The sequence below is a fragment of the Amphiprion ocellaris genome, chromosome 10, assembly GCF_022539595.1.
Source record: "Amphiprion ocellaris isolate individual 3 ecotype Okinawa chromosome 10, ASM2253959v1, whole genome shotgun sequence".
Lineage (NCBI taxonomy): Eukaryota > Metazoa > Chordata > Actinopteri > Pomacentridae > Amphiprion > Amphiprion ocellaris.
In genome coordinates, this window is record NC_072775.1 from 36572831 (window position 1) to 36711628 (window position 138798).

Consider the following 138798-nt stretch of genomic DNA (forward strand, 5'->3'; position numbering starts at 1 on the left):
CACCATTTATACTTCTATTTTTACATGTAGTATTTTATACACTTCAATTTTTACATGTAGTACTTTATATACTTCTATTTTTACATATAGTACTTCATATACTTCTATTTTTACATATAGTACTTCATATACTTCTACTTTTACATGTGATACTTTATATACTTCTATTTTTACATATAGTACTTCATATACTTCTTTTTCTTGTAGTATTTCTCAGGTTTAGATCCTATTTTTATCATGTTCTTGATGCTGAGGCACTGAATTCACCTCCCAGGAATAAAAACTCTGACATGATTCAGTCTGCAGCTGGAAATAGAGCAGAAACACGCACACAAAAAAAAAAAAACACACACACAGACACACACAGACACACTGTGTCCCCATGTGTGTGTGTTTCTGGATGATGTTCAGCTTCAGTTTTTTGTCACTTGTTGAATCAGAATCACAGAGGTTCCAGTTTATTATTATTATCGTTATCTGCTTCTTTTAGCTTTGTAGTTTCTCACTGAAATTCCAGAGTTAAACCATGACCCTAGGGAGATTTCAGGGCTCAAGAAATGGACAGCGTTTTTCTAATTATATGGGCACTTCCAAGTAGAACAATCTTCTGGAGTTCTGCAGTAGTTGGTTTTCCTGGTATTTCCAGGAGTCGCTTCTCCAGTCCTTTCTTGATAAGGCCCAATGCTCCAATTACGACTGGTATTGTTGTCACCTTCATTCCCCACATCCTTGTAACTTCAATTTCTAGATCTTTGTACTTTGACAATTTCTCAACTTCTTTGATGCTAATTATTATTATTATTATTATTATTATTATTATTATTATTATTATTATTATTATTATTATTATTATTATTATTATTATTATTATTATTATTATTATGAAGCTCCACAGGTCGACCCAGAAACAGGCTGTAGGTCCTGATCCTGGTCCTGGGTTCTAGTGGGTTCCAGTGGGTTCCAGTCCAACCTACAGTCAGTTACTGCAAGTCTTTCCCTCACTCTTCTCCTGGTAAGAACCTCTCCAGGACCTCAGAGACCTCCAGAACCTTCAGGACCTGTGAGAGCTCCTTCAGAAGAAGCTGCTGTAGTCTGCAAGTCATTTTCTGTGTTTTCCTGCAAGTCTGTCTGAAACACTTGAAACAGTCCTGGTTGTGGTGTTAATTCAATTCAATTCAATTCAATTCAATTCAGTTTTATTTATATAGCACCAATTACAGGTCAGATTGTCTCAAGACACTTTCCAGAACCCATATGAACCCCCAGAGCAGCCCTAAGGAGACAGTGGCAGAAAAACACCCTTTAACAGGAAGAAACTTGGAGCAGAACCCAGATCTTTATGTGGGGGAACCCATCTGCTGCTGGAAGGAGGGTAGAGAGGCACAGAAGAGGTCGAGAGGTAGGGGGGGTGGGGACCAAGGAACATAGAACACACAGTTGGATACATGTATGATCAGATAGATGATACATACACAGTAGAAGCTAACATGTAAACTGATTCCTAGTTTCCTGATATGATGTACGGCTCTGGCATAAATATACTACATATATAGCTGGTAGTAAATTCTAACAGTAAGTAGATGAACATATCAAGTATAGTGAGGGTGATGCAGAGTAGATTGATGGAAATGGGCAGCTGGAAGCAGTGGGCTGGAGGAAGGTCAGCAGCAGCAGCATCCCACAGATGGAGATTAGGCCAGTTGGTGGGAGAACCACCACAGATCTGAAGCATCCAGCTCTGGGATCAGGGACACTCGGAGAAAGGACACAGGGAGAAACAGAGTGAGTGTAATGCAATAATGGTATATATATATACGTATATATAAAATATAATGGTAGATAGAGAAGGGTTCAGTGCATCCAGAGAGGTCCTCCAGCAGCCTAGGCCTGTAGCAGCAGAACTAGGGGCAGAACTAAGGGACGTCCAAGAGGAAGACTCCAGCTGACCCCCTCAGGGTCCCCCAGTCAGTCCTAACTATAAGATTTGTCAAAAAGGAAGGTTTTAAGCCTGGTCTTAAAATTAGAGAGGGTGTCCGCCTCCAGAACCCAAACTGGGAGCTGGTTCCACAGGAGAGGAGCTGATAACTGAAGGCTCTGCCTCACATTCTACTTTTAGAGATTCTAGCCCTCTGGGCTCTATGGTGGCCATTTGTGTCCACTTCGCTTTCTTTTTTTTGACCATTTCAGCTGTGTTAATGCAAATGGAATGAAATTTTCCTAGGGTCTAGATTCTCTTCAGATCTTTTAATTTTCAACTTCATTTCTTTAAATATGTCAAAAATATACTGTATACTAACAGTAGTTCCTCTTGGCTCTATCGTGGCCACTTTTGGCCAATTTAAACCCATGTAAACTACATTTTTTCATTCCTTGTTATTCACAGTACTAAATCATACAAGTTAGGTAAAATTGATTTAATTCCTAACTCAACACTTCAAAATTGTAGTTTTTAATGTTTTCTACCAGATTGTGTCATTTGTCTATTTTTGGCCAAAGGAACAATTTCATGTAATATTCTTAGTTTCCAATAGGGCGTATGATGACTTACTGCCCTCCAATGGAGTAAATGAATGACACAATTTTGACACAGGTGTGATCTTAAGGATGTCAGATAATGAAAAGTGTGTCTGTACATGAAATTGCAGCACAAAAAAATGTAGAGAGAAATAAATTATTGCATCTTAGATCCAGCTTGCAGTGAATTTCTGCTGATGCAGGCTGTTGAGCTTTGAGTGTCCCAGACAAACTGGACTTAGATGCACATGTTGAAAGCAACTGTAGCTTTGTTGTTTTCATAAAAAAATCCCACACACAACTACACAACAGCCCTTACACACTCAAATATCTACTTTCCACAAAAAAAAAAAAAATCACAGGTCACTTTGCAGAGATCAAAGATGCAGCTGCAGGAAACCAAAACAAACTCTGCCACTGTTTATAAATGTGTCCTGGACTTTATGCAGAGGCAGTCAATACTAATGCTGGACGAGCCTAACAGCTCCCACATCATTTCTTCTCTGGCAAGATGGCAACAAGGTCATATTCACTGCTTCAAGAATGTGACTCTTTGAAGTGATCAGAGAGCGAAGATGGGGAGAAATCCTCTGCACTTGAAGAGACACTGTCCACGATGAGGACACATCCTGAAGATGATGACACATCCTCTCCTGAAGATGAGGACACATCCTGTCCTGAAGATGAGGACACATCCTCTCCTGAAGATGAGGACACATCCTCTCCTGAAGATGAAGGGACATCATCTCCTGAAGATGAGGACACATCCTCTCCTGAAGATGAGGACACATCCTGTCCTGAAGATGAGGACACATCCTATCCTGAAGATGAGGACACATCCTCTCCTGAAGATGAGGACACATCCTCTCCTGAAGATGAGGACACATCCTCTCCTGAAGATGAGGACACATCCTGTCCTGAAGATGAGGACACATCCTATCCTGAAGATGAGGACACATCCTCTCCTGAAGATGAGGACACATCCTCTCCTGAAGATGAGGACACATCCTCTCCTGAAGATGAGGACACATCCTCTCCTGAAGATGAGGACACATCCTCTCCTGAAGATGAGGACACATCCTCTCCTGAAGATGAGGACACATCCTCTCCTGAAGATGAGGACACATCCTCTCCTGAAGATGGGGACACATCCTATCCTGAAGATGAGGACACATCCTCTCCTGAAGATGAGGACACATCCTCTCCTGAAGATGAGGACACATCCTCTCCTGAAGATGAGGACACATCCTCTCCTGAAGATGAGGACACATCCTCTCCTGAAGATGAGGACACATCCTCTCCTGAAGATGGGGACACATCCTATCCTGAAGATGAGGACACATCCTCTCCTGAAGATGAGGACACATCCTCTCCTGAAGATGAGGACACATCATCTCCTGAAGATGAGGACACATCCTGTCCTGAAGATGAGGACACATCCTCTCCTGTGTGTGTGAATGAGCAGCTTGTTGCATTCAAAGGTCATTGTGGATTTCACCAATATATGGCCAACAAGCGTTGGGAGGTCACTTACAAGAACAGTGTTAAAATATGGGTCACCTGTGATGTGGCAACCTCATATGCCTGGAGGATGCAGATTTACAAGGGAAAACCCCACAGTAGTTCCCAGGAAGTTAACCAGGGAATGAAGGTCACGTTCCAACTGACACAGGGGCTCCAAGGACACACTGTCACTTCTTACAACTTCTCCACTTCCTTTGCCTTGGCAGAGGAACTCCTCTGAAGAAAACTGGCTCTGATTGGCACAATCAGGAGAAACAAACCAGAGCTACCTCCCCAGCTCCTCTAGCTGTGGCAGAGTTAGATTCTGTCATCTATCTTCGCTTCACCAAAACTACCATGGTGGGGTTCTAAATGCCCAAACAAGGGAAGAATGTGCTTCTTTTCAGCACAAAGCACAGGGAACCATCAGTCAGCAACGGGGAAAAGAGGAAGCCTGCAGCAATCCTGGACTACAGTAGGTGCAAAGGCGGTGTGGATAAACTAGACAAGGTTGTTAGAACCTACAGTTGTCGGAAAGGAAAACCAGCCACTGGCCACTGGCTCTCTTCTAAAAACTCCTGGATATCTCTGTATACAATACCTTTGTCCTGTGGAAATCAGACCATCCTGAGTAGTTGCCTAAAACCTACCAAAGGAGAGTGTTCCTGGAAGAGCTGGGGCACATGCTGGTGACCCCAGAAGCTGTAAGAAGGCCTTGTCCCCCATGCTCAAAAGCCACTGCTACAACTGTTGCTGGGATACAGCAGTCTGAATCAGAGTGTGACCCACAGACCACCAACAATGAGGAGAAGGTGTGAACTGTGCACCTTCAGGAGAAGAGCAGCATCCACTCCATCTAATCTGTGGAAAGTGTGTCTGCAAAGATCACTCTACTGTGGTTTGTACATCCTGCTGCCCTTCAGCACACACACACACACACACACACACACACACACACACACACACACACACACACACACACACACACACACACACACACACACACACACACACACACACACACACACACGCCCTGCTTTTGTTCTCTTGTTCGCTATCAAAATACATGTTGTTGTTCAAAGTAAACAACTGCTTTGTTTCTCAAATCAAATTTAAAGGGTTAAAAGTTTTGAAGCTTAATGAAATTTTGGATTTCATGATCAGGACTGATTCTTTAACTGTTGAAAGTAGAAAATAATAATAATATATGGTATTTTTTACAGCATTTTGTAAAAACAGCAGGTGGCCATTTTTGGCCACGAACATGCTGAGTGGAAGTTGTTCTTCTTTTTTGTGTCACTCCACAAAAAAAAATAATGATGCATAAAAATCATTGATACTGCTAATTATTGACAAACATTTAGCTTCAATTATGATTAGAAAATTAGTCAGGCAGCATGTATTATTTTTATTACAAAAGTGATTTTGTGCTTTTCTCCCTTTATAAATCATTAGCATTATGTTATCTAACAGGTATTTAAAGGGTTAAAATTCTGAATTTGAATGAAATTTTGGTTTTCATGGACAGAACTGATGCAACTTTAAAAAATCAAGTTGGTAAAAGTGGAAAAATATTTTAATATATATTAATTTTAAAGCATTTTGAGAATGCAAATGGGGGGTGGCCATTTTTGGCCACGAACAAGCTGAGAGGGAGTTTTTTTGGTTTTGCCCTCTATGCTCAAAAATAATAATGCGTCATAAACAGTGTTGCTGTTAATCAGTTACATATCTCAGACTGTGCTATTAATTAAACAAGAAAAATAAGTAGCACTGGGAATATACATAATGGTCACTTTTGAGGTTGTTTTCAACAAGCGCATTGTACAAACAAACTGGCATTTGAAGGGTTAAAAAATTTTAAAGGAATGAATATTTTATATGTATGATATGAACTGATGTTAGTTAAAAACTTTATGCAGTAAAAGTAGCAAAAAACATAAAAAATCTAAAAAATTACAGACTCAGTATGTGGGTGGCCAAAAATGGCCACGAACAAACTGAATGGATGTTGTTTTTGAACAAGGCCAGAGGGCTAGGAACAACAAGTAAGCCTGCAGTCTGAGAGCGAAGAGTTCTGCTAGGATAATATGGTACTATCAGGTCTTTAAGATATGATGGAGATTGGTTGTTAAGAGCTTTATATGTCAGAAGAAGGATTTTGAATTCTATTCTAGATTTAACAGGAAGCCAATGAAGAGAAACCAATATAGGAGAAATATGATCTCTCTTGCTAACTATCGTCAGTACTCTGGCTGCAGCATTTTGGATCAGCTGTAGATGTTTCAGAGAGCTATTGGGACAACCTGATAATAAGGAATTACAGTAGTCAAGCCTAGAAGTAACAAATGCATGGACTAGTTTTTCTGCATCACTCTGAGACAGGATGTTCCTGATTTTCACAATATTTCTCAGGTGGAAAAAGGAAGTCCTACAGATTTGTTTTATGTGTGAGGCGGCTGTGGCTCAGGTGGTAGAGCGGGTCGTCCAATGATCGAAGGGTCGGCGGTTCGATTCCCGCTCTGTCCTAGTCATGTGCTGTTGTGTCCTTGGGCAAGACACTTTACCCACCTGGCCTCCAGTGCTGCTACTCACACTGGAGTATGAATGCGTGTGAATGCTGGTGGTGGTCGGAGGGGCCGTAGGCGCAGATTGTCAGCCACGCTTCCGTCAGTCTGCCCCAGGGCAGCTGTGGCTACAAATGTAGTTTAACACCACCAAGTGAGAATGTGTGAGTGAATGAATAATGGGTTCATTGTGAAGGGCTTTGAGTGCCTTGAAAAGCGCTATATAAATCTAATCCATTATTATTATTATAAAGGACATGTCCTGGTCAAAGATAACACCGAGGTTCCTCACAGTAGTACTGGAGGCCAATGTAATGCCATCCAGAGGAACTATATACTTTGAAAGCAATTCTCTAAGATGTTTGGGGCCAAATACAATGACTTCAGTCTGGTCTGAATTTAGTAGTAAGAAATTATAGGTCATCCAGGTCTTTATGTCCTTAAGACAATCTTGCAGTCCAGCTAGCTGATTAGTTTCATTTAGCTTCATAGATAAATACAATTGAGTGTCCTCAGCGTAACAATGGAAATTAATACAGTGCTTCCTAATAATATTGCCTAAGGGAAGCATGTATAATGTGAACAGTATTGGTCCTAAGACAGAACCCTGAGAAACTCCATGATTAGTGACTTTAGTTAATCCTGTTCTGGTTCTAGTCCTGGTGTTAGTCCTGGTCCTGGTGTTAGTCCTGGCCCTGGTCCTGATATTAGTCCTGGTTCTGCTCCTGATGTTAGTCCTGTTTCTGGTCCTGGTGTTAATCCTGGTTCTGGTCCTGATGTTAGTCCTGGTTCTGGTCCTGGTGTTAATCCTGGTTCTGGTCCTGGTGTTAGTCCTGGTTCTGGTCCTGGTGTTAGTCCTGGTGTTAGTCCTGGTTCTGGTCCTGGTGTTAGTCCTGGTTCTGGTTCTGGTGTTAATCCTGGTTCTGGTCCTGGTGTTAGTCCTGGTTCTGGTCCTGGTGTTAGTCCTGGTTCTGGTCCTGGTTCTGGTCCTGGTGTTAGTCCTGGTTCTGGTCCTGGTGTTAGTCCTGGTTCTGGTATTAGTTCTGTTTCTGGTTCTGATTTTCTCTGTTCTTGTCTTTTTATCTTCTCTGAACTTTTCTTTCTTCTGTTTTTGTTTCTGAGTGTGTATTTAGTGTGTAGTTGTGTGTATTTAGTGTGTAGTTGTGTGTAGTTGTGTGTATTTAGTGTGTAGTTGTGAGTGTGTATTTGTGAGTGTGTATTTAGTGTGTAGTTGTGTGTATTTAGTGTGTAGTTGTGAGAGTGTAGTTGTGAGTGTGTAGTTGTGTGTATTTAGTGTGTAGTTGTGAGAGTGTAGTTGTGAGTGTGTAGTTGTGTGTGTATTTAGTGTGTGGTTGTGTGTATTTGTGTGTGTATTTTGAGTGTGGTTGTGAGTGTGTATTTAGTGTGTAGTTGTGAGTGTCTTGCCTGCAGTAGCGTTTGATTCGTTCTCTGAGAACACCTGAGCTCAGTTCAGCCGCCGGCGCTCCGAGATCTGAACACCTGAGACCCTCATCGGGAACGCTGCCGGAAAACCTACGGACGGAACGCTGGCACGATGCGTTCAGGGACAGAGGAGAGACGATGCGTTCAGGGACAGAGGAGACACGGTGCATTCAGGTGCAAACTGTAAATGTCCTGCAGCAGGACGAACAGAATAAAGAGGAACAGAACTATTATTTTCCATCTGCAGTTCATTAAATCATCGATGACCGACACTGAGCTCATTAATTAAATAAAGTGAGAGAAGTTTGGGAGAAGAAGCAATAATCTGTGACTCTGATGATCAATGAAAGTCTGATTAAAATGTTTGTGAGAATCTGAAACTCGCCTGAAGCTCAGAAAGTTTCCTGACTTTAAGCAGCTGATTGATCAAAACATCGAATTCACAAACAGAACGGGTGACACCTAAAAATACACACCGTGAAAATACACACGTAGAAATATACAACATGAATATACACACCATAAAAATACACAACATAGAAATACACACCGTAAAAATACACACCTAAAAATACACACCGTAAAAATACACTGTAAAAATACACAACATGAAAATACACACCATAAAAATACGCAACATGCAAAAACACAGCGTAAAAATACACAACATGAAAATACACAACATAAATATACACAACGTGAAAATACACTCCGTAAAAATACACATGAAATTACACACGTAAAATACACATATAAAAATACACACTGTAAAAATACAACATAGAAATACACACCGTAAAAAAACACTGTAAAAATACAACGTAAAAAAACAGTAAAAATACACAACATGAAAATACACACCATAAAAATACGCAACATGAAAATACACACCGTAAAAATACAACATAGAAATACACACCGTGAAAATACACTCCATAAAAATACAACGTAAAAAAATAGTGTAAAAACACAACATAGAAATACACACCGTGAAAACACACTCCGTAAAAATACACTCTGTAAAAATACACAACATGAAAATACACACGTAAAATACACACTTAAAATTCAAAATGTGAAAATACACACCGTAAATACACACACCTTAAAAATACACAACGTAAAAACAGACTAAAAATATACAATGTAAAAATACACAGCATAAAAACACACCGTAAATACACACAACGTAAAAACACACAACATAAAAAAACACTCTCTAAAAACACACAATATAAAAATACACAACATAGAAACACCCCGTAGAACTCCTTTGGGAGGAGGTTCTGATGAACCCGCATCAGGCACTGAGTCCTGTGACATCATGAGGGGGCGGAGCTTCTCCTGGACTGAGAGGACAGACGGCAGCAGGACACAGATGGAGCAGGAGGTGTCTCTGTTATTCTCCTGTCATCAATAATCAATAATCAGCAGTGATCAGGAGGACTCCTGCTGGACGGTGAGATGAGCTGAGCTTCAGTCTGGATGAGTTTGGTGGAGCAGATTAACAGGATCAGCTGCAGATTAACGCATGAATAAATGTGTTCACAGGAATGTTTTAATATCTGACTCCAAACATGAAGCCTGAAGTTATTATCATTATTATTATTATTATTATTATTCATGAAACACCAAGAAAAGAAGGAACTCTGAAGAAGATTATTTTTTTCTGTTTTGCTGAAACTATCAGGATGATTTAGTTCTATTATTGATCTAATTATTGGCAGATTATTGGTTTTTACTCTCTGTCCTCCATCTCATTGTGACCTTTCATTATTTCTTTGAAAATCTTTCTGTGCTTGTCTCAAAGGGTCCAGCTGGACGTCTCCTGTGTCCCAAAGGAAACGTTTGTCTCCTCAACACCGGACAGAACGGACAATTCAACATCTCTGACACTTTACCGTCTTCCTATTGGACGGTTTACTGTCTTCGTATTGGACACTTTAATATCTTCCTAATGGACACTTTACCGTCTTCCTATTGGACACTTTAACATCCTCCTATTAGATGGTTTACCGTCTTCCTTTTGGACACTTTACCGTCTTCCTATTGGACACTTTAACATCTTCCTATTGGACGGTTTAACGTCTTCCTATTGGACGGTTTAATGTCTTCCAATTGGACAGTTTAACGTCTTCCTATTGGACGGTTTAACGTCTTTCTATTGGACATTTTAGCATCTTCCTATTGGACGGTTTAGATTCTTCCTATTGGACAGTTTAGCGTCTTCCTATTGGACGGTACCTGTCTCTTCCTGTCTCTTCAGAGATGAACGGTCTCTGTTCTCTGAGCGCGCTCAGTATGTTCCTCCTGGTCCTGTGGGCAGAGTCAGGTTACGGCATGATGACGCTGAACTCGGTGCTCCTCCCTCAGGTGTCCTCAGGAGGACAGGGGGAACGAGCAGGAGTTCAGTCCCACCTGAGGAGGAGGAGAAGGAGCTGGGTGTGGAACCAGTTCTTCATCCTGGAAGAGTACGTGGGGGACGAGCCGCTGTACGTCGGAAAGGTACGAAACTCATCCTAGATCACCTGATCAACACCTGATCAATATATGATCAATATATAATCAATACCTGATCAATATCTGATCAATACCTGATCAATACTTGATCAATACCTTATCAATACATGATCAATACCTGATCAATATCTGATCAATACATGATCCAGGTCCTGGTCCTGGTCCAGGTGCAGGTCCTGGTCCTGGACCAGCGACCTGTTAAGGAGGACTCACCTGCCTCCAGGTGTGGATGATGGTGAGGACCTCACTGTAGAAGGTCTGTGCTCTGCTGTGATGTTCTTCTGCAGCTAGAGTCCTTCCCATGGAGAGCTGTGAGCTCAGCTGGCTGCACAGAAGAGAACCTCCAGAACCAGAACAGGAGGGTGGAGGAACATCTCAGGAGACCACAGACCTTCATGTTCTCTGCTGGTTCTCTGCTTCTGGTCCCTGCAGCTACATTCTGACGTGGACAAAGGTGACGGGCAGGTGAGGTACATCCTGAGCGGTGAAGGAGCCAAGTCCATCTTCTCCATCGATGAGGACACGGGGGACATTCACGCCATCAGGAGGCTGGACCGGGAGCAGCAGGCCTACTACACCCTGAGGGCCCAGGCCCGGGACCGGAGCACCAATCTGCTGGTGGAACCCGAGTCCCAGTTCATCATCAAAGTCCAGGACATCAACGACAATGAGCCCCGGTTCCTGGACGGACCGTACACGGCCCAGGTGGCTGAATGCTCTCCTGTAGGTGAGTCTGAGGAGAACATCATCAGCAAATCCATGGGTGTGATAGAACCAGGTTCAACTCAGCAGAAATAAAAATCATCTGGTGAATGCTAATTAGATCAGCAGCGACTCGTTAGAGACAACGAGCAGAAACTAGTGCTGCACGTCACAGTCTAGTGCTTTAATGTGAAAATCAGAGCTCAAACAGGCTCTTAATGTGAAAATCAGAGCTCAAACTGACTCTTAATGTGAAAATCAGAGCTCAAACAGGCTCTTAATGTGAAAATCGAAATTCAGACTCAATGTGAAAATCAGAGCTCAAACTGACTCTTAATGTGAAAATCAGAGCTCAAACAGGCTCTTAATGTGAAAATCGAAATTCAGACTCAATGTGAAAATCAGAGCACAAACAGACTCTTAATGTGAAAATCAGAACTCAAACAGGCTCTTAATGTGAAAATCAGAGCTCAAACAGGCTCTTAATGTGAAAATCAGAGCTCAAACTGACTCTTAATGTGAAAATCAAAACTCAGACTCCTAATGTGAAACTCAGAGCTCAACCAGACTCTTAAAGGGATAGTTCGGGATTTTTGACATGAATCTCTATGGCATCCCTATCATTAGTAACGTACACTCTCACTGTCTTACCCCCGACAGTGTCCCGTGAGCCGAGTTCTGGTCCGGTTCTGGTCGCGGCGAAAGTAGTCCGGCAGGTTTCCAGGGTCACTTAAATAAAACGTATTTCTTCTAAAAACAGCATGTGTTCAAAAGAGTGATTTATTTGCATCACAAAACCCATTTCCACGAAAAAGTCACACCACGTAATCACTTGGCACTACTTCCTGTCCCGTCGTATCAATGCGCTGTCCTCCAGCTGACTGCTGCGTACATGTGTTGATATCAACACATGTATCAATGCGCGCTGCCTGGAGGACAGCGTGCATTGATTGCGCATGTGTTGTTGATATCAACACATGCGCCGCGACCAGACTACTTTCGCCGCGACCAGAACCGGACCAGAACTCGGCTCACGGGACACTGTCGGGGGTAAGACAGTGAGAGTGTACGTTACTAATGATAGGGATGCCATAGAGATTCATGTCAAAAATCCCGAACTATCCCTTTAATGTGAAACTCAGAGCTCAAACAGACTCTTAATGTGAAAATCAGAGCTCAAACAGACTCTTAATGTGAAAATCAAAACTCAGACTCCTAATGTGAAAATCAGAGCTCAGACTCTTAATGTGAAAATCAAAACTCAGACTCTTAATGTGAAAATCAGAAGTCAAAGAAGCTCTTACTGCATTGAAGTATGGGGAAATGCCTGCAAAACATATACTCAGTCAATTTTCATTTTCCAGAAAGGAGCCATAAGAATAATCAGTAAAAAACAATATAGAGATCCAACAAATTCATTATTTCTTCAGTTAGAACTGTTGAAATTTCAAGAATTAGTAGATTATAGTATTCTGCAATTTATGTTGAAAGCTCACATAAATACGTTGCCAATTAACATCCAGTAAAGATTTGGAAAAAGAGAAAGCAAGTATAACTTAAAAGGAACAGAGATGTTTAAAAAACCATGGTTCAGGACTAGATTGATTGAATGTTGTGTGTCTGTAAAAGGAATCAGTTATATATATATATCATATATATATATATATATATATATATATATATATATATATATATATATATATATATATATATATATATATATACACATATATACATATATATATATATATATATATATATATATATATATATATATATATATATATGTTTATGTTGTTTTTTTTAGTACGTTTTTTGTAAATTGAGTTCTGGGGATAAAGGGCCAGATAAAATAAGACTTGTCTTCTTTCTGCTCCCTTTCATTCTAGTTTGGAGAAGTTTGTATTTACATTAAATTTTTTTATTTTACAAATGAATGAAGTAAAGAATAAAAACTAAAACTAAAACTTAATGTGAAAATCAGAGCTCAAACAGACTCTTAATGTGAAAATCAGAACTCAAACAGACTCTTAATGTGAAAATCAGAACTCAAACAGACTCTTAATGTGAAAATCAGAACTTAAACAGGCTCTTAATGTGAAACTCAGCTGATCCAAACATGATGTCGCTTCCAGGTTAGCTCCACCTCACTGGGCCCTGCTGCACATGCTCAGTAGGGTTTCAGCGTTTAGATCTGAAGGATTAACGCTGGTTTAGGGACATGCTGTGATGTTCTCTGAAGAATAGCTGCACTTTGCTAAATGAGGCCGTCTTTGTGCGAATAAAGATTGAGTTTGAATCACGCAGGTGTTTCTCTGCAGGTACGTCTGTGGTGACGGTGGTTGCCACGGACGCTGATGATCCCACCTACGGAAACTCTGCCAGACTGGTTTACAGCATCCTGCAGGGGCAGACACACTTCTCTGTGGAGCCAAAGACAGGTGACAGGAACACACCTGGACACACCTGGACACACCTAGACACACCTGGACACACCTGGACACACACCTGGACACACCTAGACACACCTGGACACACACCTGGACACACCTGGACACACCTAGACACACCTGGACACACACCTGGACACACCTGGACACACACCTGGACACACCTGGACACACACCTGAACCTACCTAAACACACCTGAATGCTGACTGACCACTCACACGTTTCATCAGATACATTAGGATTGTGATGTGATGGTCTCATTTAATGACATCACTGAGTTCACACCTGTGTAACATCACCTGTACATACCGTGACTCTCAATAACTGCTTTATTATAAAACCAGAGGATTCCTTCTGATGAACAATTAAAAACACTTTAGAAAGAAGATACTGAAAGTTCAGGCTGCAAACACAATGCAAATACACAACGTAAACACACAACATAAATACACAACAACAATACACATAACATAAATACACAACACAAATACACAATGCAAATACACAATGTAAATACACAACAATACACACATAAATACACAACATCAATACACACAACGTAAATACACAACGTAAACACACGACGTAAATACACAACGTAAACACACACCATAAATACAAAACAATACACACAACATAAATACACAACATAAATACACAACGCAAATACACATATTTACACAACATAAACACACAACAGTAATACACACAATGTAAACACACAACATAAACACACAATGTAAATACACAATGTAAATACACATCATAATCACTCAGCAACAACTAAACGTGGTTGCTGCTCAGAACTAAACTCCCTGAAGAACCTGAGAAGAACCCTGATGGATGTTGGAGAACAGTTTGGTCAGATGAAGATCAATGAGTTGGGCTCAGAAACAATACTCTACTGTCAGAAGTAATCTGATTACTGTGAGGAGATACAGTGGTTGGAGTTTTTATAGTCACTGCTGTGGTGGAGCCTGTTTACTACACTGACCTGTAAATGATCTGGACCACAGGAACCTCCTCTGCAGGCCAAACATCAGATTATATCAGATTAAACCAGATTAAATCAGATTAAACCAGATTAAAAGACTTCCTCTGAAACTCTTCATCCAAAGGAAGCAGAGGTCACATGATGGTGATCATCTGCTGTTAGTGGGTCATTCAGGAGGAACACATCCTCATTCCAGCAGGTTCATGTTCTAAAGCAGAAACGTTCTGATCTGATCTCAAGGATCTGGATCTGTTTCATTGATCTGTAGAAAATCTAATCCTGATCATTAGTGTTTGTTGATAGTTAAACTCCCACAATGCCCTCTGCTGTAACATAACATGATAACAACATCCTCTGGATTAAACAGGAAGAGGCTCCACCTGGTGGAACAACCAGGAACTACAGCTGATCTACATCTACTGACATTATGGAGAGAAAACGGGTTTACTGCAGTACATCCTACCCTTTAGTACTACATTTACCATCTAATACTACATTTACCCTCTAAAACTACATTTACCCTCTAGTACTACATTTACCGTCTAATACTACATTTACCCTCTAGTACTACATTTACCCTCTAGTACTACATTTACCCTCTAGTACTACATTTACCCTCTAATACTACATTTATCCTCTAGTACTAAATTTACCCTCAAAGCAGCTTATAAATCTGCACTGATAACACCAACATCTAGACCTCATGAACACCAACATTTAGACCCCTATGAACTCCAGGTTCTGGTTCCTACCAATGAGTCCGCATCAACATTTAGTCAGAACTGGACTAAGATGATTTCCGACATGATGATGTGATGTTGATGTATGGAGTCTTGGTGGCCTCTCTTGTTTTTGGCCACAGCACTCTAAATCTCTGAGCTTATTCCCTATGAACAGTAAAGTTTTGTGAACTTCATGCTGCAGCTGACTGAGATAGAAGAGTTTCGATGAACATTAGTTCTCTGACTTTTCTGGAATGTTTCATGTTCTATCAGGACAAAACATTTTCACTGTGAGTGTTTCTACCTGAACTGTTCCCAGCTGATCAGATATATTCTCACCTGTCCTGCAGGTGTAGTGCGGACGGCTGTACCTGACCTGGACAGGGAGGTGCAGGAGCACTACCTGCTGGTCATCCAGGCCAAAGACATGATGGGTCAGATGGGAGGTCTGTCAGGAACCACCTCCGTCACTGTGACGATCACCGACGTCAACGACAACCCGCCTCGCTTCCCCCGCAGTGAGTCCGACATGAACCCTGAGATACCGAGTACCTGTTCCAGCGTACCTGTGTTTACTTCTACTAGCTTACCTGTGTGTACTGGTACTAGCTGTGTGTACCTGTACTAGCAGTGTGTACTGGTACTAGCTGTGTGTGCCGGTACTAGCTGTGTGTACCTGTACTAGCTGTGTGTACCGGTACAACCTTTGTGTACCGGTACTACCTGTGTGTACCGGTACTAGATGTGTATACCTGTACTACCTTTGTGTACCGGTACTACCTGTGTGTACTGTTCCTACAGAGAGCTACCAGTTCAGTCTTCCAGAGGCGGCTCTGGTTTCGTCTGTGGTCGCAAAGATCAAAGCTGTGGATCTGGATGTGGGTCCGAATACAGAGGTGGACTACAAGATTCTGGATGGAGACGGACTGGGAACCTTCCGGATCCTCTGTGATCCAGATACACAGGAAGGACTGGTGATCCTTCACAAGGTACTGGTCCTCCTGTCCTCGGCGCTGGTCACCAGTTTGTCCCTGCAGACATCTTCTTCTTCTGGGTGAAAGTATTCTGGTTCTGGATCTGGTCCTAAACGTGCTGCTGCTGATTACTCTCAGCTAAACACAGGTTCTGCTGTATTTAGCACAATCAAGCCTCCATAAGTTTACTTAAAGTTTAAACTGATTCGGAGCTTACTGACCGTCTGTTAACAGCAGGATTGTTTGGGGAAGTCCTGATCCGAGTCATTTCATATTTAGTATCTACTGATACCTGATAACGTTTTCTTGGGATAGAACACAGATCAGCTGTAGTTCCGGGTTGTGCCACCAGGTGGAGCTCCTCACAGCATTCTACTGTAGAGACCAGAGGAGGCTCAGAGCTCAATCAGCTCAGACAGTCCTCATAGTGGAACACAGAGCAGTTTCTGTTTAGATGACTCAGTTATTGACTGGTTGTTCTGCATTTATTGGAGGAATTATTCAAATGAACGACACCTGGATGAAAACAGAGGATCAGGTTTAGTTCATATCGACACTGATCAGCTAAAAATGGCTCTGATGCCATTGAAATCGACCCTGATGTGATGTGGATCAACACATTCATGGTGTTCTGTTCAGACAACAGATGGTCCAGTTCTGATCCAGAACCTTCCATCATCAGTCGGTCCCCTGGAGCCTCTAGAGCAGGTGGCAGAGTTTAAATTTAGCCTCAGGGAAGATCACTCAGTCCTTTAAAGCAACCTCCAGATGACTCTTTCCAGATGTGTTCTAGCTGCCTGTGAGGGACCTTGATGTCTTTCAGCTTCACTCATCATCTCCTGTACCTGATCCCGTCAGGCTGTGGACTTTGAAGCCAAGTCCAGCTACACTCTACGCGTCGAGGCGTCCAATCGCTATGTGGACACCCGCTACCTGTCGGCAGGTCCTTTCAGTGATGTGGTGATGGTTCGGCTCCTGGTGGAGAACGTGGACGAGCCTCCAGTGTTCTCGGCCTCCATCAGCCGGATGGCAGTGTCCGAGGCGGCTCCGGTAGGAACCGACCTTGGATCAGTCTCAGCTCACGACCCCGACGCCTCCAACAGCCCTGTGAGGTAGGACGACGAGTCGATGGCAGAACCCAGAGCAGCCAGATCAGAACCTAAAGAACACCTGTCTGTCTGTCTGTCTGTCTGTCTGTCTGTCTGTCTGTCTGTCTACATGTATGTCTGCCTGTCTGTCTGTCTGTCCACAGGTACTCCATAGACAGACAGACAGACCTCCAGCGTTACTTCGACATCGACAGCAGTTCCGGTGTGATCAGGACAAATAGACGTCTGGACAGAGAGCTCAGCGTTCTGCATAACATCACTGTTGTCGCCACGGAGACCTGTGAGTCCCATGATGTCACACAATGTCACACCTGTCTGTGACAGAGATACCTTACAGGTGTGTCTCTGTGTCAGTGGATCCATCTCAGGTGGGGAAAGCTGTGGTTCTGGTCTCTGTGGCAGACGTTAATGACAATGCCCCGAGCTTCGCCGTGGATTACCAAACGTTTGTCTGTGAGAATGCCCAACCTGGACAGGTAAGCCTCACCTGTTCTAAGTTTATGATCACATAGACCTCATCTGTTATACCTTCAGTTTACAAACAGGTTCATTGTGAGAACCAACATCACCTTTCCCCAAAGCTCTGCACACATGTAGTCATCTGCACCAACAACAGGTAAGAGTTCACCTGCTGGTGCAGATGTTCACCTGCTGGTGCAGATGTTCACCTGCTGGTGCAGATGTTCACCTGCTGGTGCAGATGTTCACCTGCTGGTGCAGATGTTCACCTGCTGGTGCAGATGTTCACCTGCTGGTGCAGATGTTCACCTGCTGGTGCAGATGTTCACCTGCTGGTGCAGACATTCACCTGTTGGTGCAGTTCACCTGCTGGTGCAGATGTTCACCTGCTGGTGCAGATGTTCACCTGCTGGTGCAGATGTTCACCTGCTGGTGCAGATGTTCACCTGCTGGTGCAGATGTTCACCTGCTGGTGCAGATGTTCACCTGCTGGTGCAGATGTTCACCTGCTGGTGCAGATGTTCACCTGCTGGTACAGACGTTCACCTGTTGGTGCAGTTCACCTGCTGGTGCAGATTTTCACCTGTCTGACACCTGTCCTGACCTGCAGGTTGTTGAGACGGTGAGTGCGGTGGATCCAGACAAACCAGAGAACGGACATCAGTTCCTGTTTTCTGTAAGCACTGAGGCTGCTGGGAACCTGAGTTTCACCCTGAGAGACAACAATGGTAAGGTCTACCGTCAGTCTGATGTTCACCCATTTCACACCTGCTGAAATCACTCAGGTGTTTGCTCCTGTCACCTGCCTCCTCAGACAACACAGCGTCTGTCCTGACTCGACGAGCTGGATTTGTGCGGCGGGAACGGCCGCTCCACTTCCTGCCGGTGGTGATTTCTGATGGCGGCGTTCCATCTCTGAGCAGCACGAACACGCTGACTGTCACCGTCTGCGACTGCGACGTCCACGGCAACCACCAGCACTGCAGCCAGGGGGCGGAGCTACCGGATGGCCTCGGCACCTCCACTGCAGTTCTGCTCACCTGCATTCTGCTGGGTACAGCCTTAGACATGATGTCACCACCTCCAGACCCCACCCTTGTGATGTAATCACATCCAAACCCCGCCCTCATGATGTTACCACCTCCAAACCCCACCCTCATGATGTCACCACCTCTAAACCCCACCATCATGATGTCATCACCTCCTAAACCCCGCCCTTCAGGTTCCATATGAGGAAGAGTTTGCAGGTCTGTTGATCCAGACCAGGTGTCCCTCTTCAGGTCCATACATCCTCAAACTTCCACCTTGCTGAGGCCCTGCCCCTGTGTTCAGGTGTACTCAGATATTATCAGGTGTTCTCAGGTGTAATTAAAGAATTATTCTGCAGAGTTTTATGTTTGGAACCTCACCAATTTAAAGTGGACCTCAGACTCGCTGCCGTTAGCATTGCCTTGCTACATTGCTATCTTGACTCCGCCCCCTCTGTCTCCTCAGGTGTCGTCATGGTAACAATTGCCATGAACCGCAGGAGGGCGGAGCCTCTGTTGATAGACGATGAGCGAGACATTCGTGAGAACATCGTCTGCTACGATGATGAAGGTGGAGGAGAGGAGGACACCGAGGCCTTTGACATGTTCGCTCTGAGACACCTGAACCAAACGCAGCCGGCCGGCCGAGACGCCGCTGAACTACTGCCCCCGCCGTCGCTCACCAGGAACCCAGGGCCCCACAAGGACAAAAACAGGCTCTTCCAGGAATTCATCAGAGACCGCCTGAAGGAGGCAGGCCTGGATCCGACGGCGCCGCCCTACGACTCACTGCAGACCTACGCCTTCGAGGGTCGTGGGTCGGCCACCCAGTCGCTCAGCTCGTTGAGTTCGTTAAGCTCGTTAGAGTCTGAGCAGGGCTACGAGTTCCTCAGAGAGTGGGGGCCCAGTTTCAGGAAGCTTGCTGACCTCTATGGACACCATGAAGGAGGGGGAAGGGGTGTGGCCAGTGGCGTGTGACAGGTGTGGATCCAGCAGGTATGGAGGGTGTGACTAGAGCATCCACCTGCATCAAACCGGTCAGAATGGGAACACGATCACAGCTTGAGACTCAAGTGGTTCTGAGACCCAGCATGCATTTCTACAGAGAGTCCAGCTTGTCGGCCATGTTTGTAGTCCAATCAGAAACTGTGACATTCATTAAACTTTGTTCAGCTGACCAATCACAACAGGTCTGCTGTTCCACACCCAGAGTCACCTGACCACTGTGTCCATGGTCTGTGATGTCACCGACAGGAGATAAAACCAGGAGACCAATCAGCAGGAGGACTCGCTGCAACAAACCTTTACAGTTATCATTATTATTATTGTTATTATTATTATTATTATTATTATTTTTATTATTATTATGATTAAGCTAACCTGAAGAGAAGCAACAAATGCAGCAAAGCAACAGACTGAACCTGATTCTGTTGAGTTTGATTACAGTCCTGTGATTAGCAGGTAATCAATAATCAGAAACCTGTGTGCTGGAGGCTCCATTACCTGAATGCTGATCAGCTGTGATTGTTTGATCCTCTGTGATTCCAGCATCTCACGTGCATAAAAGAGTGAATGATCACTGCAGTGATGTCGTCCCAGGTAGCTGCAGGAGATGCTTCCACAGCTGTAATCACGACTCCACTAAACCGTGTCATAATGTAAACCTCCTGTTCACACTTTTAGCATTAGTTCTGATTTTCACATGACACCTCTGTACTTTTAGTAGTCTGACCAGCACCACAACTACATGTTCTTCTGTACATAGTTTCTGATCCATCTGTATGTTCCATGTATGATCGTCTGGATACCTTCAATAAAGTTATCTATCTATCTATCTATCTATCTATCTATCTATCTATCTATCTATCTATCTATCTATCTATCTATCTATCTATCTATCTATCTATCTATCTATCTATCTATCTATCTATCTATCTATCTATCTATCTATCTATCTATCTATCTATCGAACCTGTTTTATTTCTCCAGCCTGCAGTTCTCCGCCCCGCCTGCAGGGCTCGCTGAGCTTCAGTGAGCGCTGTTTGAGCTGGGAGCTTCCGTTGTGTGTGGCTCACAGAGCAGACTGCTCTCGTGTCTTTAGCAGCCGTTTCCTCCGGTGTGTTGGATCGGTTTCTCAGTGATGGGGGTCCGTACCGGTCCGTGCCGTTTCCTGCTCCCTTGGCTGCTGCTGCTGCTGGTCTCGGCGGTCCCCCCTCTGAACGCCTGGGACGCGGACCTGGAGCTGCTGGACCTGGTGGAGGAGATCCCGCAGACTTTCTACCAGTTCCTGAACCTGGACCAGGTCCGTGCAAACGGCTAATGGCTAACTGTTTCCATGGTTACCGCTCAGCGGCTGCTAGCTGCCTGCTAATGATAGTAACTGAATGCCATGTACACAGTGAGGCTAAGTCATTTAGCATCCGGCAGGCTAACGGCTAGCTGAGGTTAACCGATACCTGAGGCTAACTGATAGCTGAGGCTAACGGCTAGCTGAGGCTAACAGCTAGCTAACAGAGAAGCTGAGGTTCAGACTGTGGAGGAACCAGTAATTCATCCTGACAGCTGTCTACCAGGTAAACTGGCGTCACGTGGTCTGGTTTGTTTACCTGAATATTAACACACCTGTAAACAGACGTCACCGGAAACAGCTGACTGTCAGGTTCAGGTTGAGGTTCCTGCTGACAGGAAACAGAACCTCAGAGTTTCTGGTGAATCCTGGTCAGATTATTTTACCTGAAATCAGCTGTTCTGCTTCAGAAAGACATCAGACTGAATTTATGAAGCCTTCAACCTGTTTATAGAAGGTCCAAACATCACAACTGAAACCTGTCTGTCTACCTACCTACCTGTCTGTCTCTCTACCTACCTGTCTGTCTCTCTACCTACCTGTCTGTCTCTCTACCTACCTGTCTCTCCACCTGTCTACCTGTCTGTCTCTCTCTACCTGTCTGTCTCTCTACCTGTCTGTCTGTCTACCTATCTGTGGTCCAGGAGGCGTCCCCAGCAGAGATAAAGAAGGCCTATCGTCGTCTGTCTCTGATTCTGCATCCTGATAAGAACAAAGATGAAAATGCTGAAACTCAGTTCAGACAGGTGTGTAAACATAAACAAACAACAACAACACTGTAAACAACACTGTAAACACAAACAACGATAACAACACTGTAAACACAAACAACAACACTAAACACAATCAACAGCACTGTAAACACAAACATACAACACTGTAAACACAAACAACACTGTAAACACAAGCAATCAACAACACTGTAAACACAAACACACAACAACAACACTGTAAACACAAACAACAATAACAACACTGTAAACACAAACAAACAGCACTGTAAACAACACAAACAACAATCCTGTAAATAACACAAACAACACAGCAACAACACTGTAAACACAAATGACAACAACACTGTAAACACAAACAACAACACTAAACACAATCAACAGCACTGTAAACACAAACATACAACACTGTAAACAACACAAACAACACTGTAAACACAAGCAATCAACAACATTGTAAACACAAACACACAACAACAACACTGTAAACACAAACAACAATAACAACACTGTAAACACAAACAAACAGCACTGTAAACAACACAAACAACAATCCTGTAAATAACACAAACAACACAACAACAACACTGTAAACACAAATGACAACAACACTGTAAACACAACACAGAGCAACACAACAAACTGCTGAGAGTAAACAACTGTCTGTTTACAGCTGGTGGCCATTTATGAAGTCCTGAAAGACGAGGAGAGACGACGCAGGTGAGCAGCACTTCTCATCACCTTCTCAGCCAATCAGAGCTCATAGTGTAAACAGGTACGTCTTGGCAGGTACGATGACATCCTGGTGAACGGGCTCCCTGATTGGCGGCAGCCAGTCTTCTATTACAGACGGGTGAGGAAGATGAGCAACGCCGAGCTGGGCTTCCTTCTCTTCCTCATCCTCACTGTGGGACACTACGCCGTCATCTGGTCCATCTACCTGGAGAAGCAGCTGGTGAGCAGCCAATGAGAGTGCAGCAGGCAGCCAATCAAAGCACAGCAGGCAGCCAATCAGAGCGCAGCAGGCAGCCAATCAGAGTGCACAGGCAGCCAATCAGAGCCTAGCAGGCAGCCAATCAGAGCCTAGCAGGCAGCCAGTCAGAGCGCAGCAGGCAGCCAATCAGACCGCAGCAGGCAGCCAATCAGAGCGCAGCAGGCAGCCAGTCAGAGTGTTGTGTGTTTTTCAGGATGAGCTGCTGAGTAAGAAGAAGAAGGAGAAGAAGAAGAAGCTGAGCTCCAGGCCTGCAGAGGAGCTCAGGTGTATCGGTCAGGACCGGGCTGACAGGTACGCCTCTGACATCATCACTGCAGCTGTGTCTTTGTTTGTGTTTCTTATTGTTTGTTGTTTTTCCAGAGTTCAGTACCGACCTCACTGGCAGGACATCCTCCCTCTGAAGCTCAGCATCTGGCTCTACCTGTCGGTCAAGAACCTGCCGCACACTGTCCAGGTACACGATCCTGGTCCTGGTCTCAGTCCTAGTCCTGATCCTGGTCCTGGTCTCAGTCCTCATCCTGGTTCTGGTCTCGGTCCTGGTCCTGGTCCTGAACCTAGTCCGAGTCCTGGTCTCAGTCCTGGTTCTGGTTCTGGTTCTGGTCCTGGTCCTGGTCCTGATCCTGATCATGGTCTCAGTCCTAGTCCTAGTCCTGGTCTCAGTCCTGGTCCTGATCCTAGTCTCAGTTCTGGTCTCAGTCCTGATACTGATCCTGGTCCTGGTCTCAGTCCTGGCCCTGGTCCTGGGTCTGTGGTCTCAGTCCTGGTCCTGTTCCAGGTCTCAGTCTTGGTCCTGGTCTGTGGTCTTAGTCCTGGTCCTGTTCCTGGTCCTGGTCTCAGTCCTGGTCCTGGTTCTGGTCCTGGCCCTGGTCCTGGTCTCAGTCCTGGTCCTGTTCCTGGTCTCAGTCCTGGTCCTGTTCCTGATCCTGGTCTGTGGTCTCAGTGCTGGTCCTGTTCCTGGTCTCAGTCCTGGTCCTCGTCCTGGTTCTGGTCCTGGTCTCAGTCCAGGCCCTGGTCCTGGTCTCAGTCCTGGTCGTGTTCCTGGTCTCAGTCCTGGTCCTGGTCTGTGGTCTCAGTCCTGGTCCTGATCCTGGCTCTGCTCTGTGTTCCAGGAGGTGAAGCAGTACTATGAGGACTACCAGCAGATGAAGCAGCAGCAGAGAGAAGAAGCTGAAGCTGAGCATGAAGCTGCTACAAGTAATCTATGTCCATGTGGTCCTTCCAGGCCACCGTACTTTAACTCAGCATTACCGATCGATGATCATTAATCAATCGCATTGATCAGTCAGAGCTCTGTGTCCTGCAGGAGAGAAGAGGACCAAGGTGAAGAAGCAGAAGGTGGAGTTTCCTGTTTATGAGCCGTCCTCAGAGAGCAGCTCCCAGAGCTATGTCCAGACCACGTCCATCGAGGACATCGAGGACCAGATGGACGACTGGCTGCAGGACAGGAGGGCTGCCAGGAGGAAGGTTTGAGACTATTGATCAGTGGTTGGTCAGGAAGTGATCATTGATCGGTGATTGATCAGTGATTAATCCGGCTCTCTGTCCTCAGGCTGCTGATTGGACGGAGGAGGAGCTCAGCCTCCTCAGCAGGTTGATGGTTAAATTCCCAGGAGGAGCTCCGGGCCGATGGGAGAAGATCGCTCATGAACTGGGCCGATCGGTGGCCGACGTGAGACCCGTTATTCTGGTTCTGAACCAGTCCAGAACCTCATCAGTCCTTCTGGTGCTGCTGTGGTTCCTGTCTCTTACTGAATGTTTCCTTCAACAGGTGACCACCAAAGTCAAACAGGTGAAGGACAACGTGAGCCACAGCTCAGGTAAACTCACTGGAACAGGTTCTGCTGAGGTTCTACTGTTCTACTGTCAGTCTCCTCTGAGGTTCTACTGTTCTACTGTCAGTCTCCTCTGAGGTTCTACAGGCATCAGTCTCTACTGAATTCTACTGAGTCAGGTTCTACTGAGGTTTACTGTCAGGGTCAGGTTCTCCTGAGGTTCTCCTGTCAGAAACAGGTTCTACTGTGTTCTCCTGAGGTTCTCCTGTCCACTAACCGTGCCATTCTCTGGGTTCAGGTCTGGTGAAGCTGTCAGAGCTGAAAGCCCCTCCCCCTGCTGTGGATGACAGAGTGATGACTCAGAGGGTAGGCGGGGCCTGTGAGGAGGAACAGGAGGACGAGGAGGTTCCGGTGGTCCGGAGGAGGAACAGGAAGTGTTCCGCGGTGACAGACGGAGGGGAGGTGAAAGTCAGAGGTCGTCGGCAGAGAGACTTTGACCCGACGGCGGCGGAGGACGAGGAGGTGGAGCCTCAGGCGAACAGAGAGAAGGTGGACTCTGCTGTTTGGACTCAGAACCAGCAGAAACTGCTGGAACTTGCTCTGCAACAGTTTCCCCGAGGAACCGCAGAACGCTGGGATCGCATCGCCAAGGTGGTTCCAGGAAAGACAAAGGTGAGGCGGATGGAACAGAGAAGCTTTAAGCTGGTATTCCCTGCAGGAATGTTCCTATAGAACCATCCAGAACCATTCTCAGGGGAGGACAAGGTTCCTCCTCCAGGGTCGGTTCTCCTGAGTGGTCCTGGATCACTGCTGATTGGTTGAACTCAGAGAGGAGGTTCCGCCTACAGAACATAAAGGAGCAGTTTGGTTAATTCATTTACAGATAAACTGATTTAAATTCATTTAATTTCACCAAACCAGTTTAACCAGTTTACGTCTGCAGCAGAGAGTTGAACACACAGTACTGATCAGTAGATAAAAACTGATTGATAAATGACTGTCGACTGATTAACAACCGATTGACGACTGATTGATTGATTGATAACTGATTGATAACTGATAATGTCTAGATGCAGATGACACCCAGTTTTATTTATCTATGGAACCAGATAGAACCAATCAGTTGGTGGAACTTCAACATGTCTGAAGGACATAAAGACCTGAATGACCTGGAACCTTCTCCATTTAAATCCAGACAAACTGAAGTTCTTGTATTTGCAACACTCCATCTAACCAGATAGTTCCTCTAGATGGTGCTGCCTCCAGTTCTACTGTAGAGAACCTTGGAGTTCTCTCTGACCAGGATCTGTCCTTCAACATATAAGCCAGTCTGTAGGACAGGTTTCTATCATCTAATGTTGTAAAATCAGGAACATCTGGTCTCAGAGTGATGCTGAGGAACTAGTCCATGCATTTAGAACTTCTAGGCTGGACTACTGTAGTCCCTGATGATCAGGAGGTCCTGAGAGGAACCAGGAACAGAGTTCTCCTGTTAGCTTCTCTTCATGGCTCCCTGTAAAATCCAGGATAGAATCTAAAATCCTTCTTCTAACATCTAAACTCTTAGTGAGCAGCTCCATCGTATCTTAAAGACCTGACTGTTCCACATTGTGCTATCAGAACCCTTCCCTTTCAGACTGCAGATTTACTGCTGGTTCCAGAGGTTCCAGAAGCAGAACCTTCAGTTATCAGCTCCTCTGTGGTGGAACCAGCTCCCAGTTTGGGTTCTGGAGGCAGACAGCCTCTTTACTCTAAGACCAGGATGAGAACGTTCCTCTGAGCTGATAGTTAGAGCTGCTCAGCATCAGCTCATCTGTCCCTTAGTTCTGCTGCTGTAGATTCTTATGATGCACTGGGCTCCTCTTCATACAGGTAGATCTCACCTTTACATCCACTGACTGTGTTCTCTGATCTGGAGCTTCTGTTCTCACCAACCTCCAGAATGTTCATTGTTCTGTACTGTTTGTTCTCCATCTGATATCCCCCTCATCCCCACCTTCACCCCAACTAAAGGCAGATACCTGCCTTCCCTGAGCCTGGTTCTGTCTGGTTCCTTCCCTCTGTATCTGACTGCAGCTCAGAGGGAACCCAAAGTCAACTTTGGATTGTTGGGTTCTCTGCTCTTTAGAACATGCACAGGACTAAGAAATGTTTGTTGTGAATGTGTTGTGAATTCAATTCAGTTTTATTTATATAGCGGCAATTACAGGTCAGATTGTCTCAAGACACTTTCCAGAACCCATATGAACCCCCAGAGCAGCCCTAAGGAGACAGTGGCAGAAAAACACCCTTTAACAGGAAGAAACTTGGAGCAGAACCCGGCTCTAATGTGGGGGAACCCATCTGCCTGCTGGAAGGAGGGTTGAGAGGCACAGAAGAGGTAGAGAGGGGGAGTGATCAGAGAAGATGAGGGTGGGGAACAAGGAACATAAAGGGACACTCAGAGAAAGGACACAGGGAGAAACAGAGTGAGTGTAATGCAATAATGGTATATATATATTAAATATAATGGTAGATAGAGAAGGGCTCAGTGCATCCAGAGAGGTCCTCCAGCAGCCTAAGCCTGTAGCAGCAGAACTAGGGGCAGAACTAAGGGACGTCCAAGAGGAAGACTCCAGCTGACCCCCTCAGGGTCCCCCAGTCAGTCCTAACTATAAGATTTGTCAAAAAGCACAATACGTTATGTTGTTAACATGTTAATATGTTCTGAATGTGTTATGTTGTGAATATGTTATTATATTGTGAATGTGTTGTGAATGTGTTGTAAATATGTTATGTTGTGAATGTGTTGTTATTATGTTGTGAATGTGTTGTGAATATGTTACTATGTTGTGAATGTGTTGTTATTACGTTGTTTACTGGTTCTGTTTAAACCATTCTGACCTGTGCTGCTTGCAGGAGGAGTGTATGATCCGCTACAAGATGTTGGCTGAACTTGTCCAGAAGAGGAAACAGGCAAAGAGCTGATAGCAGGTGGTGACTGCTGACTCCGCCTCCTGACAGGTGAAGAATCAAGTGACCTGCTGTGCTGCCTCCTGATTGGACTGACTCACAGTGTGCGTCTTTACCTGCTCAGGTGTGACCTCCCAGCTCCTTGTGCCTTATCTCCGTTCAGCATGCTGCCGGTCACTGAGTGTTCACAGATCAATAATCAGTATTTATTACCGTTTACAGCGCAGGAACACCAACAGCTGACATGTTGGTGTTTTTGTTTTTTTGCAGATGAAATAAAATCAGCTTTTAAATAATCCAAGAGTCAAATTTACTGATTCTGTCGCTGTTTTTATTCATGTTTTAATGATTTAAAATATCCACCTCTGAGCTCCAAACCAAAGAAACCTTTATAAACCGTAGAACAGAATCATCAGGGTTTTAGATTAACCATGGTCCTTGAACGTCACGTGTGACATTCAGCTTAATCAGGAAAACTTAACCAGAAATAAACTAAAATCCTCAGTCTTTTTATTCTATGCCTCAGAGCCAGAACCTCCTCCCGGTTCTGGTTCTCCAGGACCAGCTGAGACCAAAGCATTCAGAGAGTTTCAGGTTGAAATGCAGGCAGTGTTTCCTTAGAGAGACTAAATGCAGCTGAAACAAAACAGAGGAGCAGGTAGTTGGAGATCCATCCAGCATGGAGAAACATCTTCAGATGATGAGCAGAGTCGAGAGGAAAAGTCAGGAGATAGAAAAACATCTACAAGATGAGGAGATGGTAGGAGCTTTCTGGAAACGTCTTCCAGAACCTCCAGTTGGTTTCTCCTGAAGCTCCTACCATCACCAGGACCTGGATGATTGAGAACCACCTCAGAAGTCTGAGGAACAACATTAGTTCAGAGTTTAACATCTGAGGAGACGTGGTGGTTCCTGGGTTTTTATGTTCTTGAAAAATAGAAGTGTGTTTAGATGAATGGTGCTGGACGTGTTTCCAGAACAGTAAATGTTCCCTGAGAAGCAGATAAATGACGACAAGAAACCACTTTCAGGATAAGAGCTGCTTTTACTGATAGAACGTTTTCAGCGAGTGGAACAGTTTGAAAACGAGCTCCACCAATCAGCTGGCAGCTGCTGGGTCACACGGGCATCTGCAGCTGAGAGTACTCGTCCTGCCCCTCCCTCTCCTCCAGGTGAGGCTCCGCATCATCAGCGTCCAGCTGCAGGTAAAGACAGGTTCACCAGGTTAATGCTTCTCTTCATTTTCTGTTTAGTCATTCGTGTGTGTTTATATGGACCTGCATGAGGACTGATTATTATTAGTATTTTAGTTTTTGTTGTTGTTATTATAATTATTATTATGGGTCGTATTTAATTACTTTTCAATTCAATTTTATTTATATAGCACCAATTACAGTCAAATTGTCTCAAGATGCTTTACAGAACCCATATGAACCCAGAGCAGCCAAAAGGTGACAGTGGCAAGGAAAACACCCTTTAACAGGTAAAAAAAAAAAAAACTCAAGCAGAACCCGGCTCTTTAAGTGGGGGAACCCATCTGCTGCTGGCCGGGCGGGTTGAGAGGGACAGAAGAGGTAGAGAGGTAGAGGTAGAGGGATTATGACTGATACGTGTTGAGAACGTCTTCTAGTTCTGAGCTATAGTCAACCAACTTTTGCATCACTTCTAAAGAACAAGTTCTGCTAATGTTCTACTAATGTACTTTTAGTGTTCTGGTACTGTTCTACTAATGTTCTGGTACGGTTCTACTGATGTTCTACTAATGTTCTACAAATGTTCATTTCTGTTCTACTAATGTTCTACTAATATTCTGGTACTGTTCTACTAATGTTCTGGTACTGTTCTACTAATGTTCTACTAATGTTCTGGTACTGTTCTGCTAATGTTCTACTAATGTTCTGGTGCTGTTCTGGTACTGTTCTACTAATGATCTGGTACTGTTCTGCTAATGTTCTACTAATGTTCTACAACTGTTCTGCTAACGTTCCTGCAGTCAGACAGGAACCCTCAGTGCTGTAGAACCGCAGTAGAACCTGATATTGATCAGTGATGTAGAAAACATCAGAAACTAACAGCAGCTGATCAAAGAGTGCAAAGAACCAACAGCTCAATTTATCTTTGATTTATGAAACAGTCAAAGTGAAAGTTCAGTATTTAGCTGCAGCTGATGAACAGCAGATGAACAGCTGATAAACAGCTGATAAACAGCTGACCTGTCTGAGGTGAACAGATATTCCAGCTGCTGTTAGATCCATGTTGGATCATTGATCATCAAGTGTTGTTGAGCTCAGATATGAAACAAACTCAGAGACAATAGTTCAGACTAACGTGATTAGAATCAGTCCCGTTCTGTTTTGAAATTTGGGTTATTGTGGATGTTTCATTTTACTGCCTGATGGATCAGAACCTGGAGACCAAAGTTCTGACCAAGCTTTGTTGTCATTTTGGGTTTGATGTTTTTCAGGAATATTGGAGCTGAAATGTGTAAAAATCCTTCAGTCCCAGAGTTCTGCTGCTGCTATCTGTGAATGAGAAGCTTCACTTCAGACTGTGTTCAAAGTTCTACAGAACCGGTACTGGGTCTGACCCACTTAGATTATCGGATCAGAACATTCAGAGACCAACAGAACACAGCTCTGCTCTAAGAGGAATCATTGAATCTCTGTCATAAAAACTATCAGGAGTTTTGGTTCTTTTATAGTTTTTTTGACGTTCTGCTGGATCATAAATAAACAGAATGTTTGGTTCTGTTTTGGTTCTTCTGTGTCTCCTCTGGACAGAATCAGTTCAGCTCCATTTACCGCCTTTAACCTGTGTTTGGATCTTTGTGTTGTTTGTTTTCATTTTCCTGAGGACAAATATTTGTTTATTTTTTTGTTCCCAAAAGATAAATATTTGTTTATTCTCTGGAAGATAAATGTTTTTATTTGACAGCAGCGCCTCCTTCAGGTGGGGCTTTAGTGGTGCTGTGATGTCATTAAACATGTGACAGCAGCTGCAGGGCAGAGCTACGTGTTCACCTGTCAGGTCACATTATACGTGTCTGATGATGTCAGTGTGATGTCAGCATGATGTCATTGTGAAGGCGGGACTCACGCTCTGCAGCTCGCGGTCGCTGAAGAGGCGGGGCAGCAGCAGCATCCTCACCGGAATGGTCAGCAGCAGCATGAAGGGGAACGCTAGTGCTGCCGCTGTCGCCATGACAACCCACAGCAGAGACAGACAGGTGAGCTGGACAACAGTGAAGAGGTGCATCCTCAGCGTTCGCACCTGTGAGACAACGAAGACGCAGGTGAGACAGGAGCTAAAACCAAAGTAGAGCTGCAGGCTGGTTTGTTACCAAGGCGACAGGCGTACCTGTCCAGGCGTGCCTGTCCAATTCGGGGACTCACCTTGCGGACGTAGCTGTGGTCGGGATGGTACTTCGGGGGCATCAGCAGCAGGATGAGGCGTTCGGTGAGCTGGATCCCGTTCAGGGACATGACCCCCATGTAGAGGAAGATCCCAAACAGCACCGCCAGGGGGATCTGACGCAGGACGTCCCCAATCACGATGGACAGACCTGCAGGACCAGAGACCACATCAGACCATCACAGACCACATCAGACCATCACAGACCACATGAGACCGTCAGAGACCACATCAGACTATCAGAGACCACATTAGACCATCACAGATCACATGAGACCGTCAGAGACCACATCAGACTATCAGAGACCACATTAGACCATCACAGATCACATGAGACCGTCAGAGACCACATTAGACCATCACAGACCACATCAGACCAGCAGAGACCACATCAGACCACCATAGACCACATCAGCCCATCAGAGATCTTACCCACTAGAACTGCCACCAGGAAACCTGTCACCCGCTGCTCCTTGACTTCCTGGATGCGAGGTTTGTCTCCAGGGGCGACAGCTTTGCTCATGACGGTCAGGGCATTGGTGTGGGTGACCGACCGAACCGTGGCGGCTGATAACCATGGCAACCCGAACAGCGCCGAGACTCCGCCCACCACCACGATGATTAACAGGTCCACGTGGAAACCAGTTCCCTTCACCAGCATCCTCTCCTTCTTACTGACGATCAGCCTGAGGGACAGACGGAGGACCAGGATCAACACAAGATCACACAGTCATCAGCAGAAGAGTCAAAACCAAGTCAAACTACGAGTCAGGACAGAGAGTCAAACTACGAGTCAGGACAGAGAGTCAAACTACGAGTCATGACAGAGAGTCAAACTACGAGTCAGGACAGAGAGTCAAACTATGAGTCAGGACAGAGAGGCAAACTACGAGTCAGGACAGTCAAACTACGAGTCAGGACAGAGAGTCAAACTACGAGTCAGGACAGAGAGTCAAACTACAAGTCAGGACAGTCAAACTACGAGTCAGGACAGAGAGTCAAACTACAAGTCAGGACAGAGAGTCAAACTACGAGTCAGGACAGAGAGTCAAACTACGAGTCATGACAGAGAGTCAAACTATGAGACAGAACAGTCCAGAGCAAGAGCTGAGACTAAGGGTCTACTCAAGACCAAGTCCCAAGTAAAATGTAAGGAAAGACCAAGTAGCTTCAAGACAGTGAGTCCAAAGTCAAGATCATGTAAAGACAAGTCTGACAACCAGGACTAATGAACCGAGTCCACCAAGTCCTGGTTTGGTTTCAGGTTCCAGGTGAAGACTAAAGGGCCGTACGCTGTGATCTGGGACTCCATGAAGATCAGGATGAAGACCAGGATGGCCGGCAGGATGCTGGCGCCCATCATCCAAACTGGAAACTGGCCGTCTGAGCCCAGAGGAGAGATCAGCCAACCACGCTTCTCCGGACTGGACACAGAGAATCCACTGGGCACGCTCAGTTTCTGTGAGCCAATAGGAAGAGAGTACTTCACCTGTCTGATCCCACCTAAGCATGCGCTTCTGTTCATGTAAAACAAGCTCCGCCCTCACCTGAGTGTAGGTGTCCTCCACACTGTAGTCCACCAGCACCATGATGAGGATCGCAATGGGGACGCCGAAGTCTCCAATGGTCCTCCGGAGCTGAAACACACAGAACACCTGCTCACACATGTTGCTCAAACATGTACCTGTACATACAGGTACAACCAGGTACATACCTGTACCTGTATCTACCTGTACCTGTATCTACCTGTACATACCTGTACCTGTACGTACCTGTACCTGTATCTACCTGTACATACCTGTACCTGTATCTACCTGTACCTGTATCTACCTGTACATACCTGTACCTACCTGTACATACCTGCACCTGTATCTACCTGTACATACCTGTACCTGTACGTACCTGTACCTGTATCTACCTGTACATACCTGTACCTGTGTGCACTGACCTTTCCAGGGAAGAAGGAGCTGTTCTTGAACTTGCGCAGGTAGAAAGCGATGAAATATGTTCCCGCCATGAGGACTAGCGACAGCAGCGCCGTGTTCGGCTCTCCAACCACCTTCCCAGGATTCCCGGCGGCCATAGAGGTGAAGTTGCACAGAGACGGAGATGTGGTGTTGTTTCCATGGTAGCAGTTTTGGAGAGGATGCTCCTGAAAGATCTGGGAAACACCAGTGAAGAAGAAAAAGCTCACAGTGGTTCAGCATTGAGCCACAGGAGGAACGCTTGTTTTAGCATGAGATCCACATTCCTAAAACACATCGCCATGGTAACGTCACCAGACAGGCAGCTGAGCTCTGGACTCACCTTGACCAGCTTGGCAAAGGTCTCATATATGAAGATGAGGGAGATGAGGAAGGAGAAGATCTCCTGGGTGAAGCGGGAAACAAAGCGAACCAGGATGCTTCCCTCAAAGGCGACGGTCAGGACAACGATGAGCAGCAGCCAGAAGCCGATCCAAACCCGACCCGTCAGATACTCGATGCCGTTGTCTTTACAGAACTGCACAGGAATACAGAGTTCCTCAGCAGGGGTTTGTATGGAGGGCAGGAGGTGAAGGGTGTGAAGGATTGTCAGATTTAAAAAAACTGAACAAATCAAACTCTGACAGCTGAAATGGAAATACAGGACAGGACTTTCATTCACAAGTTTGGAAACTTTTGTTTCTGTGTTGTATTGAAGTGGTTTTTGTTTTTTTCTTTTGTCAGTGAATGAAATAAAAACTAACAAACAAGAAGGAGACATAAAATCCCACCAGGAGCACGTTGGACACATTGATTCAAAGAAACCAAAGATCAAAAAACGAGTTGTTTCTTCTGGTTTCCATCGTTCTAACTTCTAGAACACATCTCTGAGTTCTACTCATGATGTTCTGGTTCCACAGCTGGAGAACTTCAGACTGAACCCAACACTGGTCCTATTAGCTCTACATGTGAGGCACGCCAGAGAGTGTGACAGGTGTGTGTGTAGACAGGTGTGTGTAGACAGGTGTGTGTAGACAGGTGTGTGTAGACAGGTGTGTGTGTAGACAGGTGTATGTAGACAGGTGTGTGTGTAGACAGGTGTGTGTAGACAGGTATGTGTAGACAGGTGTGTGTAGACAGGTGTGTGTGTAGACAGGTGTGTGTGTAGACAGGTGTGTGTAGACAGGTGTGTGTAGACAGGTGTGTGTGTAGACAGGTGTGTGTAGACAGGTATGTGTAAACAGGTGTGTGTAGACAGGTGTGTGTGTAGACAGGTGTGTGTGTGTAGACAGGTGTGTGTGTAGACAGGTGTGTGTAGACAGGTGTGTGTGTAGACAGGTGTGTGTGTGTAGACAGGTGTGTGTAGACAGGTGTGTGTGTAGACAGGTGTGTGTAGACAGGTGTGTGTGTGTAGACAGGTGTGTGTAGACAGGTGTGTGTGTAGACAGGTGTGTGTAGACAGGTGTGTGTAGACAGGTATGTGTGTAGATAGGTGTGTGTAGACAGATGTGTGTAGACAGGTATGTGTGTAGACAGGTGTGTGTGTAGACAGATGTGTGTAGACAGGTATGTGTGTAGACAGGTGTGTGTGTAGACAGGTGTGTGTAGACAGGTGTGTGTAGACAGGTGTGTGTATGTATACAGGTGTTTGTGTGTAGACAGGTGTGTGTGTAGACAGGTGTGTGTGTGTCGACAGGTGTGTGCAGACAGGTGTGTGTAGACAGGTGTATGTGTGCAGACAGGTGTGTGTGTGTGCAGACAAGTGTGTGTGTAGACAGGTGTGTGTGTGTGTATACAGGTGTGTGCAGACAGGTGTGTGTAGACAGGTGTATGTGTGCAGACAGGTGTGTGTGTGCAGACAAGTGTGTGTATACAGGTGTGTGTGTAGACAGGTGTGTGTATGTATACAGGTGTGTGTGTGTAGACAAGTGTGTGCAGACAGGTGTGTGTAGACAGGTGTATGTGTGCAGACAGGTGTGTGTGTGTAGACAGGTGTGTGCAGACAGGTGTGTGTGTAGACAGGTGTGTGTGTATGTATACAGGTGTGTGTGTGTAGACAGGTGTGTGCAGACAGGTGTGTGTAGACAGGTGTGTGTGTGCAGACAGGTGTGTGTGTGTGCAGACAAGTGTGTGTGTAGACAGGTGTGTGTAGACAGGTGTGTGTAGACAGGTGTGTGTGTAGACAGGTGTGTGTAGACAGGTATGTGTAGACGTGTGTGTAGACAGGTGTGTGTATAGATAGGTGTGTGTGTGTAGACAGGTGTGTGTAGACAGGTGTGTGTAGACAGGTGTGTGTGTAGACAGGTGTGTGTAGACAGGTATGTGTAGACAGGTGTGTGTAGACAGGTGTGTGTGTAGATAGGTGTGTGTGTGTAGACAGGTGTGTGTAGACAGGTGTGTGTAGACAGGTGTGTGTGTGTAGACAGGTGTGTGTAGACAGGTGTGTGTAGACAGGTGTGTGTAGACAGGTATGTGTGTAGATAGGTGTGTGTAGACAGGTGTGTGTAGACAGGTGTGTGTGCAGACAGGTGTGTGTAGACAGGTATGTGTGTAGACAGGTATGTGTGTAGACAGGTGTGTGTAGACAGGTGTGTGCAGACAGGTGTGTGCAGACAGGTGTGTGTAGACAGGTGTGTGCAGACAGGCATGTGCAGACAGGTGTGTGTAGACAGGTGAGCTCACGGTGTAGAAGGCCTCTTCAAACACCAGCAGTGGTCCTGAGAAGCCGATCACCAGCAGAGGCTGAGCTCCCAACACACTGAACACGATGCCCTGCATCGCCGTGGCAACAATCAGCTCCGACACACCAATCAGACCCTCCGTCTTCTCACCTGGACGGAGATCACATGACTCACAGGCAGCGATCTTAAGGGGCCTTTTCTTCAGCTGATTCTACACCGGGATAAATTCTGGGCTGTCTAATGCCCCCAGGTGAGATTCTACTGCCCCACCCAGACACAACCTTCATCACTGCAACACGCAGGTTAACATCTGACCGTCTGCGTACGACTAGCGCCTCCTCCCGGCTGCTACTTGTCCTGCTCTGACTCACCCAGCAGTCCTCCGAAGGTGATGGCAGGCGACAGCGCAGCGAAGTAGATGAAGATGATGGCAGCCATGCACTGAGGGTTGAGGGCGTCCCGGATGTCGCTGAGGTACTGAGGGTAGCGCCGCATCACGTCCCTGATCAGACCTCCGAACAGACGACCTGAACGCCTCAGAGGCTCGTCAGCCGGTTTGGAAGGAACGAGAGGATCTGGAGGAGAAGAACTCTTTAAAGTCTCAGAGGCCACGTTTTAAATGTACTTAAACTTTAAAATGTTGGATATTTAGTGAGTTAAACACATCCACCTAGCAGATAGAGCAGTCGTTCTAACTTTAAACTCTCCACCTCTGACAGAAACGTGTTCAAAATGACAAAGATAAAAATCACTGAAGATTTGTCCAAAAAGGCTTAAAACTGACCCAAACTGACTCAAAACGTTTCTAAAATGAAAAAAAAAATCAAAAATGATGTCAAAAGTGTCCAAAATGACAAGTTACTCTGGAGTCAGACAAAACCCAGATATCCAGTCAGATCCATAAATATCTGGACAGTGACCCAGGTTTCACATCTGGGCTCTGATCCACATTAGACCTAAATGGAACAATGCAGATGTGCTTTAAGGTCAGACTTTCAGCTTTAATCTGAGTATTTACATCCTCACCAGGTGACTGATGGAGGAGCTACAACACATTCTAGATGTTCTCCACCTTTTCAGGGGACTGAAAGTCATGGGACATTTGGCTGCTCAGCTGATCCAGGGACAGGTGTGAGTTATTCCCTCATTATTTCATCTACAAGGTCTAGAGTTCATTTCAGGTTTGGAATCTGATGAGGTCAACTCTCCATATGAAGTCCAAAGAGCATCACTATCAGTGAAGGAAGCTGTCATTAGACTGGAAGATCCAAACAAACAGAACATTAGGTGAGGACAAACAAATTGTTTGGTTCATTCTTATAAAGAAAGAACCACCTGGTGAGCTCAGTAACACCAAAAGATCCAGAAGATCAAGAAAACCAGTGGTGGATGACAGAAGAATCCTTTCCCTGGTCAAGAAGAACCCTTCACAACAGCTGGCCAGATCCAGGAGACTCTCCGGGAGGTCTTCCCTTAGTCAACAACTAAGAGAAGACTTGACAAGAGTGAATCCAGACGGTTCACCACAAGGTAGAAACCATTGGTGAGTCTCAAAAACAGGAAGACCAGATTAGAGTTTATCAAAAAACATCTGAGAGAGCCTGAGCAAGTCTGGAACATCCTGTGGACACATGAGACAAAGATCTACATGGACCAGAATGATGGGAAGAGAAGAATCTGGAGGAGGGAAGGAACTGCTCAAGATCCAAAGATACCAGCTCATCAGTGAAGCATGGTGGTGGTAGTATCATGGATTCATCAGTGAAGCATGGTAGATGTAGTATCATGGTTACCTTATCAGTGAAGCATGGCGGTGGTAGTATCATGGTGTGGGTGTGTAAGAAACTAGAGAAGTAGAATGTTCTGCAGAGGCCGAGTCAGTCTCTTGACCTGACTCCAGTTCAACTGCTTGCTGAAGACAGACCTGAGGGGAAAATGCTCCAAGAACCAGCAGGAAGTGAAGACAGCAACAGTAGGTCTGGTAGAACATCACCAGGAACCAAACCCTGGAGATATCTATGGGTTCCACACTTCAGGAAATCAAATGTTCAAAGTGACTATGTGATTTATGACTATGATAGTTCATCCAGTGACTTGTGGTTCTTATAAAGGTCGAGAACATCTAGATTGTGTTGTAGCTCCTCCACCAGTCACCTGGTAAGGATGGAAATACTCAGATTAAAGCTGGAAGTCTGAACTTAGAAAACATCTGGATTGTTCCATTTAGATCCAGAGTGTGGAGTTCAGAGCCCAGATGATGAAAGCTGACCCTAACCCTATCTGACAGTTTCTCCATTCTGCTACCTGAGGACTCACCTGGATCCTGCTGAGTGCTGCTCTTCTTCTCCTGCAGCTTGCCGCTCTGCTCCTCCTCCCTCTTCCTCAGGATTTCTCTCTGGAACTGAGCCACCGAGTGCAGTAGCTGGTCTCCGCCCACCTCTGACGGCGGCAGCACCACGCTGCAGTCCAGGAAGCGGTTGATGGCAGCGAGCAGGTCGTGGCGGCCGTCGGCTTCGTAGGCCGCCTCATGGAAGAGCTGAGAGACAGAACATCAGGATCCCATCAACACAGTGAAAGAACCCAGACCCTGAACATTTACTGGTTCTATCTGTGTTTTAGGGTCTTTGATAATCTATTTAAATGCTTCATTGTTTAAAAACACTTCTGCTGCTGAAGGAACAAGAACCAGAACACTGTTCCATCTGTAAACTGCACCTCCATCACAAATGTGTCCAAAATGAGCCAGAACATTTTCTAATTCCTCCAGACAAGTTTTCAGACCTTTTACAACAGAACCGAATGAAAGAACGTGAACACTTTATTGTGTTTATGGTGTATCTATGGGCCAATGTGAAGTTCCCACTCTCCACCTCTCCCTAGAACCTGAAAACACGACAACAGAATATCTAAAAAGACTTCATTCACGTCTAAACACCACCCAAGTTCAGCTTTTAGACCTTTTACATAAAACAGACAGTGGCTATTAGAGTTGCCACCCGTCCCTTAAAATACGGAATCGTCCTTTATTCGACAATTAATTGTTGCGTCCCGTATTGAATCAATACGGGACGCAAATTGTTCCGTATTTTCATAAACGCCCCGTACACGTCTGTCACACACTCATCAAGGAACAAAGTAAAACACAGGAAATACTAAGGGCAGCCAATTTAAACTTCGTAGGACCCACGTAGCGAGGACCCGATGCCAGGTCCAGCAGATCACGCTGCACCCACGTGTTTAAAAATGTTTACACCCGAAACTCCACCACGTCCACAGAAGCAAAAACGTTTGCAAATGTACAGATGTGAGTGGGAAGACTGGAACCCCTGGCAGTGGGTAAAAGGCAAACTGTGTTCTGTGTTGCTCATGGACTGGCTGAAGTAAAGCAGCATCAGGAGACCAACATGGAAGAACCATGAGAACAGAGAGAACCCAACCAGTAGGTCACAGTTTATCATCATCTAATCATCTCCTGAAGTCCATATGGTGAGAGACATCAGTATCTGGTTGTTCATTTACCAGAGGATGCTTATAATCATGCTGATGTGGTCTGTACTCTACAGTATTTTAGTGACTCAATAAATGCTTAAGTTGTTTAGTATTTTTTTAATGCCTTTTAATTTTTAATACACATTTATATAATAGACAATATGTAATCAATAAATGGCCTTTGCCTATCTAAAGAAAAACTCAGAACTCTGATATGCTAATAGCACTAAATAAATCAATAAATACATGCATACACACATAAATAAGTTAATACATTAACTGTGTTAAGATAAGATTTAAATGGGAAAAAATGTCAGTAGAATTTCTTTGTGCAGTTCTCTGCATTCAGTTGTTTATGTTTTTGCAGAATCCAGTATTGCTCACTGGTTGGTCATTACATTTCATTAGTTTGGTTTCACTGTTTAAAATGATGCCACTTCTGTTCAGGCAGAACCTGTGATAATAAAACAATACAAAATGTTTAGGTCCGTGTTAATAAAGCACTTAAATCTTTAAGTATGGCTAAAGGCTTTTTTCAAAATTAAATATATCACTCCTTAGGTGGTAGTGGCCCCAAGTTCAGTAAAGTTGGAAAGATATTCACAGATTGGGACTTCCAGCATCAATAACTCATTAGATATAGGTTGTCAAAACATAAACGGTGCCTCTTTCCCATTGTTGCAAGGCAGACAATGTGCTACAAGCCCAGTTTTATCAAAAGTAGCTGTCTTTCAAGCTACAGGAATAACATTGGTGTCTATGGAGTGAACAGGATCCGTCTGCAAACTGCAAAACCACTGCAACAGTAAAGAGAGACAAATATTCAGTAACTTCAATCTTGTTCTCTGTAGGTACACAATATGCTACAAGCCCAGTTTCATCAAGTAGCACATTGTGTACCTTATAATGATGGAAAAGAGGCATTGTTTATGTTTTGACAACATATATCTAATGAGTTATTGATGCTGGAAGTCCGAATCTGTGAATATCTTTCCAACTTTACTGAACTGTGGCCCCGAGGAGCCGTCCTTTATTTTCATTTCTGAAAGGTGGCAACCCTAGCGGCTATAGAACATTCTGAAGGAACAGAGGAACCAGACAGCGGCTATAGAACATTCTGAAGGAACAGAAGAACCACAAAGCAGACATCTGCACATCTCACCTTGTCTGACATGAGCGTGGAGATGGAGCGTCCGATCTGGTGGTAGTCCATGTTGGCGGTGGGCGGACCCAACAGGAGGAACAGGAACCTCACAGGGATGGGAACCTCCAACACGGACTCCAGCAGAACCGCCTCCTGCAGCCGAACGAACGCCATGGAGGGCTGGTCCAGGAAGTCCACGCTGCCTGCAGACACAGCAGAGGGAACACTGAATCCTGAGAACACTGGAGCAGGTGAAGAAGGTCTGAGCAGAACATCTGATCTCCATGTTCCACAGCTAACTATCCATCACTGAGATGTTCTCAAATATCCATCATCTACACCACTTAATCCTCATTAGGGTCATGGGGGGCGGAGCCTATCCCAGCTGACTGAGGGTGAAGGTTCACCTGGACAGGTAACAGCCTATCATGGGGCTACATAGAGACAAACATTCACACCTACAGATGATTTAGAATCACTGATGAACCTCAGCATGTTTCTGGACTGTGGGAGAACCTGGAGAACCCAGCAGGAGAACATGGAGACTCCATACAGAAAGATCCCAGGGAGGCCGGGACATGAACCAGTGATCTTCTGGCTGTAAGGTGATAGAGCTAACCACTGATCCACTGGTCAGCCCTGTTCTTGAATACACCCTCAGAAAAATGATGGTTCCTCAGAAGGTTCTCTGGTTGCCATTAACAACTGAAGAACCTCTTTATTTAGGGGATGTTCTTATTCTATGTGGTTCCTTAAAAGATTCTTCCTTTTCTTCTGTCTGACCAACAGTCCAGAACCCAAAATATTCAATTCAATTTTATTTATATAGCGGCAATTACAGGTCAGATTGTCTCAAAACACTTTCCAGAACCCATATGAACCCCCAGAGCAGCCCTAAGGAGACAGTGGCAGAAAAACACCCTTTAACAGGAAGAAACCTGGAGCAGAACCCAGATCTTTATGTGGGGGAACCCATCTGCTGGTGGAAGGAGGGTAGAGAGGGACAGAAGAGGTAGAGAGGTAGAGAGATAGAGGTAGAGAGGTAGGGGTAGAGGGGTAGAGGTAGAGGAATAGAGGTAGAGAGGTAGGGGTAGAGGGGTAGAGGGGTAGAGGTAGAGGGGTAGAGGTAGAGAGGTAGAGGTAGAGGGGTAGAGAAGTAGAGGTAGAGAGGTAGGGGTAGAGGGGTAGAGGTAGAGGAATAGAGGTAGAGAGGTAGGGGTAGAGGGGTAGAGGTAGAGGAATAGAGGTAGAGAGGTAGGGGTAGAGGGGTAGAGGTAGAGGAATAGAGGTAGAGAGGTAGGGGTAGAGGGGTAGAGGTAGAGGGGTAGAGGTAGAGAGGTAGAGGTAGAGGGGTAGAGAAGTAGAGGTAGAGAGGTAGGGGTAGAGGGGTAGAGGTAGAGGAATAGAGGTAGAGAGGTAGGGGTAGAGGGGTAGAGGTAGAGGGGTAGAGGTAGAGGGGTAGGGGTAGAGAGGTAGAGGTAGAGGGGTAGAGGTAGAGAGGTAGAGGTAGAGAAGTAGAGGGGTAGAGAAGTAGAGGTAGAGAGGTAGGGGTAGAGGGGTAGAGGTAGAGGAATAGAGGTAGCGAGGTAGGGTTAGAGGGGTAGAGGTAGAGGGGTAGAGGTAGAGGGGTAGAGGTAAAGAGGTAGAGGTAGAGGGGTAGAGGTAGAGAGGTAGAGGTAGAGAGGTAGAGGGGTAGAGAGGTAGAGGTAGAGAGGTAGAGGTAGAGGGGTAGAGGTAGAGGGGTAGAGGTAGAGGGATGGGAGAAGAGGAGGGTCACAGTGGAAGGAACCCAGAAACGCTGCAGGTTCTGGCATTCGACTTTTTTGCTCAGAAATGATTTAAATGATCATCAGGTTATGTCATCAAAGTAGAACCATGTGGTTCCACAGAGAACTGTCTGGAAAATGATTCCTTGAAGTACCTATTTTGGATAAAGCTCTTAGGAACACCATTTGTGGTGCCTAAAGGAACCATGCTTATGATTCTTTGAAGAACATTTACAGATTCTCTAGAGAACCGTCTGAAGACATAAATGTTTGTCTGAGGAACTTTTGGAGTTCTGTAAAGAACCAGTGGGAGAAATGTGTTTTTTTAAAGAACCTCTTGCTGAAAGGTGCTTTGTGGAACTAGAAATTGTTCTTCAGTGACAGCGCTGTGAAGAAGACTCCTGACAGGTGAGCTGCTGCGTACCTACGAGAACAACGGTGGCCTCGGCTCTCTCTGGAATCTTCTCCATCAGCTTCACTTCATGTTTGGATCTGGAGTGGCAGAATGGTGGAGGATCTTTCTGCACACAGAACACAGTCAGAAGGTCTACCTGGATACCTGTACAGCCTCACCTGGCTGCACCAGGAGCTCCACCCGTTCCTCCTTACCTTGCCGCTGTCTCCGTCAGCCTCTCTGTCATTGGCTGAGTAGCTGCAGGGCTCTGATTGGCCATTGTGTCTGTCCATCAGGGCAGCCATGTTGGCAGCAGAGATGTTCCTGCTGAAGGAACTGTGGTCCTTCTCATCGCTGGGGTGGCTGAGGACACAAGAAGAACCTGATCATAGAACAGCTGGAATGAAGAAAAGCTTCTTCAGGAACAGGAACCAACAGAGCTCCGGTTCTCTAGAGCAGAACCAGGAGGAAAACAGTCAAACCAAACCTGGAAGGTTCTGAACAGGTTCTACAGCCAGAACCTGTCCAGGTGTCTCCAGGGGTTAATAGATCTGTAGATTATAGATCTGTAGATTATAGATCTGTAGATCACCGATCAGATCTAAACACAGAAAAACTTTAAACTCATCAATATTCACGGAAACACAACATTCAGATCAATATTTTACTCTTTTATCAGATATCAGGAAAAACTGGTTTAGGGGGATCTGATTGATTATTGGCTCTAGGAGAGGGTTGATTGATTATTGATTATGGGTGAGGGTTTATTGACTATTGATAATGGGTGAACCTGTGTCGCAGCAGCAGCGCTCTCAGCACGTTGGCTCGGTCTGCAGCTCTGATCTGGTCGGAGATCACCATCTGCTCCACCACCTGCTGAGCGATGCCCGGCAGAGTCGTCTGCTTCAGGTCCAGCAGCACGGCACCTGTAACCACGGCAACACCACATCAGCACCATCAACTTTATTTATACAGCGCCATTCACAACACGTCATTCTGAAGGCCCTATACAGAGAAACCATCAGATCCAGAGGTTCCTGTGAGCAGCTCCAGCTGGATAGAAGGTCCTTTAAGCAGGAGGAAACTCTGTCAGGACCAGGTGGATAGAAGGTCTTTTAACTCTGTCAGAACAATTGGAGACAGAAGGTCCTTTAAGTCTGTCAGAACAAGGTGAGATCGGCCCTCAGGGTGAGGGGAACAGATCAGGATATCAGGTGGAGGACAGTAAACCGCCTGGATTTCAGTCAAGACAGTGATATTATCCCTACAGTGGCGTCATTGTCACAGTAATGTCATCATCATTATTCTCAGTGATGACATTATTTCCATCATCATGAAGGATAGGACCAATCACAGAGCAAAATGTGGACAGTAAATAAACTGTATTAATAATATTCAGGCAGCTGGGTGTAAAATAGCTGTTATTAGACTACTGAATACAGACATTTACAGAATTACACCTTTAAGCCTTCATTTAAAGACAACATTGAAGGATATTAATATTAAAAATCATTAGATTAGATCAATAGAAAACACATTCAACATTTTAGTTCTAAAAACTACAGAAATTATGAAAGATGTTTGATCTGTGGGTTTCGATCTGTGGAGGTGGATCTGTGGAGGTGGATCTGTGGAGGTGGATCTGTGGTGGTGGATCTGTGGTTTTGGGTCGGACCCTCACCGTGGGAGATGGTTTTGCGGAGCTCCAGCAGTGAGCGGAAGGACAGCGATGCGATGTGAGGCCGTCCCCAGCGCTCCGTCTCCTCGTCCACCTCCTCCTCAAATTTGATCCAGCGGGCCGTCTCCCTCCACTGCAGCTCCTGGTTCCGGTCGATCACCAGCTCGTTCAGCTCCACGAACACCTGACCAGCACAAGCAGAACCATCAGGATGAAACCATCAGGACGGAACCATCAGGACGGACCCATCAGGACGTCTGAAAGCTGGTCCACCTGCCAGCTGTTGATGAAGACCAGGGACTGAGACTGAAAGCTCCAGGAGATAGTAAATGGACCTCATAGTGAGAAAACCTGCTGCTTCCAGGACCATCAAGGAGCTCCAAGTATCAGAAGAAAAGACCTCCACACCAGAGGAACTACATAGCAGAGAATGCCAGGCTAAAGTTAAACCAGGATAAACCAGAAAAAAACTAACTAAACTAGGATAAACCAGACTAAACCAGGATAAACCAGAGTAAACCAGGACAGACCAGGGTAAATCAGGATATGCCAGACTAACCCAGACTAAACCATGCTAACCCAGGATAGACCAGGATAACCCAGAATAGACCAGACCAACCCAGGATAAACCAGAGTAAACCAGGATAAACTGGAGTAAACCAGGACAGACCAGACTAACCCAGACTAAACCATGCTAACTGAGGACAGACCAGACTAACCCAGGACAGACCAGACTAACCCAGAATAGACCTGATAAACCAGAGTAAACCAGGATATACCAGACTAAACTATGCCAACCCAGGATAGACCAGACTAACCCAGGACAGACCAGACAAACCCAGGATAGACCAGACTAGCCCAAGATAGACCAGGATAAATCAGGATATACCAGACTAACTCAGACTAAACCATGCTAACCCAGGACAGACCAAACTAACCCAGGACAGACCAGGCTAACCCAGGACAGACCAGACTAACCCAGGATAGACCAGACTAACCCAGGACAGACCAGACTAGCCTAGGATAGACCAGACTAACCCAGGATAGACCAGGATAAGTCAGGATATACCAGACTAACCCAGACTAAACCATGCTAACCCAGGATAGACCAGACTAACCCAGGACAGCCCAGACTAACCCAGGACAGACCAGGCTAACCCAGGATAGACAGGATAGACCAGGACAGACCCGACTAACCCAGGATAGACCAGGACAGACCAGGCTAACCCAGGATAAAGGAGTTCAGTCAGAAACAGGCTAAATGAGGAAAAGCAGAGCAGAGACTAACTCAGGTGAGTGAACCTGAGATAAATCTACCTGAAGGTGCCGATTCTTCAGGTCCAAACCGATCATCCTGGAGACCAGAGCAGACTGAGCCCAGAGAGAAGCCCACCTGCACCTTACCTGCTCTGACTCCTCCTACCTGACTCCACCTGTCTCTCTCATTACCTAAGCCTTCATGCACTCACCTGTTCAATCCCACCTGGATTAACCTGCAGCTCGTCTTTCGTGTCTTTGGACAATTAAATTGTTTTTTTTTAAAGAGAACCACAGAAGCTGAAGAACCTAGTCGACCGTAATTCATGAATTACATTTCGGTGCATCCAGGTGTTCTCCAGGTATTCTCCAGATGTTCTCCAGGTGTTCTCCAGGTATTGTCCACGTGTTCTCCAGGTACTCTCCAGGTACTCTTCAGGTATTCTCCAGGAACTCTTCAGTGTTCTCCAGGTGTTCTCAGATGCAGCTTTAGCAGTAGTAAATTATTTTCTGAGTCTTATTGTAATGCTGATCAAATGTAAACTCTGAGTTTCTGTTTCCTGAATCCAAACCCTGAAAATAATGTTCACAGTCTGAGGACAGGAACAGAACAAACCAATGGAACCACAACTGAACTCTGGAACCGAAAGACGCTCAAAAAGATTGGTTAATTAATGAGATTAAACTGTTCTAGAAAGCACAAGAACGTTCATGTCGTTTCTGCATTTCACAGGATATGAGAGGAAGATTTTCCCTCTGAGTGAGTCCTCTTTCTAGATCATCCTGATTTCTTCTTCCATCTTCTAATAGTTCTGACCAAACACCGACCAACCTCCTGGAGCTTCATCAATGATCAGAGTTCTACCTTCAGACTGAGAATATTTCCAGAGGACCATAGAGGTGGGACCAGATTTATAACTTTTTAATGGACTTTTCCCATCATTTCTGATCCTCAGAACTTCATCAGTCCAGCAGATAGAACCATGACATTTAGGAGGAGAAACACATCTGAGTTCTGGTAGAAACTGACACCAGGTCAGTTTAAATCCATCCAGGTGTCACAGTCTAAAGATCATCCAGATTTGAACAATTCTGGACAATTTTGGATTTATTTAGGACAAATTTCAGGTTCTTTTGAACATTTTTGGAATAATTTGGGGAAATACTGAGTCAATTTGGTAGATTTTTGTCATTATTTGGACAAATTTTTCACAATTTTTGGACAATTTAGTGTAATTTTGGATGTCTTTTGTTGTTTTGAACAGTTTTTGAGCCATTTTTGACAAGTATTGAAAAATTTGGGACAATTTTTGAGTGATTTTAAGCCAAGTTTCATGTAACTTGACCAATCTTTAATAATGAACACATCTGAGTTCTGGTAAAAACTGACACCAGATCAGTTTTAAATCCATCAAGGTGTCTCAGTCTGAACACTGTTTCTGATCAGAACCATTTTATTCTATATTTTTATTCAACTGTTGACTCAGAAATTGGATCATTTTCAAGCAACTTACGTAAATTTTCATGCCATTTTCAACTAATTTTCTGTAATTCTGGATAATTTTCGAATTATTTTGCACAAATTTTGAACCATTTTCTATCATTTTTGAAGCATCATGGACTAATTTTGTGTCATTCTGCAAATCATCAGTCAGTTTGGATCATTTTTGAATAATTTGAGTGAATTCAGACTTATTTTGGACAATTTTCTTGTCATTTTCAACAAGTTTTATGTCAACTTGGATCTTTTCTCGTATTTTGGATCATTTATTTGTCTTTGGGATCATTTTTGAGCCATTTAGGACAAAATTTCATGTCATTCTGGACTCATTAGTATTAGTAACTTTTTCACATTTGATTGGTTTCAGATGAAATGAGCCATTTCTAGTTTTGTGTCAGAGTTTCATCACACTGCACTGACATGGTGTGATGAGGTGGCATGTGGGTGGAGCCTGTGTTAATGTGTTAATACTGCAGCCTCCGTAGCTCCGCCCTCTGACCTCGTGAGGTGTTCGGTCCGGCTGCAGGTGTTGGTTCGTCCAACTGCTCAGCTGATCTTTGCTGACATGAACAGTCGGGCCTCTGGAGCTCCGCCTCACCAGGTGACGTCGAACCGCAGGAACATCATCCAATCTGTGACCTGAAGGGGCGGAGCATCACAACAGGGTCAGACCAGAGATCATTTCTGTCTCCTCCCAACAACACTCTTTATTCAGCTCAGTTTATCAACCTCACAAAATAAAGCTGCCAAAAACATCAACCTGATGGAGGTTATTATTTACATTATATAAACGTTTACTGACTGTTTACTGGACATTTATGGAACATTTACCGAACATTTACTGAACATTTACTGGACGTTTACTGAATGTTTACTGGATGTTTACTCAATGTTTATTGGATGTTTACTGAACATTGACTGAACATTTACTGGACATTTACTGAACATCTACTGGATGTTTACTGAACGTTTACTGAACGTTTATTGGACATTTACTGAATGTTTACTGAACGTTTACTGGACGTTTACTGAATGTTTATTGGATTTTTAATGAACGTTTACTGGATGTTTACTGAACATTTATCGAACATTTACTGACCGTTTACTGGACATTTACTGGACGTTTACTGAACGTTTACTGGACATTTACTGGACATTTACTGAACGTTTACTGAAAATTTACTGGACGTTTACTGGATATTTACTGAATGTTTATTGAACGCTTACTGGACGTTTACTGAATGTTTAGTGAAAAATTGCTGGACATTTACTGGATGTTGACTGAATGTTTATTGATCGTTAACTGAATGTTTATTGAACATTTAGTGAAAATTTACTGGACGTTTACTGAAAATTTACAGGACGTTTACTGAACGTTTACTGAACATTTACTGGATGTTTACTGAGCGTTCACTGGACATTTACTAGAGGTTAACTGAATGTTTACTGAACGTTTACTGGACGTTTACTGAATCTTTACTGGGAGCTGACTCCAAATTGACACCATGTTAGACAGAAACAGCAGCAGAGACACAAACTGACCACAAATCAGTTCAGAGACAAGCAGCCACAAAAACACACACAAACCCCGATCACCTATAAACAGTTTGAATCTGCTGCAGGTTCACCTGAGCTACCTGTGACCAGGTGAGTGTCTTCACAGGTGAACAAACTGTCAGGGTCTCACGGGAACTTTCTGCTGCTTAACAGGATGTCAGGCTCCAATGGAGAACAAGAACACAAGAGACTGATATCCAATCAGAGCCACACACACACACACACACACACACACACACACACACACACACACACACACACACACACACACACACACACACACACGTGTGTTTCCTTCTGAAGCTTCAGGTTTCAAGTAAAATGTGATTTTCTTTTCCCTAACCCTCTTTTCTTCTTTTCTGGAAACAGCCAATCACCTTCCAGCAGTGAGTCAGCTGACCTCCACCTGCTGCAGGTAATGGGGGGCTCTGACTCCAGCATCAACACAAACAGTGTCACAACTGCAGAGAACAACACAACAGACCAACAATGTGTTCTTTAACATGTTCCTGCAGTGCGTCACAGCCTGCTCAGTGCTCTTCAAAGTAAAAGACAACCAGAAAATCAGCTCACATGTTCCTCTGCTGTTTCTGATTCTTTGATTTCTGGAATCTTCTCGCGGAGTTGCACGTGATGTTCACAAATACGACTGACCTCCATGTTTTCAGGACTGCAGTTTTCATACGCGTGAAAGAGAACGTGTGACGACAACAGCTGACGGGTTCTGTGGTTCTAATCTGTGGCTGCAGGAGAACAGATCAAACTCACTGAAACCTCATCAACAGAAAGTCTTCAGAGCACAAAAAACATCATCAGGAAGCTTTTCCAGCTGGTCTTTGACGTGAAGACAACTCTGTTTTTAATTACATCTACAGATGAGCTCTTATCTCATTAAATATACAGCAGAATGTATAAACACCAACCTGACTCAATATTACTTACTCTACTAACCCTACTAACCCTAACCCTGCTAACATTAATCCTACTAACACTAACCCTACTAACACTAATCCTACTAACCCTGACCCTACTAATACTAACCCTGCTAACATTAATCCTACTAACACTAATCCTACTAACCCTGACCCTACTAACACTAACCCTACTAACCATAACCCTACTAACACTAATGCTACTAACACTAACCCTACTAAACCTAACCCTACTAATGCTACTAACCCTAATAACCCTAACCCTGCTAACACTAACACTAACCCCACTAACCCTACTAACCATACTTAAACGAACCCTACTAACCCTAACTCTGGGCACGTTGACATGTTCTTAACTAAAAGTCTGAGTTTAAACTATCTTTCCAGGTGAGCTGCAGATGAAAAGTCTGTAAAGAAACAGCAGCTACTCACTGAGATCAGCCTTCAGCCTCAAACATCCCAGACCAGAACCAGGACCAGAACTAGAACCAGACCAGGACCAGACCAGGACCAGAACCAGAACCAGAACCAGACCAGACCAGGACCAGGACCGGACCCGAACCCCACAGTAACAATAGACAGAGGCAGTGGGAGGCGGCAGCATTGTGTTCAGGTCAGCAGCAGCTTCAGTCACATGGTTGACAGAAAACTCTTTCATCTGGGACAGAATTCCTTCAGGATGCTGAGTGTCCCAGTGCATGCTGGGAAAAGCTCCTCCCGGAGGTCAGACTGACGTCCAGAACTCTGCAGCTGCTTCCACCTCCAGGAGGATCTGCTGCCTTGAGGCTAACCACACTGTTTACCATTCACTAACATGCTAGCTTAGCATGTTAGCATGCTAACACAGCCGATTGGCAGCAAATAAGGAGCTGGACAGATCACAGCTTCACTGATTTATGACTGACTCACCCGTAATCTACCTGACTCACAGAACACCTGCACACAGCTACACACACACACACCCACACACACACACACTCACACACACACACTCACACACACACACTCACACAGCTACACACACACAAACCCACACACACACACACACACACACACACACACGCTAACCGTCTAGATATTCAGCATGTAAAACAGCACAGAAACATTTAAGGAGTTACATTTGTGTAGATATAGAACCTCTAGAGTTTACAGCCTGACTAGCAGTGAGCTGTGTGAGGTTTATATGTTGAAGTTCTACGTTCCCTCAGATACATGAAGGTTCTGCTGGTTCTGAGCAGCCTACTGACTCTTGATGCCATCCAGGTCGACTGACGCCAGAGTCTCATCCTCGTCGGCGTCGTCAGGGGGAACGGTTGTCGTCACGGTGTGACCAGGTGAGAGGCCGACGTGACTGGATGAGAAGGTGGGCGTGTCACTGTGAGGGGGAGGAGTCACAGGTTCAAATCCAGAAAATCAAATACCCAGGTGAGCCAGGACAGGTGCGACTCACCTGGAGGTCCAGCCCTCCTCTCCGTCAGCGAACGCCTCCTCCTCGTCTTCTTCTATGGTGGCTGTGGCGTTGGGGGCGGAGCCTCGCCTGTCCTCCCTCCTCCCCTCATTGGTTCTTTTCCTCCTGCTGTCGGAAAGCGGCTTGGAAAGAGGATGATGGACGTGGAGGGAGGAGTGACGGTGCTCTGCAGCCGGAGAACCAGAAGTTATTCAGGAGGAACCACGAGTGGAGGTCATTTAATGACTAATCACTAAATAATGAATACTAGAACCACTTTAGAGAACACTAGAACCACTTTAGAGAACACTAGAACCTCTTTAGAGAACTGAAAAACAACTAGAGGTTCATTTCAGGGTCTGTTTTCATTCCTCGCAGCAGAGGTGGCTCTTACAGGGTTACTAGAACTTTCCTTAAATATCCATCAGGTCTTCAATAGAGCCCCAGATAAGACCTGTGGAACCTTCTGGAACCAAAGCAGAGAAAAGATTTGACACCTGTGAGACCTTCTTGGTCTTTGCTCTCCTAGATTAGCAAAGAATCCATAAAATTTATTCAAAGACCTAAAGAACGTTCTCAGAATCTCCTCAAACCCTCTAATGGACCTCACGCTGTCCACAAGACCACCAGCAGGAATGTGAGGAACCATCTAGTCTTAGGAATCCCTGAAACTTCCTTCATGTCTTCAAGAAGAACCTCCTGGACCCCCATCTCCTCCAAGAACCTCCTGAGGAACTGACTGGGTTTTTCTGGGAACATCTCACCTTCGATGTCCTGCTCATCCAGAACCCGATGTTTCTCCGGAGGGCTGCGAGCTGCAGGATAAAGGATCTGCTGGAAACCTGGAACATCAAACGCTTTGTTGAGATCTTCGTCTTCTTCATCACTGAGGCAGCAAGGAGCCTGCAGAGAGGAACCTGATTCAAATTAAAGTCACACTGATGGAGACCAAGGAGGAACCTGCAGCACACCTCCAGACCGGAGAACTTCTGGTGGATTTATTTCAAACCTGCTGCTCCTGGTACTTTACGGACTTACAGTGAGTACGGAAAGTATTCAGACCCCTTTAAATGTTTCACTCTTTGTTTCATTGCAGCCATTTGCTAAAATCAAAAAAGTTCATTTTATTTTTCATTAATGTACACTCAGCACCCTATCTTGACAGAAAATAACAGAAATGTAGAAATTTTTGCAAATTTATTAAAAAAGAAAAACTGAAATATCACACGGTCATAAGTATTCAGACCCTTTACTGTGACACTCATATTTAACTCACCTGCGGTCCATTTCTTCTGATCCTCCTTGAGATGGTTCTACTTCTTCACTGGAGTCCAGCTGTGTTTAATTAAACTGATTGGACTTGATTAGGAAAGGCACACACCTGTCTATATAAGACCTTACAGCTCACAGTGCATGTCAGAGCAAATGAGAATCATGAGGTCGAAGGAACTGCCCAAGGAGCTCAGAGACAGAATTGTGGCAAGGCACAGATCTGGCCAAGGTTACAAAAGAATTTCTGCAGCACTCAAGGTTCCTAAGAGCACAGTGGCCTCCATAATCCTTAAATGGAAGAAGTTTGGGACGACCAGAACTCTTCCTAGACCTGGCCGTCCAGCCAAACTGAGCAATCGTGGGAGAAGAGCCTTGGTGAGAGAGGTAAAGAAGAACCCAAAGATCACCGTGGCTGAGCTCCAGAGATGCAGCAGGGAGATGGGAGAAAGTTCCACAAAGTCAACTATCACTGCAGCCCTCCACCAGTCGGGCCTTTATGGCAGAGTGGCCCGACGGAAGCCTCTCCTCAGTGCAAGACATATGAAAGCCCACATAGAGTTTGCCAAAAAACACATGAAGGACTCCCAGACTATGAGAAATAAGATTCTCTGGTCTGATGAGACCAAGACTGAACTTTCTGGCGTTAATTCTAAGCGGTATGTGTGGAGAAAACCAGGCACTGCTCATCACCTGCCCAATACCATCCCAACAGTGAAACATGGTGGTGGCAGCATCATGCTATGGGGGTGTTTTTCAGCTGCAGGGACAGGACGACTGGTTGCAATTGAAGGAAAGATGAATGCAGTCAAGTACAGAGATATCCTGGAAGAAACCTCTTCCAGAGTGCTCTGGACCTCAGACTGGGCCGAAGGTTCACCTTCCAACAAGACAATGACCCTAAGCACACAGCTAAAATAACAAAGGAGTGGCTTCGGAACAACTCTGTGACCATTCTTGACTGGCCCAGCCAGAGCCCTGACCTAAACCCAATTGAGCATCTCTGGAGAGATCTGAAAATGGCTGTCCACCAACATTCACCATCCAACCTAACAGAACTGGAGAGGATCTGCAAGGAAGAATAACAGAGGATCCCCAAATCCAGGTGTGAAAAACTTGTTGCATCATTCCCAAGAAGACTCATGGCTGTACTAGCTCAAAAGGGTGCTTCTACTCAATACTGAGCAAAGGGTCTGAATACTGTGTGATATTTCAGTTTTTCTTTTTTAATAAATTTGCAAAAATTTCTACATTTCTGTTTTTTTTCTGTCAAGATAGGGTGCTGAGTGTACATCAATGAGAAATAAAATGAACTTTTTTGATTTTAGCAAATGGCTGCAATGAAACAAAGAGTGAAAAATTTAAAGGGGTCTGAATACTTTCCGTACCCACTGTAAGATGAACTCAGCCACAACATTTATCCAGAATGTGTTTAAGCTGCTGTGGAAGTTCTCTAAGATGATGAACAAATGTCCAAAATCACTAAAGAATTCTCCAAAATGAAAAAAGAGGCTCAGTAATTATTATTGACTCAAACATCAGAAATGACTAAAAATTCACTCAACTGAAGGAACATCTCAACACCAGGAGGAAACGATCATTGATAGATTATTGATCTGTGAGAACCCACCGAGTTCTGGTGGAGGCTCATGAGGTCTGATGTTCAGCAGGAGTTCAGGCAGCAGAACCTGGAGAACCAAACACAGAAGGTCAGACATGGATCTGCAGCTTCCAAACTCAGTTCATATGAAATCTAGAACCAGCCGTTTGCTTCTCGTTAAAAACGAGTCAAAGTTCCTCAGAACGGTTCCACGTAGATGGTTTCTGTGGAGAACATCCCTAAAGTCTGGGCACATTCTAATCTGGTAACTCATCAGAGATCTAACAGAACCTCCTGGGTTCCTTGCAGGTGGAATGTGAGACGTTCTACAGGTGGAGGTTCTTCCAGGTTCTTCCAGGTTCAGTAACGTGTCTGCTGCTTTCACAGCTGCAGATCAGACCTCCTCTCTGGCTCACTGTAGGTTCAGTTCTGACAGATCTCACCCGTTCATGTGTGGAACCTGATGGAGACACTGAGGGTCCTTCTGTTGAACAATCACCGTTCTCCAACCGTAAACGCCGGCTGCAGTTTCTACCCGGACCGTCCACAACCACCAGTTAGTCTCTGTTCTGTCCAGCTCTCCTGGTTCTTGTAGATCCTGGATAGTTCTCGTTCTGGTCTTTCCAGTCTGGTCTCCACCTGCTCCTGCCTCTCCCTGGACCTCTAGTTCTCTCTTCCTGTCAGCGACGTTCCTCCAGAGCCGGACTGCAGCTCTGGTTATTGCAGCTGTCTCAGTCGTCTGATTGGTTGGTTTAGTTTGTGCTTTTCCTGGTTTAATGTCAGCTGATTTTCAGGTAGAGCAGTTCCTGATACTTCCTAACTTATTTCGTGAGTTTATTCTGATAGAACCGTTCTGGTAGTTCCTGGTTCCTCTCACCAGTGGATCCTAGCTCTGTAGATCATGTTCTCTATTGACGTGTTATTCTCTGCTGCCTGGTCGGACCTTCTGTTGGTTGCTTCTGTGTTTTCTGCTGCTGTGTAATTCTCCACTAGTGGGCCTCAGTGTCCTTCAGTAGTCTGACTGTTATTTATTATTATTATTATTGTTTTCTTATTTTTATACTTTTACTTTTTATTTAGGTCACTTCTGCTCTGTCATTCACTTCCTGTAAACAAACTATTATTTTTACATTCTCATTTCCTCACACCTGAGCTTCACTAACCAATAGGAGCACAGAGACTGTATGATGTCATATTTAAACACGTCCTCCCGTTCTAGCAGCAGCGCAGTTCTCCAGTAGTCCTGCAGCTAAAACTGGGCTTTGTTCTGCTCTGTAGGCCAGAAGTTTACTGTCAGCTGATCTACACCGTAAAAAAAACTGTTAAACATCCTGGAGAACATCCGGGAGAACATCCTGGAGAACATCCAGGAGAACATCCAGGAGAACATCTGGGAGAACACCTGGGAGAACATCCAAGAGAACATCCTGGAGAAGATCTGGGAGAACATCCTGGAGAACATCCGGGAGAACGTCCGGGAGAACATCCAGGCACTACCACATACGAACCAGGACTTAGAGTAGTTTCTAGTGTGGGTTTCCAGAGCGTGTGCTTTACTTTGTTCACTGAAGGATATTTAAAGATTAAAACCATAAAAATATTTTAAGATAATCTAAAACTAATAATCAGACGCAACACAACAGAAAGCTTCACTAACAGCTGAGTTTTATTCTCTCATTTTACTGTTAAAATATTTAATTTAAAATGGAAAGAATCTGATTTTAGATCTTATTGAATTTGAGGTTTTAATGCAGAACTTCACAGAACTCTGGTTTATTTCATGGATTTTATTTCACATTAAAATGTGAAAATTCAGTCTCTTTTTATCATTTTACTGATATTTTAAAATACAGAAAAACCTGTAAAATAAGAAAGGAAACCTAAATTCTCTGACTTCAGACTAACTCCCTCCAGGTTCCTTCAGTGGTCGGTTCTCTGGACATCTGAGGATCTCTGATTTATTTACTGAATAGAACGAAGCGTTGAGGCCGAATCCCTGAAACAGGCCTCCACAGTTCTCACACAGTAAAAGCAACGGGACTAAACATGAGCAGGTTCTGCGGAGAACCTAAAGGACTTTCATCCGGTCTGGGTTCAGCTGGTGTGAGAGTGAGACAGGAAGAGAGTTGGAGCCTACCTCGGCGTCCTCGCAGCTCTGAAAGAGAGAAATTATAATGCAAAGACCGAAGCAGCAGCAGACAACAGAGGGGCAGGCAGGAGGGATGAAAGGAGGAGAGCAGAAAGTCCAACTGAAGGTCGCCACGGAAACCACGCTGTCAGTCAATGTTAGCCGCGCCTCCTGGCTGCACTCGGCTGCAGACACACTGCCAGCTCTGTGATGTCATGATGATGTCACACAGCATTCTGACATCATGGATGAAGAGTTTTTATTGGTCAGTGAACCTCAGCAGGTCGCTGCATTTAAAGAATCACTTCAGGACATAGTTATGGAAAAATAAAGTTCAGGAGTTAGAAGAACTCAGGAGGAGCTCAGAGTGGATGGAGGACGTCCATCAGGAGGAGATCAGAGTGGATGGAGGACGTCCATCAGGAGGAGATCAGAGTGGAGGACGTCCATCAGGAGGAGCTCAGGGTGGATGGAGGATGTCCATTAGGAAGAGATCAGAGTGGATGGAGGACGTCCATCAGGAGGAGCTCAGAGTGGATGGAGGACGTCCATCAGGAGGAGCTCAGAGTGGATGGAGGACGTCCATCAGGAGGAGCTCAGAGGAGGACGTCCATCAGGAGGAGCAAAGAGTGGATGGAGGATGTCCATCAGGAGGAGATCAGGGTGGAGGACATCCATCAGAAGGAGCTAAAAGTGGATGGAGGATGTCCATCAGGAGGAGATCAGGGTGGAAGACGTCCATTAGGAGGAGATCAGGGTGGAGGACGTCCATCAGGAGGAGATCAGGGTGGAGGACGTCCATCAGGAGGAGCTCAGGGTGGAGGACGTCCATCAGGAGGAGATCAGGGTGGAGGACATCCATCAGGAGGAGCTAAGAGTGGATGGAGGATGTCCATCAGGAGGAGATCAGGGTGGAAGACGTCCATTAGGAGGAGATCAAGGTGGAGGACGTCCATCAGGAGGAGATCAGGGTGGAGGACGTCCATCAGGAGGAGCTCAGAGTGGATGGAGGACGTCCATCAAGATGGATGGAGGATGTTCATCAGGAGGAGATCAGAGTGGATGGAGGACGTCCATCAGGAGGAGCTCAGAGTGGATGGAGGACGTCCATCAGGAGGAGATCAGGGTGGAGGACGTCCATCAGGAGGAGATCAGGGTGGATGGAGGACGTCCATCAGGAGGAGCTCAGGGTGGATGGAGGACGTCCATCAGGATCAGGTTGTCTCTCTCTAGCTCCGTCTTTTTCTCTTTAAAGAATCATCTCAGCAAACGAACAAAAACTACAAAATGTCACAAAAAATCAAGTTGTTCTGCTCCGTTGAGACGCTTTTTGTCTTTTTCTGAGCAGCGTTGATGATCCTCAGGAGAACCTTTAGCAGAAACCATCTGAACATAAACAGCTTTTGTTTCCGTCTTTTTCTGCTTAGTTTACTGCACCTATTGCAGCCTGTAGCGCCCCCTCCTGACACACTCCACAGCTGTTAAACTCACTACTCTTTATTTTTATCACTCCGCTTACAGAGTTTTCAGTCAGTTCATCTATGAACTGTTTTACTGATTAGTTGAAGCTGTTCCTCTAAAAAAAAAAAAGGGAAATGACTGTTTGGTTTTAGTTTTGTTCTGATAAACTCTTGTTTTATGAAGCAGCAGTGAGGTGAGAACAGAAGTTCACAGATTAAAGGATAAAACTGCAGTTAAAAGTGGAAACTACAGCTGGACGGACTGAAACGTTTCCTGATTAATAAACTAAACTAAAATAAATGGCTGGATGTGGAGCTTTTACTCTTTTTATTACAGCTCATGGAGCCTACAGTGCCACCTTCAGACAAATCTATGCAGAACAATTCATTCTGTCCATACCAGTTCATGGAAAGAAGACAAGTTCACTATGGGTTTTTGCTATTTTAAAAAGTTTGCTTCAAATATGCTTGAAGTTAAAAGGAAACCCAGTGAGAACCTGAAACAGCTGCTAGTTACAGAGTAGCGCTGTAATTCACAGTCTGGTCTGATGGTGGCAGCATTTTTGCTCTCAGTGGATGCTCATTCATGACTAAAGGTACCTCAGATCTGCTCCTCAGAAAATGATCTCCACCGGAAGCACGAAGGAAGCGCTGTACTAATTTCCATTGTTACGCTTACGACAGTTGTATTTATCTATGAAGCCAGATGCAACTAATCAGCTAGCTAGACTGCAAGGTTGTCTTAAGGACATAAAGACCTGGATGACCTATAATTTCTTACTACTAAATTCAGACCAGACTGAAGTCATTGTATTTGGCCCCAAACATCTTAGAGAATTGCTTTCAAAGCATATAGTTACTCTGGATGGCATTACATTGGCCTCCAGTACTACTGTGAGGAACCTTGGTGTTATCTTTGACCAGGACATGTCCTTTAACTCACACATAAAACAAATCTGTAGGACTTCCTTTTTCCACCTGAGAAATATTGTAAAAATCAGGAACATCCTGTCTCAGAGTGATGCAGAAAAACTAGTCCATGCATTTGTTACTTCTAGGCTTGACTACTGTAATTCCTTATTATCAGGTTGTCCCAATAGCTCTCTGAAACATCTACAGCTGATCCAAAATGCTGCAGCCAGAGTACTGACGGGAGTTAGCAAGAGAGATCATATTTCTCCTATATTGGTTTCTCTTCATTGGCTTCCTGTGAAATCTTTCTCCGAGTGTCCCTTTATGTTCCTTGTTCCCCACCCTCATCTTCTCCGATCACTCCCCCTCTCTACCTCTCTATCTCTACCTCTTCTGTGCCTCTCTACCCTCCTTCCACCAGCAGATGGGTTCCCCCACATAAAGATCTGGGTTCTGCTCCAGGCTTCTTCCTGTTAAATGTGTTTTTCTGCCACTGTCTCCTTAGGGCTGCTCTGGGGGTTCATATGGGTTCCGGAAAGTGTCTTGAGACAATCTGACCTGTAATTGGTGCTATATAAATAAAACTGAATTGAACAACTTCAGCAAAGACACAACTATGAGGTTCTCTGAGCAGCAGAACGTTCTGCGCTCCAGACTGTGATGGTTCTGTGAAAGGACTAGAACCTGCCGCTCTGACTCACTGATCCAAGCCGACAGAAACCAAACTTCCTGGTAAATAGCAGTTAATGATGAGCTGAGGTGTGTTCATACCTGGTCACTGTGGTGAGTCGTCGTCCAGCAGAACCAGAAACACACCATCTGCAGCTGCTTTTATACCCCACAGCTCTGTGTGTGTGTGTGTGTGTGTGTGTGTGTGTGTGTGTGTGTGTGTGTGTGTGTGTGTGTGTGTGTGTGTGTGTGTGTGTGTGTGTGTGTGTGTGTGAGAGAGAGAGAATAATTATCCTGTTGGCACAACAACAATTACCTCCTTTCCCACAGCTTCACCTGAGTGTGTGTGCGTGCACAGGTATGTTTACATGGAATTATCTCTGTAAAGACGTGTGTGTATGAGAATGTATAGCTATGTGTGTGTTATTTAATGTGTGTGTGTTATTTAATGTGTGTTCATATAGTTACGATCTTGCTCTCATGACATCACTCACACCTGGAGAAACCTTCACCTGTCTTTATCTCCATCTCTGCCTCCTTTTTATCTCCACACCATCAAATTATTCATTTGTATTTTATTAAAATTCCACATCTGACTTCACTCTGATCGTACAGATGTTTGTTTTCACGGAGTACGTCTCTGGTGGATCAGAACTCCTGGATAGAGCTACACCATGAACATTGAAGAACCAAGAAACTCTGAGAAAAGGTTGTTGAAAAGCATCAGTCAGGACAATACAAGAACATTTAAAGTTCCTGAAGATCTCCTGGAGTCCAGTTAAATCCATCATTAAGAAATGAAAGGAAGATGGAACATGAATAAATCTGACTAGAGCAGGACGTCCTCAAGACCTGAGAGACTAGAGAGGGAGGCCACCAAGACTCCTATGACTCCTCTGAAGGAGAAAGAGACTAGAGAGGGAGGCCACCAAGACTCCTATGACTCCTCTGAAGGAGAAAGAGACTAGAGAGGGAGGCCACCAAGACTCTTATGACTCCTCTGAAGGAGAAAGAGACTAGAGAGGGAGGCCACCAAGACTCCTATGACTCCTCTGAAGGAGTTCCAACTTCAGACTGTTCATCCAACAACTGTTGTCTGTTCTTCACCAGTCAAAGCTTTATGGAGACAAAGAGAAAGACTCTGATGGAAAAAGCTCCAATTAAATCTGGACTAAAGTTCACCAGAAGACATGTGGAGACTCTGAAGACACCTGGAAGAAGAGTCTTTGGTCTGAGGAGACCAGGATGGAGCTTTGTGACCATCAGACTACATGATATATTTGACATCATCACAAACACACCATCCCCACGGTGACGCACTGTAGTGGCAGCATCATGATGTGAAGCACGGTGGTGGCAGCATCATGGTGTTCCTCAGCAGCAGGACCTGGAAGGCTGGTAAAGGTAAAGGGTAAATGAAATCCTGGAGGACAACCTGATGCAGTCTGAAGAGAACTGAGACGTGGAGAAGATCAGGTTTCCATCCAGACGATGAGTCGAAGCAAACAAAGATCCTCAGAGATGGTTTGAAGACAACAAGGTGGAAGTTCTGGAGGAGTCAAAGTCCAGACCTCCATCCAGCTGAGAACTAGAGTCTGGACCTGAAAGGTTCTGTTGATCAGGATTTTCTTACTTTTTATTATTAATCTACAGCAGTGAGCTGTTTGATCTTATTTTATCTTCACTAATGAAATCTTTTTGTTTCTCTACTATGAGCTGCATTTCTTTCATCATTTTCTTTTCTGAGCATTTCTGGCCAAACATTTGTTTTGGGGATTATTTCAGTTTTTCTTGACTGCCTCTGATGAAGGAGGAGCGTGCAGGGAGGTAGAACCTGAGCTGCTCATTACTCTGTTTACTGTCATCACTGAGCTTTTATTCTGAAGGCTTCAGTCAACACAACAGGAAGTTCCCCAGCGTGGGAACCTGCAGCAGAACATTAGAACATCGTATCTCCAAACACGCATCATATGAGCTGGATTTAACAGAACCTCGAAAATGAACGGGACGGTTCTGGACTCAGGACAGTCTGGGTCGGGTCTCCTGGTCTCAGTTCTCCTGGTGGACATCTGAAGGACGAAGACACAAAAACACAGAAATGGACACAAACTGGGTCTAAGTCAGGGTCACATGTGGACTCTGCAGATGGGAGGCAGACACTGCAGACCAGACCCGGTCCTGGTTCTGGTCTTCAGGCTTCCCTGGACTCTGGTCCTCCTGGGTCACGGTGCAGCTTCCTTCCCGTCCTCTGTCCTCTCCTGGTTCCTCCTATTCTTCACCTCCCTCAGCCCCTCCTGGATGCGCTCCACGGCCTCCTGGTCTCCAGCCTGCCGGGCCAGATGTAGAGCCTCCTGGTAGAACCGGACCGAGTCGTCCATCCGTCCTGGGGGGACAGAGCGAGACCGGGTCAGACCTGCAGAGGACAGGAGCCCCTGCCCTGAACCTGTGCTCACCTGTGTGCAGCAGGATGCCGGCCAGGTTTCCCAGCAGCACGTGTTGGTCCGGGTGTCCGGCGGAGCGGCTCAGGTCCACTGCCTGCTGGACCAGAACCAGGGCGTCGTCATGGCGACCCTGCAGGTCCAGGATGGTGGCCAGGTCGCTCATCAGCACCAGAGTCTGGAACACGGAGACCAGGTGTACGATTCAACACGTCTCAGGTGTGTGTACCTGTAGGTGTGTCTCAGGTGTGTACCTGTAGGTGTGTCTCAGGTGTGTACCTGTAGGTGTGTCTCAGGTGTGTACCTGTGGGTGTGTCTCAGGTGTGTCTCAGGTGTGTACCTGTGGGTGTGTCTCAGGTGTGTACCCGTGGGTGTGTTTCAGGTGTGTACCTGTAGGTGTGTCTCAGGTGTGTACCTGTGGGTGTGTCTCAGGTGTGTGTACCTGTGGGTGTGTCTCAGGTGTGTACCTGTGGGTGTGTCTCAGGTGTGTACCTGTGGGTGTGTCTCAGGTGTGTACCTGTGGGTGTGTCTCAGGTGTGTACCTGTGGGTGTGTCTCAGGTGTGTGTACCTGTGGGTGTGTCTCAGGTGTGTACCTGTGGGTGTGTCTCAGGTGTGTGTACCTGTGGGTGTGTCTCAGGTGTGTACCTGTGGGTGTGTCTCAGGTGTGTGTACCTGTGGGTGTGTCTCAGGTGTGTACCTGTGGGTGTGTCTCAGGTGTGTGTACCTGTGGGTGTGTCTCAGGTGTGTGTACCTGTGGGTGTGTCTCAGGTGTGTACCTGTGGGTGTGTCTCAGGTGTGTAACTGTGGGTGTGTCTCAGGTGTGTGTACCTGTGGGTGTGTCTCAGGTGTGTACCTGTGGGTGTGTCTCAGGTGTGTGTACCTGTGGGTGTGTCTCAGGTGTGTACCTGTGGGTGTGTCTCAGGTGTGTGTACCTGTGGGTGTGTCTCAGGTGTGTACCTGTGGGTGTGTCTCAGGTGTGTGTACCTGTGGGTGTGTCTCAGGTGTGTACCTGTGGGTGTGTCTCAGGTGTGTGTACCTGTGGGTGTGTCTCAGGTGTGTGTACCTGTGGGTGTGTCTCTCCCTGCTCCTGGCGGCAGATGTTCAGGGCATCCAGGTAGTCCTGTCCTGCCTGCTTCAGGTGCAGAGTTGCCGCCCGGTACCGAGCCCTGGAGTCCAGACAGAGACCCAGCAGGAGGCGGGTCTCCTTCCTCAGAACCTCTTGCTCTTCTGTGGACAAACAAACATGTCTTAGAAGAGCTTGTAACCCGCCTCAAGGTTCCTCACCTGTGTTCTCACCTGTCTGCTCGTCTTCCTGCAGCTCCTTGTATTTCTCCAGTTTGGCCTCCAGAGACTCCGTACAGAACCTGAAGCCGTGTTCCGCCAGCTCCGCCCTCAAACAGACAAACACAAATCAGCGACCTCACAGTGACCTCACAGCTTCCTCTGCGTAACTTCAGGCTGCCTCTCACCTGTTCTGCTCAGCGTAGATGGTGGCCAGTTTCAGAGACATCTCGATGACGGCGTTGTCATCCTGGAAACAAGCAGCAGGTCAGAGGACTGTTTACCTGGACAGGTAGAATAAAGAGGCGGGGCTCACCTGAGGAGTTCCTCCAGCCAGCATGAAGCTCATTGCTGCTTTGAAGAGCTTCTCTGCCTGGAAGAAGATCAGAGACATGATGTCACAGCAGAGACGTGATGTCACAGGACAGCAGAGAGCAGCCAATCAGGTGGAGGCATAAAGGTACCGCAGTAACGCTGGTTCTCCGTGTTCCACAAAGAGAAGGTAAAACAGGCGTACACGTTTAGAACTTCCAGCAGCTGTTCTATCAGCTGTTACTGTTAGAACATCTGGAACAGCTGATAAACATCAGGAGCCTTCAGAGAGTCACAGAACCAAACTCCACCTGAACATCACAAACATTAGTTCCAGTTTTACTCCAAGGAGGAACCCAGTTGATTCAGAACCAAAGGAAACACGGTTCTGCTTTAAATAGAATAAATATAGAGACCAGAGAGCAGGAAGCAATGAAGGAGGCCACATGTGATTGGTCTGTAGGTGAGAACTCTGAGCTGTGATTGGTCGATACTCACACTGTCCAGCTGACCCTGAACGTACGCCAAGTTCGCCATCTGAGGACAGAAGAACGTTATTAGAACAGTTCTAAAGGTACCGTTCCTGTGAGGGGTTCTAGAGGGACGGTTCCTGTGAGGGTTCTAGAGCAGGCATGTCAAACATACGGCCCGCGGGCCGGACCCGGCCCGTTGGATGATTTAATCCGGCCCAGCATAAATTTCTGAGTATGTCAAAAAAAGAAGCGAGTCTCTAGCTCATTTCTATCAAAAGTTGTGATTTTTTAAAATAAATACAAACCAAATGCTCCCTCCGGCCGCTAAAGGGCAGTAAATGTGTAAAAGCGCTCACATCCAGCATGCGGCACTGACATGAGTTAGTCACAGGAAATAAACATTCGCAACGTGATGTGTCCAAGTAAAAATAAACCAGCAATCTTGCTTCACCATTCACCACTACTAAACAAGTTATCGGTCAACACACCCTTCCCAAAATGGCACTGTCAAAAAAAAGAAAAGTGGACACGGAGTGCAGAGTTTTCCAGGAAAAATGGACAGAGAAGTATTTATTCACAGAAGTGAATGCAAAACCAGTGTGCTTGGTATGTAATCAGCAAGTTGCAGTGTTCAAAGAGTTTAATATTCGGCGCCACTATGAGACTCATCATAAAGACAAGTATGACCACTTGAAAGGACAAATAAGGAAAGACGAGATAAACAAATTGGTCGCTGGTCTGAAGAAACAGCAGTCTACTTTTACACGCAGCCGCGATACTGCTGATGGGGCTGTAAGAGTTAGCTACATTATTGCCAACGAGCTGGTGCAGGCATCCAAGCCATTTTCTGATGGGGAGTTTGTAAAAACATGCATGCTGAAGGCTGCAGAAGTCGTGTGCCCTGAACAGCGACCTGCCTTTGCCAATATTAGTCTAACGAGGAACACTGTCGCAGATCGGGTGACAGAACTCTCAAGTGACTTGAGCAGCCAACTGAAAGATAAAATCAAGTCATTTATCGCATTTTCAATCGCAATAGATGAGAGCACCGATGTCACAGATATTGCTCAACTGGCCATATTCATTAGAGGTGTTGATGAAACTTTGACCATCACAGAGGAGCTGCTTGAATTGGTGCCCATGAATGACACCACAACAGCAGATGACATTTTCAGCGCTCTTGTTGGAGCGCTGGACAAGGTGGGAGCGGACTGGTCCCGTGCCGTGAGCCTGGCTACCGACGGTGCGCCATCAATGGTCGGGAGAAAGGCAGGCGTTGCCACAAAATTCCGTGACAAAGTACAGACTGCAAATGGAGGACAAGAGTTTTGAGCATTTCACTGTATTTTGCACCAGGAGGCGTTATGTTGCAAAACACTGCAAATGGACCATGTTATGAGTGTGGTTGTGAAAACTGTCAATTTCATCAGAGCGCGCGGTCTAAATCACCGTCAGTTTGACACATTTCTCAGTGATCATGACATTCATGCTGGCCTTCCATACCACACTGACGTGCGCTGGTTAAGCACAGGTGCAGTACTTAAGCGCTTCTTTGAGCTACGAGGGGAAATTGGACAGTTCATGGAGAAGAAGGGACACCCAGTAAAGGAACTTAAATGCAAGGAATGGGTGCAGGATCTTGCGTTTATTGTCGATATTACACAACACTTGAATACACTTAACACTGCATTGCAGGGCCGTAACAGAGTTGTCACTCAATATTACGACAGCATAAGTGCGTTCAAGATGAAACTGTCACTGTGGGAGTCGCAGCTATCCAACGGTGACACCGCACATTTCTCTTGTCTCACAGCTGTGTGTCTGAAGGCACCGGACCGTCCCCATAATGATTTGGATAAATATAAAGACAACATAACAGATTTGCTGCGAGAGTTTGAGCAGAGGTTTCAGGTATTCAGTGAACTTGAGAACAAATTTGGCTTTTTTCGCTCGCCATTTACAGTGAAGCCTTCTGATATGCCAGCTGACATTCAACTCGAGCTTATTGACTTGCAGTGCGATTCCGCTATGAAGGATGAATTTGGGTCCGTGGGATTGGATACGTTTTATCAATATCTCGTGCCAGGTTACCCCAAATTAACAGCCATGGCTGCAAAGGTTCTATCCATGTTTGGGACTACTTATCTTTGTGAACAGGTGTTCTCCGTAATGAACAATAATAAAACAAAGCAGCGCTCAAGGTTAACAAATAAACACTTGAATGACATTGTTAAATGTGCTGCTACTCAGGATTTCACACCTAATATCGATGCACTTGTGAAGGCAAAAAGATGCCAAGTTTCAGGAGCCAGCAGCAGCAAGTAGACTGCAGGAGTGCAGTGAGAGAGAGAAAAAAGTGTGATGACACGAAATTTGTTTGCACTCATGAATACAGATCATTAAAAATAAGATTAATCTGGTTTCATATTAAAGACAATTAATATTGTGCAGTATATTCTCAGCTTCAGTAGGCCCAGCCTTGTAGTTTGATCTGATGTAGTCTAATCTTATTGCCCATGCACTGCTATAACTTTTTATTTTATTTATTTATTTAATTTATTTTATTTTATTTTGTATTTATTTTTTTATTTATTTCAAAGCAGTATGACAATTAAGGCGAAAATATTTTTTTCATAGCTCCCACTTGAGTTTGTTTAGTGTGGTGAGTTGGTTCAGGTGTAAAACTGCATTCACTCAACTGTTAAAATAAACCAGTTGTTAACACATTCACCGCCAAACATGACAATCATTTCTTTTCCATTGTTTGTGAATAAATGTGTTGTGCTTAGAAAAGATTCCTTGTCATCCGTGATTATAATATGTAGGGTAGGCTACAAATGTAGGCTGAATGATAAAGCATAGTACTGAAAAACAAAGCTAAATATTTGGAGTTGACATTCTTTTACTGATCCGGCCCACCTGAGAACAGAAAGTCTGGATCCGGCCCCAGAGCCAAACTGAGTTTGACATGCCTGTTCTAGAGGGACAGTTCTTGTGAGGGGTTCTACAGGGTTCTGTGAGGGGTTCTACAGGGTCCTGTGAGGGGGTTCTAGACCGATGGTTCCTGCAAGGGGTTCTAGAGGGTTATGTTAGGGTTACCAGGCTGTAGGTGTAGATGATGGCCTGGTTGTTGTGGTTCTGATGAGCCAGAACGATGGCCTGATGAAGGAACCCGGAGGCGGCCTGCAGCTGACCTCGATGCATGCTGAGCTGAAACACAAGAAGTACTCATACTTTACTGCAGTACTCATACTTTACTGCAGTACTCATACTTTACTGCAGTAACAGTACTAATACTTTACTGCTGTAAAACACAGTCAAAATACTCCAGTACTGCACGGAATTATTAAAAAACACAAAAAAAACAGTATTTAAAAATGAAAGAAAGCTTTGTAAAGAACATCTACATTTTTTGGAAAATAAAGGATCTATCAGTTTAAAAACAAAATACTTCAAAAATTATCAGCAAGAGAAAATATTAAATACTTCAAAAAAGCAATACTATGAGAAAATATTAAATCCTTCCAAAAGTATCTAAAGAATGCTCCAGACTACAGCAGCATCTAAAGCTTCTGATCAGTATTAAATTGTGTGTTTTATGGTCCTAACCCTTTTATTTGTGACATTTATGTGGTGTACTGGTTCTGGTTCTAGTTCTAGTTCTGGTCCTGGTTGTAGTTCTAGTCCTGTTCCTGGTTCTGGTTCTAGTTCTAGTTCTGGTTCTGGGTCTCGTGTTGGTTCTAGTTCTGGTCCTGGTTCTGTACCTTGGCCTTCTTCAGCAGCAGGACCATCTCGTCCTCCTTCCTCTGAGCTTCGTCTCTCTGATCTTCTCCGGATCCGAACAGAGAAAAAGCTGCAACAGAACAGGAAGCTGCTGAGTCTGGAGTAAAGAACCGAACGTTCTAGAAGACGTTTAAAGGAACCGAACGGACCGACTGCTGCCCACAGCGCTGCTCCTCCACCCGCTGGGTTCTGGAAGGTTCTCCTGCTGGACTCAGGTCCCGGGTTTACCCAGCATGCCGAGCGTTTTCCCACCACAGAGACGGCGTGATGGCGGACGGGTTCAACGATGGACCTGAAGGAGGAGAAAGAATCAAAGTGGGACCATCAGAACCTCTACTAGACTGAACCTGGAACCTTCAGAACTGTGACTCTGAGGAACAGCAGCAGATCTGGAGTCAGCGAACCCAGCAGCAGTGTTCTGGTTTTGGTTCTGTGAATGGAGAGTGATGGTCCTCTGACACCCAAGGTTCTGATACATGAAGCTAATGTATGGAACCATGGTACGTTAGAACCAGGTCAGTCCTTCAAACATGACCAGAACCAGAACACACTCCTCCTAAATCCATGATGGAATCTGTAGAACATCTCATGAATGTAGCAGAACCTTTAGATGTTCCAGAATCTAAGTGAAGAGTGTCTAGAGTTACAGATTAGAACCACTGTCTCCAATAGTTACTGTCAGTATTACTTTTTATTTAAAAAAAATATATATATATATCAGTATCACTAATTATTTATTACTAATTATTATTAATATTATTATTACTATTATTATTATTATTGTTATTAATATTGTATCCACTAGAACCCATATGATCATCTAGACCAGGAGAGTCAGAATCATCTTAGTCCAGGTTCCACATCCAGTCCAGGCTGATCTCAACCAATAAAACCACAGCATAAGAACCTATAAATAACTCCTAATGGTTCCTTTGTTTTAATGCAGAAATGTTCACATTTAAGGAATTATTTTTTTACTAATCATCATGAACAACCTGAAATTTATGAAGAGAAATAATTTCAGTTTATCATTTCCATTAAAACCTACAGATCAGTGTTGACAAAGGAACACAACATTTAGTCATCTGGAAATGAACCAGAGAGGATTTACTGGAGGATCAAAACCACAAAGACAAAAAACAACAGAAACAAGACAAAATATTACAAAAATGACACAAACAACAAAAGTGAGAAAGAAAATGACATAAAAATTAGATGAACGGCATGAAACAAAACAAAAAAGTGACCAAAAATTAGACAAAAAGGTTGTAAAAAAATATACAAGCGAGACAAAAAATGACAAAACCGTGACACAAAATGACAAAAGTCAGACAAAAATAGACCAAAAACAACAAAAGCAATAGAAAATATTTTTAAAATGGGACACATGAACAATCTAGTATTTTACTTTATGATCCAAACAACTTTTCATGGTCTAGAAATGATTTTAAATTTTTAACTTTACTAATTTACAATCTGCAGTTAATGTCTTCTCTGGAATTTTTACATTTTGAGGACCGGATTGGACCCTCTGGAGGACCGCTTTTGGCCCGCGGGCCGTATGTTGGACACTCCTGATCAGGAACGTGTCCCATCAAATCCAGAAGAGTCCATGAACCAATCAGCAGACTGGTTATACTTCCTCTCGCTGACCACTAGAGGTCCTCCTGACTGTTCATGATCATTAGTTATTACTGTGTGGATGAAGCTTCTCCAGAGCTTCCAGCAGCTCCTCCTCCAGGTCAGTCTCACCTGAGTGACGCGGAGATCCGTCTCAGGTGACCGGGACACCTGAAGCAGCTCACACTCTGACCGAGGAGCGCGCGAAGCCCGCAGGAAGCCGCCATCTTGACTGTTTACATAATGAGAGGAAGTGGCTGCGTATAACGCCTCGCCTTCAGAATAAAAGCAGCGGAGGGGGAAAAAATGAACAATTTACAAAATAAAATCCAAAAATTCAGAAAAAAAAATTCCCCAAATTTCTGAATATTTGTAAAACGTTCAGGAAGAAAATTCCAATAATTCCTTAAAAGTTTCCCTTAAAAGTTTTATTTAAAAAAAAACAAAAAAAACACACATTTGGTAAGAAAATTCTTGCAAATGTTTTCAAAAAATGAGTAAAAATGTTCCCAAATATCCTAAAAATATTTAGTGATTTTTTCCCAAATTTTAAATTTGCAAAACTTTCAGGAAGAAAATTCCAATAATTCCTTAAAAGCTTCCCTAAATCCCCCACATTTGGTAAGAAAATTCTTGTAAATATTTTCCAAAAATGAGTAACAATCTTCCAAAAAAAATCCTGAAAATATCTAAAGTGATTCCATATATATATATATATATATATATATATATCAGTAAAACTTCTAAGAACATTCACAAAAAAATCAACCAATATCCAGTGAAATTTGCTCGATTTTGGTTCATTTTTTGTTAATGTTCTTAAAGAAACAATTTTTAAACATTTTTTTCCACCAAAAAATGTTACAAAATTTCCCCAGAATGTTGAAAATGTGGACATCAGAAGTTTCAGTGTGGAAATAGATTTTTTCTCTCCACATTTTCAAACTTTAAAACGAGTTGAGGTTTAAAGTTTACTTAAAAGTGCATTTCCGTTCTGAACAAATTTAATTGAATTAATTCTTTATAAGGATTTAAAAAAACATCGGTAGTAAAAATTAATCTTATACTTTTTTTTTATTTTATTCTGTTCTCATAATTTGGAGCTTTTGTCTTTTTTAAACTGTAGCTTCGACTTGGAGTTGGTTTTTATTGTATATTTTATTTCATACATATGATTTTTGTTTTCTTTTTCTCTAAATGTTGACTTTTATCACATCGTTTTGCATTTTAAATACATTTTTGTTTTCTTAAATTGTACTTTTCATTTCTTCTTGTCTTTCTAACACACGTTGGCCTGTGTTTTTATCTTTGTTTTTTTAACCTCTTCATTAAGACAGAAAAACACCAGTGTTGTTTTTATCTGCTAACTTTGGCTTTAATCTTTCATGTTCTCATGCAGTTTTTAAATGTTAGAACATGTTATAATAATGTTATACAGAAGCACCTTCAATCTCCTTTTGTGTCTTTTTAACTTCTAACTTGTTTTATTTATCTCAGAGCTGAATGATTTTGAGTTTTTCTAATTAATCAGATGATGATCAGCTGCTTCAGACGACAAACTGTTTCCTGCCGCACCGTACCATCAGGACATTAAACTGATTTATATAAACTATATAAACAGAAATTTTCAACAATATGAACCTTTGGTTGCATGTGAGAGACAAAAGAAGATAAAAGAACATGATAGGTTTTTATTATGGAGCAGAACATGATGACTAAGAGCAGCATTAACGGGGTTCCGGTGGACAGTCCGGCTGTGATTGGTCGGCTGTCAGGTCATGTGACTCCATATGTTGAACGGTTTCTCTGCTCTCCAGCACCAGATCACGTTTCAGTTCAGATAAACTCATTTCCTTTATTTGTTCTTCAGAAATAAAAAGGTGTAAAAAGTGACAACACTCCAGTTTGCAGCAGCAGAAGATTAAAAACTGGATGAAACATTTTATTTCTGTCCTTAGAAAGCTTTAAACCAGAGCCGCTACAATCAATCGATCAAACAGCTCTTCAATAATCAACAATTAAATGAATAACTTCAGAGATGGCAGCATCTTTCCTCTGGGACAGAAAACTGAAGATATCTGGACTAAACCAGACATTTGAGGACCGTTTGAGGAACCTCTGATCCACGCTTTAGACCAAACAGCTGACTGATGAATCCAGAGAATAAAAACACACGACAGCACAGATAGGTACAGACGAGAAGAGGTGTCACTCTGCTGCGGTTCTGTCACATTACATTCTCTTCTGTCAGATCAATAACTGATCAGATAGATTAAACCTTCAGTTCAATAACTAATCAGATCAATAACTGATCAGATCAATAACTGATCAGCTCCATTAAATCTTCAGATCAATAACTGATCAGATCGATTAAACCTTCACTTCAATAACTAATCAGATCAATAACTGATCAGATCAATAACCGATCAGCTCCATTAAACCTTCAGATCAATGACTGATCAGATCAATAACTGATCAGATAAATGATCAGCTCCATTAAATCTTCAGATCAATAACTGATCAGATCAATAACTGATCAGATCAATAACAGATCAGCTCCATTAAACCTTCAGATCAATAACTGATCAGATCAATAATTGATCAGATAAATAATCGATCAGCTCCATTAAATCTTCAGATCAATAACTGATCAGATCAATAACTGATCAGATCAATAACAGATCAGCTCCGTTAAAATTTCAGATCAATAACTGATCAGATCAATAACTGACCAGATCAATAACTGATCAGCTCCATTAAACCTTCAGATCAATAACCGATCAGCTCCATTAAACCTTCAGATCAATAACTGATCAGATCAATAACTGATCAGATAATTGATCAGCTCCATTAAATCTTCAGATCAATAACTGATCAGATCAATAACCGATCAGCTCCATTAAATCTTCAGATCAATAACTGATCAGATCTATAACTGATCAGATCAATAACTGATCAGATCAATAACCAATCAGCTCCATTAAATCTTCAGATCAATAACTGATCAGATCAATAACTGATCAGATCTATAACTGATCAGATCAATAACTGATCAGATGGATTGAATCTTCAGATCAATAACTGATCAGATCAATAACTGATCAGCTCCATTAAACCTTCAGATCAATAACTGATCAGATGGGTTGGACCTTCATTGGTGGACCACTCTGAGGAGAACACGTGTTAGATGCTCTGGAGCAGTGCATGGAACATGAGATAAAGTCTGTTAGTGTTTGTGGTTCTTTGGGAGAGTTCCTGTAGAGTTCATCTGATGATGCTGAAGAAACTAAAACCTGACAGGTTCTGATGTGTGTCCTTCAGGAGTTTCTGTCCTCATGTAGTGAAAGAAACCCTCCAACCAGTAGGTGGAGCTGCTCCTCCAGACAGTCCAGCTCCAGCTCAGACCACCTGAAGAGGCATCCTTCCTGTTGCACCTGTCTGTGGCCACGCCCCCTCCAGGTGGCGGGTCACTGGGAGGGTCGGTGCTCGGTGAAGCGTTTCAGGTGGTAGCGCAGCACGCCTTTGGTCTTGAAGGTTTTTCCGCAGCTGCAGGCATGCGGCCGCTCCCCGGTGTGGTCCAGCTGGTGGACGCGCAGCAGCGAGCTGGTGAAGAAGAACTCTCCGCAGGTGATGCAGTAGTGGCTCTTCTCGCCGGTGTGTTTGGCCCTCTGGTGGCTCAGCAGCGAGCCCGATGTGATGAAGCTCTGGCCGCAGTCCTGGCAGCTGAACGGACGCTCGCCGGTGTGGATCCTTTCGTGCGCCCGCCACGAGTTGTGGTAGGAGAAGGACTTCTGGCAGTAGGAGCACTGGTACAGCTTCTCCTTGGTGTGGCTCAGCCGATGCATCTTCAGGTAGTGGGCGATGGTGAAGCTCTTGCCGCAGTCCTCGCAGCTGAATGGCTTCTCGCCCACGTGGAACAGCGTGATGTGGGACCTCAGGTGGGACGACTGCGTGAACCTTTTGCCGCAGGTGGTGCAGAGGAACGGCCGCTCACCGGTGTGGGTCACCATGTGGGACTTGAGGTGTGGAGACTGCGTGAACCTCTTGCCACACTCGGGGCACTTGTAGGGCTTGAGGCCGGTGTGGGTCCGGTTGTGCAGCTTCAGGCCCTGCAGGCTGGAGAAGCACTTGCCGCACTCGGCACAGTGGTAGTCGCGCAGGTCATCGTGGGTGCGCTGGTGGCAGCGCAGGCCGCTCTGCAGCTTAAAGCCTTTCCCGCAGGTGGGACATTTGTGCGGCTTCTTGCTGGAGTGCGTGACCTGGTGCAGCTTCAGGCTCTGAGGGTTGGTGAAGGTCTTGTCGCACCTGTTGCACGGCAGCAACGTCTGGCTCTTGTGTGACTTGCGGTGAAAGTTGAAGCCCTGGTAGGACACAAACATCTTGTCGCAGACCGAGCAACGGTAGCACTTCTCCCCCTGGTGCTGCTGCAGGTGCTCTGTCAGCTCGTCCTGCTCGCAGAACCCGTCTCCACAGAACCAGCACTTGAAGGGTTTGGTACCGGAGTGCGTGCGGTGGTGGGTCTTCCAGTCCCTCTTCAGGGCGAAGGTTTTGTCGCAGTACGAGCAGCGGTACGGCTCCTGGCGGTCGTGGATCTGCTGGTGGACCACCAGGCTCATCAGGGTCGGGTAGGTCTTCCCGCATTGCCAGCACTCGTTGGGTTTCTGGCCTTGGTGGACCCTCAGGTGGGCCTCCAGGTGAGATTGCTTGTAGAAGCCCTTCTTACACTCGGGGCAGTACGCCATCTTCCTGCCGGTGTTGGTGGAAGGCTGCTGCAGTGGCGTAAACTCGCAGAGTTGAGGGTGTTGGCCTGCAGGGAAGCAGAGGTGAAGGTTAGGAAGACCTAGAGATGTTCTAACCAGGATCTGGCTGATCGTAGACGAGTTATTGAACCTCAGCCTGAACCCTTCATGTCCCTGAGATGAGATGTTCCACCTTTCAATTGTAGGAGCTTCAGCAGCTCTGGACATCTCTGGAAAAACGTCTTCCAGAGAAGTCCGGCTGTTTTGTCCTGAAGCTCCTACAATCACCACGACCTGGATGAGTTTAGCAGCAGCGGGCACCATGACAAAGACCTCAGAGAAGTTTAATGACCTCCAACCAGAGCTCCTGTATTCACATTGAGTTACAGTGTTCCTATAATCCAGTAGCTAATGTCTCCAACGGTCTGCATTAGAACAGAACTTAACTTTACTCCCGTCTTCTAACTATTCATTGGTCATTGATTGATAAGTATTGATTAGAAACCGATCAGACTTTCTGTACGTATTCTAACATTCATACTGTATAAAGAAGACAGTGTGGAGTTAAAGCTGCTGGTTCCAGATTAAAGAGACGTTCAGGAACCTGTTGGAGTCTTCAGGAGTCTGGACTGAAAAATGACTCCAGCTTCTCCAGATGTTTTCTCTCCTGGGGATCTTTGAGATCATCTCAGACTGAAGTCAAGGAAATAATCAGCAGATGAATAAATGATGGAAATAATAACCAGTGACTGGAAACCCTCCAAACCTGAACGTTATCTTTAAGAATCTACTAAATGACAACATTCATTCAGAAACTGTGAGAACAGACAGAATCCTGGGATTTCCAACTTTCTGATGGTACCTAAATGTATCATCTGTGACGAGTCGTTTAATCAGGAAAATTAAATCAGAAACAGTGCTATTTCCTCTAAATCAGAGGCAGCCAACACGGTGCTCGCAACGCATGTTCCAAAACCAACACTAGTCACCATGACATTCCTTCTAAAAAATTATAGTCGCTGTTCTTTTTTAATCAAAAAAACTTACATTAATGCAGATTTTAAATGAAAATATTTAATATATTTTGTTTAAAACAAAAATTTCTTCTGTGTAAATGAACCATGATGCTCATGTCAGAATACCAGGTCACTCTGCTGAAGCTAGATTTGGTTTTTACTCCAAAACATAGTGGAGAAGTGAAAGAATAAACACTATTTTCACAATGACTGGGAGGAAGAGCTCTTTTTTACGACAGTGAAAGATAAATGTGTGTCTCATTTGCAGGGTGACTATTGCGACGGCAAAGCAGCACAATGTGGAGAGACTCTACTTTAGCCGCCACAAAGCTTCCATGCTAACTACCCACCTGATAGCGCACTACGGACAGAAAAAGCCTGGGACTTCAAGGCAGCTTTGGGCAAACAACAGTCGATTTTCACGAGGCCAGCGATAAAATCACAAAAAGCACCTGAGGCTTCGTTTAGAGCTGCAGGTGTTTTGATAAAGAACAAGAAAGCCTTTTCAGACGGGGAGGTCTTGAATGAAGCAATGATGATAGTTGCAAACACTGTGTTCAAAGATGAGAAGAATGGTCCAGATGCCATCTCCACTCCCTCCCATGTCCAACTGGGGGTAAGTAGATGGTTAGAAGCAGCTGGACCGGGATCTGGCTAAGTGCAGGTGGTTTAGCATTCAGTGCTATGAGTCCGTGGACAGCAGCAGTAATGCTCAGCTGATGATGTTCATCTGAATGGTGTTTGATGATTTCTCCACTAAAGAAGAACTCCTGGCACTTTTGCCCCTGCAGACAACAACAAGAGGAATTGACATCTACAATGCGGTGAAAAGTTTCTTCATGGAGAAAAATGTACCATTAGAAAAGCTTGTTTCAGTGACAACGGACGGGGCTCCTCCATAACGGGTCACCATGCAGGCTTCATTGTACGATGCAGAGGTGATCCAGACTTCCCAACATTCCTACATTACCACTGCATCATTCACCAGCAGGCCATATGTATGTACAAAAGTGGCCGGATCTGATCATGTGATGACTCGTGTGGTGAAGATCATAAATGGCTCCAAAGCCAAACAACCAGGACATTGAAGGTGCTGCTGGAGGAGCTGTCAGCTGAACATGGTGACCTGTTACTACACACAGAAACCCCATGGATCAGCAGGGGACCAGGCCAAAACCAAAGAGTTCATGCAGTCCAAAGGGGAAGACATCTCACTGCTTGAGGACACTGAGTGGACTCTTGACCTTGATTTTTAACAGACATCACTGGGAAACGGAACCATTTGAACTGTGAATGGCAAGTCAAAGGTAAGACTGTCGCTGACACGATGAGCACTGTAAACACATTTACAGCTAAAATGAACATTTTCTCTGCATTTACAGAGGAAAGAAGTGCTGCACTTTCCCTCCAGACAGTCCTCATTGAATGACAATGCTGCTGCATCTGGGGCTTTGACAAAGCAGTGGAAAAGTCCTCCCAAGTCACAAACAGACTGAGACAAGCGTTCCAGAACTGGTTTTGTGACTGATCAATTTGGGCTGTGTCTCATTCTTTTCAAAGCCTTTAAAGCAAGTAGACATGACATGCATAGCTGCTGTATTCAGCCTGGAGTATGCCCAGCAGCCTTTTTGGTTCAACTTATCTCTGTCAGTCAGCCTTCTCTTACATGAACTTCATCAAGAACAAACACAGAACACGCCTTACTGATGCTCACCTCCAAGACTGTCAGAGCTGCAGCAGACTACAGTACGATGGCGAACAGAATGCAACGCCAAGCCTCCAACTAACAGACAAAGAGATGACATGTTGTCATTCAAAACACCGTGCCGTTACACAAAAATGTGAGAAATACTTTGTTGGAAACATGTAATGATTTGTTGTTGTGATTTGTTAAAAATGCTAGAGATTTGGTGATTAGTATGAATTAAATAGGATTCATTTTAAAATGTGAAAGAGTTGATATTTTTCGGACCTGATAGTTTGTACTAAGGTGGTGGTTTGTACAGATGAAGCAGGATTTAAAGATATGACAGTTAATGATTTACTAAAAATGCTAGAAGTGATAATTTACTCAAAAATCTAACTGGTGTGATTTTGAACAAAATTCTGCAAATATGCTGATTCATACAAAACTGCCAAGAAAGATATTTACAAAAGTTTCAGGGATGGGATACCTCTGACTTTTAAATATTGGAACAGATTAACAGAAATAAATGATGTTACATGGATTTATATATACACACACACACACACACACACACACACACACACACACACACACACACACACACACACACACACACACACACACACACACACACACACACACACACACAACACACACACACATATATATATATGTTACCTACCATCATTGTTGTGGAAATCATTGTTAATCATTATTGTAAGGAATAATTAACATAAATGTCATCAGACTGTCTCTTTAATCCGTGTATGGTTCGCTCATTCGTTCTTCCGCTTCAAAATATAATCTAAAAAAACCAAAAAACCACAACGTTTTTTTGTTTTTCCATTTTTAAAACCTAAATGTAGAAATGTATTATTTAACTAATGAAAAAACCACAGTGTTGTTTTTTTGCTCTAGCTTTTTAAACCCAAAATACAAAATACGGCTGTTGTTTTATTTTGTAGCAACACCGGAAGTTGCTGAGGAAGAACAGTTTAGATGTGTTCACTGGACCGTGAACACATCTAGAATGGCTGTCATCGAGCCCTTTTCCTATTTCATTCTCTTTAAGAGTGGAAAACCCACGCAGAAATCATGGAGCTCCACGTTGTTCTATAATGAGAGTCAGGAGGTTCTGCGGGAAAACAGTTCAAGAAGATCAATCATGTGTCGATGCTGATTTGGAGAGAGCTGGAATTTGTTCTGTTAACCACAGATGTTACTTTCAGTGCCATACTTTATTAACTGTAGAATGTTACGTTTCACTTCTGTGTGTTTTACAGTCAGATCTGACATGTGGACGACAGTTTATGACGGGATACTGGTCATCTACTGGTGCTGATGTTCTAGTTTAACTGGTGATCAGGTTAACTGGTGATAGTTTCCGTCTCCAGATGTTTCATCCTCAGATTCGTCCCGACCAGACCTGGCTGTTTGTGAACTGAAGATACTAGATAAAGAAGACCTGCCGAAAAACGTCAGTATCACTACTTAATAAAGTCTATATCCATGTAAATATCACCTACAGACAGTAAAAAGAAATGTGCTGGAGAAATAAAAACACGTATTTTTATGAACGATGAGAGGAAACGATGGAATCCAGAGATAAAATTAGAGGCCACAGTCTGAATTATCATCACCGATCAGTCTGATAAACATCTTCACAAGGATGTAAAAAGGAATACAAAAATATAACACAAACTACCTGCGTAGTTTAATCACTCAGTGTACAGTACTGGAAGTATTCTAGTCTTCCTCTGCCACATCTCTAAAAGTATCTTTTTGCCATTTCTAAACCAGCCAGAGTTTTTGGAAAGACACAACTCACAAATATATTGTTTGTTTTGACCAGATTGGATCCCTTTACTTCCGTTTTTATTTAATATTGTCAGCGGTTAACGTGCTCTGAAATGACGGTTAGAACGGAGGACTGAATGTGTTTGTTTTCTGAGTGACTAGTTTTAACAACATGGTCTCAGTTTGTTCTGATGTATTTTATCAGATCCAGCTGATGTTCTGCTGCGTGATGTTCTGCTGTATTTTATCAGATCAGCTGATGTTCTGCTGCGTGTTGTTCTGGTGTATTTTACCAGATCCAGCCTATGTTCTGCTGTGTGTTGTTCTGATGTATTTTATCAGATCCAGCTGATGTTCTGCTGCGTGTTGTTCTGATGTATTTTATCAGATCCAGCTGATGTTCTGCTGCGTGTTGTTCTGATGTATTTTATCAGATCCAGCTGATGTTCTGCTGCGTGTTGTTCTGATGTATTTTATCAGATCCAGCTGACGTTCTGCTGCGTGTTGTTCTGATGTATTTTATCAGATCCAGCTGGTGTTCTACTGCGTGTTGTTCTGATGGGAGGCTGCTGAGGCTCTGAGTGTTTCTGAGAACAAACCCGAGTTAAACCTGGTGTTCTGCTCTGGATCTGTTCCACTGAACTCAGACTAACACACAGCAGTGGACGAGCTTCTATGTTGTGGGTTTTCTTGGTGAGACATTAATTAGTTTTGTGGCTCGTTATTAACCAGGCGGCGTGTGTTAAGTTGTGATTATCCTCAGTTAACCTGGATGTGTTTCCTGAACAATCACCAAGTGTTAAACACCTGGCAGGATGACAAAGATCTATGTGGATGAATCGGGATGTTTATCAGACTGATCAGTGGCATGATGAGTCAGACTGTGGTCTCTAATTTTATCTCTGGATTCCATCATTTCCTCTCATCGTTCATAAAAATACGTGTTTTTTATTTCTCCAGCACATTTCTTTTTACTGTCTGTAGGTAATATTTACATGGATATAGACTTTATTAAGCAGTGATGTCGACGTTTTTCGGCAGATTTTCTTTATCTAGTATCTTTATTTCACACACAGCCAGATCTGGTCAGGATGAATCTGCGACGAAACATCTGGAGACGGAAACTATCACCAGTTCACCTGATTAAACTGGAACAGGTCGGAATCGCCAGAGTTCTCCACATTTTAATACTTAAAAATATTTACTTGGAATGTTAAAGCAGTTTTGTTCACACTGAGATCATGAGCTCTCAGTGTGATGCTTCTACTTCCTCTAAATAAGACAAACATGTCTTTGCTGTTTTCAAAGTACGTGGTGCAGAGTTTGGACAGAGAAGTGAAGTCAAGTCGCCACAAGTTCTGACTTTGATTTCCGGTTCTGCTTGCAGCTTCCAAATGGGAAAAGGCTTTTTTTGCTTAAACCTGAAAATTTGTAAAAACGCAGTGTTTCTTTCTTTCTCTACTTTTCCTTTTTCAAATTTCCTTTTTAAACGAAAAAACCAAACAATTGTTTTTTTCTGATTTTATTTTGAAACGGAAAAATGAATGAGCAAACCATACACGGATTCTCTTTACATATTATTATTATTATTATTATTATTATTATTATCATTGTCATTATTATTAAAAAGGTGATGGTGTAAGAAGTTTGCTGTTGAGGAAGTTCGTATCAAACAAGCCACCCTTTGTTCTACTCAGTACCCTTGAAGTAGCTCTCAGGTCAGTAACTCCTGCTCTAAATCACTGTTCTACGTCTCACTGAAAGATCTAAAAAATACAAACATCTGCAGCAGATTCTGGAGAACCAGAACCAAAACGTTCCTCCTGGTTCTGGTTCTCCAGGACCGACTCAGCTGAGACCAAAACATTCAGAGTTTCAGGTTGAACTGCAGGCAGTGTTTCCTCACAGAGACTAAAATAAATGCAGCAGAACCAGAGAACAGAGGAGCAGGTTGTTGGAGATCCATTCAGCATGGAGGAACATCTACAGATGATGAGCAGAGGAGAGAGGAAACATGGAGATAGAAAAACATCTACAGAAGGAGGAACCAGCAGGAGGTTCTGGAAGATCTTCCAGAACCTCCTGCTGGTTCCTCCTGAAGCTCCTACAGCTACGGGGACCTGGATGCTCTCTGGTTTCCATCGTTCTAACTAGGTCACTCTGACAGAAGACAGCTCTGAATGAAGCCTGAGGTTCTGGACTCGGTCGTGTTCAGCTGGTCTACTTGAACCTTCCATACTGCTTACCTAGAGACAGGAAGTCCCGCCCCTCCAGCCACGACCTACAGTCCGTCAGAGTGATGGACAGCTTCCTGAGGACCGGGTAAGACTGGATCTCCACGTCCCCGTCCGGCTCCACCTTCACCTGAACCGGATCGTCCTGAAACCACAAGATCCGTTCATCAGACACCAAACATCTGTCTGCAGCTGGTCGCCATGACAACCACCTGGACCAGAACATTCCAGACGGATGGTTCTGCTGCTTATTAGAACCTCCACCAAACTCTGTTCGGAACCAGACCAGGTGCTTCTTAGAACCTCCACCAAACTCCGTTCAGAACTAGACCGGGTTCAGAATCTGGTATTTTTCTGGCAGATTCGATCTGGTTCTACTCATACCGGTTCCCTCCGGTCCACAGGAACCGAACCTTTACCGGACCAGAGTTGGGTCTGGATGAGGCGGACAGAGCTAGTAGAGCCGGGTCTGGTTTCGCTGGTTTCTGACCGGAGTTTGGCGCAGAGCTAGCCCGGTTAGCTGCGGCCCGCTACCGGCTCCGTCCCCGGGAGGAGGCGGCCGGGTGTCGGGGTGCTTACCGGGGAGGCCGTGTGGGGTTCCATGGCTCCGGTTCCGCCGCTGGTTCGGCTCACTGCGGAGAACTTTACCGAGTCCGAGCCGCTCAGCAGGTGGCGCATGCGCAGCTGATGATTTCCGGTTAAAAGTTCAACCAGAAAAAACAAAACAGCGCGAGACTGACCTGAGGACAGGTGAGGTCACATGGTAGTCTCTACAGTTCAGGTTTTACACACTGATAATCCATTCATAGTTTAATGTAATATTACCTAAAATGTCATTTTCAGATATTCATTTAAATCCCTTCAACCAGAACTGACTTTCACTCTTTAGATCAGTTTTTGTCACTTTTCACTGTTAGAACTGACTCATAATGGTCTGAATTACCTGATTTATCCCATACTTGCATTAATATCACTTATTTGACTGTTTATTTACTATTTCATCCTCACTTCTCATTGTAAATATTATTACTACTATGTTATTACTACTACGTTTATTGCTACATAAGCTGCTGTAACTGTGAATTTCCCCTGGCATGGGGAGAAATAAAGGATTCATCTTATTTTCTTAATCTTAGAATTTTAGTTTCTTTAATCTCAGTGTAGTTTTTAGTTTTGTTCATGAAAGTTAAAGCCTTCACGTTTCATTGAAAACCCCGATTCTGTTCATTTTAAACTCGACACAAAACCTCAGAAACCTCAGTTCTTTATTAAATAAATGAATCTGTGAAGAGCACTAAACATAAAATCAGAAATCTAAGAAGAGGATTTAACCCTGTGGACTCCAGCTGCAGCTCCGTGGAACCAGAATGAAGGAGGAGAGAACTTCTGTCAGTCAGAATGATGGAAACCAGAACATGAAGGTTGAATTTATTTATTTAAACTCTGAGCTCATTTTGTCTCCTCATTCTTCTGTGGAGGTACTTAGTCATCCAGGTCTTAGTGATGGTAGGAGCTCCAGGAGAAACCAGCAGGAGGTTCTGGAAGACATTTCTAGAAACCATCTCCTCATCCGGTAGATGTTTTTCTGTCTCCATGTTTCCTCTCAGGTGACTCCAACCACAGAAGAAGCAGCTGTTTACCTGCAGACAAGCAAACAAACAGGATTATTTATTCTTCCTGCTGACAATCTGGCCTCCTTCAGTGTACAACAGTCAGCTGATGGGGTCATGTGACCCTCTGCCAGCTGTTCTGGGATCAGCTGACGCTCCGGTCGATGTTTGTCACGGCGCCGTGCTCTCAGAACAAACTGCCCGGCGACAGCGCTACAATTCGGCCTTTTGTTTACATCATATCCCACTCTGTGACATCAATTCAGGCTTGGTCAGACACTCACCACCATGACATCACAGCTTCATCACAGAGTCAATCAGAGAGCAGAGCAGTCAGCAGGTGGAGATTCTGTCCAATCGGAGAGCAGTCAGCTGGTGGAGATTCTGTCCAGTCAGAGAGCAGAACAGTCAGTTGGTGGACTGGTTCTGACCCGTGGTTCCTGTGTTCTGCCTGAATCAGAAACCGCTTCAGTCCGGTTTTGTCACGGCCCCTCCTCTGTGAACAGACTGCTGTGGGCGGAGCTTCAGTCGGCCTTTTATTTCATCACTTCCAGGCAGAGCGACAGGTGTTCACACACAGGACACCTGGACCCCCAGGGCCTGAACCGGGTCAGTGGGTCCGACAGACTGCCACAGGTACTGTGATCTGATTCAAGGTTGTACTGGTAGGTTCTGTGTTAGGGTTCCGATCTGGTTCCAGACATAGACCAGAGGCTGAACTATGAGGCCAGGTTAGTGAGTCAGCAGGTATGTAGAAAGAGTCTGTCTTTAAACCAGCTGGATCTCCATGGTAACTGATGCTAAGGAACTAGATCTCGATCGTAACTGATGCTGAGGAGCTAGATCTCCATGGTAACTGATGCTGTGGAGATAGATCTCCATGGTAACTGACGCTGTGGAGATAGATCTCCATGGTAACTGACGCTGAGGCGCTAGATCTCCATGGTAACTGATGCTGAGGAGCTAGATCTCCATGGTAACTGATGCTGTGGAGATAGATCTCCATGGTAACTGACGCTGACGAGATAGATCTCCATGGTAACTGACGCTGTGGAGATAGATCTCCATGGTAACTGACGCTGTGGAGATAGATCTCCATGGTAACTGACGCTGAGGAGCTAGATCTCCATGGTAACTGATGCTGAGGGGCTAGATCTCCATGGTAACTGATGCTGTGGAGATAGATCTCCATGGTAACTGACGCTGTGGAGATAGATCTCCATGGTAACTGACGCTGTGGAGATAGATCTCCATGGTAACTAATGCTGTGGAGATAGATCTCCATGGTAACTGACGCTGAGGAGATATATCTCCATGGTAACTGATGCCGAGGAGCTAGATCTCCATGGTAACTGATGCTAAGGAACTAGATCTTGATGGTAACTGATGCTGAGGAGCTAGATCTCCATGGTAACTGAAACTGAGGAGCTAGATCTCCATGGTAACTGATGCTGTGGCACTAGATCTCCATGGTAACTGACCCTGAGGAGCTAGATCTGATTAGAACATTGATTATCTATTGGTATTTATGACAGAATATTCAATCAGTAATATTAATTCTCTTTGTCTCTTTGATTGGTGACCAGGTACAGGTAGAAACTCCTCCTGATGTCTGACTGGAGTTTAGTCTGGACCTACTGGACCTGCTCCGTCCTCAAGTCTCTACAGCAGCTTGTTTGAAAACTTCACTTGTACTTACCTGCGGTCACGTGGTCAGACTCCAGCGTTCTGCTGCTCGGGTTCACTGCGGTGACCCTCCGCTGGTCCTGGATGTAGCTGTTAGCATGTTAGCATGCTAGCTCCGGGGGGCCGTTGTTAGCATGCTAGTTCCGGGGGGCCGCTGTTAGCATGCTAGCTCGGGGGGGCCGCTGTTAGCAATGCTAGCTCCGGGGGGCCGCTGTTAGCAATGCTAGCTCCGGAGGGGGCACTGTTCGCGCCAGAGGCCGCTGTTAGCATGTTGGCTATGAGGGGCCGCTGTCAGCGTGTTAGCCCCCAGGTTCGCTGTTAGCATGTTGGCTCCAGGGGGGCTGCTGTTAGTGTGCTGGCTCCGGGGGCCGCTGTTAGCGTGTTAGCTCGGGGGGGGCGCTGTTAGCATGTTGGCTCCGGGGCGGCCGCTGCGGCTCCTTTCCTGGTCATCGGTGCATCAGGATCCGTCAGTTAATAAATTCATCTGAGGAATCAGGAGTTTAATCAGCGACCTGTTGCCTTCTGTCGGTTCATCCTGAAACCAGCGGCTGCCGCTATCATGTCTTATACAGTGATCAACCAATCAGCTGCTGCTTCTTCTTCGGCTAGCCAATCAGCTGCTCTTCTTTTCTTCTTCTGATGGGTCTTCTGGACACAATCAGCGCCACCTTCAGTCCACTGTAACATTTAATCCGACTTCTCTGGGGTTAATATTCTCATTCAGCCTCTTTACAGACACTCAGACTGAACCTTTGGAGCAGAAACAGAAAACACTTTTTAATTAAACATGTTAAACAACATTTTGAAGAAGAAGGAACAAGAAACTAAACATTAACATTTCAACATCCATCATCTCTAAACCACTTTATCCTCTCTAGAGTATCCAGGGGCGGAGTCTATCCCAGCTGACTGCAGGTGATGGTTCACCTGGACAGGTAACAGTTTATCACAGGTTCACCTGGACAGGTAACAGCCTATCAACCTACAGACAGTTTGGCACCACCAGGTAACCTCAGCAGGTCTTTGGACTGTGGGAGGAAGCTGGAGAACCCAGCAGGAAGAACATGGAGACGCTACACAGAAAGACCATTATTTAGTAAAAATAAATAATTTCTCTTTGTTGTGTCCCCGTGGCTGCAATGCAGTGACTGGCAGAGTAGTGAAAACATGTCGGGGGCAGCAGGTAGCCGATCACCTGTTAGACAACAGAACCAGGCTAGTGAGGTAGTGGTGACAGCCATGGATAAATATTTGAAAAGGGAAAATATAAACTCCACCATGGGCTCTGGACACATGTCTGACCCAGATGAAGGCCTTAGAATGAGTGGTGTTCAATAAAAGAAAGAAAAATGGTGAGCTTGAGGCAATACAGCAAAGTTATCCTTCATTTGGATTCAGCGGGACACTTGGTGTGGGGACAAGCTGTCCAACAGTGCCATGGTCCCAACAAGTTCAAACACCAAACCAAATGCTCAACACTCCAAATCAAGAACCTGGACAGTTTAGTTTGTCTGCGTGAGCACACTGAAGGACAGGCCATGTGAGTTAGAAAAACCACAAAGCTGAGTGAGAGCTCTGAAAGCTAGCTGCCAGGCAGATTAAAACAGCCCCACACTGTAGCAGACACATGAATTCTACCTGCCTGCATCTTAAACCAGGTGCTCGGCCCCAACACAGCCAAAGAGATAACTCTAGTCCCTCTCAGATAACAGTTATATTAACAGTTATTATATTAATATAATCATATAACTAACAGTTATTATGACTACAGTTATTATATCATAAATACGACTAACCATTATTACATCTGAATTAAATCCAAACAAGGACAGTTTACAGTGAATGATGTCATCACTGCCTCCTCCATGGGACCTGTCAATCATTCCACATCAGACTGTCATTCACATAGACCCGCCCCATGATGTCACTAAAACTTTGACTCTTTATATGAATTTAATATTGAATTATTTTCAGATTGACCAGCTGATCTCTGAGAATGATGAAAACTAACAAAATAAACCTCTGAGCTGGAGAAAAGCCATCCCTGAGTTGTAGTTTCTGTTGTCTTTTTGGGTTCTGTGGAGCTTTTTGGAACCAGAACCTGTCAGACATCCTGCAGGGTTTACACACTTCATTATTCTTACTGATGGCTTGCTCTATGTTTAGGACCAAACTTATTCTTCTGTGATCCTGTGTTCAGTCAGTAAATCTGCTCGTCTCTCCAGGTTTCACTTTGTTTCCATCATTAGTATTTTTCCAGAACAAATATAGGAACTGAGCTCCATCAGCGTTGTTCTAAATCTGTTCTCCTGGACAGTCGAAATAGCAGAGGTTAATGAAATAATTCCTCTCCTGCCTCCAGACGTTCTGCTGTAAAACACAGAATGATGGCCTGGTTGTCCTCCACCTGTAGATGGAGGTTTGGAGTTTAGATTAGATTGAAGAAGCTCCTCAGCTGTAGGTGCAGAACATCACCTGTCTGTACCTGTCTATCTGTCTGTCTGTACTTGTCTGTCCTCTCTGATGTTTGTCTGTACCTGTCTATCTGTCTGTCTGTACTTGTCTGTCCTCTCTGATGTTTGTCTGTACCTGTCTGTCTGTCTGTACTTGTCTGTCCTCTCTGATGTCTGTCTGTACCTGTCTGTCTGTCTGTACCTGTCTGTACCTGTCTGTCCTCTCTGATGTCTGTCTGTTCCTGTCTATCTGTCTGTCTGTACTTGTCTGTCCTATCTGATGTTTGTCTGTACCTGTCTGTCTGTCTGTCTGTACTTGTCTGTCCTCTCTGATGTCTGTCTGTACCTGTCTGTCTGTCTGTACCTGTCTGTACCTGTCTGTCCTCTCTGATGTCTGTCTGTACCTGTCTGTCTGTCTGTACCTGTCTGTACCTGTCTGTCCTCTCTGATGTCTGTCTGTCCTCTCTAACGTCCTCCCAGGTGTGCAGGAAGCAGAATGTGTGACAGCAGATCTGAGTCGTGTGCAGGTGAAGCTGGAGGATGTGCAGCAGATGGAGTATCAGCAGGTACCTGCAGGTCACATGACTGATCAGCTGGCAGTCTCTGTGTTCCAGTGGTGTAGCTGACAGCGCCACCTAGTGACCACAGTCAACAGTTAATGGGAAGAAGAAGAACTGACATTTTCTATTTCTGCCACATTGAAAAGTTTCTGTCAGGCTCCAACACTGTTCATGGAGTCAGAGGAACATACATGATCATATGGAAACACTGCGGTGAAGCTGGCCAGGTGCACACACCTGTCCTGTACAGGTGTGACTGTGACATCATCAGACTGTGCCTGAACTCTGTGTCTGATTGGCAGGTGAAGGACAACATGGCAGCTGTGATGGAGGAGCTGCATCTGCTGTGGATCAGGTCTGAGTTCTACCGTCAGCCCTGCAGGATGGTGTGCTGCTGCAGGAGATCTGCAACATCTTCATACACCTGGTACAGACCCACACGGTCCTCACTGATCCACAGAAAACCCATGAATGATGAGTCCAGTTAGAGAGGCACCAGAGAACTCTGAAAATATCTGATACGAGTTCAGAAGAATTCACAGAAATCATGTTTCCTCCTCTGTTCTCTTTCAGTGGTCCAATATCAGCAGCTGATCAACAGTCAGCAGCTGATCAATAATCAGCAGTTGATCAAAAATAACGTGTTCCTCTGCTGCAGAGCAGGGAGTTCCTGCGAGGTCACAATGTTCTTTATGCTCTGATGTCAGGACCAGGTCCGGTTCTGGATGGGATCAGCCTGGTGGTTCAGACCCAGAAGACCCTCAAAGAGGTTTATGATGAGAACTGGACTCTGCTGGAGGAACAAACCCACAACCAGGTACCAGCTGCAGTCCTGAGGATGCTGACCTAACCGGACTGAACCAGACTGAACCGGACCGAACCAGACTGAACCGGACCAGACCAGACCGAACCAGACTGAACATGACTGACTTAAACTTCACCAAGCTGTTTGTTTGGTTAGCTGCCATCAGTTGTTCTGATTTAGACTCTAAAGGCACTTCTCCACTAGAACCTGTTCTGCTCTACTCTGTTCTACTCTGTTCTACTCTGTTCTACTCTGTTCTACTCTGTTCTACTCTGTTCTACTCTGTTCTGCTCTGTTCAATCAATCTTTATTGGTCATTGCACATTTTCATATACAATGAAATTTCATTTGAGCTGCCCTGCTAATGACAGCTCTGGCTGCTGCAGTGCTGCGCGCACCTTTTTTGAGGAAAAAAGAAAAAGGACATGTAGGGATCTGGGTAGGGATAGCAGAGGGTAGAAGAAAAAAAAAGGCTCGTTGTACCAAATGAAACCTCCAATGTTGGGAAATTCAATTTGAGAAGGAACCTAAAAAAACAAACCCGCAAACAGGCAAAGCATGACGTTAGACAAGGATGGTTGGGATAAGGATGTGGGGAGGTGGAGGGGGGAGCACCACACAGTTGGTTCCTGTGCAGGTGCACAGATTCCTGGCTCCTGTGTATAGTGAGGAAAGCTTGTGGAGGCGGGGGGGAGGGGGGTTATGGACATGTCTGTGCGAATGTTTAGCTCAGTCCTCAGTTCATGAGTCTGAATGTTTGTGTATGCGTGTAGCCCATCTTCTTCCGTCTCAGACCTCCGGTGTCTCAGTTAGCGAGGGTGGGAGTGCAATAACACAGCAGGTTGCTATGGAGACGTCCTCGGTTGACCCGGTCCAAAAGTCAACAGGTGTCCTTGGGAAGGTGGGGGGGGTTTAGAAGAGCTATCTCTTGGCCATGAAACTTCCAGAGGAGTTTGTTATTGTTCCAGGGGCGCCAGAATGTAATCAGTTTTCCTCTTGTTTGGGCGGGAGAGAAGTAATTTCACCTTCCCCCTACTGCTCTCAACAATTTTAGACCTCAGCTGTAGCGATTCTCACCCTGACGGCTTCCAATCTGCGACTCAAATCAACAGTCACACCAAGCAAATTGTTCATCTTACGATTGAGTTCGTCATACCGAGAATCGGCAGCCGTGATCCGTTCGTTTGCATAGACCAGCAGTGTTTGGACGTCGTTTCTGTCTGCGGTCTTCCTGATTTTCCAGAAGCTCAGGCCAGTGAACAAGCCAATTATCAGCAGGCCTGTCATCATAAATCCGAATATATAAACATCTTCCACGTCCTCCACGGATAGGGGTGCCAGGCACATGATCCCCTTCCACTTCCCCCAGGCGTCGATCACGTAACCAGAGGCGAAACTCCCATCCGGGCAGGTAGGCTCCCCTAGGCCTGTGCTCTTTGTGGCGACAATCTTGTCAACTGCGTTGAGAGACCAGTTAATCAATTCCATGATCGGTGTTTTGAAGGTCCAGTGCCAAGCGATCACTCCAAGTCAGACAGACGAGACAAGATGAAGAAAATGCAGCAAGCAGGGAGACATGAGGGTAGGGAGGAACAGAGATAGCGGAGCAAGGAAAAGTGCGACCGCCTCCTACGAGAGCTGAGAGCAAATGTTCTACTCTACTCTGTTCTACTCTGTTCTACTCTGTTCTACTCTGCTCTGTTCTACTCTGCTCTACTCTGTTCTACTCTGGTCTACTCTGTTCTACACTGTTCTGTTCTACTCTGCTCTGTTCTACTCTGCTCTGTTCTACTCTACTCTGCTCTGCTCTGCTCTGTTCTACTCTACTCTGTTCTACTCTACTCTGTTCTACTCTGCTCTGCTCTGCTCTGTTCTACTCTGCTCTGTTCTACTCTGCTCTACTCTGTTCTACTCTGGTCTACTCTGTTCTACACTGTTCTATTCTGCTCTGTTCTACACTGCTCTGTTCTACTCTGCTCTGTTCTACTCTGCTCTACTCTGTTCTACTCTGCTCTGTTCTACTCTGTTCTACTCTGGTCTGTTCTGTTCTGTTCTACTCTGCTCTGTTCTGTTCTACTCTACTCTGTTCTACTCTGCTCTGTTCTACTCAGTTCTACTCTACTCTGTTCTACTCTACTCTGTTCTACTCTACTCTGTTCTACTCAGTTCTACTCTACTCTGTTCTACTCTACTCTGTTCTAATCTGCTCTGTTCTACTCTGCTCTGTTCTACTCTGTTCTACTCTACTCTGTTCTACTCTGCTCTGTTCTACTCTGCTCTGTTCTGTTCTACTCTGCTCTACTCTGTTCTACTGTGTTCTACTCTGCTCTGTTCTACTCTACTCTGTTCTACTCTACTCTGTTCTACTCTGTTCTACTCTGCTCTGTTCTACTCTGCTCTACTCTGCTCTGTTCTGTTCTACTCTGTTCTACTCTGCTCTGTTCTACTCTGTTCTACTCTGTTCTACTCTACTCTGTTCTACTCTACTCTGTTCTACTCTGCTCTGTTCTACTCAGTTCTACTCTACTCTGTTCTACTCTACTCTGTTCTAATCTGCTCTGTTCTACTCTGCTCTGTTCTACTCTGTTCTACTCTGCTCTGTTCTACTCTGTTCTACTCTGCTCTGTTCTACTCTGTTCTGCTCTACTCTGTTCTACTCTGTTCTGTTCTACTCTGTTCTACTCTGCTCTGTTCTGTTCTACTCTGCTCTACTCTGTTCTACTGTGTTCTACTCTGCTCTGTTCTACTCTACTCTGCTCTGTTCTACTCTGCTCTACTCTGTTCTACTCTACTCTGTTCTACTCTGCTCTGTTCTACTCTGCTCTGTTCTACTCTGCTCTACTCTGCTCTGTTCTGTTCTACTCTACTCTACTCTGTTGTACTCTGCTCTGTTCTACTCTGTTCTACTCTGTTCTACTCTACTCTGTTCTACTCTGCTCTGTTCTACTCTGCTCTGTTCTACTCTGCTCTACTCTGCTCTGTTCTACTCTGTTCTGCTCTACTCTGTTCTACTCTGTTCTGCTCTACTCTGTTCTACTCTACTCTGTTCTACTCTACTCTGTTCTACTCTACTCTGTTCTACTCTGCTCTGTTCTACTCTGCTCTGTTCTACTCTGCTCTGCTCGTTTTCCATTACACTGAGTACCACCTCATTGTGTGGAGTCGTCGTAGCACAGTGGCCTGGAAGTCCCTTAACATCATTTGCCTGCAGGTACTAGTTTACCTGGTACCAGGTACTATCTTAGTATTTTAGTACCTGGTACCAGGTACTTTGTCCTAATGGAAAACCTCATAAACCGAGCAGAGTAGAGTAGAGTAAGTGCTGGAGTAAAAGCATCTTAACAAACAATAAAAACTGTCTTTGAAATCACATATTGATTATTATATTGATCATTACATTGATTATTATATTGATGATTATATTGATTATTATATTGATGATTATATTGATTTTTATGCTATTGATTATTCTACTGATGGAGTCTGTCTCATCTTGTGTTTCCTTATATTCAGTGTCACTGTGTTCTGCTGTCTGTCCCACCTCTCATCTCACCTGTCTGTCCACCTGTCTGCTGTGACATCATCACTCACTTCACTGTACAGGTGAGTGCTGAGGTCACTGTGACATCAGACAGGTGTGCTGACTCAGCTGTGTGTCTCTGCAGGACTCGTTCAGCTGGGACTTCCCCTCACACCTGGTCTTCTTCCACCTGGATGCCTTCCTGACACACCTGCACAGCCTCCAGGTACACCCGAACCTGAACCTGGTTGTGAACAGAACCTGGCAGCTCATAAGACCAGCTTCCCCTCAGACTGCTGTATCCTCCGTCCTGCAGGAGGCGCTGTGTGTCAGTCTTCAGTGGTCTCTGCTGGATCAGATGGTCCTCTCCGGGGTAGGAGGCAGGATGTGGACAGATGTGGTCCAGGAGGTTTATGAAGACTTTGTGGTCCAGGTGAGGTACCTGTCTGAGCTCAGCTGTGACCCCACTGACACCGAGGACCAGGTGAGTCCGGCAGGTGAGGGTAAGCTGGTGTCAAAGGTGTTTCCTGTGTTTCAGCTGTGGCTACTCCCCCTCAGAGCTTCCAGCTGCACCTGGATCAGTTCATGGTTCAGATGTCACACCTGGAGACCCGGCTGGCGTTGGTGCTCAGCAGGACGCTGTAGAGCTGCAACGAGCGGGACTCCGCAACCAAGGTACTGACCCACCACAGCCTGGTGAGGCACACGGTCCACTCTGACCCAGTCTGACCCGGTCTGACCTGGTCTGATGTGGTCTGATGTGGTCTGATGTGGCCTGATAAGATAAGGTGAGATAATCCTTTATTACTCCCCATGTCAGGGAAAATTTTGCATGTTACAGCAGCAATATACAGTAAAGATAAATAATTAAAATAACAATAATATATACAATATATACAAGAATGAAGGATGAGAAATGGATAAATAGAGTATTACTAACTATAAATAGATGACATCAGCAAAAAGTGGCTTGTGGAATAAATGTGAAAGTGCAGAAAATGCCAGCAGTGCAAGGAATTGTGCAGATTTTACTGTGATTTAAGATGATATGAGTCCAGTTTATGTTAACATCAGCCAGTGATGCTGATGTTGTAAAGTCTTACAGCAGATGGAACGAAGGACCTGTGATAGCGTTCCTTCTTGCAGGGTGGATGTCTCAGTCTGCTGCTGAAGGAGCTGCTTAAAGACCCCACAGTGTCATGCAGTGGGTGAGAGGGATTGTCCATGATGGATGTGAGCTTTGACAACATCCTCCTCTCACCCACCTCCTCTATGGAGTCCAGGGAACAGTCCAGGACAGAACCTCCTCCTGATCTTCTGTTTAGTCTCTTTCTGTCCCTTTCAGTGCTCCCTGCTCCCCAGCAGACCACTGCATAGAAGATAGCAGACGCTACCACAGAGTCATAAAATGTCCTGAGCAGAGTCCTGCACACTCCAAAGGACCTCAGTCTCCTCAGCAGGTGGAGACGACTTTGGCCCTTCTTGTACAGAACCTCTGTATTGTGTGTCCAGTCCAGTTTATTATTGAGGTGAACACCCAGGTATTTGTATGTGTCCACCATCTCAATGTCCAAACCCTGGATGTTCACCGGTGCAGTCTGGGGTGTCCTCCTCCTGCTGAAGTCCACGATCATCTCCTTCGTCTTACCGGCGTTGAGCTGCAGATGGTTTCGCTCACACCAGTCCACAAAGTCAGAGATGACCATCCTGTACTCCCGCTCGTCCCCTTCAGATACGCACCCAACAATGGCTGTATCATCGGAGAACTTCTGGAGGTGACAGCTCCCAGAGTTGTAGTGGAAGTCCGATGTGTACAGGGTGAAGAGAAAGGAGGACAGACTGTCCCCTGTGGACCTCCATGCTGCTGACTACCACATCAGACACACAGTCCTGAAGCCTCACGTACTGTGGTCTGTTGGTGAGGTAGTCGATGGTCCAAGCAGCCAGGTGACAGTCTACTCCTGCTCCTTCAAGCTTCACCCTGAGCAGAGAAGGCTGGATGGTGTTGAAAGCACTGGAGAAGTCAAAGAACATGACCCTCACAGTGCTGCTGGGTTTCTCCAGGTGAGTCTGTGATCTGTGCAGCAGGTAGACCACTGCATCATCCACTCCAATGTTGGGTTGGTAGGCGAACTGCAGTGGATCCAGATACTGGCTCACCTGGGGACAGAGGTTCCTGAGGACGATCCTCTCCATGGTCTTCATCAGGTGAGAAGTGAGGGCCACAGGTCTGAAGTGGTTAGGCTCCCTGGGGTTCCTGGTCTTAGAGACAGGAACCAGGCAGGAAGTCTTCCATAACAGAGGAACCCTCTCCAGACTCAGGCTCAGGTTAAAGATGTGCAGCAGCACCTGACAGAGCTGGTCTGCACAGTCTCTAAGGAGCCTGGAGCTGATTCCATCAGGACCTGCAGCTTTCCTGGTTTTGATCTTTTTAAGTTCACTTCTCACCTGATCAGCTGTTATGGAGAGGCAGGGGGAGGGTGGCAGGGGGAGGGGTGATGGTGGTGGTGGGGGGTGAGACGAGGAGGGGTGATGGGGCTGTATGTGGGGTCCGGAGGTGGTAGAAGACGGGGATGGAAGGAGGGGTGCTGTTGGTGGTGTTGGTGGTAGAGAGCTGAGGTGTGAAGAAGGAGCTGGCTGGTCGGTGCTTTGATGAGAGGGGGGAGGAGTGGGAGCAGAGTCGAATCTGTTAAAGAACAGATTCAGCTCATTGATCCACTCCTGGCCTCCTGCTGCAGCTCCCCTCTCATGGCCTCTGCTGTAACCAGAGATGGATCTCAGGTCTCTCCAGACCTCCCTTGTGTTATTGTCCTGCAGGTGAGATTCCATCTTGGTCCTGTAGCTGCCCTTGTCCGCCTTGATCTTCTTCTTTATCTCCTTCTGCACCCTCCTCAGCTCCTCTTTGTCCCCAGATCCAAAGACCCTCCTCTTCTCCTTCAGCAGGGCCTTCAGTTCCAGGGACACCCAGGGTTTGTTGTTAGAGAAACACCGTACTTTCCTGGTCGGTACGATGTTCTCTGCACAGAAGTTGATATAGTCCGTAACAGTGTCTGTCAGTGCATCAATGTCCTCCCCGTGTGGACCACACAGCACATCCCAGTCTGTGGTCTCAAAGCAGTCCTGCAGCGCCTCAGTGGCCTCGTCAGACCACTTCTTCACATACCTGGTGGTGGGGGGTTGTTTCTTCACCATAGGTATGTAAATGGGCTGCAGTCTCACCAGGTTGTGATCTGATTGGCCCAGCGGGGGGAGGAGGGAGGAGCTGTATGCATCCTTGATGTTTGCATACAGCAGATCCAGGGTTTTATTGTCTCTGGTATGGCAGGTCACGTACTGGGTGAACGTGGGGAGAGTGGCAGAGAGCGATGCATGATTAAAGTCTCCTGAGATGATGATAAGAGACTGAGGGTGAGATGTTTGCAGCTGGGACACTACACTGTGGATGAGTTCACAGGCTGCAGCCGCATCAGCCGAGGGAGGGATGTACACAGTAATGGCTATTACATGTGAATACTCCCGGGGCAGATAAAACGGACGCAGACTGACCGCCAGTAATTCTACATCCTTAGTGCAGAGCTGCTCTTTAACGCTAATGTGTCCAGCATTACACCATCTCTCATTCACATACATCGCGAGGCCCCCACCCTTTCTCTTACCACTCTCCCTCACGCTCCGGTCCGCTCTGACCAGATGGAATCCGTCCAGAGTTAAAAGTGAGTCTGGAGTGAGTTCGTTCAGCCATGACTCCATGAACATCATGAGGCTGGTGTGGTCTGACATGGTCTAATGTGGCCTGATCTGGTCTGATGTGGTCTAATGTGGCCTGATGTGGTCTGACCCATCTGTGTTTCAGCTGCTGAACATGTTTGGGTTCATCCTGGAGCGTCCTCTGATCCAGGACCAGCTGTGTCCTCAGCTGAGCCGACTGGTCCAGATGGTTCTGATGCATCTGGATCAGACTGAGTTGCTGTTCCACAGTGCTGAATGCTTTAATGTCTGAATGCTGCTGTGCAGCACCACTCATACGCATCCAATGAAAGCATTTCTGAATTGTTCCAGGCAGTGTTTCCGGATTCAGAAATAGTAAAATGTATGGACAGTTTTCAAATGATCATCATCTTTTACAAAAAACAAGCCCATGTAATTTTTCTTGAGTTCACGGTCATGGCATTAAAATTTTTACAGTATAACATTAAAATGGCTTTAAAAAGCATTAAATTTGGCTGGCTGATTTCTGCAGAAACCCTGAACTAAACACGACCAGTCAACCAAAACGTGACATGAAACACCAAAAACGAGACAAATTCCACTGACTCACATCTACAATAACCAGAATCAGATTAAACAAGCAAAGAAGACACAATACCAGAAAAATGACACAAAATGACTGAAATGAGCCAAAAATCCAGTTCTCCTGCAGAAGCTCTGCAAGACCACAGAACATCTGGACTGGATGGTGGATCTCCAATGATCTACTCAAGAGCTCTGCAGGATGAACTGGTCCAGAAACTCTCCAGGTAACCAAGCCCGAAAGACCTCCTCCTACCTGACACCTCCACAGGTGTCCATCAACGGGTATCCAGGTTGCCATAGTGACAGGCACTGATGACCACCTCCAGCAGCTGGACATGTTCCTCTCAGAAGAACCAAGAAACTCCTCTGGAGGTTGGAGTTTAAGAGTCCGCAGGAGCCTCTTGTGGACATTCACTCACCTTTAGATTTACCAGGTAAACACACATATACCTCTGTATGTGTGTGTGTGTGTGTGTGTGTGTGTGTGTGTGTGTGTGTGTGTGTGTGTTTCCAGGTGTGCAGCAGCAGACAGACGAGGTGTTGACATTCTACTCCACGGTGACAGAGGCCAGAGCCAACATGGACGCCATGACATACATCATACAGGAGAGTGTGAAACACCTCCTACAGGTGACAGTCTGTCTGGACTTTATCAGGAAGCCATCTGGACTCAGGTGTGTCTATGCAGGGGTGGGCGGAGCTTCAGCTGCTTCAGTGCTCAGGTGACTCACTGTTGGAGCTACACAGCAGGCCTGCAAATGCATCACAGAGGAGGGCCTGGAGCTGCTCAGGTTAACACAGGTAACACTGAGCACACTTCTGAGAGGCGGGGAGGAGGGACAGGTGTTCATGTGGCTCTACTACCTGTCCTCAGGTGAACAGGAGTCTGTACGGAGCTGATGACTCCTCTGAGTCCTGGATCAGATATCTGAACCACGTCGATGACAAAGTCCAGGATGGACTCCTGCAGCTGCTGCTCAGAGCGCTGCACCTGCTGTCCGACAACACTTCCCCACAGGTACACACACCTGTACACAACACCTGCAACCACAGCTATACACACCTGTACACAACACCTGGAACATGTGGTGCTTCAGCCAGGCGAACACCAATTCTGCTTTTACTGTAGAACGACACTGATGAGCAACAACAGATCTGTGTGTGTCTCTGTGTGTCTCTGTGTGTGTGTGTGTGTGTGTCTCTGTGTGTCTCTCTGTATCTCTGTGTGTGTGTGTGTGTGTGTGTGTCTGTCTGTCTCTCTGTGTGTCTCTGTGTGTGTAGGGCTGTGGTGTGCTGTTGTCGGTCCGTCTGCTGCTGCAGGATGCTGGTTGTGTGTTTGAGCCATCAGTGGGCGGCGGCCTGTCAGATCAGCTGACGTCCATCATCAGTGACATTTACTCAGCAGCCAGTCTGCCTCACAGGATCTCTGTGAGTCGCCACAGCAACTACCAGGTGACTCTGACATCACACTGACATCACACTCAGGCTGTAAGAACCTGCTTCTACCTGTGTTCTCACTGTGCTTCTCACCTGTCAGGTGTCTCTGCAGCAGCATCCAGAGCTGTGTGCGTTGGAGCAGCAGGTGATGTGTTACCTGCAGCAGGTGAAGGAGGAGGCGGAGCTTCTAAGAGCGGGGCTGGACAGGTACTCTCACCTGTGGCAGAGCGACAGCAAGTCGGTGCTGGAGGAGTTCCTGACCTACGGCAGACAGCTGGGACCTGAGGAGCTGGAGGCAGACGAGACCCCACCCACCCTGCAGGACTTCCAGAGAGAGGTGAGACACACCTGTTCATACAGGTGTGTTCATACAGGAACACCTGGAGCGCCTCTGTTTCACTTCACCCTGCTGTGGTCTCAGGTAAGTCTATGATTCCGTTGCAGATCGAGTCACTGGACAGAGTCAGTGCAGAGGTGACTCACCTGGATGAGGTCATGGTTGTGCGGGGCTGGCTGCAGGTGGACCTGCGGCCAATCAGAGACTCCTTGCTGTCCATCATTCACCACCGGAAACACCTGTACACAGACTACCTGCTGGAGTCAGTCAGGGACAGGTGAGTTACCTGGTGAAGGTTCTCAGCAGAACCATCTGACAGAACCAGCATGTTCATAACATGTATGTTACACATGTCACATGCATGTTACATGTATGTTACACATAGGTTGCACATGTTACATGTATGTTACATGTATGTTACACATGTTACATGTATGTTACACATGTTACACGTATGTTACATGTATTTGTTCAGTCAGCAGCAGGCGACTCGGCCAGGAGACAATGAAGATGAAGATGATGAAGAGTCGTACTCTTCGTCTGGCTTCCCTCTGACAGAAATTGTCCTGCTGCTGGAAGCTGCTGCTGTCCAGCTGCCTGAACACCTGGCTGCACAGGTACTGACATCACTCTGACATCACAAATGTCATGCTCTTGTTTTCATAAAATCAGCGAATTAATTGGTTACCTGGAACAGAACCTGCCGTTAACATGGTGACTAACCTCCACTAACATGCACTGATCCTGGACCAGGTGCCTTGATCCTATTGATCCTGGACCAGGTGCATTGATCCTATTGATCCTGGACCAGGTGCCTTGATCCTATTGATCCTGGACCAGGTGCATTGATCCTATTGATCCTGGACCAGGTGTATTGATCCTATTGATCCTGGACCAGGTGCATTGATCCTGGACCAGGTGCATTGATCCTATTGATCCTGGACCAGGTGTATTGATCCTATTGATCCTGGACCAGGTGCATTGATCCTATTGATCCTGGACCAGGTGCATTGATCCCATTGATCCTGGACCAGGTGCATTGATCCTATTGATCCTGGACCAGGTGTATTGATCCTATTGATCCTGGACCAGGTGCATTGATCCTATTGATCCTGGACCAGGAGCATCGATCCTATTGATCCTGAACCAGGTGCATTGATCCTGGACCAGGTGCATTGATCAGCTGTCGGGTGTGTTTCAGTGCTGACGGAGGAGACAGATGCTCGGACGACTGAAGACTGAAGTCCTTTAATCAGATAAACTCAACTTGAATGATCTCAGTGTTCAGCTCAGGACCTAATTATTGATCAGTTAGTTTGTCTATTTATTATGTCCAACTATTGATTACTGAATTTGAGTATTTATTCAATAAAAACTGTTAATTCTGTGATTTCAGCTTCTTCAGTATGAATATTTTCTGGTTTCTTTCATCTCTGACAGTAAACTGAGTATTTTTGGACAAAACAAGACATTTGAGGAATGTGATCCACATTTTGTACCATTTCCTGATATTCTACAGACCAAACTGATCGATTCGTCCAGAAAACACTCCACAGGTGACCATTAGCTGTTTAAAAAGATAATGTACAACAGTTTCCCCGTCAGACATCCAGAGTCTGAGGAGACCTTTGGGAATAATGTGATTGTGTTTGTCCTCCTGCCCTCTGTGAGGCGCAACAGGAAGCTCTGCTCCAGGACCAGCAGGTTCAGTCTGGACTTCCAGTAGAGCTCTCATAGCATTTATTCTGTTTAAAGCTCATGATCGCCTTCATATTCTTCTTCCTGTTCATACTGAATGTACTGCACACACCACTGCATCTCCTGAAGTTACAATATGGTTCAAAAAGTTCAGTATTTATAATCAGCCATTGCTCAAAGTAAAAAGGTATATATTCCAGACTCCTTACATACACTGAAACATGTTAATATTTGATAACAGCTGACAGCTCATAAACCCCCCAAATCTCTCACAATGTTAGAATATCTCAGAGCGATGCCAATCAAGCACCTCTGGACACGCCCACACCGTCCGAACTAACACCTGAGCCTTCAGGTGCTCAGTCTGGTTCAGCACACAGCCCCACAGTCCTGGAGGAGAAGACAGTCACTGGAAGGGACTGCACAACTGTCATCTGCTGGTGTTGGTCCAGTTTTGATCATCAAGTCCAAAGTCAGCGCAGCTACCAGCAGACCACACGCTTCCATCTGCTGAAGAGCCTTTAGGAGGTCCACATTTAGTCCTCCAGCAGGACCTGGCCTCTCCTCACAGCTAGAACCACTCAAGACTGGTTCATGGACCGTGGCATTACAGTCCTGGACCGGCCAGAAGACCACCAGACCTCAGATTATCTGAGGTGAGGGACGAACCAGACTGACAATAAAGATCTGGAGGATGGTTTCTGAGCTGTAAGCTGTTATCAAAGTCAAAACAAATGCTTGAAACATTCCACTTTATGTGTACTGAGTCTGTAATATGGACTTTTTCACTTTGAGTCATGTCTGATGTAAGATACTAATATTTTCCACCATATTCTGCTGCTGTTGGATGATAAACTGCATTTCATTTCTTAGGATTTATACTTTGTTTAATCTGATTCTTCAAAGACAAAGAAACACGTCAGCATCAGTTCATCATTTAATAGATTTTCTCTTTTCTCAAAAGCTGAAACTCACATGAATTTTCCTCCCCTTCATACAGACAGACAGACAGACAGACAGACAGAGACAGACACACAGATACAGACAGACACACACAGACGATTCTGAAGGTCAGAGAGGCACGATGATGATAATGAGAAACCTAAACTTGATCTAAAAATAATAAAAATTAAAGTCCTTGTGTACACTCCCCATCTCCATGGCAACAGAAACAAACATTAACTATCACCAGCGTCCCTTTCCTCCCGCGGGCCAGAGGTCAGCAGCCAATCAGAGAGCAGCTAGCGGCGGTAGACCCCAAAGGCCACCAGGCTGAGGAAGATGGTGACTCCGACCAGCGAGGCGGTGGCCGGGGCGGTGAAGAACTGCCGGTACTGGATCTGACAGTACCACAAAACCGAAAGCATGAGCACCAGCAGCGGCACCATCAGGCTGCCCACGTTCAGCGCCACCTGCACCTGGTCGGCAGGCCGTGGCCCACCCGCTGCCCCCCGCCCGGCGTGCTGCGAGATGTGACAGTGCAGGACGCAGTTATGGACGAGGTTCAGTGACGCCAGAGTCTGAGCGTCGTCCTGCAGCAGCTGACCCTGATAGATGAGTCGGACCTGCTGCTCCTGACCCGCAAAGTAGGTCCTGAAACAGATCAGTACCTGGTGATCAGTACCTGGTGATCAGTACCTGGTGATCAGTACCTGATGATCAGTACCTGGTGATCAGTACCTGATGATCAGTACCTGGTGATCAGTCATGTGGTCTGTTAGCTACGTGGGTGGTTCACTTTTAGGTTCCACCTTCATCCAGGTTCTTCTTTGGTTCTCACTGACACCTGGACAGGTGAAGATCTAGATGAAGGTGGAACGTCTGCAAGAACCCAAGCAGTTGTGTAGCGGCGCTGTATTGTGTAGCTATGTTGTGTAGCGTTGTGTAGTTGTGAAGCAGCATTGTGTAGTTGTGTAGTGGGGTTGTGTAGCAGCGTTGTGTATTAGCGTTGTGTAGTTGTGTAGCTGTGTTGTGTAGCAGCGTTGTGTATTAGCGTTGTATAGTTGTGTAGCAGTGTTGTGTAGCAGCGTTGTGTAGTTGTGTTACCGTTTGATGTAGCCAATGGTGTCCTGTGGTTTCACCTGAGCCGTTCTCTCCGTGTCGTTCAGGAACTTCAGGCGGACCACCATGTTCCTGGCAGATAGAGGCTCCGCCCTCTCCTCCTGTGCGGTGGGCGGGGCCTCCGTCGCGGCGCCGTCGCTCACGGAGCTGGAGGCCGAAGACGGAGAGGAGGACGATAAGGAGGCGGCGCTGGTGGAGGAGGGGGGCGTGTCCTGCTGGGCGTGTCCTGTCCTCGGTGAGGAGGCGGGGCCTGTGGAGGAGGTGAACAGGTGTTCTGGGGGGTCGGAGGTGCGGGTGGAGATCCAGGCGAGCAGCAGCACCGTCAGCAGCAGCAGGGAGCCAAACAGCAGCGTTACCTCGTCTCCCACGCCTTCGATCAGAGCCATCGCCCTGGCAACGCCCACACAGGTCAGCACGGCTCACCTGCACACAGGGGGCGGGGCTTATTCTCACTACATCACACGCTTCTATTGGAGAAACATCCAGCATGGAGAAACATCTACAGGTGAGGAACAGAGTAGAGAGGACACATGGAGATAGAGAAACATCTACAGGATGAAGGTAGGAGCTCCAGGAGGAACCAGCTGAAGGTTCCTCCTGGAGCTGATAGACCACCAGGACCTGATCAGTGGAGTCACCTGGTGGTTGTAAAGTCATACAGAGCTCTACCATGAAGACATTAAAGGACTTCTCTTCATCTCCAGGTGAGTCAGACACCTGCTCCTCACCTGTCGTACAGGTAATCAGCTGGAGGTGTTTCAGAAGGCCTCAGTGAAGTTCTCCATGTGTATCAGTGAATCTGCAGGCAGCTGGTAGTTAGTCCAGAAAACCTCTGGAGACACAACAGCCCATAATATTCCCAGCGTTTCTACAGCAGCTACAGCTGTAGTCAGCAGGAGTTCAGGAGGACCTGCGGCTCACCTGTGGTTAGCTCAGGTTAGCTCAGGTTAGCGAGGTTTGTTCGGGTTAGCTCTGGTTATCTCGGGTTAGCTCAGGTTAGCGGGGTTAGTTCAGGTTAGCTCCAGTTAGCTCTGGTTAGCGGAGTTTATTTAGGTTACCTCTGGTTAGCTCTGGTTATCTCGGGTTAGCAGGATTAGTTCAGGTTAGCTCTGGTTAGCTCGGGTTCTGGTGGACCAGGACCAGAAACTGCAGCTCCTCCTGAACATCCGGACCCTCCGGAGCTTCCAGCTGAACTCAGTGATGCTAGCCTCAGAGCTAACAGCGTTTAAACGGCGCACAGAGCGGCTAAGCTACATGCTAACAGAAAGACAGAAACAGACTCACGGTTCCGTTTAGAGCCTCATATCAGCGGCATCTGCAGCTAACAGGTTAACAACACTTCCTGCTGCCGCTCCTCTTCTTCTGTGGTGCTTCAGCTCCGTCTTCTTCTTCTTCTTCTTCTTCTTCTTCTTCTTCTTCTTCTTCTTCTTCTTCTTCTTCTTCTTCTTCTTCTTCTTCTTCTTCTTCTTCTTCTTCTTCTGTGGTGCTTCAGCGCCTTCCTCTTCGGTGGTGCTGCGCCTCCAGCTGGTTGGATCAGTAAAACGCTGCTGTCCTATCCGCTATTTTCCTACTAATGTAATGCGACAACAAACCCTCCGTAAACAAACTCCGTCAGAAATAAACAACTGCAAACAAACATCCAGAACAAAATAAATCCTCCTGGAGGGCAATGATCAGATTTAATGAAAATTTGATTATGTTTATTATATCAGCCTTTTTCTATTGAATAAATCATAGAGGAGTCACTGGACCTTCAGGATTTACTGTTTCTGTCTGTACATGCACACCTGTATACCTGTATACCTGTATACCCAGTGGCGTGCACAGACATTTTGGGGGCAGGTGCTCAGTAGAAAAAAAGTTCACCTTGTGCGGCATGAAGAACCACTGTCTGCCTTAATGTGACAGTGTGAGATCTGAAAAAATAAAAAAAAATCAGGAACACATTTTCTGTAACGGCATTTATTTTAACATCTTAATAACACACAAAGGGTCAATAAAAGTCAGAGTTTTAATAATAGCCTAACAATGTAAATACAAAACTACTGCAAGTGTTGTAACGTAGAAGTAACTCATGGTTAGTACAAAATAATATATTTTGCTAATACAGCCTATTGCCTGATTTAGTTCCATCAAATCACTTTGTGTTGACAAAATAAATCAGGAACAGCTTCTGAGATATCTCAATAAAATTAGAGGAAAAGGCCCTAAACAGTGAACATGACTCTGATACTGACTCTGACCTTTCTTCTTCATGATCATGATTTTTCTCCTCATCCTCCTGAGATGTTTTTTAATCCAGGAGAGCAGAGAGCTGCTTCCCTGCTGTAGATCCCTTTCTATGTCTCTCTTGATCCTTTTTCCCTTCTGATCATGCTGCGATTGGTAAAGTAAAAGAGATCGACGATATCCAGACTGATTCCTGACATGAGGCTCCAACAAGGCCGAAAGATACTTTTTCTTTTTGTCATTTAGCAAAAAAGTCACAGCAAGTGTTGCCTCTACCTGATGTAGGCTAATAATAAACCTACACAAACTAAGCTAATCATATGTTGTACCAATTCACCAAATAACACTGGTTGTGAGGTCATCGTCGTCACGTTGTGTCGATTAATTGATTATTATTATGGGCAGCGTGGAGCTTGTTAAGCAGGCGGACAGTTGGCTAATTCAGATATGGTTGTTTAGCGCTGCATGAGACAGACTACTACACAACAGAGACAAATCAATGCACCGTGTGGCAGCTGAGGCTGATGAACACTGGATTCATTTAGTGCTACCTGGTTGGTGACTGCAGTCTATATGAGCTGTGCAGCTGCTGCCACGCGTGTCCTCGTGTTCACGTTACGAGATGGGGCAAGGGCAAGTCGCGGCACGGCACGGGTCGTGTGTGTGTGTGTGTGTGTGTGTGTGTGTGTGTGTGTGTGTGTGTGTGTGTGTGTGTGTGTGTGTGTGCGCGCGCGTCTCTCTGTGTGTGTGTTTGTTTAATTTTAAAAAAAGTTGAGACGCAAAGGTCACCTGCTTGATACTGAGGGCAAGGGGCAGGTGCTCTAGCACCACCTGGTGTCTATCTGTGCACGCCACTGAGTACCTGTATACCTGTATAAACATATACAAATGTGGACAAAATTGCTGGTACCCCCCCGTTAATGAAAGAAAAACCCACAATGGTCACAGAAATGATTTGAATCTGACAAAAGTAATAATAAATAAAAATTCTATGAAAATTAACCAATGAAAATCAGACATTGCTTTTGAACCGTGGTTCAACAGAATTATTTTAAAAAATAAACTCATGAAACAGGCCTGGACAAAAATGATGGTACCCCTTGAAAAGACTGAAAATAATGTGACCATAGAGACATATTCAATCAAGGTGTGTCCTCTAATTAGCATCACAGGTGTCTACAAACTTGTAATCAGTCAGTCGGCCTATTTATAGGGTTACAGTAGTCACTGTGCTGTTTGGTGACATGGTGTGAACCACACTAAACATGGACCAGAGGAAGCCAAGGAGAGAGTTGTCTCAGGAGATTAGAAAGACAATTATAGACCAGCATGTTAAAGGTAAAGGCTAGAAGACCATCTCCAAGCAGCTTGATGTTCCTGTGACTACAGTTGCACATATTATTCAGAAATGTAAGATCCATGGGACTGTAGCCAACCTCCCTGGATGTGGCCACAGGAGGAAAACTGATGACAAATGGAAGAGACAGATAATAGGAATGGTAAGAAAAGAGCCCAGAACAACCTCTAAAGACATTAAAGGTGAACTCCAAGGTCAAGCTACATCAGTGTCAGATCACACCATCCATCGTTCTTTGAGCCAAAGTGGACTTCATGGGAGACGACCAAGGAGGACACCATTGTTGAAAACAAATCATAAAAAAGCCAGACTGGAATTTGCCAAACTGCATGTTGACAAGCCACAAAGCTTCTGGGAGAATGTCCTATGGACAGACGAGACAAAACTGGAACTTTTTGGTACATCAGCTCTATGTTCACAGATGCAGAAATGAATCATATGAAGAAACGAACACTGTCCCTACTGTGGAACATGGAGGAGGTTCTGTTATGTTCTGGGGCTGCTTTGCTGCATCTGGTACAGGGTGTCTGGAATCTGTGCAGGTACAATGAAATCTCATGACTATCAAGGTATTCTAGAGAGAAATGTGCTGCCCAGTGTCAGAAAGCTTGGTCTCAGTCGCAGGTCATGGGTCTTGCAACAGGATAATGAGCCAAAACACACAGCTAGAAACAGCCAAGAATGGCTAAGAGGAAAACATTGGACTATTCTGAAGTGGCCTCTCTGAGCCCTGATCTAAATCCTATTGAACATCTGTGGAAGGAGCTGAAACATGGTGTCTGGAGAAGGAACCTTCAAACCTGAGACAACTGGAGCAGTCTGCTGATGAGGAGTGGACCAGAATACCTGCTGAGAGGTGCAGAAGTCTCACTGACAGTTACACAAATGGTTTGATTGCAGTGATTGCCTCAAAAGGTTGTGCAACAAAATATTAAGTTCAGGGTACCATCATTTTTGTCCAGGCCTGTTTCATGAGTTTATTTTTAAAAATAATTCTGTTAAACCACGGTTCAAAAGCAAGGTCTGATTTTCATTGGTTAATTTTCATAGAATTTTTATTTATTATTACTTTTGTCAGATTCAAATTATTTCTGTGACCATTGTGGGTTTTTCTTTCATTAACCGAGGGGGACCAACAATTTTGTCCACATGTGTAACACTGTTTGCTTGCTGCAGCTGATTTGTTGTTTTCCAGCTGACTCTCGTGAACTTCCTGTTTGTTGTGATTATAATCAACACAATAACAGCACAAAGATCAAAGCTACACAACATCCTGTTTTCTCCACAGTAAACTCAGTAGTTTGCTACACGTTACGTCATAAAAGGCACTACATTACAGTACTTAGTTACTCCCTGCAGCAAGTGACGTGTTCCTCATGAGATGCATTAACTATAGTTTACAGTCACCAACAAACACCTACACCTGTGGACGCTCTCAGGTAGATCGATGATCTGATTGATCGCTGATTGGAACAAATTTCGCGGCTCTTTGCAGGGGGCTTCCGGGGACCCGGTAGCGCTGTCAGCGGGCATGTTGCCATGCGGATGCCGGCTGCCGGCAGCCGGCTGCTGTCCTGGATGCAGGTCACTCTGCCGCCCGCGAACTGCCGGTTAGTGCCGGGGAGGGAGCTCCGAGCTGCCGCAGACCCGATGTCTTTATGCACTCTTTGGTTCTCCTTGTTCGGGCCCGGAGCCGCCGACCAGCTGCTTTCCTCCGCCTCCCCGCGGCTGCATCTCTCGGCGGCCGGCCGCCGGGTCCCCGGACCCCAGTCCTCTGTCTCCCCGCCGGTTCAGCATCTGGACCCGGACCAGGTGACAGTCAGCCGGGCAGATTTACAGAAAAGGACGCCGCTGCAGTTCAACGAGAACAGTACGAATATTGGAGTAAAACGCGCAAATGAACTGAGACGGTTCCCGGTGTAAAGTCGTTTTTGGCCGGTTTGGCTGCTGTTTTAGCGGCTGTCTCTGGTTTCATCCTCCGCCTTTGTCCTCATGTTTTCCCCCGGAGTTCCTCCCCCTGCGGCGCTGGGCGGAGTTTCATACCGGACTAGACGCTCCTTTTGTCGGATTCGTTTCGACCTGACTCCCCGGGGTTTACGGCTGAAAATAACACACTTTGAAAGTCCCGAAATTAGCCAAACGACCACCGTGGTGTGCAGTAATAACCCAGGTTTCTGTCTGAATAAGCAGGTAAGCAGTAAGTTGTGATTTTAAGCAGATTTGTGGGGTTTTCTGGTCGTTTGTCCCCGAGTCTCCAGAACATTCATGGCGGCTTCGCAGTGAAGGCTTCTGGGGGAGCAGCAGCTCCTCCCGCCGCTCCGCTCCGCACCGAAGCTCCCGAATCCACCAGTTCTACTAAATAACTCACTTTGGGCCGATATTTCACCAAAATACTCAAATATGACGAAGAATTCTTGCTGAGATGGCGGCGGATTTGAACATTTAAGCAGTTTTGTAAAATAATGCGATTATCCACGTGTCAGTGCTGCTCGGTGTTTCCGTCGTTTTTCATGAAATCGTTTTTTTTCTGTTTTCTTCGTTTTTCTCGGTTTGCTCGTTAAACCAGAAAACGGTGCTTCTGTCTGCAGTCGCTCTTTGCGTGCCAGCGGAAGCTACGTGCTGACTCCTGCCGGAGGACGGGCGCCATTACCGGGCAGCTGGAGCCTGACGGCCCGCTGCGACCCGCCGCCGCTCCGCGCCTCCAGGCCCCGTTTGAACCCCGACACGGTAACACTCCGCCGGGCTTTAGTCATCCAGAACATCGGTCCTGTTTCTCACCATCCGGGAGTTTTACACGGAGTTTCGGTTCGGAGCTGCTTTCTGCCGTCCAAAGTTCGGGGCAACTTTATCGCAGAGCTCCGAACTGAAGGCTGGAGATAAAAACCCGGTTCCGTTAACGGGACCGGCTCCGTTCACGGAACCGGTTCCGTGAACGGAGCCGGTTCTGCTCAGTGCGGCCTTAAAGCTGCAGGTTTTTAAATTGAGTCTGGTTTAATCAGCTCCCAACCGTTAGCAGCGGTTCTGTTACTACCGGCAGAACCGGAACCGACTCCGACCCTCGGTGACCTTCAGCGGGCCGCAGGGACTCCCTCCGTCGGGTTGAGGTGACCGCGGACGGGCAGCGGGTCAGAGCGGAGCTGGTGTAGAAAACAACTGCTCCAAAGTTAATAATAAATCTCTGGAAAAAAACTCAAATAATTTAGTTTATTCTTGAAAACATTACAGGCATCTCTTACTGAGGCTGGTTAAAGACAAAGAGGAAAATAATATTTTTATATAATATTTTCATGGCAGTATTTTATATGTAATTGCATTATATGGACCTTTATTTATTTATATATATATATATTTTTTAATGTATAAAATAAAACTCTGGCATTTTGTGAACATGAACCCTGAACTCATAAATCGTAAGGATATCTAATATTTTGTGGTACTATTTGACAGTTTTGCCTTTCAGGTCCTGAGTCGTGTTTTTAAAATCTGACACTATAAAATAATAAAACTGGATCAGTGATTTATCTCTTCCTCTCTCCTTTAAACGACCTGAAACACAGAATGTAGGACTTGATCCTCTGTAATGTGGCTGAAAGCTGCAGGAAAACTACCATAGTAAGAGGCCTTTGAGTCTATAGATTTACTGACTCAAGTTCATCAAACTCAGTGGAACCTGATTTAAGACTCGTCTGAAATGTTCTGATGGAAATGTGAGAAAACCTCCATGTTGAACTTTATTGATTAGTTTGTTTTCCAGAGAATGAAATGATAAACACTGGACCTTCTCTCAGAGCAGAGCTGTGTTCTGTTGGTTTCTGAATGTTCTGATCCGATAATCTAAGCGGATCGGACCCAGTACCGGTTCTGTTGAATTTTGAACACAGTCTGAAGTGAAGCTTCTCATTAACAGACAGCAGCAGCAGAACCCTGGGACTGAAGGATTTTTACACATTTCAGCCCCAATATTCCTGAAAAACATCAAAGAGACGCTGAAAACCCAAAATGACAACACATTAGCAGAACATTACCAGAACATTGGCAGAACAGTACCAGAACAGTACTGGAGCATTTCTAGAACAGTACCAGAACAGTACTGGAACATTTCCAGAACAGTACCAGAACATTAGCAGAACAGTACCAGAACATTACTAGAACATTACCAGAGCATTAGTAGAACATTAGCAGAACATTAGTAGAACAGTACCGGAACATTAGCAGGACAGTACCGGAACATTAGCAGGACAGTACTGGAACATTATCAGAACATTAGTAGAACAGTACCAGAACATTAGTAGAACATTAGCAGAACATTAGTAGAACAGTGCCAGAACAGTAGCAGAACATTAGTAGAACAGTACCAGAACATTAGCAGAACTCTGTGTCACTTGAACAGATTAAATATCCAGCACTGTTCCGTGTTTGAAAGGGGCTTTGTTTGCAGATCACAGTATACTCTGTAGTTCCAGTCTCTGCCTGTAGGGGGCGGTGTTCCTGTAGTTCCAGTCTCTACCTGTAGGGGGCGGTGGTTCCAGTCTCTACCTGTAGTGGGCGGTGTTCCTGTGGTCTAAACTATATTTGTGTGTCCAGAGGCGGCAGGGGGCGGAGTCTTCTCCGTCAGGTGCTGCATAATGAACGGCAGCAGCAGCGTCTCCGCGGCTCAGAGCACCAGGATCAAGGCTGAACCAGGTAACGTCCAAACTGCGGCATCGGGGCAGCTGACTGGTTCTGACCCGGTTCTGACCCTGTGGCTGTGTTTAGATGACTGGAGTAAGGAGGACTGCCTGACTCTGCTGGAGAGGATCCGCAGTCTGCTGCCGGATGGAGACGCCATGAAGTACAAGACCACCGAGTCGCACTTCGACTGGGAGAAGGTGTGCTTCGGCAGTTTCACCGGGGACATGTGCCGCCAGAAGTGGCAGAAGGTGTCGTGTGAGGTACCAGGTCCAGTTCCCTTAGAACCCTGGAGTGGACGCTGAGCTTCATTCATTCAGTTTGGGTCTTTATCGTCTTTTTCAGGTCCGGAAGTACCGAACGATGACGGAGCTCATCGTGGATGCCATCGAGTTCGTAAAGAACCCGTACAAAGGCAAGAAGCTGAAGGTGAGACCCGGTGAACCCGATCAGAACCCGGAACCAGAACCCCTGGTAACCTCTGTTCTCTGTCGTCTTCAGACTCACCCAGATTTTCCCAAGAAGCCGCTGACTCCGTACTTTCGATTCTTCATGGAGAAACGAGCCAAATACGCCAAAATCCACCCGGAGATGAGCAACCTGGACCTCACCAAGATCCTATCCAAGAAGTACAAGGAGCTGCCCGACAAGAAGAAGGTGCAGACCGGACCGAGCGGGTCCCGACATCCTGGACCGAGCCCTGAGCCGGTCCAGACGTCCTGGACTGAGCCCTGAGCCGGTCCAGACGTCCTGGACCACCTGCTGCTCACAGTAGATTTATTCTGAAGACAGTCTGATTCACAGCAACATGTTCTCGTTTCTCTGCAGCAAAAGTACATCACAGAGTTCCAGAGAGAGAAAGAAGACTTCGAGAAGAACATGACTCGCTTCAAGTGAGTTTAACTGCAGCTAACTAGAGCTAACCGCTAACCTGTTAACTGGCACTGTGAACTAGCTCAACTTTTAGCCCTCAGCTGCTAGCTACAGCCCTGTAGCCTCTGGTGTTAGCATGTAGTTTTAGTGTGTAGTATTAGCTTGTAGCATTAGCGTGTAGTTTTAGCATGTAGCGTTATCATGTAGTGTTAGTATGTGGTGTTAGTTTGTAGTGTTAGCATGTGGTGTTAGCGTGGCTAACGTCAGCTGACCTGCAGGGAGGAGCATCCGGAGCTGATTGAAGAGAAAAAGAAGTCGGATCTGCCGGAGAAACCCAAAACTCCTCAGCAGCTGTGGTACAACCACGAAAAGAAGACATACATGAAGCTTCACCCTGAGGTACACGCTAAATATATGATACATAAACACTTAACAGGCATCAATTCTTGTTAAATACTGAAAAAATACATGTTATACATAGGACATACATGCTAATTCATGCTACATATGCACTAATAGACACTGAATACACATCATACATGTTACATGCATGTAAATGATAAGTAAAGGTGATGAACACAAAATACACACTAATACATGTTAATACACATTAATACATGTTTAATACATGCTAAAAACATTGCTAGGTAATACATGCTAAATGAATGGTAATTCATGCACAATGTATAATCTAATTGCAATAATACCCCCTAATACACGCTAATATATACTAAATACATGCTAGTGGACACTTACACGTGCTGAATACATCCTTATATACATTAAATACATGTTAATACCTAATAAAAACACGCTAATACAAACTAATATGTGCTCATTACATGCTAATATACACTAAAAGCATGGGAATATGTTAATACATGCTAAATACATGCTAAATACACACAAAGTGATGGTAACATATTGGTTAGCATGTTAAATCTCACACAGACATGTTCAACACTTTCTCAGTATGACTTGAATGATACTAGACTAATCACGCTGCTGATAAAATCAGGCTGAGGAACTGGACCAGGTGGATCCAGGTGAGTCTGATGATATCTGTCTGTTCCAGGTGAGTCAGAAGGAGCTGAAGGAGGCTCTGAGGAGGCAGTGGTCCCAGCTGTCCGACAAGAGGAGGCTCAAGTGGATCAGCAAGGCCCTGGAACTGCAGAAAGACTACGAGGTACCGGACTGCACTGGACTGGACTGTACCGGGCTGGACTGGACCGGATGGACCAGACTGGACCGGACTGGACTGGACTAGACTAGACTAGACGACTAGACTAGACTAGGCTTGGCTGGGCTGGACTGGACTGGACTGGAATGGAATGAACCAGATTGGACTGGACTGGACTGGACTGGACTAGACTAGACAGTCCTGGACTGGACTGGACTGGACTTGACCAGACTGGACTGGACTTAACCAGACCGGATTGGACTGAGTGACACCATAAAGGGTCAGACTGAGCCTCTGGTTCTGTCTGCTCCACATGCTGGTCCAGGATTTGACAAAAGTAACAAAGTACATTTACTCAAGTAGACTTTGAGTACTTTCTGTTGTTTTCTGCTCCTCAACAAGATGCAAATTTGAAAAAAGAAAATCTAAAATTTTTTTTCACTTTATTAGTCTGAGTGGGAGAACAGAGAACAGAGTGGATCAGAACCTGGTTCTCCTCAGATGACCCTGCAGCTCATCAGACACCAGGCAAAGGAACAAACTCACCGTTTACTGCTGCAGAACACTAGTACTGCAGTATTTTCTCTGTGGTACTACTGGAGTAAATGTGTGATACTTGGTGTGTTTCAGGACAGTATGAGAGCATATCATGAAGCTCATCCAGACGTCAACTCAGACGATCACGTTCGCTCCGTCCTCACCAAAGCTGAGAGGCAGCTGAAGGACAAGTTCGATGGACGGCCAACAAAACCGCCACCGTGAGTCTCCTTTAGCTCTGAGCTAGCAGGTACAGGGCTAGCAGGTACAGGGCTAGCAGGTACAGGGCTAGCAGGTACAGGGCTGTCAGGTACAGGGCTGTCAGGTACAGGGCTAACAGGTACAAGGCTATCAGGTACAGGGCTATCAGGTACAGGGCTATCAGGTACAGGGCTAGCAGGTACAGAGCTAGCAGGTACAGGGCTGTCAGGTACAGGGCTGTCAGGTACAGGGCTGTCAGGTACAGGGCTAGCAGGTACAGGGCTAGCAGGTACAGGGCTAGCAGGTACAGAGCTAGCAGGTACAGGGCTAACAGGTACAGGGCTAGCAGGTACAGGGCTAGCAGGTACAGGGCTATCAGGTACAGAGCTAGCAGGTACAGGGCTATCAGGTACAGGGCTATCAGGTACAGGGCTATCAGGTACAGGGCTACCAGGTACAGGGCTGTCAGGTACAGGGCTAACAGGTATAGAGCTAGCAGGTACAGGGCTAACAGGTACAGGGCTAGCAGGTACAGGGCTAGCAGGTACAGGGCTAACAGGTACAGGGCTGGGGAGGGGGGGCGGGTGGCTGTCTGAATATTTGGATCTCTAAATTAATATTCAGTTACCACCATAATGAGCAGATATTCGGATATTCGGGTCCAGACCTACATCACAGCTGTTTTTATATTCATCACGTTTCCCCTGAAGCTTCACCAGGTTCCATTTCTTTTAGTCTCTTCCTACATGTTTCAGTTTATTGATCACTTTTCCAACAGTCAGGTGTGATTACTGAGTTACTGATGTGGTTGAAGTTGGCAGAGCCACAGATGTGGACATCATTTCCTGTGTTGAGGGAACTCAGTGATGATGTCACGATGTTGGGCCGTCACTCTGATTTAGACAGGAGTTTACCTCCTTCACATAAATACATCACTGAACAGACGATCCTGGTCCAAATCCGCACCAGAACCTGGTCCAGACTGGCATCAGAACCTGGGCCTGATCGGCCCCAGAAACAAACCTGCTGAATAAATAAAGCTGGATGTCCTGTTGGAGCCCTGACCCACCTGACGGAAGTCTGAGTTGGAGATTCATTTAGAAAAGATGAGCTGATGATGGTACTGCTGCAGTAACGGGTACTCTCTGTACTAGTAATGGTTGTATTATTGCAGTAACGGGTACTCTCTGTACTAGTAATAGTTGTATTATTGCAGTAACGGGTACTCTCTGTACTAGTAATAGTTGTATTATTGCAGTAACGGGTACTCTCTGTACTGCGCTGAGCTGATGGTGAACATGAAGGACGTCCCCAGCACGGAGCGCATGGTTCTGTGTAGCAAACAGTGGAAGATGATGACGCAGAAGGAGAAGGACATGTTCCAGAAACGCTGTGAGCAGGTCGGTTCTCCTCTCAGCATCCAGCTGGAACCTGCTGCAGGTTTGGTTCTAACTTGTGTGTGTCCTCCAGAGAAAGAAGCAGTACGACGTGGACCTGCAGAGGTTCCTGGAGGTGAGACTTAAATCTCTGAATCAACAGTTCTCTCAGATTTAGAATCATTCTGAGCTTAGATTAGTCCTCCTGTTGTCTGTCCTTCGTGTTCTTCTGGTTCCATGGAGCTGCAGGCCTTTAGGTAGAAACACAGAGGGGTTGAGTGCAGAATGTGAACTTGATGTTTTTCCTCAGAGTCTGCCAGAGGAGGAGCGGGACCGAGTCCTGACGGAGGAGAAGCTGGGCGGAGCCAAAGTGGCGGTGGGTGTGGCCTCCAGCCCACACAGAGCCAAGTCTCCGTCTGCTAAGGTCTGTCTCCTCCTCCTGTCTCTGTGCTCGTCTGTCTCTCCTCCTTAACTAACGCTCTGTCATCCAGGAGCGTTGTCGGGAGGCGGAGCCAGAGCCGTGGGTTCCTGTCGGGCCTAACCCTAAGGACCGGCGGGACAGCAAGAAGACAGCAAAGCTTCCAGAGACGCCAAAAACAGCCGAGGACATGTGGCAGCACAGCGTGATCGGAGACTACTTGGCCAAGTACAGGGTGAGCCCACGCTAGTCGTTAGCATCCTGTCGCCCTGAGCAATCAGCTGTTAACCTGCTTCTGGTCATGTGACTCAGAGTGACCGCAGGAAGGCGCAGGCGGCGATGGAGGCGGCCTGGAAGTCCATGGAGAAGAAGGAGAAGATTCCTTGGATCAAGAAGGCGGCCGAGGACCAGAAACGTTACGAGGTTCAGTACCGGCCTGTGGTCAGTGAGCCACGCCCCCAAACGGACCCCGCCCACTGACACATGGCCCCTCCCATCCACTGATTATTACTGACTCCTCCCCTTTGCAGGCTGTGCTCTCTCCTGATTGGTGGGTTGTCTGTGCTGTGCTGACAGTGTTTGTCCTGCAGAGGGAGCTGTTGGAGATGAGGACTCCGGCTGCAGGCCAGAGGAAGCCCAAGTTTGACGGAGAACCCAAGAAACCTCCAGTGTGAGTCCAAGTGTTGGAGTTAGTTTAGATGTCAGCTCTGATGGAGATGATGATGGAGGTGATGAAGGAGATGATGAAGGTGGAGATGATGATGGAGGTGATGAAGGAGGTGATGAAGGTGGAGATGATGATGATGGTGATGACGGTGTTGTAGACCAACCTGCAGGATTCTGCTGTTTAATCCTCCTGTTGCCTTCATTTATGGGCACCAAAAAATATTGTGTCCTTGTCTGAAAAAAATCCCAAAATTCAGCAAAATTTCCCCAAATTTCTGAAAATTTGCAAAACCTTCAGGAAGAAAATTCCAATAATTCCTTAAAAGTTTCCCTTAAAAGTTTTATTTAAAAAAAAAAAAAAAAATCCCCCAAATTTGGCAAGAAAATTCTTGTAAACATTTTCCAAAACTGAGTAAAAATCTTCCAAAAAATCCTAAAAATATCTAAAGTGATTCCATATATATCAATAAAACTTAGAATATTTTCTTTAAGAACATTCACATAAAAATCAACCAAAATCCAGTGGATTTTGATTGAATGTTCTTAAGAAACATTTTTAAAATTTCTTTTTTTCCACCAAAAGATGTTCAAAGATTTCCCAAAAATGTTGAAAATGTGGACATCAGAAACTTCACTGTGGAAATATTTTTTTTTCTCCACATTTTCAAACTTTAAAATGGGTCAATTTGACCTGCAGGACGACACGAGGGTTAATGACTTTGGCTGTTTCCTGAGCTCCACTTTAACGAGAACATTTCAAACGTCCTGCAGAGAAGAAACTAAACATTCTAATAACATGCTGTCCTGAGTTTTCTTGACTGTGATTGGTCGATGCAGAAGGGACAGGTGACACCTGCTCTCAGTCTGATCTGAAGCCCCGTCCCCTGCCATGTCTGTCCAATAGGAGCGGCTACCAGATGTTCTCCCAGGAGCTGCTGACCAACGGCGAGCTGAACCACTTCAGCCTGAAGGAGCGGATGGTGGAGATCGGCAAACGCTGGCAGAAGCTCAGCCAGAGTCAGAAGGACAAGTACAAGAAGCTGGTGGAGGAGCAGCAGGTGGAGTACAAGGCTGAGCTGGAGGCCTGGGTCAAGGTGAGCTGCTGCTGTCGCCACGGCAACCAGAAAGCATTTTATTAGCAGGTTAAAAAACAAAGACTGACTCAGGAAGCTAACAGCTAGCAGCTAACAGACAGGTTCTAAATATCAGAGAACATCAGGAGGTTCTCCAGAAGGTTCCTTCCACTCTAGTTACCATAGCCAGTGTTCCAGGGCCAATCAGGAGAACCGATCCTCAGAATAATCGGAACGCTCTGGAGAACCTGTTTCATTCTCTGCTGTTGATCAGCCAAATGGAACAAAACCCAGCTTCATGTTAGAACCCAGCATAGTAATGAAGGAACCCAGAGAAGATTCCATTTATCTGCAGATCTCTGATCACAGAACTGTCTGGAAATGGTTCCTCAAAGAACCTATCTTTGTTAATGTTCTCAGGAGCACCCTTTAAGTGCAACAAGGAACCACTTTCTGATGGTTCTTTGAAGAAACTTTGGAGGTTCTTTAAAGAACCTTTTGCTGAAAATTTGGTGGTGGAAGTAGATCTGGTTCTTCTGTGGTGTCACCATGTTCCTGTCAGGAGGAGGAACATTGTTCTGCTCTGTAAACGGATCTGAAGGTTCTACAGGAACAGTTCCTGTAGTCAGAGGCTTAGAACCAGCCATGGAAAATAACTAGTTATTAAAGAACAAACATCAGAACGTCCCTCTAGATCTTCATCAGGAGAGGATGTCAGTAGAACCAGCTGGACGTCTTCTAGGTTCCTGGAGATGTTCTACTGGTTTGGAGTTTCAGATGTTTGTCTTCACCCTAAATCCATCACTGATGTCCCACCAGGAACCAGAACTCCAGGTGTGACTGGACCACCAGGAACAACTGGACCTCCTCACCTGGCAGGTTCCCAGCCAGTCACACCTGGAGGTAGAACATCTGAGAACCTCCAAGTCTGTCTGGTTTTTATTGATGTAGATAATAAACAGATAGAACCTGAATAAAGTGTCCTGGCAGGGAGCTCAGTGATGTCACTGTGGGTGGGCGGGGCTTGCAGCAGTGTGTTGTCGCCTGCTGGCCGCCGGTTTAACGTCTGTTCTGTGTTCAGTCTCTGTCTCCTCAGGACCGAGCCGTCTACAAGGAGTTCTCCTCCTCAGTGAGTACAGAACGCCTCCACCACAGTAGGATTCAAGCACCTCTAAAGTTTTGCTGCTCTCTGAACCCGTAGTTTCCACCTGAAACTTTGTATTCTCACTTTATGAGAGCTAAATGCAGCTAACAGGAAGCTAACATCATGAAACTTGTTTTCACTTGGCAACACTTTAGTATAATGCTATGCTAAGCTAATTAGCTAACAGTACATTTGCTAGCAGAAGGCCGTAGACGTTAGCAGCTGATTGGATTGTTTATCTGTCCGTCAGAAACGTCGCAGTACCGCTAAAGTCCGCAGCAGCCCCAGCGCTAAAGTCCGCATGACGGCCAAGGGCAAGGCAGGAAGCTCCAGAACAGCTACGCCCGGGCTAGCCGTTAGCAAGAGAGCTATGGCTTACAGGGCCAAGGTAACACAACAACTACACAACAGCTACACAACTACAAAACAGCTACACAACAGCTACACAGCTACACAACAACTACACGACAACTACACAACAACTATACATAGTAGCCGTTAGCAAGAGAGCTATGGCTTATAGAGCCAAGGTAACACAACAGCTACACAACTACACCACAGCTACATAACAACAACTACACAACAACTACACGACAACTACACAACAACACATAGTAGCCGTTAGCAAGAGAGCTATGGCTTATAGGGCCAAGGTAACAAAACTACACAACAGCTACACGACAACTACACAACAACTACACAACTATACAACAACTACACAACAACTATAAAACAACAACAACACAACTACACAACAACTATACAACTACACAGCACAACAACATGACAACAACACTATGACAACACACTGTAGTTGTGTCAACCCTGGGTTCAGTCTGTCAGGTTGTTAACAATGTGTGTAGTAAACCCTGGGTTCAGTCTGTCAGGTGTTCTATCTGTGACTTGCAGCAGGACATGTCGGACTCGGACGAGGAGGAGAAAAGTGACTCGTCGGACTCTGACGAAGACGATGAGACGTCAGGAAGCAGCGACAGCGATGACGATGATGTGAGGAACTGATCGATATTTAATAAAGTCAAAGCAGGAGAGTTAGTGAATGGAGAGTGTTGATGCTGCATGACCAGCCTCAGTTAGAGCGATTGTTTGTCATTCAGGACGTCCGTCTCCATGGAAACAAGGTAGAACCTCAGTCAGAACGAGTTGAAATGTTCCAGCTGAACTCTCTTTGTTTCCTCAGAATGACGAGGATGAGGACGAGGACGATGAAGATCAGACGTCTTCGGAGGAGTCCAGCGACTCCGACTCAGACTAGCTCCGCCCCCTCCCCCTCATTGGAGAGGACAGGCTGTGCAGGCCACGCCTCCTCACATGCCAATCATAGCGGCAGACCAATGAGAGGCGAGAGGTGACGTCGTGCCGCGGTCGCCTGTGAGGGGGGCGGAACCTGATGGAGCGTTTTGTTACCTGTGTGTTTGTTTCAGTTTTTTATTGAGTGTTTGTTGGTTTTTATCTGACGGACGTTTCAGACGAGCGGAGACAAGGAGAGGTGGGCGGGTTCTGTTTTTAAGGTGCTGTGGGTGGGGCCGGGGGCGGAGTTTGTACAGCGTTTAATAGGCAGGGGGCGGGGCCTGTTGGTTGTCATTAGTTACGGCTGAGTCAGTGTTGGGCCTCTAATCAGCTCCCTGCCTGAGGAAATGGTAAAAATAAATGCACTTTTTCTCACGTCTGCGTCTGCTGTCGTCATTTACTGAAGGAAACGTCTCGTTAAGACTTCTAACGGACATATGGCTCTTCTTATTATCCAGAAGAATGAGCTAATTACTGATTCAGCACTGTCCTGAGGGAAGAACCTAAACATGGACAGACCTTCAGGGTTCCACTGGAGGCCGAGACCTTCAGGGTTCTCCTGAGGCTGCAGAACTCTGTCCTCCCCTCTGACTGGACCCCAGTGTTCTTCTCTTCATCATGTCCTCTGAACTGATGAGGCTGAAGAAGATCTGTTCCATCAGAAGTAAAGTCGTCTCATTCTCTACATTTCTTTGCTGATTTACCTTTTAATAATAATAATACATTTTATTTCTAGGTGCCTTTCAGAACACTCAGGTCACCATAGAGGAAACACAGTAAAACATTCAAATATACAGAATAAAACGTAAACCTTTAAAAAATTTAAAAGAAGAAAATTTAGCAATTCTAAAACAACAGAAGGAGGAATGGAGGTCAGAGGTAGTAGGATGGTTTGATCAGGAGGGGTCTGAGATTGGATTTGGAAATGTCCAGTGTGTCCACGGTTCTGATGTCAGGTGGGAGGGATGGTGAGGCTGAAGGCTCTGGAGCTCATGGTGGAGGGATGGTGAGATTGAGGGAGGAAGATGATCTGAGGGTCCGGCTGGGTGTGTTTATGTGGAGGAGATCAGTGAGGTATGGAGGGGTGAGGTGCTTGGAGGAGAACCAGGATGTGATTTCCTGGAGATGGACTCAGAGGGAGGTGGGTTTGGTGGAGAGGTAGAGCTGGGTGTCGTTAAATTTACAGAATGTGGCCGAGGGGGAGAAGATAAATGATGAAAAGGCTTTCAGGCTTTTAGTTCCAGAGTCAGATGTTCTGCTGGTCTGATTCAGAACCTCTGAGGTCTGCGCTGGTTTCTGGAATGTTCCAGGAAGCAGCTCCATAAAAATACTGCTGAGAACCTGAAACAAAGCTGATGAAGGTTCTTCACAAACATTCCTCTGTGCATAACGAGCACTGTACCTTCAGCAGAGTACTTCTGTGTTATTAGTACTTTTAAAGATCCAAGTACTTCCTCCACGTCATTGTGACATCACAGATGACATCATCATTACGAAGTGATGGTTTAGGATTGAAGTGATTCTGGCTGGAACTAAATGAAACCAAACTTTTAAAGGATCAGATCATCTCTGATAATGTGAGATGACCTTTAAAAGTCGATTGAGTTTAGTTCAGCCAGAATCACTTCAGTCCTTGAAACTAGTTTGTGTTCAGGAACATTTCTGAGTTAAAGAATCAGAATGACTGAACTCTAACGTTCTCTAAACGTTCTACCAGAGAATGAAATGAGACACAAACACTGGGTTCTTTGATCTTTTATAGACATTTGGATTCATAGATTTATAGAATATAAACAAACGTCCTTCAGTCCGTCACCTGATACACAAATAAATAATCTGACCCCACATGACCTCCTCCAGGCCTTTGGCACACACACACCTACACACACCCTGTTACCATGGCAACACTCCCCTCCTGAGTGGGCCACGTTACCCATCAGCCTCTGCTCTGATCTTAGAAAACAAACTCCCAAATGCATCGTCGTTACCACAGTTACCAAACTTTATAAAAGGGCCCCTCCCACTCTCCAAAAAAACTAAACAGGAAATAATATTCAGCTCATCCACACGGTGACCAATCAGATCAGCGATGTGTTCAGGGACCCTCCGCTGATCTAACCACCAGCTCACCTGCACAGGTGAAGGGAGCAGCTGCTTACCGCTCACCTGAGGGTGTGTTCAAGGACACGCCGACATCTGGGAGCAGAGATGAAACTCCTCTGAGTGTCCCTGAACGCACCACAGATTCAAACATGAAGGACCATTAGAACAGGTTCCACCATTAGAACAGGTTCCATCATTAGAACAGGTTCCACCATTAGAACAGGTTCCACCATTAGAACGGGTTCTGTCGGAAGATCAGTGGTTGGGTTCTGCTGCTGGCTGGAGGGAAGAACCGATGGAGGACCTGGAGAACAGTCAGAACATCTGGAGCTCCTCAATCATCTGGTGATGGTTCCAACTCTTCAGGTTTGGAAAATGTTCAGTTTCCTGTCAGAATGGATGCAGCTCCACCTGATCAACGAAGGAAGTGATCAGAACACTGATCAATAATCAGGACACTGATCAATAAATGAGTGATAATCGATGTGCAGATGGACGTTCCCCCTGATCTCTGACTGACAGGACGTCACCACACACACACACACACACACACACACACACACACACACACACACACACACACACACACACACACACACACCCAGTGGGGAGGGGGGCGTCATAGCGGGGCGTCCAGCAGCTTCTGGTGAAGGTACGTCTTCACCTCCTCGATGCCGTTCAGCTTCTCCAGCTCGTGGTACGGCAGCTGAGGGGAGAAGAACATGTCACAACAACGTTCTCCTGGTTCTCACAGACGTTCGACTTCCTCCCACAGTCCTCCTCGGTTCTAACGGACCTAAGTGTCCGACGTTAGAACTGAGGAACCCTGTAAGATGAAGGTGGAACCTAACCTCAGGTCTAGGTCTAGATCCTGGACCAGCCTGAGGGTTCTGGGGTTGTGAGGTTGTGGGGTTCGAGGGTTCTGGGGTTCGAGGGTTCTAGGGTTCTGGGGTTCTGGGGTTCGGGGGTTCTAGGATTCTGCGGTTGTGGGGTTCTAGAGTTCTGGGGTTGTGGGATTCTAGAGCTGTGGGGTTGTGGGGTTCTAGGATTGTGGGGTTCTAGAGTTGTGGGGTTGTGGGGTTCTAGGGTTCTGGGGTAGTGGGGTTGTGGGGTTCTAGGATTCTGGGGTTGTGAGGTTGTGGGGTTTCTGGGGTTGTGAGGCTTTAGGGTTGTGGGGTTCTAGGGTTCTGGGGTTCGAGGGTTCTAGGGTCCTGGGATTGTGGGGTTCTAGGGTTGTGGGGTTAGGGTTAGGGTTGGGGGGTTCTAGACTGACCTGCAGGATGATGTATCCCAGCAGCCTCAGGTGGCGGTCTCTCATGGCCCGGGACCCGACCAGGACCTCGGAGTTGTGGCAGTAGTGCCACTTGTCGTTGACGGACATGATGACCCTGCAGAGACACACACGGTCAAAGGGGTTCCTTCAGAGGACGGGTTCTGCTAGAACCTGGGACTGACCTTCGGATCTGCCTCTGGTCTGGGAGGATGTCGGGGTCTGGTCTGTCGGGGGCGTGGAGCTGCGGTGGTGTCGAGGGCCCCCTGTCGGCCTCGGGGCCCTCAGAGAATGGGACTCCTTCGTAGAACCCGGGCAGCTTGCAGTCCGTCCCCTGGACTCCCGGGGCCCCTGAGCCCCCCTCGTCTTCCAGGATCTTCCCAATGGAAAACTGGAACAGAGAATCTGGTGCCGGGGCCCCCGCGGGCCCCTGAACTCCGGGCGGGGCCAGGCCGTCGGAGGGGGGGCTGCTGAGCGTGGAGCTGTCCTGGCTCTCCAGAGAGTGCTCCTTGGCTAGGCCAGCGTAGTACTCGGGGACGTAGTAGGGGCTGTAGTCCAGGGGCCCACCGTTAGTCCCGGGCCTGGGTGCCGCTGAGGGCGCCGCAGCCCCCGGTGTGCTGCGGATGTGGGGGGGCAAGAAGGACCGGGCCTCCAGAGCTCCACCCAGAACCTCTCCCACCGGACCGGTCGGCTCACCGCCCTCCTCCAGCACTGCAAACGGCGAGAACTTCTGGAACTCTGAGGTCACCACGGCAACCGCACTGTCTGGCTTGGTCGCCACGGCAACGCAGGATGGAGGAACGATGCTCAGAGCCAGACCGGGACCAGTCCGGATGGGCAGAACCCGACCAGAACCATCCATCCACAGAACAAAGTCTAGAGACAGGAAACACAGCACAGACGTACTGCAGTAATCAGATTACAGCACAGACATACTGCAGTAATCAGATTACAGCACAGACATACTTCAGTATTCAGATTACAGTACTCAGATTACAGCAGATACTGCAGTAATCAGAATACAGTAATCAGGTTACAGCACAGACATACTGCCAATAATCAGATTACAGCACAGACATACTGCAATAATCAGATTACAGCACAGACATACTGCAGTGATCAGATTACAGTACTCAGAATACCGTACTCGGATTATAGTACTCAGAGTACAGCACAGATATACTGCAGTAATCAGATTACAGTACGCAGATTACAGTACATGAATATTAGGTACAACAGTACTGCAGTACTTGTTGTGTAGTACCTGTGTAGTATCCTGGGGCAAGTACTTCATCCTGTTTGTAGTTCTGCTCTCCAACCAGCTGCCGCAGAGCCTCAGCGACCAGACCTTTATAACTGAGACAGAACCAGGCAGAACCAGACAGGACCAGTCAGACCAGTCAGAACGAGATAGAACCAGACAGAACCAGGCAGAACCAGTTAGAACCAGACAGAACCACTCAAAACCAGTCAGATCCAGACAGGACCAGTCAGAACGAGATGGAACCAGACAGAACCAGTTAGAACCAGGTGAGCTGTTACCTGTACTTGCGGTTGACCTCATCAGCGGTGAGGGCGTGGTCAAACATCAGCACCTTGTGGGCGTCTTGCAGTCGAGGTCCGCTGTAGTCCTGGAACTCCAGCTCCACGGCGGCATCCAGCAGGGACAGGTAGCGCCTCACGATCAGAGCGTACGGGCTGTCTGTGGGGCACACTGGTTAGACTGGGAGCACTGGGGTTTAGCTAGTTGTAGTGGTGTTCTACTAGTTGTAGTGGTGTGTTACTGGTTGTACTGGTATTCTACTGGTGTTTTACTGGTGTGTTTCTGGTTCTATTGGTTTCTACTGGTGTTCTGCTGGTGTTGTACTAGTGTTCTACTGGTTGTACTGGTGTTTTCCTGGTGTTGTACTGGTTGTACTGGCGGTACTGACTGGTGACGTTGCTGATGAAGGCGGAGGAGAAGACTCGGTGGAGCACCAGCCCGGGGAAGTGTCCCAGCTGGAAGAGGGACATGAGGATGTTGACGGTGGCGAGCGGGGAGCTGAGCGCCTTCAGCTCCACCACCTCCTCCAGCCGGGAGAAGAACTGCTGCTCGTTGGAAGGACGGTAGCTCATCCTGCTGAACGGGAACACCAGCTTCTGGATCACCTGAGGGCAGACACAAGCACACCTGAGCTCTGACCACACCTGAGAAGACCCACGGAGCGGCCAGCAGTCCTCACCTTACTGTCCAAGTACTCGGCCTTCTTCACCAGGAAGTCTGCGATGGTGTCCAGTAGCCTGGTCTCTCTTAGCCGGTGCCGGGCGATGTATTTGGCGATCAGAGCCATGGTGTAGGGAGTGATGCTGTCCACCTTCTTTGGTAGCTCCTCTGTGGACGATAAAACAGAGCGGGTCAGGTTGGTTCCACTGAGGATCTGAAGGTCCAGAGATGACCACGCCCACCTGCCAGGCTGCTGATGAACCTCTCCTGGCGGTTCTGGTAGAACAGGTGAGAGCTGAAGATCAGCTCCAGGCTCTTGTTGCTTGCCTCTCTGGCGCATGCCGCCAGCATCTCGTCCAGCAGCGCCATCTCCTGGTCGCGGACCCCACTGACGCTGGCCAGAGTGTGTTTGACCAGACGCAGGATCTTCCTGAGGACAGACGGACGTTTGGTGTCCAGGAGCTGAACACTTAGAGAGACCAGGATGAACGGAGAGGTTCTCACCTGTTGGCCAGCAGCTGCTCAGGGTTTGAAGGCATGTTGTTGCTGCTGGTGCTGGCGGTTGCAGCGCCCCCTGCAGTCGCTGCAGCGGCTTCCTGCGGCTGAAGCGAGCGCCACTTGAGTCTGTAGTAGGACAGCAGCAGGAAGAGCGTCTGCGGGTGGCGCTCTCTCTCCAGGTTCTTCTCCAGGCCGGCCAGGCAGGCCTCGGTCAGTGGGTGCTGGCTGCCCGGGTGCAGCTTCATGCTGGAGCTGAACACCATGGACACGTCCTTCTGGTTGAACTGGTTGAGTCTGGACTGAGACTCCGACTCCAGCACCTGGACCACCTGGGAGTCGCTGGGCAGACCTGAGGGACGTAGAGACTTTAACTTCATCTGAGACTGACAGAAACTATTTGTGAATGACCTGCTGATCACAACCAGACCGAGGTTCAGACGGGTGGGTGGAGGTGTGTGTTTGCTGCCATGGCGACTCACCGAGCGCAGCGACGGCGTACAGGCAGTTGACGATGCTGAAGTTGTCGAACTTGGCGCAGTCGCTGACGATGGCGCTGCAGAGCGTCTGGAAGTCCTGGTGCTCCAAGATCTGACGGCCGTCCCCCTCTGCCGCTCCACCGCTGGAGGCGTCGCCGTCATCCCTGGATGGGCGCGTTGGGGGCGTGGCCTGCAGCAGCTGTCCAATCTTCTGCAGGGCGACGGGGTAGTGGTTGTGGGAGATCTTGGCAGGGTTCTGGGTGACCCAGCGCAGAACCTCGTCAGGCCGCCGCGAGCGCTCGATCAGCCGCTTCATGGTGAAAAATGTGTCGTAGCTCATCTTCTCGTGGATGAAGTTCCACGTCTTCTTCTTGGCGCCAGCGGATACTCCGGCTGGGGCTCCGCCCCCGTACGTGTGGAAGGGGGTGTGGTGCTGGTAGTGTGGAGGCAGCGGGGGCGGAGCCAGGTGGTGGGCTGGCGGGTGGGGGTGGTAGTGGTGGTGGAAGTGAGCTCCTCGGTGGGCGTCGGGTCGGCCCTGGTACAGTGGGTAGGCGGGGGGAGGTGGCGCTGGGTGGTGGGGGAGGTGGGGGTGAGGAGGGTGGGGTGCCTCGAGCACAGTAAGCCCCGCCCTCCGCCCCTGTTTGACCCCACCCCCTCCTCCTCCTCCCGCGGTGCTGTAGAGGCGGGTGGCATACATGGAGACGGACTGGGGGGGGCAGGGAAGGAGGCGGCGAGCTCGGCTCAGGAGGCGCCACCCAGTGGACAAACACAGCATAGTCCAACAGCCAGACCGCCTGGAGGGAACAGCTCAGCACTCCTGTAGAGGGGGGAGAACATTAAAGGAACAGCTCAGCGGGGGGGGGCTACAACCTTAGAGGAACAGCTCAGCAGGGGGGGCTAGAACCTTAAAGGAACAGCTCAGCACTCCTGTAGGGGGAGGGGAATGTTAAAGGAACAGCTGAGTGGGAGGGGGGGGGCATTAAAGGAACAGTTCAGCAGGGGGGAGGGCAGGGGGGGGGCAATATGTTCACCAAAACAAACTCCATCTGAAGAAGTACCCTTTTCCAGACAGAAGGTTCTAAATGGATCCAGCAGATGTTAGGATCAGTTGGAGGTTTGAGATTGTTCCAGAGACACGATCAGCTGATCCTAACCCTCCATCCATCCATCAGTCAGGAGAAGAATCCACATTAATAAGGCCTCATCCTGATTGGTTCCCTGTCGGCCTACAGTCACCTCAGACTAGTTTACATTTAACCAGTTTGAAAACATCTCAGAGGAAACTCTGATCCAGTTTCATTGTTTTCTGACACTTCAGATCAATTCAAACATGTTTCCTTGTTTCTGTTTTTCACTGATTTCTATCAAACCAGCTGTAGTTTGTGACATGGATTTATTTCCATATTAATCAGTGATCCTACTGGTAGGATATTAATCAGTGATCCTACTGGTAGGATATTAATCAGTGATCCTACGGGTAGGATATTAATCAGTGATCCTACTGGTAGGATATTAATCAGTGATCGTACGGGTAGGATATTAATCAGTGATCCTACTGGTAGGATATTAATCAGTGATCCTACTGGTAGGATATTAATCAGTGATCCTACGGGTAGGATATTAATCAGTGATCCTACTGGTAGGATATTAATCAGTGATCCTACGGGTAGGATATTAATCAGTGATCCTACTGGTAGGATATTAATCAGTGATCCTACGGGTAGGATATTAATCAGTGATCCTACTGGTAGGATATTAATCAGTGATCCTACGGGTAGGATATTAATCAGTGATCCTACTGGTAGGATATTAATCAGTGATCCTACGGGTAGGATATTAATCAGTGATCCTACAGGTAGGATATTAATCAGTGATCCTACAGGTAGGATATTAATCAGTGATCCTACAGGTAGGATATTAATCAGTGATCCTACAGGACGTGGCTCATTAAAGGTCAGAATGATGACTGGATGTGTAACGTGTTGATCATACGTGAAATAAGTCATGTGACAGCTGATGTCTGATCAGTTTTCAAATGTGCATCGAGGCTGCTGCCACAGACCAGAACAACACCTGTAACCATGGTAACCACAAAGATGGCGACAGCTCTGGCCTCAAAACAATCAGAAAATGCATAAGAAAAAAAGAGACAAAAATGTTTTTAGTTTAGAACTAAAACTGTCCTGTAATGAACTGAATGAACATACCTGTTCACAGGTACACACACCTGTTCACAGGTACACACACCTGTTCACAGGTACACACACCTGGACTTCCCTGTAAATGCAGCTCCATCTGCTGAAACCTCCAACGAATCTGATCCTGAAATGGATCCATTCAGAAGCTCCTGTTCGACTTAAAATCTAAACCTCTTCAAACACTCTGGTCTGACTGAGACTAACAATCATATTATTTATTGATTAATCTGTGGATTATTTTCTGGATTAATCAGTCAGCTGTTTGGTCTCAAAAAACAAGTCAGAAAATCATGAAAAATGTGGATCAGTGTTCCTCTGATGTTTTCAGTTTACAGTCAGAGGAAAGAAGCCAGAAAATATTCACACTGAAGGAGCAGCTGGATCAGTACCTGATCAATACCTCAGGATCCCACCTGATCAACTTCATGATCAATGGATTGATCAGCTGCCCACAGAGCCTCACCTGTCAGTCACCTGTCTGTCTGCTTCACTAGTCCTTCTTCGTGCTGATCTTCACGTCAGCTGAGCTAAAGGCCTTCATGCTAACGGCGTTAGCCGCAGTTGGACCCCCCCACCCACCCACACCCACCCACACACACACACACACACACACACACACACACACACACAGATACGTCACAACTTAGATCAAGCATTAAGATGACGTCATCCTTTAAATGACAGTTTATTCTGTCAGTGCAGCTAAAGCTCGGCTGTTAGCCGAGCTAGCCGGACTGCTAACTGACAGCCATTTAAATTAAAATGACATTTAGCAGCGAAGCTAACTGTTGCTACAGCGGACCAGGCAGCTGTAAGCTAAACTAAGTTTGCTGTCAGGTCGTTCGTTTAAACTGTGAAGCAGCGGTGAAGCTAACAGCTGCTACATGCTAACCAAGGACTAGCCGCTGTATGCTAAGCTCCGTTAGCCTGTTAGCAGCAGCAGCCCTCCTCCCTGCAGAGAAGCCGGCTAACCCGGTTCTTCTCCGGGCTATAACCCGGGTCAGAGCCCGGTCCTCCATTGGGTTGGAGCCCGGGCTACAGCCGGTACCGGGCCAGTTCCGGAGAGTTTACCTCATAGCTCAGAACCTCCGCAGCTCCGGTCTGTGAAACCTGTGAGGCCGCTGGCGGTGCGGGTTCAGCGGGGAAACAGGCAGCGGTCAGCCGCTTCGTTCCTCCACACAACCCGCAGACGCCATCCTGCTCTACCCGACATGCACCTGGAGGGAGCCGACAGCGGCACCAGGCGGCAGCAGACGGTAACAGCAGAACACTGCTGCTGTTAGCCATGATATTACTGGACTAGTTTTTATTCATCCTGTTCAGCTCAGAGGCCACTGAATGAAGCATCATTATTTATTATTACTGCCTTTTAGTTTTAAACCTTCTGCAGCATATTTCATGCAGTTTTCTCCTCCTTTCACTATCTGAGCAAACAAAGTAAGCATCAACCTACCTGCTGAACAGTCAGGCTGTTTATTTATTATTTATGAGGTGGATTATCTGTTTTAAGGCCAGCTCTCACAATGTTCCACCAAAACAAACCCTGTCATTATTCTGAGGGAGCCCTGCTGGCACAGTGTTCCAGCCAGAACTCCTTCAGAAGGGTCTGACTACCACAGAGATATCTATCTATCTATCTATCTATCTATCTATCTATCTATCTATCTATCTATCTATCTATCTATCTATCTATCTATCTATCTATCTATCTATCTATCTATCTATCTATCTATCTATCTATCTATCTATCTATCTATCTATCTATCTATCTATCTAAAGGCTCAGAAACTGGAGGAAACTCTGACAGGAAGAAGTCTGGAAGACCAAAAGCCACAACAGAACCAGAAGAGCAGTTTGTGAGAGTCAACAGCTTGGTGATAGGAGCTCACAGGACAACAGCTTCAACCAGCTTCAGAGAGGTCATAGGAAGAAGTCTCAGTTTAACTGTGGAGAGAAGACTTGGAGCTGCAGGTTTGACAGGTGAAGTTGCAGCAGAAAGCCGTTGGTAAGACATCAGAACCAGAAAAAGAGGCTTCCTGGACCATGAAACACCACCAATGGACCACTGGAGACTGGAAGAAGGTATCGTGGACTCATGGATCAGGATTCTGTAGCCGTCAAGCCGGAGAAAGGATGGTTCCTCAGTGTGGAACATCAACTGTCCAACATGGAGGAGGAAGCGTGATGGTCTGGGGCTGTTCTGCTGGATCCAGGGTCGGTTCTTGTACAGAGTGAGAGGAACCCTGAACCTAAACGGCTACCACAGCATTCTGCAGCTCCATGCAAAACCCTCTGGTATGTTCCTATTGGTCAGGGGTTCATCCTACAGCAGATAATGACCCAGAACATCAGTCCAAGCTCTGTAGAACCACCTCAGGAACAAAGAACCAGATGGTTGAGAACATGGAGTGGCAGCACAGTCTCCAGACTTAAACCCCATGAAGCTAGTTTGGATGAACTGGACAGAAGAGTGAAAGCAAAGAACCTACAAGAACCATTTATGGGAACTTCTGCTACAGAGTTGGAAAAACTTTTTGAGGAATATTTGATTTCCACTGTGGAAAGAATGAGTGAGTTCAGCTGTTAGATCTGCCAAAGGAGGAACTTTGATGAGTCCAAAGTTTCGAAGACATTTTGGTTTCTGAATAGATCTTTTAAACTTAATTTGTTTATTAGTTCTATGTTTTAATTTCAGAGAACAGTGAGACATTAACACAAATAATTTAATATAAAAACTTGGAAAATTGGGTTAAAGATAGATAGATAGATAGATAGATAGATAGATAGATAGATAGATAGATAGATAGATAGATAGATAGATAGATAGATAGATAGATAGATAGATAGATAGATAGATAGATAGATAGATAGATAGATAGATTTCTTTAATTTCTTGTTCATTTCAATGCCTGGTACTACTAAAGGAATTTTACCTGAAGAATATTATGAACAGAAAAAATGCAGCTGATTTGGTAATACTTTGTCCTATTAAAATGTATTTTCATTTTTTAAAATTGTTATTTATTTATTATATTATTAATTTATGAATTTTTAAAAATTAATTACTAATTTATTTTTGTGTGTAACTGTGTGTCTTGCTTGGTTGTCCTTTCTAAGCTTGCCCTTTTTAATTGCCCCTTGGGGACAAATAAAGGTTTTTTGAATTGAATTGAATTCTTCCATCAGCTGGAAAACACTTTCCTGCCTCCATTGACTGGATTTTCCAACAAGACAAGGTCAATTAAAGCCTGGATGGAGAACCAGAACATTGGAACAATGTCTTGGCTGCTCAATCGCCAGATCTAAATCCAACTGAAAACCTGTGGAAAACCATCAGACGCTAAATGGAGAACCACAAACCCAAAAACAAAGCAGATTAGTTAGAATTAGTGAACAGGAATGGGCTGCTGTGACAGCAGAACAATGTCAGAAGCTGGTGGAGAACAGCCAAGACGCATGGATGCAGTCATCAGAAACAATGGTTATGAATCAGTACTAACTCCTGTGTGGATCATGGGACTAAAACAGACAGAAAAGAAAACATGGAATCCTAAAAGCTGTTTTTGGCAGAACGATGCCATAGATATTGATGGAAGAACTGAAGGAATTCTGGTTATTATCAAGAAAACCATGGAAAATGTCTGATATCAGCTCTGAAATTAGACTCTGATCAGATATTTTTGTTATCATTAGATTTAGCCAAACAAATTAACCTTTAGTGGGACCAGGCATTAACCTTGATGGCCCAGGAAGTTCTACCTTCAGACTGGGAATATCTCCAGAGTTTCAGGTCCTTGAAGTCCATAGAGGAGAATGTCCCATGGAGAAAGTTCTAGAGTAGACCTACCCACAACTGCACAGTTGTACGTAGGTCTGCTCTAGAACTTTCTCCAGTTGTGGGTAGGTCTACTCTAGAACTTTCTCCAGCTGTCAGTAGGTGTACTCTAGAACTTTCTCCAGTTGTTGGTAGGTCTACTCTAGAACTTTCTCCAGTTGTCGGTAGGTCTACTCTAGAACTTTCTCCAGCTGTCGGTAGGTCTTCTCTAGAACTTTCTCCAGAGGACGTTCTCCTTTCCTGCTTCCAGTCTTTCAGTTTAGTCTCACTGAGAACATTCCAGGTCCTTGAAGTCCATAGAGGTGGGTCCAGATTTATCACTTTTTAATGGACTTTTTCCATCATTTCTGATCCTCAGAACTTCATCAGTCCAGCAGATAGAACATTTAGGAGGAGAAACACATCTGAGTTCTGGTAAAAAACTTACACCAGATCAGTTTAAATCATCCAGGAGTCTCAGTCTAGAGCTAAGCAAGATTTGACCAATTCTGGACAGTTTTTGAGGCATTTTGGAAAAAAATTCAGATATTTTTATACATTTTTGGAATAATATGTAGTCATTTTGAATTTTTTTTGTCATCTTTTTGGACAAATTTTAATAATTTTTGATAAAATTTTGTGTAATTTTGGACATCTTTTGTCATTTTGAACAGTTTTGAGCCATTTTTGACAAACATTGAGAAATTTGGCATGATCTTTGTGTAAGTTTAGCCAAGTTTCATGTAATTCAATCTTTAAAATAAATAAATAAAACCACATCTGAGTTCTGATAAAAACTGACACCAGATCAATTATACATCCATCCAGGAGTCTCAGTCTGAACACTGGATCTGGTTATTTTCTGGGGAAACAACTCTCTCCTGTAATATTGATTATATCTAATAATTAGAATGAACCAGAAACTGAAGAGAACTATAGGACTAAAAGTGCCAAAATTAAATAAATACATCATTAAATAATTAATTAAATATGTCATTAATTAATTAAAACTGAAATCAAATATGTCATTAATTAATTAAAATACCAATTCATTTTAAGTAAAAAACATATATTATTATTTCACTATTTAATTATTTCATGGTCCCTTGTGTTGCAGTGGATCATGAATTTATTTTATCTGTCAACCTCGCCCGTCAAAGTTGGTGGGCGGATCCTAACACCTGATTGGTTACCCTGCACATCAAGTCAAGGCAAATCGATTCCAGATAATGGATTGATGCAGAGCTTGTGAACACATTCCGATACACTGGATGGCGCTATTCACCTCTACGTTGGTTTGGATACTCAATAAAACAAAACTTTATTGGCAACCGCTAAAGACTCGGTTCTCTTGCCCAAATGTTGATACAGCGCAGTGCAAGACAAAATTTCCTTTAGCACCTACTTGGCGCGCCACGGCTCGTCTCGGTTTAGTTGTTTGTCCATCACATTGAGTACCACCTCATCGTGGGTGGAGTCGTCATAGCACGGCGGCCCGAAAGTCCCTTACCGTCATTTGTGTGCGACACAAACGCAACACAACAATGTTCATGGAGGCGATGGTTCACCTGCTGCTCGGCCTGTGGCTTTCTGTCAGTTTCAAAGTTATAGAAGAGTCAGAGAAAGCTGAGAGCGGCGAGTCGAAACACTGAGGAGACACACAGGAGAGTTTGGGAGGCGATGCAGCAGTATCAAGCTGAAGACAAGAGGATATGAACTATGATATGAGGGTAAGCTAATGCTAGTTCGCTAGCTATCGTATATCAGTCCTGTGAACGACCCTGTAATGGCTGCAGTTTATCGCTATTAGGTATTAAAATATGTATGCTGTGTATGTGTTTCAGATGCTCTCTGATGAGACTTCATGGGATTTACCTGAAGCAGCAGCACATGAGCCTGCAGTGGCACAAGGTGTAGAGGAGGAGGACAGAGATGTACAGGATGCACTGATGCACTACGTGTCATGCAGAGGTTAAAAGTTATTCTTCTCGCTATACTTCTGTTTTTCTGTCCCCGGACCGCTATTGTTTTCTTTAATGCAATTCTGACAATAAACTTTTGTACCTTTTGCAGATGTGTCTATGCTATTGTTTGTTTGTGAAGGTTAGCAAGATTACATGACAAACTAAACACCAAAACATTAAAACAGCTGTTTTAAGAAAATTCCAGTTTGATAAATCAGCATTGCTTTGGTATAATTCAGTCAACGGAATTATGAACCATAAAGTAGTTTGTGTTAAAACATGTTAAATCCCATTAAACACAAATACATTATTAGGGAATACAGAATTGTTTGGTTCAGACTGTTGTATCTTTTCCTACCAGTGTCTCAACAGACAAAATGAAAAGTTATGATACAATCACATAAGTCACAAAATAGTTTATTAGTCAGCAACAAAATCAAAACTATTTACAATGTGCAAAGTACAAACTGTGGTGGGCTTCTGCTACAGTGGAGGGCTAAAAGTAAAACTACATACAATACAGGTGCTGGTCATATAATTAGAATATCATGACAAAGTTTATTTCAGTAATTCCATTCAAAAAGTGAAACTTGTATATTATACTCATTCATTACACAGAGACATATATTTCAAATGTTTATTTCTCTTAACTTTGATGATTATACCTGAATACTAATGAAAATCCCAAATTTGGTTTGTCAGAAAATTAGAATATTGTGGAAAGGTTCAATATTGAAGACACCTCTAATCAGCTAATTAACTCAAAACATCTGCAAAGGCCTTTAAATGGTCTCTCAGTCTAGTTCTGTAGGCTACACAATCATGGGGAAGACAGTTGTCCAAAAGACGAGCTTTTTCACGATATTCTAATTATATGACCAGCACTTGTAAATCTCAAGTCTATGGGAGGTCTCACACTCGCCGGCTGCCTACCCAGCTACCTCAGCTGCCCCAGCACTGCCTGCTGCAGCTGCCCCAGCACACCCAGCACACCCAGCACTGCCTGCCCCAGCTGCCCCAGTACACCCAGGAATGACTGGTTGAAGGCAGCATTCTGGACCATCTCTTCCCGCTGCAAGGCCGCCTCATTCTCTCTTGCCTCGCTGAGGAGCAACCAGATGTTCTCATCATGCTGGGCATTACTCCACTCCTCCTCAGCCTGCATCTCCACAAGTACACTTGGAAGGTCCAATTTTCTGTGGTCCCTTTTCCTCTTGCCTAGACCAAAGACAGAAAAGTGATCAGAATCAGCTTTAATGGCCAAGTAAGTACACAATATACACGGAATTTGGTTTTGGCTGTTGGTGTCACACTAGGAATATGGAAGAGAATAATATAAAATAAAGAAACAATAGAAAGAGGAACAGGGAGGGAAAAGAAATAGTAGAAAATACAATATAAACAGAAATTTACAGCTAGACTGGAATATATGAACACATTAGCAAAATGGTAATTGCTATAAACACAGTAGTGCAAAAAGCAGAGAATGCTGTTCATGGTGAAAAAAATACTGTACATGTCCATTGGAATACTGACTATTGTACAGGTGTGTAGGAATGGCTCAGCTGTTTATTACAGTGATGGCAGTGGGGAAGAAACTGTTTTTGTGTCTGGAGATTTCTGTGTACAGGGATCTGTAGCGCCTGCCAGAGGGGAGGGGGGAGACAGTTTAATGTCCAGAGTGAGTGGGGTCTCTGATGATGTTTTCTGCAGTCCGTGCTATAGGCTGTAGTCTGTTTCTGTTCTGCTGTGTGGCTGATCCAGAGGTGCACATGACAGGTTGGATGACTGCAGTGTAGAACTGGATCAACAGCTCCTGTGGCAGGCCATGTCTCCTCAGCTGTCGTAGGAAATACATCCTCTGCTGAGCCTTTTTCAGGATGGAGTGGATGTTTGTCTCCCACTGCAGGTCCTGAAAGATTGTAGTCCCCATGAGCTTGAAGGACTCCACAGCTATGATGTGATGTGTTTAGCCACCTGTCCATTGATTTTCAATCATGATCATGTCTTTGATACTTTAATAAACTTCTGGCACTCTTCGCTTTAACCAAAGCACAAGCAGTACCTCCTCCACCACAAATAAAAACAACGTGGTGTGAACTTCATTTCATCCTGTGCACATTTTGGAGTTGCTAAGAACAGCTGTGTTTTCTTATTTCTATGTATATTTTCATCCAGTTTCACAGTTACCTAGTGACTATAAGAAGAATGCTTGCAATCAATACTACACTGCACCAGAACGTGACTTCTCGTTAAGTCAATGGGAAAAAAATGCAGCTGCATGTGTTCTGTTTATGTGTCACTGTAGCTACATGTAGCTTTCATCAGGCGTTCCTGAGCTGGCTGCTGCACAGTTTGCATTTACACCTGCCTGAATTCTTGGTCGTTGGTCTCACTGTTCTGATCATGCTTGCAGGCATTTACACCTGTAATAATAATAATACGAAAATCAACCATGCTCTCTGTTTACCGTGTCTTACCGGTGATAAGACGTTGTTGTGACGTGCTGGAGGTTGATGATGACAGGGTCGGTGTCCGAGCTGGTACTGGTGCTGAAGCTGGTGCTGGAGAGGAGCCGCTGCTGGTGCTGGAGAGGAGGCAGGGGAGCTGGGGGCTCCATGACGGAGGTGGAGCAGGCTTCGCATGTGGAAAGGGATTCTTGAACAGAAAAATACACTCCCCCTAAGTACACGAAAAAACACGACATGCTGACTGAAGTATTAGCTTCTGAGAGCTAAACGTTAGAAACAGCAGCACGAAATACAAGAAGAGCACGGAGTTAGCGCCGATGGCTAACTAGCTAGCGCTGATGGCCAACTAGCTAGCGCCGATGGCTAAGTAGCTAGCGCCGATGGCTAACTAGCTAGCGCCGATGGCTAAGTAGCTAGCTTATTGTCTGCTACAGGAGACAACCACGTTACTTTCTAAATATACTTGTTTGCTTAAAGGAAGCTTGCCACCAATGGAATAAATGAAGTATAAGTTTCTTGAAGTCACAAAACACTCACCGTCCTCGAACGTCTCCAACAATGCAGCAGCTGAGTCTCCCTCCTGTTGCTGGCGGTGCCAGTAAATAGCTTCCATTACACCTCCTGGTTGACCCACGCCGGCCGTTGTGGTCCTTGGTGGACCGATAGTCACTTTTGAGCTTTTTCAGCTTCTCCCTACACTGCTTCTGTCCTCTTTATATACAGTCTACTGTATATGTGAGCAGCCATCCGCTCAGAGACCTCCTGATAAACTTTCTCTGTCCAGCTCCCTCTGTATTCTTTGGTCCACCACCAAAGACAGAAAAGTCTCGACCTCTTCATTCACCCACGGTACAGGTCTGGCTGTCATATTAAAATTATGAAGAACAGAGGGTTCCGTGAAGAGCAATGCACACCGTCGCTGTTTACAGTTGTTTTTTAATGCAGGGCTTTGTTTTCCTGCTGGAGTTGCTCTGTGTCGTCACTCCCTGTCCAATCAGTGGCCTGCACTCCTGTCCAATCAGTGGGCTGTACTATGTAAACGCCACATTATCGGCTCATCTCAGCTCGCTGGGAACCTCAGCCGAGAAAGTGCTGACAATTAGTCCGTATGGAAACGCTCGCAAACAAAGATAAGACGAGCCGTACCGTGCCGAGTAGATGCTTGTGGAATCGCGGCTAAACAAAGACGAGCCGCGCCGCGCCGAGTAGGTCCTAAAGGAAAAGCCCTCGATACTCCGAGCATCGCTGCAATTTGACAGGCTGGTAATCCACAAAGAACGTGATGTTCCAGAACTTCCCTCGGTATGTCAAACGCCAAACGCCCTGGTCCCTGTGTGTGCTCCTGTTGCGTCCTGGTACCAGAAAAGCAGCGGAGTACTTCTTCTAAATTTGCAGTCACTCTACGGTCAACATCTTGGTAGGAAAATGCGGAAATAACTCCAACAACTTCAATAAATTCCTCTGCTTTACACGCTACATGCTCAGGGTCTGCAGGTCCTGCTTCCACATACTCTGCAAGGTCTAAAATATCTCTCACCAACTCTCTAGAAAGTTCACAGCGACTCTCCCTCTACACAGCCACCATGTTTAGAAAGACTTCTTCTACTTCCGGTTTCAAGGCAGACAAAAGCAGTGGATTAGACTAGATTCGCGTTAGCCCCGCCCACCGACTTTGACGGGCGAGGTTGACAGATAAAATAAATTCATGATCCACTACAACACAAGGACCATGAAATAATTAATTAAATCGTGAAATAATGAAATATGTTTTTTACTTAAAATAATTGTTATTTTAATAAATTAATGACATATTTAATAACACATTTATGTATTTAATTCCAATTTTAATTAATTAATGACATATTTAATTCCAATTTTAACTAATTAATGACATATTTAATTATTTAATGATATATTTATTTAATAACACATTTAAGTATTTAATTCCAATTTTAATTAATTAATGACATATTTAATTCCAATTTTAATTAATTAATGAAATATTTAATTCCAATTTTAATTAATTAATGACATATTTAATTAATTATTTAATGATGTATTTATTTATTTAATTTTGGCACTTTTAGTCCTCCACAGTGCTGCTCTCATCACTTCTTCCATGATCGTGTTTGTGTGTGTGGCCGCAGGGGGCGCAGTCAGCTCGTTTAAACCTTTAAAGTTCCACGAAGAACAAGTGTTGCGTAAAGATGGCGCATCGTGGTGGTTATGGAACAGAGCTGAGCTCCGGTCGTCTTTAGTTCCGTCTCCGCTGCTTTCTGCCGGTTCGTGTCGCTCTGTTCCTGCCAGGAGGAGGATGGCTCACCGCTACCTGCGACTGTCAGCCGGCTGCAGGAGCCTGTTCCGGCTGCTGCTGCCGCTGTCCGGCGCTCCGACCAGGCAGGTAGGTGGAGGACGAGCTAACAGGCTAGCATGCTAACCTTGACAGACACCATAACAACCCGAAAACAGAGCTGCCAGTGCTCCCAGTGCTCTCAGAGCTCCAACACAGAAAATGCGGTGTTTTCCAGGCTCAGGGTTTCTGCAGGGCATTAAATTGATTTTGTTAAAACTAAGGCCTTAAATGGCATTAAAAATCGTTAAATTTGATTTTCAGTGGGATTAAAAATTCTTTCTGCAGTTTTACAGAAAAATATTTGAAAATAATAATATATAATTATAGACTGCGATTCGTCAGATATGTGCATCTGCGTAAACATGCCGAAGCGTTGCGATAATTGTTCCAGCCGGTCAGGTACAATTGCCGTAAAACTGGATGTTTTTAAAGTGGCCGGCAGGCTGGACCAGGAGAGCTGGGAAATGGGGAAACGCATATTCCAGCAAAAATGGTGTCAGAGAATGACTACAGCCTGTGGGTGGTCAGGGTGGTTTCCAGATTCAGAAATGGTGAAATGTAGGGACAATTTTCATATAAAAATCATTTACAAAAAAACAAACCCGTGTAGTTTGTTGGGATTGCAGAATTAAAGCTGCTTTTATTTAAGTTATTAACCCTCCTGTTGTCTTCATTTACAGGCGCCAAAAAATACTGTCCTTGTCTAAAAAAAATCCAAAATTTCAGCTAAAAAATTACCCAAATTTCAGAAAATTTGCAAAACCTGCAGGAAGAAAATTCCAATAATTCCTAAAAGTTTCCCTTAAAAGTTGTCTTTAAAAATACCCCAAATTTGGCCAGAAAATTCTTGTAAATATTTTTTTAAAAATGAGTCAAAATCTACCAGAAAAATCCTAAAAATATCTAAAGTGATTACATATAGATCAGTAAAACTGATAATATTTTTTAAAGAACATTCACAAATAAATCTACCAAAATCCATTGAAATTTGCTGGATTTTGGTTGATTTTTTTGCAAATGTTCTTAAAGAAACATTTATTTTTAACATTTATTTTTTTCCACCAAAAAAAAATTCAAAAACTTCCTGAAAATGTGGACATCAGAAGTGTCACTGTGAAAATATATTTCTTTCCACATTTTCAAAGTTTAGAACGGGTCAATTTGACCTGGACGACAGGAAGGTTTAAACAGTTGAAGAAAAATCGATTATCAGAATACGTGGAGATGAATTTAATAGTTGATAACTAATGGATTAATCAGTGCAGTGACTAAATACAGTCAGATCCATAAATATCTGGACACTGACAGCTTTCATCGCCTGGGCTCTGATCTCCACAGTCTGGATCTAAATGGAACAATCCAGATGTTCTCTAAGTTCAGACTTCCAGCTTTAATCTGAGTATTTCCATCCTCACCAGGTGACCAGTGGAGGAGCTACAACACAATCTAGATGTTCTCCACCTTTATAAGAACCACAAGTCACTGGATGAACTATCATAGTCATAAATCACATAGTCACTTTGAACATTTGGTTTC

The 138798-nt window shown here is 45.5% G+C and overlaps 11 protein-coding genes across 23 annotated transcripts in view; 5 read left to right on the forward strand and 6 right to left on the reverse strand.

Moving 5' to 3' along the window:
* The first annotated feature begins 9390 nt into the window (after positions 1–9390).
* On the forward strand, positions 9391–20814 carry LOC129349899 (cadherin-7-like). Its single transcript, XM_055014719.1, has 12 exons — positions 9391–9486; positions 9838–10532; positions 10980–11274; positions 13571–13690; positions 15767–15934; positions 16218–16405; positions 17249–17502; positions 17643–17779; positions 17854–17975; positions 18569–18686; positions 18773–19012; positions 19453–20814. The coding sequence occupies exons 2-12, from the start codon at positions 10296–10298 to the stop codon at positions 19962–19964; spliced, it is 2391 nt and encodes a 796-aa protein (XP_054870694.1). The 5' UTR covers positions 9391–9486; positions 9838–10295; the 3' UTR covers positions 19965–20814.
* A 234-nt stretch (positions 20815–21048) lies between these two features.
* Positions 21049–28078, forward strand: LOC111577606 (DnaJ (Hsp40) homolog, subfamily C, member 1). The gene is made up of 12 exons (XM_023283952.3): positions 21049–21288; positions 21978–22079; positions 22738–22784; positions 22854–23019; positions 23252–23349; positions 23419–23512; positions 24168–24252; positions 24362–24522; positions 24608–24727; positions 24827–24875; positions 25129–25502; positions 27729–28078. Exons 1-12 carry the CDS (start codon positions 21127–21129, stop codon positions 27795–27797), a joined length of 1527 nt encoding a protein of 508 aa, XP_023139720.2. The 5' UTR covers positions 21049–21126; the 3' UTR covers positions 27798–28078.
* Positions 28079–28807: 729 nt separating this feature from the next.
* LOC129349896 (anion exchange protein 2-like) lies at positions 28808–60753 on the reverse strand. Of its 3 annotated transcripts, none has more exons than XM_055014709.1 (22): positions 56010–60753; positions 53903–53960; positions 51768–51906; positions 51007–51190; positions 50804–50931; positions 47567–47706; positions 44313–44493; positions 43422–43557; positions 42847–42994; positions 42662–42758; positions 40490–40674; positions 38155–38374; positions 36210–36413; positions 35840–35988; positions 33501–33695; positions 33142–33354; positions 32741–32830; positions 32486–32652; positions 31626–31879; positions 31175–31344; positions 30879–31052; positions 28808–28981 (listed from the first exon to the last, which is right to left on the reverse strand). In XM_055014709.1, the coding sequence occupies exons 2-22, from the start codon at positions 53921–53923 to the stop codon at positions 28901–28903; spliced, it is 3276 nt and encodes a 1091-aa protein (XP_054870684.1). In that variant the 5' UTR covers positions 53924–53960; positions 56010–60753; the 3' UTR covers positions 28808–28900. The 3 variants fall into 3 exon arrangements, with proteins under 3 accessions (XP_054870684.1, XP_054870685.1, XP_054870686.1); XM_055014710.1 differs by having other exon boundaries at positions 59144–59166; XM_055014711.1 differs by lacking the exons at positions 50804–50931; positions 51007–51190; positions 51768–51906; positions 53903–53960; positions 56010–60753 and adding an exon at positions 49989–50486.
* Positions 60754–60895: 142 nt separating this feature from the next.
* On the reverse strand, positions 60896–69219 carry LOC111587510 (tetratricopeptide repeat protein 19, mitochondrial-like). Its single transcript, XM_055014772.1, has 11 exons — positions 69082–69219; positions 67479–67621; positions 67311–67399; positions 66646–66756; positions 63572–63610; positions 63078–63134; positions 62950–63011; positions 62777–62871; positions 62544–62707; positions 61495–61657; positions 60896–61424 (listed from the first exon to the last, which is right to left on the reverse strand). Exons 1-11 carry the CDS (start codon positions 69174–69176, stop codon positions 61264–61266), a joined length of 1179 nt encoding a protein of 392 aa, XP_054870747.1. The 5' UTR covers positions 69177–69219; the 3' UTR covers positions 60896–61263.
* A 1401-nt stretch (positions 69220–70620) lies between these two features.
* Positions 70621–81353, reverse strand: LOC111573695 (oocyte zinc finger protein XlCOF6-like). Its single transcript, XM_023277984.3, has 3 exons — positions 81002–81353; positions 80435–80567; positions 70621–73756 (listed from the first exon to the last, which is right to left on the reverse strand). Exons 1-3 carry the CDS (start codon positions 81098–81100, stop codon positions 72417–72419), a joined length of 1572 nt encoding a protein of 523 aa, XP_023133752.1. The 5' UTR covers positions 81101–81353; the 3' UTR covers positions 70621–72416.
* Positions 81354–81670: 317 nt separating this feature from the next.
* LOC111573702 (uncharacterized) lies at positions 81671–95843 on the reverse strand. 3 transcript variants are annotated; one of them, XM_055014744.1, is made up of 4 exons: positions 86742–95843; positions 83732–84468; positions 82317–82416; positions 81671–82062 (listed from the first exon to the last, which is right to left on the reverse strand). In XM_055014744.1, exon 1 carries the CDS (start codon positions 94834–94836, stop codon positions 92812–92814), a length of 2025 nt encoding a protein of 674 aa, XP_054870719.1. In that variant the 5' UTR covers positions 94837–95843; the 3' UTR covers positions 81671–82062; positions 82317–82416; positions 83732–84468; positions 86742–92811. The 3 variants fall into 3 exon arrangements, with proteins under 3 accessions (XP_054870719.1, XP_054870718.1, XP_054870717.1); XM_055014743.1 differs by having other exon boundaries at positions 83732–95843; XM_055014742.1 differs by lacking the exon at positions 82317–82416 and having other exon boundaries at positions 83732–95843.
* A 4-nt stretch (positions 95844–95847) lies between these two features.
* On the forward strand, positions 95848–97981 carry LOC118471090 (dynein axonemal heavy chain 17-like). 2 transcript variants are annotated; one of them, XM_055014803.1, is made up of 6 exons: positions 95848–96150; positions 96224–96367; positions 96631–96801; positions 96887–97123; positions 97231–97400; positions 97599–97981. In XM_055014803.1, the coding sequence occupies exons 4-6, from the start codon at positions 96935–96937 to the stop codon at positions 97756–97758; spliced, it is 519 nt and encodes a 172-aa protein (XP_054870778.1). In that variant the 5' UTR covers positions 95848–96150; positions 96224–96367; positions 96631–96801; positions 96887–96934; the 3' UTR covers positions 97759–97981. The 2 variants fall into 2 exon arrangements, with proteins under 2 accessions (XP_054870778.1, XP_054870779.1); XM_055014804.1 differs by having other exon boundaries at positions 95848–96367.
* Positions 97982–99745: 1764 nt separating this feature from the next.
* Positions 99746–102337, reverse strand: LOC111576065 (transmembrane and ubiquitin-like domain containing 1). Of its 3 annotated transcripts, none has more exons than XM_023281565.3 (3): positions 102167–102337; positions 100868–101305; positions 99746–100414 (listed from the first exon to the last, which is right to left on the reverse strand). In XM_023281565.3, exons 2-3 carry the CDS (start codon positions 101266–101268, stop codon positions 100063–100065), a joined length of 753 nt encoding a protein of 250 aa, XP_023137333.1. In that variant the 5' UTR covers positions 101269–101305; positions 102167–102337; the 3' UTR covers positions 99746–100062. The 3 variants fall into 3 exon arrangements, with proteins under 3 accessions (XP_023137333.1, XP_035809381.1, XP_054870766.1); XM_035953488.2 differs by lacking the exon at positions 102167–102337 and adding an exon at positions 101941–102147; XM_055014791.1 differs by lacking the exon at positions 102167–102337 and adding an exon at positions 101611–101931.
* Positions 102338–105969: 3632 nt separating this feature from the next.
* Positions 105970–118287, forward strand: LOC129349902 (nucleolar transcription factor 1-A-like). 4 transcript variants are annotated; one of them, XM_055014738.1, is made up of 20 exons: positions 105970–106658; positions 109053–109151; positions 109224–109399; positions 109482–109565; positions 109638–109793; positions 109965–110029; positions 110288–110408; positions 111085–111195; positions 111820–111947; positions 113186–113327; positions 113398–113439; positions 113614–113727; positions 113795–113956; positions 114034–114162; positions 114312–114391; positions 115292–115481; positions 116542–116589; positions 116855–116992; positions 117517–117612; positions 117803–118287. In XM_055014738.1, the coding sequence occupies exons 2-20, from the start codon at positions 109094–109096 to the stop codon at positions 117875–117877; spliced, it is 2115 nt and encodes a 704-aa protein (XP_054870713.1). In that variant the 5' UTR covers positions 105970–106658; positions 109053–109093; the 3' UTR covers positions 117878–118287. The 4 variants fall into 4 exon arrangements, with proteins under 4 accessions (XP_054870713.1, XP_054870715.1, XP_054870711.1 ...); XM_055014740.1 differs by having other exon boundaries at positions 111085–111177; positions 111823–111947; positions 117514–117612; XM_055014736.1 differs by having other exon boundaries at positions 105974–106658; positions 117514–117612.
* Positions 118288–119651: 1364 nt separating this feature from the next.
* Positions 119652–127890, reverse strand: LOC111576067 (Fas-activated serine/threonine kinase). 3 transcript variants are annotated; one of them, XM_055014715.1, is made up of 13 exons: positions 127732–127880; positions 127124–127202; positions 124466–125279; positions 123993–124335; positions 123731–123918; positions 123508–123656; positions 123217–123433; positions 122828–122987; positions 122550–122641; positions 121471–122161; positions 121289–121403; positions 120617–120721; positions 119652–120426 (listed from the first exon to the last, which is right to left on the reverse strand). In XM_055014715.1, exons 3-12 carry the CDS (start codon positions 125235–125237, stop codon positions 120635–120637), a joined length of 2814 nt encoding a protein of 937 aa, XP_054870690.1. In that variant the 5' UTR covers positions 125238–125279; positions 127124–127202; positions 127732–127880; the 3' UTR covers positions 119652–120426; positions 120617–120634. The 3 variants fall into 3 exon arrangements, 2 of the variants coding, with proteins under 2 accessions (XP_054870690.1, XP_023137339.2); XR_008603081.1 differs by lacking the exon at positions 127124–127202 and having other exon boundaries at positions 119652–120545; positions 120578–120721; positions 127732–127890; XM_023281571.3 differs by lacking the exon at positions 127124–127202 and having other exon boundaries at positions 127732–127890.
* A 9201-nt stretch (positions 127891–137091) lies between these two features.
* The window catches only part of LOC111568786 (AFG3-like AAA ATPase 2), an 11642-nt gene continuing 9935 nt past the window's right edge, over positions 137092–138798 (forward strand). Inside the window, exon 1 of the mRNA XM_023270592.3 lies at positions 137092–137310. Coding sequence (XP_023126360.2) covers positions 137224–137310 — 87 coding nt within the window. The 5' untranslated portion in view covers positions 137092–137223. The remainder of the gene's footprint in view (positions 137311–138798) is intronic.

Coding starts and splice junctions, on each gene's coding strand:
- LOC129349899 (XM_055014719.1), top strand. CDS start 10,296: ATGAACGGTCTCTGTTCTCTGAGCGCGCTCAGTATGTTCCTCCTGGTC. Junction 13,691..15,766: donor CTCTGTGGAGCCAAAGACAG/GTGACAGGAACA, acceptor CCTGTCCTGCAG/GTGTAGTGCGGACGGCTGTA. Junction 17,503..17,642: donor GCCTCCAACAGCCCTGTGAG/GTAGGACGACGA, acceptor GTCTGTCCACAG/GTACTCCATAGACAGACAGA.
- LOC111587510 (XM_055014772.1), bottom strand. CDS start 69,176: ATGGCGGCTTCCTGCGGGCTTCGCGCGCTCCTCGGTCAGAGTGTGAGC. Junction 66,757..67,310: donor TGCTGCTGAAGAAGGCCAAG/GTACAGAACCAG, acceptor CTTGTGTTTCAG/CTCAGCATGCATCGAGGTCA. Junction 61,658..62,543: donor AGGGAGAGACACACCCACAG/GTACACACACCT, acceptor TCCGTGTTCCAG/ACTCTGGTGCTGATGAGCGA.
- LOC129349902 (XM_055014736.1), top strand. CDS start 109,094: ATGAACGGCAGCAGCAGCGTCTCCGCGGCTCAGAGCACCAGGATCAAG. Junction 113,728..113,794: donor CCAAGTCTCCGTCTGCTAAG/GTCTGTCTCCTC, acceptor TCTGTCATCCAG/GAGCGTTGTCGGGAGGCGGA. Junction 113,957..114,033: donor ACTACTTGGCCAAGTACAGG/GTGAGCCCACGC, acceptor CATGTGACTCAG/AGTGACCGCAGGAAGGCGCA.
- LOC111573702 (XM_055014744.1), bottom strand. CDS start 94,836: ATGTCAGACCACACCAGCCTCATGATGTTCATGGAGTCATGGCTGAAC.
- LOC118471090 (XM_055014804.1), top strand. CDS start 96,935: ATGTGTTACCTGCAGCAGGTGAAGGAGGAGGCGGAGCTTCTAAGAGCG. Junction 97,124..97,230: donor TGCAGGACTTCCAGAGAGAG/GTGAGACACACC, acceptor ATTCCGTTGCAG/ATCGAGTCACTGGACAGAGT. Junction 97,401..97,598: donor CTGGAGTCAGTCAGGGACAG/GTGAGTTACCTG, acceptor GTATTTGTTCAG/TCAGCAGCAGGCGACTCGGC.
- LOC111577606 (XM_023283952.3), top strand. CDS start 21,127: ATGGGGGTCCGTACCGGTCCGTGCCGTTTCCTGCTCCCTTGGCTGCTG. Junction 22,080..22,737: donor CTGAAACTCAGTTCAGACAG/GTGTGTAAACAT, acceptor GTCTGTTTACAG/CTGGTGGCCATTTATGAAGT. Junction 25,503..27,728: donor TGGTTCCAGGAAAGACAAAG/GTGAGGCGGATG, acceptor TGCTGCTTGCAG/GAGGAGTGTATGATCCGCTA.
- LOC111573695 (XM_023277984.3), bottom strand. CDS start 81,100: ATGCGCCACCTGCTGAGCGGCTCGGACTCGGTAAAGTTCTCCGCAGTG. Junction 80,568..81,001: donor AACCCCACACGGCCTCCCCG/GTAAGCACCCCG, acceptor TTGTGGTTTCAG/GACGATCCGGTTCAGGTGAA. Junction 73,757..80,434: donor GCGGGACTTCCTGTCTCTAG/GTAAGCAGTATG, acceptor GCTTCCCTGCAG/GCCAACACCCTCAACTCTGC.
- LOC111576067 (XM_023281571.3), bottom strand. CDS start 125,237: ATGCTGTGTTTGTCCACTGGGTGGCGCCTCCTGAGCCGAGCTCGCCGC. Junction 124,336..124,465: donor GTACGCCGTCGCTGCGCTCG/GTGAGTCGCCAT, acceptor TACGTCCCTCAG/GTCTGCCCAGCGACTCCCAG. Junction 123,434..123,507: donor CCGAGTACTTGGACAGTAAG/GTGAGGACTGCT, acceptor GTCTGCCCTCAG/GTGATCCAGAAGCTGGTGTT.
- LOC129349896 (XM_055014709.1), bottom strand. CDS start 53,923: ATGAGCCTCCACCAGAACTCG. Junction 33,355..33,500: donor CCTTTGCCAAGCTGGTCAAG/GTGAGTCCAGAG, acceptor GGTGTTTCCCAG/ATCTTTCAGGAGCATCCTCT. Junction 32,653..32,740: donor TGGAGGACACCTACACTCAG/GTGAGGGCGGAG, acceptor ATTGGCTCACAG/AAACTGAGCGTGCCCAGTGG.
- LOC111576065 (XM_023281565.3), bottom strand. CDS start 101,268: ATGGCTCTGATCGAAGGCGTGGGAGACGAGGTAACGCTGCTGTTTGGC. Junction 100,415..100,867: donor ACCATTGGCTACATCAAACG/GTAACACAACTA, acceptor GATCTGTTTCAG/GACCTACTTTGCGGGTCAGG.